Below are 142,175 nucleotides of genomic sequence, written 5' to 3'. Positions count from 1 at the left end.
CATTTTCCTGTTTTATCATGTTAGCCAATCTGATAGATGTGATGTGGTACCTCAGAGTTGTTTTGATTTGCACTTCTCTAATCAATAATGATTTAGAGCATTTTTAAATATGACTATAGATAGCTTTAATTTCTTTATCTGAAAACTGCCTGTTCATATCCCTTGACCATTTATCAATTGGGGAATGACTTGTATTCTTATAAATTTGACTCAGTTCTCTACATATTTTAGAAATGAGGCTTTTATCAGAGACACTAACTAAAAATTGTTTCCCAGCTTTCTGCTTCCCTTCCAATCTTGGTTGCATTGGTTTTGTTTGTGCAAAAACTTTTTAATTTAATGTAATCAAAATTATCCATTTTCCATTTCATAATGTTCTCTATCTCTTGTTTGGTCATAAATTCTTCCATTCTCCATGAATCTAACAGGTAAACTATTCCTTGCTCTCCTAATTTGCTTATAGTATCCCCCTTTATGTCTCAATTGTGTACTCATTTTGACCTTATCTTGGTATATGGTATAATATGTTGGTCTGTGCCTAGTTTCTGCCATACTATTTACTAGTTTTCCTAGCAGTTTTTGTCAAATAATGAGTTCTTATCACAGAAGCTAGAGTCTTTGGTTTATCAAACAGTAGATTACTGTAGTCATTGACTACTGTGTCTTGTGTACCTAACCTATTCCACTGATCTACTACTCTATTTCTTAGCCAGTACCAAGCAGTTTTGATGATTGCTGCTCTATGATACAATTTTAGATCTGGTACAGCTAGCCACCTTCCCTAGCCTTTCTTTTCATTAATTCCCCTGATAATCTGGACCTTTTGTTCTTCCAGATGAATTTTGTTATTATTTTTTCTAGCTCTATAAAATATTTTTTGGTAGTTTGATTGGTATGGTACTAAATATGCAAATTAATTTAGGTAGAAATTTCATTTTCATTATATTAGCTTAGCCTACCCACTAGTAACAGATATTTTTCCAGTTATTTAGATCTGATTCAATTTTGACTATTTTTGGTTGTTCTTTGGGTTTACATGGTTATAGTGATTGTATATGTTGTTTTCTTTGTTCTGTTCACTTCAGTCTACATCCATTCATGTAGATCTTTCCATGTTTTTCTGTATTCATCTCACACATAATTTCTTACTTATAGCACAATAGCATTCCATTACATTCATGTACCACAATTTATTTACCCATTCCCCAATTGATGGGTATCAACTTTGCTTTCATTTCTTTGTTATCACAAAAAAGTACCATTATAAATATCTTTGATGTAGATGGGGACTTTCTTCTTATCAATGGCCTCTTTAGAGTATAAGCCTACTAGAGGAAGAATTATTTTTTCTTAAGAGGTCTAGTCACATGTTGAGAATAAGGGATGACAGAGACTCCCAGAATGCTCCATTGGTATACTCAGGGATGTCAGGAGAAATCCTACAGAAAAGGAAAACATTTACTGGCTATGGATATTATATGAGAGGATGTGGACAAGAGCCTAGCAGGATGGGCAGGAATAACTGGGTTTCTTTTTTTATTATTATTTTAATTTTATTATTTTCAATTTTTTTCATAAATGGGTTTCCATTGGCATGCAAATTAATGAGATCACAGATACATTTGAGGTCTGCCATACTATCTAATGTCAGCTATTATTATTAGTCTCTAAGGTCCTTGCTAGGTCACAGGATCATAAAAATCATGATCTTTTGTGTGAGGGGATATATATATATATTACCCTCGTGAGGTAGGTATGAGTGTGAGGGAGAATGCCTATTTTTGTGGGCATTATGTATAAAATAATTCTGTTAGGTTTTATGGATGGATAGGGAGTAAATTTATATGTATGTGACTGGGGGAGGTTGCTTGTACAATATATGCCTATAAAAGCTCCTTCAACTTCAGAAATTCATTGCTTGGAAGGAGTCTAATCAAATCAACAGGAAATGTATTTGGCCAAATGCAACAGCCACAGCAGCTGTCCTAGGAGTTCCTGTCCTTAGAACATAGTCCAGAGCCAGACCTGGATAATCCCATGGGAACATGGAGATGCCATGGAAGGCTTTGTGAGTGGGCAGGGGCAGGAACAATCCCTAATGAAGCTTAGGACCAAACTCAGAGGCCATGCTGGACAGTGCTGGGCACCTCTGTGTCTCTCCTTTCTAATCAAAGAGGTCCTGACTCTGCCAGGTCTTACTGTGAAATTCTGTACCTGGGACAACCACCACAAACAGCTACTGAGTCAAGTCATATGGAACTTTAGTTGGGGGTCAGGGAGCATGCTGTCCCATATGGGAAGGGGAGAATAGAGGCCCTGGGACACTGGAGAAATCATGTAGAAGGGGACAGAGCAAGATGGGTTGCTTCATATTTTATTTCTAAAATTGTTCTTGATGTCTTTGGTTTTTACATCATCTGTATTTCCTAATATAGTTCTTTCTTCTTCCTTCCCAGAGAGCCAGCCCTCACTCTTATATCAAAGAAAAAGGAAAGAAAAATCAGTAAAAATGATGAATCTGACAGTGTACCTACTGTTCCACACCCACAGTCCCCACCTCTAGAAAGAAGGGAGGGAGTTACATTTTCCTATCTCTTCCAAGTTTGGCCATTATAATTACAGAATTGGGTTTTGATTTTTGTTGTCATTAGTGTTTCATTTATGCTGACACGGTAATTGTGTACATTATTTTTTTCTTTCTTCTTCACTTTGCATCAGTCCACATATGATCCTATGCTTATCTTAAGAAGGAGTAAGACTTTCTATTTTAGCTAATTTCACTAATTAGCCACTAAGCCCCATTGTTTCTGCATGCTGAAGGACTACAGTTGCTGCCAGTGCCCTCTAATCTTGGCTGCTTCTAAATACGGGCTCTGGGAAAAAGGACCTGGTGTCCCACCCTAGTTACTGCTCTTCTCTCCATCTACTGCTCTGTTGGGTTTTTTTTGTCCCAGGATGGAACAGTTTGTGCCTCAGTTAATATAGGGCTCTGAAAGAAACAGGGAAAGAGCCAGACACAGAAACCAACATTTAGGTTTTCTAATAGCAAGCTTTCAGCAGGTACCAGGGCATCTGTTTAATGTTCTCAGTGTTAATGTCTATCTTTCAGCTGGGGGGAACCACAGCCTATCTTGGGCTCCTGAGAGGCCAAGACAGAGTGTGTTCTTTACTAAGATTTGGATCAGCCTCAGTCCACATTTATCATGCCCTATCTACCCAGGACTAAGGGATCAGAATTAAGAACTTCCCTATTTGGGAGGACAGGACCTCATAACGCAGGGCACTTTTGCTCGTAAGGCAGCTGGTGGATCGAGTGCCAGACCTGGAGTCAGGAAGACTGATCTTCCTGAGTTCAAATCTGCCCTCAAACACCTACTAGTTGTGTGATCTTGGGCAAGTCATTTAATCCTGTTTGCCTCAGTTTCCTCATCTGTAACATGAGCTGGAGAAGGTCACGGCAAACCATTCCAGTATCTTTGCTAAGAAAGCCCCAAATGGGGTCACGAAGAATTGAACACAACTGAAACATGACCAAACAACAAAAAAACTTATGCTCACAGCAAGACTAGCCAAAGTCAGCAGCTACCCATTCTGTGATTTTACAGTCTGAATCCTTCACCTGCTCATTGATGAAACTGCAAAACAAGAGACCAAATTTTTCATTCTCTTCTCCATCTATATTATTTTGCTTGGTGAACTTCTCTGTTCCTGTTGATCCAATGATCATCTCTCTGAAAGATGATTCTCAGATCTTCCTATCCAACCCTAACCTTTCTTCTGACCTTTAGTTTCAAATCTCCAAAGTGCCTATTGGATATCTTGAACTGGATGTCTTTAACTTGTCCAAGAACTGAACCCCAAAATCTTTTCCATTTCCCTGCTTTCTTACTACTGTCAAGTCATCCTCCCATCCCTGATTCCTCATTCACTCTTATTCCACTTATCCAATCAGTTGCCAAGTCCAGCGGATTCTACCTTCACAACATCTCTCGTATACTCCCCCTCCTCTCCTCTGACACTGCCACCACTCTGGCTCAGGCCCTCATCACCTCACACCTGGACTATTGCAATAACCTGCTGGTTGTTCTCCTTACCTTGAGTCTCTCCCTACTGCAGTCCATCCTCCCCTCAGCTATCAAATTGATCTTGCTAACGCTTATATCAGAGGTGCTAGTCTTCCCTGAGCACATTTTTCAAGACTGCTCATCCAGCTTTGGTGTCTGCCTGTCACCCACCTCTCACCCGTGATGCCATGAAGCTGCAGCGAGCCACCCCATCTCAGCAGATGGGTTAAACCAGGTTGACAGTAACTGACCGACCCCAGACCCATCAGTGAGTTAGGGAGATATCTACCTCAAGCATGTGAAGACATCCCCCAGAAGAATGGGTGGTTGAGAACGATTTGTTCCACTGGTGGCCATGAAGGAGGCTGAAGTAGCTACTGTGGTGAGCTGAGAGCTTGGTTAGACACTGAAGAAGCCAAGGTCATCCACTGCTTCCTGGGCCATTACCAGTTGTCCTGACTTTTGTCTTGCCGCTGGACTTGGGTGACTCTGGAAGAGAGAGTGAGGCTGACGACTTGGTGCAACTCCGCCTCACTTAAATCCAGTTCATTCAAAAGTCAAGACATCACCCATCATCCACCATTTTCTGTACCCTGACCCCAATATCGTGATGTCATTGGTCCTTTTCAAATATGAAGATCAAACAACAACAACTAAAGCTTAAGTCTGACTCGAATTCATTGAATTCCAGTGGCTCCCTGTTACCCCCAGGATCAATTGTAAAACCTCCTTTTAGACTTTCAAAGCCATTTATAAGGTGTCTACTTTCTAACTTTCTGGTTTTCTCATACTTTATTTCCTTTAATGTATTTTATGATCCAGCAGCATTAACCTTCCTGCTCTTTTTCTCACACAACACTCCACATTCTGACTGTCCATTTTCATCCATGTTCCTCATGCCTAGAAGTCCTACCTCATCTCCACTTTCTGACTTCCCTGGCTTCTGTCAAGTCCGAGCTGAAAGTCCACCTACTACAAGAAGCTTTTTTCCAATGGACCTTAATGTTAGTGTCTTTCCTCTGTTGATTATCTCCAATTTATCCTGTATGTAGCCTGTTCATACATAGCTATGTGTATGTTGTCTCCCCTGAGCCCCTTGAGAACAAGGATTGTCTTTTGCCTTTCTCTGCATCATCAGTACTTAGTACGGTGTCCGGCACACAGCAGGCACTTAATAAACACTTTACTAGCTGTGTGACCCTAGGCAAGTCACTTAACCCTGTTTGCCTTAATTCCTCATCTGTAAAATAAACTGGAGAAGGAATGGCAAACCACCTCAGCATCTTTGCCAAGAAAACCCCAAATAGGGGCGATGTTAGTTATTAATATTTAGCCAGATCGATTGAGAAATGACTGAGATAACATCAAAAAAAATTATTGACTTGATTTGGCTTGACTTCACTGCACAATTAAGGTTAAGACTTAAAATGCAAATATTCCTAGGGACTGGTGTGACTGAGACCAGATGTGTTCCAATCAATTAATCATTTCTGAATTACTTAATATGTGCTAGGTCTCTGGGAATACAAAGACAAAAAGCTAAATAATGATAACTAACATTCATATAGTACTTTAAGCTTTCCAAAATGCTTTACTATTCTCTTATTTGATCCTCACAACAGTCCTGGGAGGCAGGTGCTTATTATCCCAATTTTACAGATAAGGAAACTGATACAGACAGAAGGAAAGTGACTTGCCCTAGCATCACACAGCTAGTTAGTGTCCGACGCTGGATTTGAACTCAGTAGTCTCAGGTCCATGGGAGCATATGACAACCTGAACATACGTAGGTATAGACAAAATGCCGTGTTCCAAAAGTCTTAATGCCGTTTCAAAGCCTAGTAAAGCCTAAAATGACTCTAAGACTTTTGGTACATCTTGTAGCTATGGGTTGATTTTTTTTCCCCCAGCATCTGGATAGATGGGACTTTACAAAGAAGAAAGAGGGTATTAGGGATGCTGAAGGATTCACCCACATCTGAAAAATGTAGCTATTTTGCATATTACATTTGTCTTGGCTCCTCATCTCTGTGGGCCTGAGGACTTGTCTTGTAGGGTTCTGAAGATCTGGTTCTGTTCATTTCTGGGAAAAAAATCGAAGGACTTGGGGTACCATTGAGGGTAGGATCAGACTATACCCAGGCCCTAAGGAAAGCCTTGAACTTACCTAAGGTGCTTCTAAAATCTTTGAATGCCCACGGTCACCTCTCCTCGGGTCCACACACCTTGACTCTAGGGAGGCAGATTGACTGATAGGGGCTGCCCCATTTCCCCATCTTCCCTCTCACCCATCCCCTTCCATACTCAATAATATAACAGAAAGCGTTATACAGATCACATTTATACAGTGCTTTTCAAGTTACAAAAAATCTTCACAAAAATTCAGGTGGGTCTATGTGAATAAGGTAGGTTGTTGATGGTCAAGGTTATTTATATTGGGGGGGGGAACGAGAGTAATGTCAATTTGGAAAAGGGGGTGGATGTCTGAATCTGTCTGAGATTCGGTATAACCGGTGGTGTTATCCATGAGAATGCATATGTACTGATGAGAATGTACACGTACCTCAAGGTGTGTTATCGGGGTCAGATGAGAGCAGGGAATGTATCATGTTGGTATTTGCATCTCCAGTGGTTGGCACATTTGGAGTAGAGGAGACTGTAGTTACATGGATATAGAGGTAGGTGTTATTATTAGCACCTGAGGAAACTGAGGCAGACAGAAGTTAAGTGACTTAACCAGGTCCGATGTTAAATTTGAACTCAGATCTTCCTGACTCCAGGCCCACTATTCTATCCACTGCATCATTTAACTAGCAGCTGGAAGGAGCAGGAAAGGCTTCAAGCAGGAGATGATGCTTTGGGACTCTGATGTGGAGGTAAGGAGAGTGCATTCCAGGCATGAGGTACGGCCAGTGCAAAAGGATGGAGAGGAGAGATGATGCTGAGCGTTAAAAACGGAGAAAAGGTCAGCTTGGCTGTGGGAGGGGGAGCCAACAAAGATGAAACCAAGATGTTTAAGGAAGAAGATGGCGTATATGGGGAGCTGAGGGCAAACTCGCGTGCGAAGGGATGCATGTATGTATATGGGCGTGCCCTGGTCCATCCAGAGTCATTCCAAGGGCACTGAAGAGCTGGAGCACGAACGCCGCCTACTCCTGCGTTGCTCAGAGAGCGGAACTCCCGACCCCGCCCATCGTGTCATTATCGCCAGCCCCGCTCCGCCCCCTGGGCGGATCCTGTTTCAGAGAGGGGAGGAGCCCGGCGCTGCGGGGCGGAAGTACTTTCTTGGCAGCGGAAGTGATTGCTACTGCGGGGCAAGATGGCGGCACCCAGCGGGGCCTAAAGCAGGTTAGGTGTGGGTCTCGAGCGGTCTGTTTCCCGGGTGGTACTTCAGCCTCGGTCCCCGGCCCAGGTGCAGAGCCGGGGGTCCACGTCCTGGCTCATTTGCCCGATTCTGGTGCCTCCTCTTTGGGAGACCCGCGGGTCCGCGTGGGAGAGTGGGGAGTGAGACCTCCTTCTCCGTCCGGGCAGGGGCGTGGGGAACCAGCAGAGACCCCCGGGGCTCTGGGTGGGTAGAAGTCCAGGCCCGGGAGTCGCCCCTACGGCTCTTGGCGTTCTGCTCTTCTTCCTCCCCCTTAGATTTGTCTTAATCCCGTTATTTCCTTTTGAGTTTGCGGTCTACACCGTCCACAGGTAATCTTGCATGGGAAAGTCCCGGTTCAATTCAGCAAGCATTTAGTGAGCGCCTACTACGTGCGTGCCCCCTGCTTTCGGACAGGGTCTCTGTTTTTGTCTTTTTTTTTTTTGCTTCCCCAGCACTTAGCGTGGTTCCTGCCACATAGGAAACGCTTCATAAATACTTCTTGAACGATCATACACATAAAAACAGAAAGAGCTTTCATTTCATTGAAAAACGACTTGAAAAAAGAAACAACGAAAAACGATTTTTAACACCCAATCGATAGATGCTGATCAAGAAGGAGGCGTTCATTAACGTCCCACTTTGTGTCGGTTACCGTGCTAAGCGCTTTACAAATGTTAGCCTAACTCGGCCTTGCGGTTATCCCGGTTTTACAGCTGAGGAGTCCGAGGCACACCAGTTAAGTGCCTTGCCCCGGATCATGTACCCCGTTCGTGTCTGAAGTCAAAGAAAGCTTTCTGACTGCAGACCTAACATTTTGCTGCTCCACCTGCCTGTCCTGAGTCCGCCGTGGGCCACTATTGGGCTAGGTGCGAAGATACGTATGAAAAAGCGAAAGTCTTCCGCCTCAAGGAGTAAGAATGTAATTAATTCTTTCCCTTCTGGAAGTCTTCTTGAGCCAAACCTTAGTGTTAGAATTTGTGGGCAGCTTGTAATTTGCAAAGTGCTGTCTGGATAGTCTCTATAAAAGCAGTTGGAACTCAATTTTGGATCGCTTAACTAACCCTTTGAAAATTAAGGAAAAGAGCTTGTTGACGCAGCGTGGTGTAAATGGGTATTGGATTGCTGGGGTGAGATTCAAGTCTTGGCTCTGGAATTTAGAAGCCCCGTGATCTTAGGCGAGTCCCTCGTCCGAGCTTCAGTTTCTCAGCAGAATGGAGTGGGAAGGTGGTCAGGGGGAGAAATGATACTTGATCTCTATGGTTCTTTCCAGATTTAACATTTCTTCTGATTCAGATTTCCCCAATTAGATCTGTATTTTTATGAGGGAGGACTTACCAGCATATGGGTTTTTTTTTTTTTGTTGTAGTATATATTTTGTATTTACATTTGTAATTTTGTCCCAATAATAAGAATTGGTTGTGTTTACTGTGTGGCAGGAAGTACTGGGTTTTGTTGTTGCTGTGTGGTTTCATTCCCGTCCGACTCTTGGTGAGTCATTTGGCATTCTCTTGGCAGAGATATTGGAGTGGATTGCCATTTCCTTCTCCAGTTTATCTTGCGGATGAAGAAACTGAGGCAAATACAGTTAAGTGACTTGCCCAGGGTCACACAGCTAGGAGGTGTCTGAGGTTGAATTTGAACTTGGGAAGAGGAGTCTTCCTGACTTCAGGCCCGTCGCTCTATCCTCTGAGCCGCCTAGCTGCCGGGGATACCAATACAAAAAGAAACCCTACCCTCAAGTTGCTTGGATTCTAATCTGGTTGTTTTAGTTAGGGAAGTCATAGGGCTGTGCAGTGGAACCTTGGAGCAATTAATTGACATGGAATGTTAATTGTAAAAAGGGGCCGTGGAGGGACAGCTAGGTGGCTCAGTGAGTAGAGCACCAGCCCTGGAGTCAGGAGTTCAAATCCTACCTCAGATATTTGACACACTTACTAGCTGTGTGACCTTGGGCAAGTCACTTAACCCCAATTGTCCTGCCTTCCCCCCCCTCAAAAAAAAGGGTGGGAGCGGTGGAAGGGGAGAAAGGGTATCCACCAAGCAGCATTCTATGAAGATTTACAGTGAGCAGCAGCATCATGGGTCTGTGTAGCTATGGAGAATATTAACCAATCAAGATGGCAGGGCCCCAGGGTGCACATTGGAGAGCCAGGTCAGAGGCAAGGAAGCATGGTATGAAGATGGCTGGAAAGTAGGTGTTCTTTTCATGGTACCATGCAGTTATATAATAGGAAACAGTGCCTTTTTTTCCACTTATGCAGGACCAGCTTGGAATGCCTGCCTTTTCTGAAGTAAGCAGCCTACCTACCTGTGGGTGTTTTGTTCAGTTAATCTATAAATATTCATTTAATGCTTACAGTGTGCAAGCTGCTTTACAAAATATAAGCCCTAAAAAGACATGGTCCCTACCAAATAAGAATTTAGAGTCCCAAACTCTCTATACTTTGGACCAAATGGATAGATTAGAGCGGTCAGATTTTTTTTCCTCTGGCATTTAAGGCCTCGTGAAATTTGTTACCAATTACCTGCCCTCCCAAACCCCTGGTTTTGAAGTCCTTTCTAGATGATCAGACCAGGCATTTTTTAGTGTCTCTTCCAGGAGGCTATGCATTGTTCTGGAGCTTGATGCAACCAGCATAAAAACAGAAACCTCTAGAATGCAGGTTTCTTAACTTTTTTTTGTTTCATGGATACCTTTGGCAATCTGGTGAAGCCTATGGACTCTTTCTCAGAAAAATGTTTTTAAGTACATAAGAAAAATCAAATACATAGGATGACAAAGGAAACAAATTATACTGAAAAACAGACTGTGTGTGTATAGATATCTATCTATAAACATACACACACATACACATGTACATATATATATATATATATGTATGTATGTATATATTTACTTGTGTGTGTGTCTCCCACAGACCCCCAAGTTAACAACCCCTGCTTGAGAAAACCTCACAGTCCTTCGCCATGGTCTCTTGCTAAACCTTCATCATACCTTTGGCTTTCATAATCTCCCTGTTATGAATATACTCATGATTAGAGAGCTTTGAACACGGTTATCTCTATCGTTCTATCTTTCAAGAAGTCTTAAATGATTTTGTTGTGTGGGTGGGAAAGAGAGCCCGTCCATTGTGAAGGCCAGGCAGAGGAGAATAGAGCTCTTTTCCAGAGTGCCTCGGCCTTATTGATTCTGTTCTCCATGAAACCAAAGCCAAAAATGGAAACAACCAAAAAGAATTTTTAAAAGGGGGTGAGAATTTCAAAACAAGTCTGGAGTATGTGAGTGAAGGGTGGCGTCTCGCTCTGCTGAATCAAGTGTTTTTAAAATAACAAGCATTCAGGGCAGTGGGATTTTGTATTCCCTAGGTCTTTTGGGCAATTGTGTAGTGGTAAAGAGGTGGTCCATCACTTGTGAAAGCCTGGCTATTCCCCAGTTAATGCCCTCATTAGACATGTCTTCAATGTGTGTGAAGATGATTCTCATAACAGTTTTACATCGAAGGGAAAATAGGACAGATAGGTGCATGACTGTCAGTGTTCTCTCTCTTAGCTTTTTTTCCATTGGTATCTTCTCCTTCAGACACCCTGTGATTCTATCGGTGCCCTCACAATGGTGTCACCTTCAGCACAGCTCTCCTTTATGAGCACTTGGTTGGATTTGACTGGTTTTCTCAGCTTTGTTCTCTTACAATGCCATTTCTACCTCCTCTCTAAACTCATCTGAGACTGTGATGTTAGGGTCTGACTATGGTAGCTGTATTGGTCCATAATGTCCTTTATAACAACAGGAAAGTTTCTTATAAAAATCTTTGCAGTTCTTTTCCATTTTTATTTTGTTGTCCTCCTTCATTTTTGTCCTTAAATTCCCCTGAATAACTGCTTAGTTTTGTCTCTTACAAAGCTTTCTTTAAAATAACTTTAATCTCCTGTTTTCTTTGCTTTATGAGGCAATACAGCCCATAATCTTCCATCATCCTTGATCGTAAAACCTTTTTTTCTCTCACCCCCTGAACTTACTTTGATATTTTTCCCCCTTTTAAAATTTGTTTAGGTTTTTTTCTGGTTCTGGCTTCGGTTTTATGGAGAACAGAATTAGTAAGGATTAGGCATTATGAAAAAGAGCTTTATTCTCCTTTGCCTGGCTTTCTAAATTTCTTATACCCTTCATCCTATTTATCCAGTGGTTTTTCCCAAATCTTTCCCAATTATACCTCTGCTCTAATAAGGCAAGTCTCCTCACTTTTGCTCATAAATTACTCATGCTCAGACCTGTCTGTATACCTTTGTTCATTCTGTATCCAGTGTAATCCAAGGTGTGTTAAGTGCCAGGTACGTGCAAAGCACTGGGTTAGTTGCTAGCGATGTAAAGTCAAGAGGAAAAACAGTCCACGGAGGAAAACAACATGTATGAATACACAGATGATAATTTGAGGGGAGGAAAGGCACTAATGACTAGGGGTAGGCAGTAGCCTGTGATGTTGTGAGGTGAGTCTTGAATGCAGTTAGAGATACTAGCTTCTAGAGAGGTAGAGATATGGAAGGCACCTTGTTTTGTGACAGTCCTCTGGCGTAAGGGAGTCCCTCCTGGGAAGATATAGGACTCCCCTGTTGACCCTTGCTTTCTATAATTGGGTTCTCAGTGCCCCTCCTCCCCCAGTATAGGTACTGCTGTCAGTAGGTCCAGTCCTTCCCTGGATACCCAGTTTATGTCTAAGGAAAGGCTCATGGGTCAGGCAGAGACATTGGGGGAAACAACCCTTGAATGAATTTGAGTGCTGAGAATAGCATGTAAAAACAGTGGGAGTCAGTCCAATGCAAAGCTTTATTGCAAGCAGTGGGGAAGAAGGGAGAGAGAGGAGAGGCAAAGGAGACCCAACACATAACACATATACACATTGACATAGAGCATAACTCATGTAAGGGCAGCTCTCCATTAGGGAGCATAGAGACACGGGTCTATTGAGCAGGAAGGGGGTGTTCCAGCAGGAAGGTGTGTTCCTGCTGGAGGGGAGGGGGTGCTCCAGCAAGAGTGAGGTTCTTATACTCCAATTTGGGTGGCCCTCCTGGGGTCAAGGCAAAATATTATTTTGGAAGGCTTGATATTAGGGAGAAAAAACAAGCTAGTAGTAGACAAAATATTATCTTGGGGGGTTAGGGAGAAAAACAAGCTGGTGGTAGGTGAAATATTTTTGAGGGATGCAGCTGTACCCACCTTCAAAAAGTGTTAGTATTTTTCCATGAGTGTGTTCTATGAGCTTGCAGCCTTCTTTAAGGGGAGACTGTCATGGTGGTTTCAAGACTATCAGACCCAGTCTTATAAACACACTGTGCAAAGGCATTGTAGTAGGAGAACCAGATACTAAGTTCAGGTACAGGTAAGTCCAGTTTGATTGAAACGTAGAGTATATAAGGTGAAGTAATATGACAAGCCTGGAAAAGCTGGTCTAAGCCTGATTGTGAAAGATTTTAAATGCCAGTCAGAGAGTTTGTATTTTATTCTAAAAATAATAGAAACCACTGAAAATATTGAGGTCACTGATGTGGTCAAACTTATGCTTTATTTAGGAAGATATTTTGACAGCTGTGTGAAGGATGTATTGGTAATGGGAAAGAGTAGAAGCTGAGAGACTTTTATAATAATCCAGGCAAGAGGTGATGAAGGCCTAAATTAGGTTAGTAGTTGTGGGAGCAGATAGAAGATAGGTGAGTGATTTTGTGTTTTATTTTGAGGTGTTTTGGAACCAAACCAGTATGCGCAAGGAACAACAAGCAGGTCCATGTACATAGATTGTAGAGTGCATGGAAGAGAGTAAAGTATAAAAAGACTGGAAAAGTAGGAAAGGAACAGTTACAAAGAACTCTGAATGCCAAACAGAAGACTTCATATATGATCTTGGAGGTGATAGGGAGCCAATGAAATTTATTGATTATGGGAGTGATGTGGTCACACCTGCATTTTAGGAAATTCACCTTGGCAGCCGAGTGGGAGATGGGCTGGAGGTTTGAGGAAAAGAGACCCAGCTTTTGCAGTAGTTCAGGTGTAAGATTATTATGGCCTGAGCTAGAGTGGTAGCTGGGTGAGTAGAGGAAATGTTATGTCTGTGTGAGATGTTGTAAAGGGGGTAATGACAAGATGAGGCAATAGATATGTGAGGTGATTGTGGAGTAAGGAGTTGAGAGTGACACCCAGTTTGAAAGCCGGAGTAACTTTTTTTTTTAGTAACAAAAAATATTTTACTAAAATAGAAGATTTACAGATGTTTCCAGGCAAGCTGTACAAAGTACTCACAAACTTTTCACGAAGGGAGGTTTCTACACTTGACAGCAGAATCAAGATGTTAGTCAGAATGGTGATGTTTAATGTTTCTATTTTTTGTTCAAACAACCAAGCTTGTCCATCTATAGCATCTAAGGAATTAGACATGGCTAGAGAGCAGATTCTGAAATACAACTGGTTAATTGCTTTAACCAGTGCAATTAGCATCACCATAAAAAGGGAAAAGGAACCCACAAAACTAGAAGAAGAAAAAAACTGACAACTCCGTTCATTCACAATGCTTATACTTAAATCATGATGGGAGAAATGAATAAAGACAGAGCTGTGTCACTGTTTTTAAGTAATTTCACAACAATCCAGATGATACTTCTAGCCTCTCCTAAGTTACAACAGTGAATCCAGACAAGACATAGATTTGCTCATGTACGTTTAATCACCAAAGGACTGAAGATGGTCTGCATTTTTGTTCTGTGAAATGTTTTCTAGGCTGTCCATTAAATGCAAACAAAAAAGGAAGCAGTCTTGATAGAACAGGAGAAGCGATGCACACTTGATGCTGAGACTGAATTTAAATATTTTTCATGGCACATGGCCTAGCGGCTGTTTCTGTGGCTTGGGTTTCTTTACTCTTGCACTGCGCTGCTGCATCATTTGCTAATGGATCTTCTGGATTAGGAACATTTAACAAAGCTTAGATTGAGAGCAACGCTGTATGGATCTGCAGCGATGGAGACCATTTATCTTTCAAAATGTCTAAACATATTCTTCCCAACTTGTTTACATTAGAGTGTTAAATTTTGGTCATGAAATGCACTTTAGGAGCTGCCACTGGGTATTCTTTTGGAAGAAGTAGTTCAAATTTAAAAGGCTCTTCCTGTGGGCCTGCAAAACCACGTAAAAATAATGTGGGTTGCTTTTATCTGGTTCTGCTTTTATCCCAGGAACTGGTTCTGCCAGCAAATGCTGGGTTTCCTTAATAATCCTTCGGGACAGTCCAGCCATCTTGTCTGATCTGGAATTCATCCTGAGGGTCTCATCTCCACCTTCGTTTGCCTCAAGAATGAGTCGGATGGTGATACTTTTCACTGTTATAAGAAAGTTCAGAAGAGGGGAGAGTTGGAAAAGATAAATTTGGTTTTGAACATGTTGAGTTTGAGATGTTTAGGGAACAGTCATGGTGGTGATATGACATTATGATTCAGGAGAAAGAGTGGGGTTGGATATATAAACCTGGGGGTCATTATCTAAAGAGTGGACCCATGGGAACCGATGAGATAAGTGAGAAAATGTAGGGCAAAAAGAGCTTTGGCAATGCTCACCAATTTTTTTAGTAAATAGTACTTTTTTCCCAATTACATGTAAAGATAGTTTTCAACATTTGTTTTTTATAAGATTTTGAATTTCAAATTTTTTCTCTCTTCCTTCCTCCCGTACTCCCTCCCCAAGATGGCAAGCAATCTGATATAGATTGTCCATGTGCAAACATGTAATATTTCCACATTAGTCATGTTATGAAAGAAGAAACAGAACAAATGGGAAAGCCACAAAAAAAAAAAAAGTAAAAATAGCATGCTTTAATCTGCATTCAGACTCCATAGTTCTTTCTCTGGACGTGGATAGCATTTTCCATCATGAGCCTTTTGGAGAGCTAATTCAGTCATAGTTTATCATCACACAATGTTACTTTTACTGTGTACAGTGTTCTCCTGGGTTCTGCTCACTTCACTCAGCATCAGGTCATGTAAGTCTTACCAGGTGTTTCTGAAATCCGCCAGTTTACCATTTCTTACAGTGCAATAGTATTCCATTACATTCATCTACCACATCTTGTTCAGTCATTCCCCAATTGATGGGCATCCCCTCAATTTCTAATTCTTTGCCATCACATGATCTCTTTAGGATGCAGACCCAGTAGTGGTACTTCTGGGTCAATGGGTATGCACAGTTTTATAGCCCTTTGGGCATAGTTTCAAATTGGGGATGCTCACTGTTAATGAGGGTGGTGTCTATGGAGAGCCAGCAAAGGAGGCTAAGAAGGCATGGTAAGGTAGGGCAGATAGGAGAGTCAAGAAACTGCAGTATCATGAAATCAGACTTAGAGAGGAGTATAGAAGAGATGGAGGTTTGCAAATCCGTGTGACTGAAAGGATGGCAGTGCCCTCAACTGAAATAACAAAATTGGAAGTTGTATTTTGAACATGTTGGTTTGAGGTGCCTATGGGACATCCAGTCAGAGGTGTCTAGCAGGCAGTAAGTGATGGGAGATTGGTGCTCAGAAGAGAGGTTACAACTGTGTTTAGATTTGAAAGTCATCTTTCAAAAAATGTTTGTGAGGATCAGAGATAATAATTGTAAAGCACAGCACAGTGCCTGGCACATAGTAAGTACTATGTAAATGTTAGCTATTATTATTATCATCTGCACGGAAATTACAAAATACTTCCTCTAGTATTTCCTTCGGTGATCCTTCATTGCCTCACTCGTCTCCTCCATCGTCCAAGAAGCACCTTCTGCTCTGAACTTGCTCTGATCTCTTCCTTCTTTGAATTTCTATCTTTAGCAGCTGCATGCCCTGGATTTTCCAGGACAGACCTAATTTTGAAAAGAAAGTGTACTTTTAGTGAGGCTTTGCAAGAGGAAGATCCTTTGTCAGGTTCCACGTCCCAATTTTTTGGTTTTGGAAAATGTGGTCATTTTACCTGTTACACTCCTATTCACCACCATGTAATTGTTCTCCAGTTATTGCCTGTATACTAGTTTTATCTCTTTGGATTTTCAATTCCTTAAGCATAGAAACTGTGGCTTTTGTTTTTCTTATAATCTTCATAGTAGTTTGCACAGTGCTGAGGATTGATGAGGGGTTCAGTAAATACTTGTTGAACAGTGATAAAGGCAAAATCACATGCCTTAAAATAACATAACAAACATAAAAGAGCGGAAGAGTCCAAGTCCCAGCTCAAGTGAGAAGCAGCCCTACAGCCATGGGCAAGACCTTGAAGCTCTGGGAAATGGGAACAAGACATCTGTTAGCTGTCTCACAGTTTTTTAGGGAGGAAACAATTTTCACACTAACAAATCATATATGAATGTGCAAGCATAGTAGGGAGGGTTGGAATAGAATGGAGTGAAAAGAAAGTGACACAGGAAGGAGTTAGTTGACACAGACCCATGTTAGGACAGTGCGCCCAAAGTAGCATGAAGAGAAGCAAGGGTCAAGTGAGGTGGACCTTGAGGAGGCTGGCTAAATTATATCCATTGTGCAGAAATCCTCATAGGGACTCTCGTGTGGCTTCTGCAGGGGAATAAGAAGAGAACCCCACAGCCTGGAACAGATCTCAGCGGGGAGGACTCTACGGTGACAAAATGCTGTCAAGACCAAAGCCAGGGGAGTCCGAGGTGGACTTGTTGCGATTCCAGAATCAGTTTCTTTCTTCAGGGACTACCCCAGCTGTGCGAATAGCAAGGAAAGTAAACAAGAAGGACAGATGTGCTGATGAGGAACTGCCCATTCTTCAGGATCAGCGGGATGTGGTGACGTTAGACAGTAAGTTGGGATAAGTAACACAAAGATGGGATGGAGGGATGGGCTTAGAGTTTATCACTTGGTACTCTATTTTCTGTTTCCTAAATACTTAGTCTTCTCTTCTCTTCTCCGCTCTTCTCCCCTGTCTCTCCCCTCTCTTTCTGCTTTCCTTTCCTCTCACCTCCTTCCATCAGACTCACCACATTCTCTGCGTTCCACAGTACTTGTAACTACTGTAGACCACTCTCCCTTTTCTTGCTCTGAGCTCTTAGTTTGTTAATTTGCATTATAGTCTCCTCTCAGCCCTGACTTCTTGGGAAGGGCTGGAGGTCCTTATGTTTGTTTTTTGTCTTGTCAGAGCTTCCAGATTTACCCCCCACTCTAGTCCCTGCTCCTCCAAAGAGGGCAAGGCCCAGTCCACGCTTCAAGCTGCCTGAGGACCAGGACCCTGAGGAGAGGCTAGATCAGCATGACCGGCACATCACAGCTGTCTTCACCAAAATTATTGTGCGTCTTGCCCCCTTACCTTGGTTGGGAAAAAAGACTGTAGAATGGGAGCAATGCTAGAAGTACTGTAGTTCTTGTTAGAGGAAGGGAGAGAGAGCCACTTTAAGAAGTATATATTATTTTCTCCTGCCAGGCAGGTTACAGGGTAGGCACCACTCTATTTGTAAGGGTGAAGGGTGAGAATTTGCTTCTCATCTATGGGCCTGCTTTTCAATGGAATCAGAGATCACCAGTGGAGACTTTACCTCTTTAGTATATTTTGTTTTGCTTCCCCAGGAACATGATACCAGTGCAATGGCTGTGACCATGCCTCTTCCCAGTGGAGTGGCTTTCCCCCGTGTTTTCCATCGATCACAGAAAGCCACCCAGGTAAACAAAGGTGGGATCCCAAGTGGATAGTGGGAATAGGTAAGTGAGATGGTTGAACCTCTGTGGGAAGCTAGGAAGACCTTTTTCAGACTGCCCTCCCTTCCCAAAGGGCTATAGTTGTGGCCCTCCAAGGCTGAGTACTTTTTCCTAGAGACCCCTTAGTGGAAGCATGATAGTCACTGTTAACCCAGCTTTTTTTCCCTGCTCCCCAGGAGAAAACACCAACATCTGGAAAGAGAAGCATTTTTGCCCAGGAGATTGCAGCGAGGAGGAAGGCTGAGGCAAACAACACACCAGTGCAGATGTCTATACCTGCCTGGGGCCAACAGGATGGTGAGTTTCCACCTATGCGGCTCTTTAGGATGAGAACTGTCAGGGATGTATTCGTGGCTATACTCTTTTCCCTTCTCATTTGGAAAGTGCTTTGAGACCAGCCATTTTGGCATATGCCTATCATCCTTACTACTGGGGTTGCTTGAGTTTGGGAGTTCTGAGCTCTAGTAGGGCTACAGCAGATCAGGTTCTGCACTAAGTTGACACAAATATGGTGTATGCTAGAAGCAGAGGGCCACCAGGCTACCTAAGGAGGGGTGACTCTGCCCAGGTCAGAAAAACAGCCCTGGGACAGGGGTTGGATCTCAGTAGGAATTGTCTCCATGTCCCTGCTTAAACTCCCATACACAAGGGAGATAATAACTCTGGGCATGGATTCAGTTTTGGGTCCTAAAGAAGAGGTAAGAAATTACATGGCTGTTGGAGAAGACTAAGGGAGTAAGTGAACTTCTTTCAAAACTTGTCATGACAGTGCTATGAAAGAAGGGTCCCTTTCTTCATCCCCCAAACTGCTGGCAGCTGTCTGGGATCAGATTGCAGCCCACAAGTTGGGGCAGAAACCTCCAGTAACAGGTTGAGCTGAAAGCTAGTCAGTGTGGCTGAGGTAAGGGGAAGCTGGACATGGAAAGACAGAATGAACTGATAGAAAGGAAGTAAGCCGATTATGCCAGTGCAAACACAATAAGATGAAACCGAGTGTTGTGGGTGATCCTGACGCAGAGTGGCTCAGAGGATGGGCACGGAACAGTGCGTTAGACCGTCAGGCACGGCTGGCATTGTTGTTGGATTTCCTGAACTGTTTTTCTTTTTAAATCTATGCCACAAGGCAAGGCTTGCTGCAGTTTGTACCCCTTGAGAGAGGGGTAAAGTCAAAAGGCATCAATTACATTTTTTTTTAAGAAAGAAAGGTGTACTGTCCTTTGAGGCGGCAGAGACCTGGGTTGATATCCTGCCTGTGGCACTGACAGCTCCATGACCCCGAGCATCACTTAAGTTCTTGGTCCCTCATTTGTGAGTTGGAACTAATGCTATCTGAAGTACTTCCCTCACTGGTTATTGTGAGGATCCATTGAGAGAGTGTCTAGGAGATGCTTTCTGAGCACCTTTTCATGCACTTTCTAAAAGGCAGCTATTAGGTGGTCTTAGCCTCTAGGAAGCCCTGTGTCTAACTAGATATATCAGGGGTGAGAGGGAGAGAAGTAGTTGCTGAGAGAGTGTGAGGACCCAGCAGTTTCACAAAAGTGGGCTCTAAGGGCAGTGTTATACTGCAAACTTTCCTCCATACCAAAATGTTCTCCCTCCTCACTGAGGCCTCTTAGAGTCCCTGATCCCCTTTTTTAGATTCAGGTCAGATGCCACCTCTTGCAGAGGACATTTTGGTTATCATTTCTTATTTGTCCCTCCACCCAGATTAATTTGTATTTATTTCATATTTATTTATTTGTTTACATGTTGTTTCCTCCTAGTAGAATGTAAGCTTTTTTGAAGGTAGGAATTGTTCTTATTTTTGTCTTTGCAGCCTCTTTGCAAAGTGTACAGTACAGTGTCTGGCACACAGTAGGTACTTAATAAATGCTTATTGAATTGAATGGAACCATCAACCTTTTTCAGGATCCCTGACAACCGAAGCACTAGGACTTAGGGAACAGGGCTCGTGTGTTCCAGAGACTGGCAAGAGTTCCCAGGGGCCCCGGCTCATCACTGGAGAGGGTCTCCAGAGTGAGGATGCCCAGCGTGAGATCCAGACCATCCATGAGGAGAACTTGGCAAAGCTGCATGCCTTGGGCCCAGAGGAGATCCTTGAAGAGCAGCAGAAGCTGCTGGCCCAGCTAGGTAGGGGGTCAGGGCCCTCTTGGCTGGAGCTTTCATAATGTTGAAAGATTGGTCACATTGCTTAATTGGGAGGAAGTGAGAGGGACATTCATCCTCCTGATGATGACTTCTTCCGTAAAGCCCTTCTCTTTGTCCCTGAAAATGAGCTGTGTAGGATTGGTGACTGAATAGGGAAAGAAGGGGGAGCACACATAATGCGAGAAAGCTAGAGCTGCTGCTGTGTGCAGAATTATTTTGTTCTCAGCACTCAAGGGTAGAAACACAAGAGACCGTGTCATCTAGGAGAAGTCAGTGTGCTCTCTTCATTCTCCCTACCTGCCCTTCCCTATGCCTCCCAGATCCGAGCTTGATCGCTTTCCTGAAGTCTCAACGTAGCACCAATGGTCAGGCGGGAGTGGAAGGTATGGAAGAACAGAAGTCGGGGACTGTTGTTCATGAGACCCCCAAAGAGGAGCCAGTGGAGCCACCACCTCCCAGTGGGTACAAGTGGAAACAACCGGAGCTGGCCACCTCAGGTTTGGAGGAGTAAGGGAAAGAGCACCCCATATCCCAAGCCTGTTAGAGGGGCAAAAATGTCCTGCCCCAGCCCACCCACAGAATGTCCTTAGTAGGGTGCATGTTCTTCTCTTCGCTTTGCCTCTTGCTTGGTCTCTCCTGCTTTAACCTCTCTAGTTTCTTGGGAAGATTCACCACAGCATAGGAGCCAAGACACTGACCAGGGATCCAGTCTTTAATCCCTGTTAGAGCTGGATGCCTGGACTGGTTCCACTCCTGGGGTCTCTTCTGCCCTTACTTTTGGTGGGGGTGGGGAAAGGATGTTGCCATTAGGAGCCTGACTTGGATCTTTGCATGTGTGCTAGACCAGAAGCAGAGGGGCCGATGGGAGCAATCATTTTTCCAGGAACAGGATGATTTCATTAGTGATTAGCAAAAGAACAAACCTAATTACTGGCGCTGGGAACCTCCTGCCCGTAGCACAGCTCAAGGGCAGCTGGGCAGGATTGGCAGGAGGTTGAGGGATGGAGAGAAGACAGAGATTATGTCTCTGTGGGTTTGGGAGTGGAGGAGGGGAGTGAGTGTCCTGCTCCTATAAGATAAAATTTCTTCCTTCCCTACCACCCCCAACCCCAATACACACATGGTGTCCATATTATTTTCTGGCTTCTGGTCAGGGACTTGGATCATTTGACACAGGGAGAATGAGACCTATGCTTCTCCAAGCACCGTTTCATTCTTCTTCTCAAGGGATTGCTAGATCTCTTTTTAGAGTGAGGTCAGCAAGAAGTGCTGGTCAATCTGGTACCTATTCCCCTATGAGCTAGTCTCAAGGGTCCCCAGCGCTCCAGACCAGTGAGACCAGTGGCCAAAACTAGCTGTCTGAATCTGAGTTGGGAGACTGGGTGTAGTACTTCCAACTTTTGATTCAATCCCCTCGAGTAAGGTAAAACCTTGGCATCTGGCCCCCAATGCCCTAAAGAGTTGATCTAACCCTGTGCTCCTCTGCAGCTCCAGAATTGCCTGTGACCCCTCAAAAGGAGTGGCTTCACATGGATTCTGTGGAATTGGAAAAGCTTCAGTGGACCCAGGATCTGCCTCCACTCCGACGGCAGAAAACCCAGGAGGTGAGGAGGGTGGGCCCTAGAGGTTTCTATCACTATAGTCACTGTAGTGACAATTTTTGCTGCTTCTTGGCCAGAGGTTAGTTTCTTGTCTCTTCTCCTTTCCCCACCCTGGCTTAGACCTCTAGCCTAGAGGAGGAGTTTGAGCCCTAATTTACTGAGAGGGTGAAGGTGGAGGATTAGAATGTATTAGGTGTGAGGAGGAGGATGAGGAGGAGAAAGAGGCAGAGGGTCCTGGTACCTAGGGCCACAACCTTTTCTTTCTTTCTTTGGATCAGGGGATGCAGCAGGCACGTTTCAGTCTCCAGGGAGAGCTGCTGGCCCCTGATGCAGACCTGCCCACTCATCTAGGCCTGCATCATCACGGCGAGGAGGCAGAGGTGAAGCCTGTGCCCAGGGATGTGGAGTCATGGGAACTATGCTGGTGGTGCGCCTGGGGGAGCCTTGCCAAGGGTTTTTAACATTGATAATGTAGGGGAAAGCACCCTCTGGTTCTTTGCCATCGTGGAGCAAAGGATGCCAGGAAGCCCCAGGCTGGGCCTGAGCATCAAGCTCATCAACTCGATTTCCTCCCAGAGAGCAGGATACTCCCTTCAAGAGATATTCCATCTGGCCCGAAGCCAGATCTCCCAGCAGAGAGCACTGGCCCTGCAGGTGTTGGCCCGAATCATCTCTAAAGTGAGTGAGCCTTCTCTCTCTCCCTCTGCTACTTCCTTTCTCTCTCAGTTCTTTTCTCTCCCTAGTATCCTGCCTCTTTTTATCCTGTCTCACTAATTCAGAAGAATTCCTTCATGTGAGTTAGCATGAGAAATGAGAAGAGCAGGGCTCAGCGTGCTGAATGGGAAGACTGAAGACCTGTTGAGGTCAGTGTCCTCTGAGAATTCTCCTCCCCTTCCCAACCCTTTCCAGGCCCAGGGAGGCGAATTTGGGAGTCAGCTGACAGACAGTGTCCTGCGCCTCCTGTTGGATGCTGGTTTCCTCTTCCTGCTGCGTTTTTCACTGGATGACAATGTGGACAGTGTTATTGCGGCTGCTGCGTGGGCACTCCGGGCCCTTTTGGTGGCTCCTGGAGACGAGGTAACCTTTGGTTATAGGAACACTTCCTCCTCACTTGATGGAGGTGCAGAGGGAAGAGTCGGATATAGGTGGCAGGGAGCGAGGAGATACACATGCTCCCTTCTCCTCCTGTGGTCCTTGGGCTGAAGAGCTGGGTCGAGCCCTTCCACCATGTCATCTTTCCATAATGGATTCGCCTTGTTCCAGGTCCCCTGCCTTGTCCTTCCCTTTCTTTGTAGGTAGTCCTGTACACATTAGTCATTGAGTGCAGATGTCCTTGGGAAGCACAGGACAGTAGCCTTGCTCTGGAGCCCAGATAGAAGGACTGCTCTCATCTCCAGACACTTCCTCTTCTGGCAGGAACTCCTGGACAACACCTTCTCCTGGTATCAGGGAGTGGCTGTATTTCCCTTGATGCCATGTCAAGAAGAAGAAGAAGAAGAGGAGGATGAAGAAACCCCAGCAGAAAAAGCAAGAAAGAAGAGCCCCCAAGAGACCCGACCCCCACCAGACCTGGCCCGACACGATGCTGTCAAGGTATGGATGACTGGCGGCCACATTGGTGTCTGTGCAAACAGTAGGCCTGAGGATCTAGAGGTACATGCATCAGTAAAGGGCTGAGGAAGAGATGGATGTCCACTGGGGTAGAAAACTTTGGTTTCTTTGAATTACTGTTTTTGTCAGTATTTCTGTCTCCTTTGACCCCACCAAGGGTCTCCTGGCTACTCAGCTGTTGCCTAGACTTCGATACCTACTTGAGGTGACCTACCCATCACCCACTGTGGTCCAGGACATTCTTGCTGTGCTGATTCGAGTGGCACGGCACTCTCTAGAGTCAGCCACAAAGGTAATGCAAAGGGTGGGGGGGGGGGGGGCAGGGTAGAAGAAGGGATGGAATCAGAATCTGTACCTTGATTCCCAGTGTCTTGGTCCTCCCTCTTCTAGGTTCTAGAGTGCCCTCGGCTGATAGACACCCTTGTTCGAGAGTTCTTGCCCTCAAGCTGGTCACCTGTAGGAGAAGGACCAATTTCCCGCCTACATGGCGTGCCCTGTGCTGCTGCCATGAAGCTGCTCCGTGTCCTGGCATCAGCTGGCAGGAATATTTCTGCGCGTCTGGTAAGCAAGGCATGAAGGCCAAAACTCGGAACAGACAGTAGGGAATGGGTCACTGAAAAAACAAGATTGAGAAAGCCAATCTGAGTGTAACAGTTAAAATGTAAGAGTCATCCCTGTCATTTAAACCAGGGCCCACATCCTTTTCTCTCTCTCTCCCATTCTCTCTCTCTCTCTCTCTCTCTCTCTCTCTCTCTCTCTCTCTCTCTCTCTCTCTCTCTCTCCCCCCCATTCTCTCTCTCTCTCTTCCTCTCTTCCTCCTTTCCTGCTCTCTTCCTATTACTTAGAAAACTTGAAAAGATCCACTTAGTAAATATTGAGTAGATTCCAAAGCTTTTCTCAGGCCCTCTCATCTTCTGATGGTCAGAATTCAAGTGCATTTCGGTCCAACTACATTAGATGTAAGAGGCTGCTCACGGGAAGGCCATTGGTGCTCTTTCTGGTGGGTACCTTGTAGGCTCATAGGGTCCTGGGCCAGAAGGGAGTAGGCACTTCTTATTTTTTTAAATAAGTTTTTATTGATGTTGGTCATCAGTTATCGCCAGTATCCTTCCTCCTCCTCCTCCCAGAGGGCCATCCCATATGACAAATTTTTTTTTAATCAGCACAATTGATCAATACATTGGAAAAGGCCCCAAACATGCCGTGTCTAACACCTGTGGACCCGTTTGGGTCTCTTCAGATCCTGCTTAATCTTTATAATTTTGTTATGCTTGCTTTTGATTTTTTGGTGTGTTCTTTCCATTTACCTTGTTGGAGTCACTGTGTGTATTGCTTTCTTGGCTCTGCTTGCTTCGCACTTCAGTAGTTTACATAGCTCTTTCCATGCATCTCTGTATTCATCACAGTCATCATTTCTTACAGCACAGTAACATTCATGTACCACAGTTTGTTTAGCCATCTACCAACCCATGGTCGTCTGTTTTGTTTCCAGTTCTTTGCTGTCGAGTCAGGCACATATAAATATATACTCATCTCTCAACCTTTGTCTTCATCAAGTCCTTCCAGTATCCTTCCCCCGGGCTCCTTTGCATAGATCTTATATTCCCCATATGTGGTGCTTTACATGTAATGGGAGCCCTAAAAATGTGAGTGAATAAATGAATGAATGAATGAATCAATCAATCAATCAATCTTTGCCCCTTACACCTGAAATGTCATACATGAGAGTGGAGACAGGAAAGGTCAAGGCTCTCCTATGGACCTGGACAGAAGATCCATGAAATTAAGCTTTTTGCCTTATTTGAGCCACAAATGTTATATTCCCCTGAGTACAAGGGGTGTGTAGGCCAGAGATATGGAGGATTTGGAGTTCTGATCTGTCTTCTGGTTTCTGGGTGCTCTTTTCTAGATGAGTGGTTTTGATCTTCGAAGTCGCCTATGTCGCTTTGTATCTGAGGCCCCCCAGGAATTGGCCATGCCCATCCAGGAGGCTGAACAACTGAACACAGAGTCCTTTAGGCTCTGGGCAGTAGCTGCTACCTATGGCCAGGGTGGAGACCTTTACAGGTGAAAAGGGGTTTGAGAATATCCTGCTTCAGGCAAGGTGCATCATCTTTGGCAACTCCCATACACATCTGGCATGAATACTGGGCACCCAAGCCAGTCTCTCAGTATCACACTCAAGTATTGTCTAGAGAGTGTAACATTTGAGGAAGCTATTTTCGTACATATGGCAGGGATCATGGAAATTAGAACTGGAAATTGGCTAGGTAGTGCAGTGTTTAGGAAGAACTGAGTTAAAATCCAACCTGAGACACCTATTAGCTGTATGACCCCAGGCTTCACTTCCTTTGGACTTAGTTTTCCCACCTGTAAAATGGGGATAATAACAGCACCTACCTTGCAGGACTATTGTGAAGATCAAGAGATAATCTTTGTAAAGTGCTTAGCACACCTTAAAGCGCTCAACAGATGTGAGTTCATCCCCCGAGAAGTAAAGTAACTTCTTCTAGGTCCCCCAGGAGAGTCAGGATTTGGACCAGGTCTCCTGACCCCAGAGCCGGTGCATTTGGCACTGTGGGGATCCTGCCCTGGGGGTACCCCTGCACAGTCTATGGGTGCACTATGAAGGCAGGATGCCTTTATTATTTACACATAGTAAGTGCTGAATACGTGTTTGTCAGGTCAAATTGAAGGGAAATATTGGGAAAGAAGTCACAGAAAAGGAGGGCTGTGTTCCCTCTGTCTGTAGTGCCCTCTCTTCTCTCCAGTTAATTCCTGCCCTTCTTCAGGGCCAGCTTAGATGCACCTCCTTCCTGAAGTCTTCCTTCATGCCCCTCCCTTGAATCCCTGCAGAGCTTACTCTGTACCACTCACTTGGTGCTTAATCTCTACTTGAGTAATTACACCGCCTATCCCTCTCCAGCTGAATAGCGAGACTTTTGAAGGCAGATGTTGGGTCTTTTGCCAGTTTGTATTTCTAGAACTAAGCGCGGGCCCTTCACACAATAGGCATTTGATAAATATTGGGTGGTGTCTTCTCCCCATCTTTCTTTAACAGAGAACTCTACCCAGTGCTGATTCGGGCCCTTCAGGCCCTGCCCCAGGAGCTGAGCATCCGGCCCCACAGCCGACTGGCCATGCTTCGAATCTCAGCCTTAATCACCTTGCTCACCCACATGACTCAGGCATCGAGCAGCAGCGGCACAGAGCTCCATGCCCTGGCCAGCAAGTAAGTCTGCTCCCGGGAGCCTGCTCGAGGGGTGGGTCCTGTGACCCTGTGCTGGCTCCAGTGCATTGCCTCAGGGAAATTATGGCTCCGCCCTGAACATGCTTCCCTCCGATGTTTCCAGATTCCTGGAGCACTTGAGTAAAGGTGAAGAGGAAGGGAACTGTAAGCCCTCACTTTCCACATATTCCTTTTGTCCCTACAGTAACCCTACCGAGTCCAACCTGTCGCCTGTCCCTCCCTCAGTCACTTGGGTGCAAGTATCTGGGCTCCGTCCTCTCGTAGAACCAATTCTTCAGCAAGTCCTGAAGGAGCTGCCCCAGCCTGACACCTGGAGGGCCTTGGCCTCACTGCCATCTGCCTGCCTGCTCTACCTAGCAGCCCACTATCAGGCCTGGAGTCAGCAGGTGAGCCCCTGCTTGTCCTGAGCTCCACATCCCACCTGTGAGTAGTTCATTGTTTTTTTTTTCTTCTTGCCTCTTTCTGTCTCCCTGTAGCAAATGAACTTCAAAGGAGCATGTTGGGTATTCATGGAAGACCAGAGTCATCTTCTCAACTTCCCAACTGTTTAGCCCTCACAGGCCCCATGAATGTTTGGGGCCTGGGGCCAAGAGAGGCCCCTGCATATTTCATTCTCAGGGTGAACTGCCTGGAATTCCTCCCTACTTGATTTTGTTCCATTGGTAGGGTGGGGTTGATTCCTATCCTCTTCAACCAACCAACCAACCAATCCAGAGAGGCTAAGGATGCAGAAGTGAGGATGAAGGAGCTTTGGACACTAACCTTTCCAGCAGAGTTGATGACTTCCTCTCTATTCAGCTAATTTTAGTATCTCTTGGTTCCTTCCAGCCAAAGCTGTGCCCTGGAGAGTGTCTTCAGGATGTGGAGCGAATCTCAAAGGAATTGGTATTGCCCCTGCTGAGTCAGCCTGCCTTTCAGGCCCTGTGGGATTCACTCAGGTATAATTGTCTGGAGCAAGGCCGCATCTCCCATGTGGTACCTCATCTGTCTCACCTGTCCTGCCTTTGAGGACAGTACAGTTCTAGAGAAGTACTGAGACCTTCTGGGAAGAAGTTTGAGCACAGGCAGACGAACATGGCTGCATATTCACTGTGCCCCAAGATATTGCCTGAAGAGCTCCTACTCTAGGGAACTGGGTGTGCTTTGCGGGGCAGGCTTAGACTTTAGGCCCTGTGTGTCTCAGCAGAGCCCACATGGCGCCCAAACAGATCTTAACCACAAGTCCAAGAAGGAATAGCTATCCTTCAGCCTTGGTCCCAGGTACATCCCTTCTCAAGGGAAAGTGCTGGGAGAAACACAACAAAACTCTTTCTTTTCTCGTCCCTGCCTTTCTTCAGTTCGTTCACACACACATTTATTAAGCACCAAGGTGCCATGACAAGTGCTGGGAATACAACCCCAAAAACATGAGTCTCTGCTCTCAGAGAGCTTACATTCTACTAGAGCAGTGGGATAGGGTACGGATAAACAGAGAAAAGGTCATTAGAAGAGGGAGAAGAGAATCCTAATGGAGGGGGCGGGGAAGGCGGGAATTGTATAAAGGTAGCATCTGAGCTGAACCTGGAAGAGAAGGATTCTGAGGGCAGAGATGGGGCAGGGGTGGGGAGGGGTGGCGAGGTAGAAAGTACTTTCCAGGAATGAGGGACACAGCCTGGACAGAAACATGGAGAGGAGAGAAAATGTCCAGTTTGGGGGATGGCCTGTAGTTCAGGTTACTTTGAATATAGGGAATATTGTGAAACAAAAATTATGTGGAATCAGTTGGTAAGGTAGGTAGGAGCTGGCCTGGGGAAGGCCTTAAAAGGCCCTTTGGGAGAAGCATTGGGAACCACTGAGGATTTCTGCATCAGGAGAGTAACATGGTCAGATCTGGGCCTGAGGAAGGCTTTTTGGATTAGAGGGGGGAGAAACTGGAATCAGGAAGAAGAATTGGGAAGCTGTTGCAATCATTGTCTGGGTGACAGGTGGTGAGGGGAAGTGTGCATGAAGAGGGGGTGAATGTAAGGGAGTCTACAAGGGTAGCATGAGCATATCTTGGTAATTGGTTCAGTGTGGGATGTGAGAGAGAGGACAATTAAGAATGAATCACACGTTGGGAAGTTACCTGAGACATTGGTGGTGCTCTCCACAGAAAAAGGGAACTCTGCAGGAGGGTGTGGTTAGGAGGAGAAAGAGAAATCAGTTTCATTTTGCACATGGAAAGTTCTGAGATGCCTGCAGCACATCTACAGGGGATGTCCAGCAGGCGTTTGGTTATACTGGGCTGGAGTTCAGGAGAGTAGTTGGGTTGAGGATGTAGAATTGAGAGTCATGTGCATATGGAAGCTGATAGGTCACCGGGGGAGATACTGGAGAGAGGAGTAAGTCCAGATAGAACTTCAGGGGTACTGTCATTTGGGGCTCTTTGATGGAGTCTCATTTTAGTCTTTGTTCTGCTCTTCTGCAGGCCCTGCTCCCCACTCTGCAATCCACTGTCCTGTGCCCCAGCTCCAGAGTCCGTCCCTAATCTTGTCTCTCTGGGTTGTGGGGGAGGCTGTCCACCCCTCAGTCTGGCTGGATCATCTTCAGCCTTCCCTTTCCTCACCTCCCTCCTCTCTCTTATCAACACCCTGGTCCGAATTCATAAGGGGCTCTGTGGCCAGGTAAGTCCTTGGACAATGATTTTCTGGGTGAGGGTTTGGATCTCAAGCTCAGTAGGTGAAAGTAAGGGGAAGAGAAGAAGGCAGATAAGACAGATTCTTCTTCTGTCTTGCCTTCCCTTGGGATTAGATAGGAAGGAGTGGTGCATACCAGGAACCCTTGGGAAGGCTTGGAAGCCGGGTCCCAGAGTCTGAGCACATTTCCTCCGCAGCTTGCTTCAGTGTTGGCTACCCCAGGGCTCCAAGATTACCTGCTTCATTGTGGAGCAGCCTCTCGTGCCCCCCGACTCACCCCATTCTTGGCTTGGGCTCTGAGACATGAATACCACCTACAATACCTAGTTCTCACCCTGGCACAGAGAACGGTAGGCTTTTCCCCCTTGTTCTTTCCCCTTTCTTACCTTCATTTCACCTATGGTTTTAACCTTCCTGCTACCTCTGCTTACTTTCCTGTTTCCATTGGTCCCTCTTGCTAGCCTTTTCCTTCCCCAGCCCTATCAGAATCCTTCTGCCTTCCCTGCACTAGTGCAGTCAAACCCTTTCCCTATCCTCCATCCAAGCTTGTATCAGCCTTGCCTCCCTCATGGTCTCCTGCCTTGGCCCTCTCTCTACTGCCATTACCTCCAGCCATCTCCTTCCTTGTGTCCTCTGCTCTGCAGGCTGGGCTCAGACCAGATCCAATGCCAGATGCCATTCTCTATCACACTGTGGCACTAACACTAGTGAGTCACCTGCTGCCAGGCAGTGAGTCCCTGGCCCATGAGCTGTTGCTGGGCCCTGTGTTCCGGCCAGAATTTCTCCCGTAAGTCTGGGGCTTGCTGGAAAGGAGCATGCCTGGGGTTGGGGGAGCCCTGAGGAAGCTGTGCCTCTTTGGGTTCTATTTGAAGGATGGTCTGCTGATAGAGAGGTGGTAGCTCCCCTGATCTTCTCTCCTTGTTTCTTTTTGCTGCAGGGAAGGAGCTTCAGGGGGGCCCGAGGCAGCTGACTTTTCCGACAAGTTAAATCTGGGCAGCAGCAGGAGGCCTGGATCAGGACGAGGGGCCCTGCTGGCAGAAGCATGTCGGGACCTCCCCAGCATTCGGGGCTGCTATCTGGCACATTGCACACTGCCCTACCCTGCCCTGCTGCATTCCCAGGCCTTGTACTGGGGACAAACCCTTCACATTCCTTCGTTGCTACTTCCCGTGCCAAAGGAGCCACTGCTGCCTGCAGACTGGCCCTTCCTCCCTCTCATTCACCTCTACCACCAGGCCTCTGGCCCTGTCTCTAAGGCTCTTCCCTCCAGCTCACTGGGCACGGCCACCCGTGCCTTGCAATGGGTGCTGGTCCTGGAGAGCTGGCGCCCTTCCAGCCTCCGGGCAGTGCCTCCTGCTGCCCGCTTGGCGAGGCTCATGTGTGTGTTCCTGATGGACAGTGACTTTTTCCGTGAGGCCCCCATCCAGCACCACATCACGGCCCTGCTTTCCTGGCTTTGCCAGCCCCAGGCACAGTCTCTCCTAAAGCTGGACTGTCCCTTGCCTGGCTTGGCCTCCTTCCCAGACCTCTACACCAGCTTCCTCGAGCATTTCGAAGCCGTCTCCTTTGGGGACTCTCTCTTTGGCATGCTGGTTCTGCTCCCCTTGCAGCGCCGATACAGTGTCACCTTACGCCTTTCCCTTTTTGGGGAACATGTGGGAGCCCTTCGAGCCCTTGGATTGCCCCTTACCCAGGTAGTCAGCCGACCAGTCACCGACAAGGGTTTGAGCTTCTCTCATGCTGCTTCTCATGCTTTTGGACACTGTAGGACATCCCAAGAAACACAAAACCCACAGTCCTGCCCACGAGGACCTTACAATCGGCCTGAACACAGTGCACAGCAAAAGGCCAATGGAATACACTATATAATCCAGTGCTCCTGAATTACATGGTTCTAACTATCAGTGCTTTAAGATTGCAGAGTAAGAGAGATGGATGGAGGCTGGAGAAGGCAAGGAAGGCTTCATACCAAGCGCCCTAAAAGTCTTGGTGCAGACTTAAGGTGCTAAAGCTTTAAAACAAACAACCAAAACTGCATCAAGACTTTTGGGACACCTCATCCGGAGGTCATGCAGCATGGGCTTGGTCTAGGCCTTGAAGGATGAGTAGGCCTGGGAAAGGTGAAAGGGAAGGATGTACAGGGGAGCACAGTGAGGAGCCTGTCCTGACCAGAACAAAGTTCGAAGGTTAGGGAGCAGTAAGGAATGAAGGGCCTTGAATTGAATTGCTCCCCACCGTAGGCAGCAAAGGAGCAATGTTCCGGAGTATGTTCCTGAGCATGGGAGTATTTCTTTTGGGAAGAGTGTTGTGCTGGTGCTGTACAGAAGGAATTTATAACTGCTTCTCTGAACCGCCTGTCTTCAGGCTCTTTGTATGGCAGCACCTATTCCAGCCACAGTCTCGATCCATCTCAGAGCCAGAGTCCCTGGGGATGGGGGTTTCTTGGGGCCATTAGCTTTCTTGTCAGAAATATACTTCCCTTTCCTGGCTTTAAGTACTTGCCCCTGGCCCTGAAGGGTTCCACTTCAGAAGGGGAGAGGGAATTGGGGTCAGCTGCATAGAGGGAACTTCCTTGCCAAGTGTCTTCTTTGTCCCTTACAGTTGCCTGTGTCCCTGGAAAACTACATAGCACCCCCTGAAGACAACCTGGAGCTCCTGAAACTCTATTTCCAAGCCCTGGTGATGGGTACTCTGTGCCCACACTGGTGTCCTGTGCTCTATGCTGTAGCTGTGGCCCACATCAATAGCTTCATCTTCTCCCAGGACCCAAAGAGTTCAGTAGGTTATGCCCTCGTTTGAGTAGGGCGGCATGATGGGGAAGGAACTGATGACTTAGTCTCCAGATACTTTGAGGAAGGCATTGGGTCCAGCTCCAGAGGGGAAGAGCAATGCTAGATGGTTAAGAAAGAGTTGGTGTTTGCTCGTGGTGGAGGAGATGTCCCTTCCTGGATCCTAATGGGGTTTTCCACAGCTCACTCTTTATGCTTCTAGGACGTGGTGGTAGCTGCCAGCAAGTGGATGCTCCAGAAGACTTGGCTGCTGGCCAATGAGGTGGGTGAGGCAGAGGTGGGGGCAGGAGAACCAGGAAGCATTGCAGAGGGAGAACAGGGTTTTAGGAGGTCCAGGGCAAGAGAGTGGTTGTTTCTTCCTGCTCATGTGGCTGCCTCTGTCATTTTCTTCAGTGTCTCAAGCAGCACCTTCTCTACTACAAGCTTCCCAATGTGGCCCTGCCTGAGGGCTTTGAGTTGTACACTCAGCTGCCTCCCTTGCGACAAAACCGTCTTCAGGATGTTACCAACGGACTAGTCAAGGATGGGGTGCCAGGGTCTTAGTGCCACTGCCAGCAAATGGACAGATGACCATATTTTCCTGGGGACCCAAAGAGGGATTCGCTCTTCTAGAGAAGATGGGATCATCTCCAAGAGTCAAACAGAAAAGCTTGTCCTGTAGAGACAAGCCGGGGGCCTCCCTTAGGCCCTAGGGGAGCCTGATGGACCGGTGCACTTAACTCCCTTCCATGGGCTTGGGTCTCAGACATCCTTTTCTCTGAAAATGACCAGTGAGGGCTAGGCCGGCCTGGCTGTACCTCCTCCTCTAAGACCAGAGTCTGATAGTTCAGTGGCTGTCTGTATGCACTGAAATAAATAGTTTCTTCCTTTATACTCTTCTGGCCACATGACTTCCTCTTCTGTTGATCATTGGTGTCCATGATATGTGGCAGCATCATTTCAGAGTTAGGGATGGCTGCAGATTGCTTGGCTCAGTCAGCCACACCCGAATGAGCCTGTGCTTGGACAGGCCCATGTCTGGCCCTGCGTACTCTGATCAGACCACTTTTTATTGATAATTAAGTGTGGTAGGGTCTGGGTGTGGGGACAGCCCTGTCTGTTCACACCCCTCTTTTAGATTTCCTGTTGCTCATCTCCACCTACTTCTTTTCCAAGTGGATATCTTATCAGGACCTGCTTCTTCTTAGGAAGATGGTCATAGGATGAGTAAAAGCAAGTGGTGGGAGGTTGTAGTGAGTAGTAAGAGAGAAGTTGCACTGAGAAGCATTTAGGCTACATCAGGAACCATATAAGTGAAGGTTACAGACTGCTCAGGAAGTGGGATATGGGGTTACTTGGGCCACATCTGGAATGAGGAGAACAAGAACATATGGCAGATTGATTTCCCCCATAAGCCCAGCCTCAGGATTGGAATCCAGTCCTGATCAGTACTGGCTGTGATGAGTCCATTATGCCTCCCACGTGTATATCACTGCTTCTGGATCTTTTTCCCAGTCCTACATGGAATTAGCCATCTCAGAAGCCTAATTTGAGACATCAGCAGTCTCCTTAGTAGCAATTGGTCAACACCTGTGTCCATCAACCTCTAATCCAGAGATTGGGAGTGGAGGGGAGGAAATTGGTTCAGAGGCAGTAATGGGAGATGTCATACTATCTGCATATACAGATAGAGGTAATCAGTGCTCTCAGGGTTTTCATATCCTTCCTTTGGTTTCCATTTTAACTTTGAACTTTCTGTCATGTAAAACCAAGGATCAAGACACCCAATGGTTTGTTAACAAAAACAATAAATACAGTGTAAAGCAAAGCCCTCTCCTTGTACAGCTGTGATAATATTAGAGCACTGAACAACACACATTCCTTTTCCTGGGCACATATACAAGAACAACACGCCTATCCCATTCCTCCTGTGCCTTTGGGAAAGGTGCCCCAAATCACCCTGTTTAAGAAATTTTTAAGTTCTTTAATTAAAGGGGGTTTTGGTGGTGGAAGGGATGTTTAATTTTATCAATGTAGGGCCAGGGGTAAAAAACCTGTGGCCTCAAGGCTACATGTGGCCTTCTGGGTTCTCAAGTGTGGCCCTTTGAATCCAAACTTCACAGAACAAATTCCCTCTTGGTCCTCAAGTGTGGCCCTTTGAATCCAAAAGTCACAGAACAAATCCCTTTAATAGAAGGATTTGTTCTGTAAAACTTGGGTTCAGTCAAAAGGATGCACCCAAGGACTTGAGAAGCCACATGTGGCCTCGAGGCCAAAGGTTCCCCACCCCTGGTAGGCAATTCCTTTCACTATAACTTCTAGCCTTAAAGAGGTACCTGAGTAACTTCCCCATGGCCACCTAGCTAGTATAGTCTGAGAGGGGGATTTAACCCTAAGTCTGGTCTCTCCAAGACCAACTCCAGCCACACCATGATGCAGTCTTCATTGAATTACCTTTCTGAGCACATAAGTAGATGGGAGTGTTGTTGAGCTTATAGTCAGGGAGACAGCAGACTTGGGTTGGGCTAATGCTAGGATATATATGCTTGCAGTGGATAGAGCATTGGGCCTGGAGCCAGGAAGACCTGAGTCAAATCTAGCCTCAGACACTTCCTAGCTGTGTGATCCTGGGCAAGTCACTTAACTTTTGTCTACCTCAGTTTCTTCACCTGTAAAATGAAGGTAGTAACGGTACCTAACCTTCCAGGGTTGCTGTGAGTATCAAATGAGATAAGATTTGTAATGTGCTTACCACAGTACCTGACACAGAACAGACAATACATGCTTGTCCCCTTCCTCCTAGAAACTGCCAGGTCTATTAATCTCTCTGAGCCTCATTTCTCTTCTATGTAAAAGACGAATAATATCTGTAGCACTAGTACTTGCTTCAAATGATTGCTTTGAGGCACAAAAAAATTTGAATGAATGAATGAATGAATAAATGAGAAAATATTAAGCTCTTACTATATATGGCAAGGTAAGTTCTGGACTTAGGAACACAAAAAGGCTTCCCTGCCCTAAAGGAGCTTCCATTCTATTTTTGGTAGGGGGACACAACATATATAAGAGGAATATTTTGGTATGAGTGCCTGGAACTGTAAGGGAATCACCACTGACACATTGTTTCAAGGGTCTCTGTGCTACCTCTCAAACTCAGCACTTGCAGACTGGGTCTCCAGCTTGTAACAACTCCTCACAGATTCTTAGGATAGTGGAAAGGTCTACTACAGTTCAAAAGACCCATTTGCTAAATTTAGTAGCCAGTAGACACAGTTCAAAGTAAAATGGTTACCATAGTAAGAACTGTAGCTACAGAATATTCCCCTTCCCTCATAAGCCTGGGGGACAATCTCCCACATATATATACACATCACCGGAAAGAGGAGGAACACATTTAGAGTATGCTAGTCCTGAGGCACCACCATCAGGACCCATGTGACCAGGGCATATTATGCCCTCTGGTACTGCAGAGCCCTGATGTCATTTCATGGAGTCCTGCTCCACCCCAGGCACAGCAACTCTTCAGTCGGGATCCCTAGGTTTGCTGCCTTCCAAAGGTCTACTCTCAACTACCAGGGATAGCTCTTGATTGAATCCAAAATCGGCTCTCTGCTCTCAGAGGTCATGCATTTTAAAGCTAATTCCTGTCATGTCTCAGTCTGTGACTCTCTGGAGTGTATGTATTTCTCTTTTCTGCCCTGAACCACAGAACTCTGAACTCCTTCCTTTAGCGGCCCCTATTGACTGAGTAGCCCCCCTGCTAGATGACATAGACAACGATGGATTTGGGGAGGAAAAAAATCCCTGACTGACCTCTGCTAGGAGCTTGCTCAGAGCCATGTTCCACAAAGCTTCTCCCTGCCTCCAAGAACTCACACTAAATCTTTAAAACTGTCTTCAAGGCTTGGTAGACTTGGTTTTTCATAAAAATGAGTTTTTTTCTATTTTTTCTATTAAGAAACATTTATTTTTCTCTTCCTCCCCCATTAAAAAAAAAAGCAAAACCCTTGTAACACACGTAGAAAAAGCAAAACTAATTCCCACTTTGGCTCTGTCCAAAAGTATGTGTCATTCTGCAATTTGAATCCATTTCCTGGAATAATGGCCAGTCATTGCATCCATCAGAGTTTTCAAGTCTTGAAAGACGTTTGTCTTTACATTTGTTGTTGTTATACAAGCTGTTTTCCTGGTTTTGTTCACTCTGCATCAGTTAATACAAATCCTCCTAGGTTTGTCCAAAACCATCCCTTTTGTCTTTTGTTATGACATAATGTTCTTCCATTATATACAAATATCATAATTTGTTCAGCCATTCCCCAAACGATGAGCACACCTTAAACTTGATTTTTTGCCACTTTAAGGAGAGGTGTTATTAATAATGGTATCACTAGGTCAAAGAGCTTAGTAACTTTCTGCACCTAGCTCCAAACTGCTTTCCAGAATGGCCTGTACTATTTTGACACCAACAGCACATTAATGTGTCTGTTTTCCCAAAGCCCATTCTAAATTTGTCATTTTTTGGTCAGTTTTACCAATGTGATGGGTATGAGGTGGAATCTCCGAGTTGCTTTAAAATGTAGATTTCTCTAACAGTGATTTGGAGCACTTTTTTATATTGTTCAGGATTAACTTTTTAAAGTCTTCCAGGGATGTGACCTATCTCTACCCAGCCAATGGCTGGCTGCCCTTCCTATTCGATCACTTTGTAAACAGTGGAGGCCTATATCTGACTTTTTTGACTTTCTAAAGTTAAGTGCACCCAACAATCCTTGCCCTGTAAGAGTTTACAATAACAATTTGGGACACAATACAAAGATAATAATTGCTAATAGCGGTTTTATAGTGCTTTAAGATTTGCAAAGCACTTTACTTATGTTATCTCCTTTGATTCTCAGTACACCTCTGTGAGAGAGGTACTATTATTATCTGTTATGCCATTACAGATAAGGAAACTGAGGCTGAGAGAGGTTATGTGACTTGCTTAGGGTCATGTAGCTAGTAAGTGTCTGAGGCAGGATTTGAACTCAGGTCTTCCTGACTCCAAATCCAGCATTCTATGCATTACCCCACTTCATGCCTTCCATTTGTGTCTTACAAAACTTTAAAACATACAAGCTTGAGAGATAAATGGCAGGCAGTATCCCCTCTTTACAGAGAGTAAGAAGTTGCCCAAGTTCACACCAGGAGAAGCTAGAACTCAGGTCATCTGACTGCCTAGTCCAGTGCCCCCACCAGGGTGCAAATCCTTGTACATGAAAGTGAGGAATGGGGTTTATGGTGTGGGTGTGTAGGGGGATGTGGGTATGTAAGAGGGTGTAGTATGCAGTGTTAGTTTCTAGGACTATTAACCACTAATCCAGAAACTGGATAGAATAGTCACAAAGTTAAAAAATTACTTCTAGGGGCCATACAAAACCCCACCACTCCATCTCTCCCAGGCAATCCCTGATAAAACTGTATCTGACATCACCCCTGACAATCCGCTATCAATGAGGCAGGAGAAGGACAGACTCCGTCGTCCGACTGCTCTGCCTCTGAATTTCCTCCCTTGGCTCCCTAGGGCACCCATGTAATTGGGGCACAAAAACCCAGGGCTTTTAAGAGCTGCTGTTCGGCCTCTCTCCATTCTTAAGCCAACAATCCAAAGATCCATCACTGGCCAGAGTCCAAGGTGATTTTTGGTCAGAAGTGGAATTGGTTCTTTCCTCTGAGGATGTGGCTAGCCCTGGTGCAGACGTAGTGTGCTCCCTCCACTTCCCTGGTTCCTGAGCTGCTCTGGCCACGGGTCTGAGACGGGTGTGGCTGGGGCGGGCTCTAGGACCCTGAGGTACCCTGGGGCGGCTGGACACTCCTATAAGCCTCAGGCTTTCTGACAGTCCAGCACATCTGCCGCGGAGTCCTTGCCCGCACCTGGCTGGCCCCGGCTGGCGGGATGATGGAAGGCCTGATCCACTTGCTGCTGTGGCTCAGCTCTGCGGGTAAGCGCCATCGCCACCGACCACTCGTATCCAGCACCTGAGGGGCCCCACCCGGCCTCGCCCAACCTTCAGGAGGTCCGGACAGGACTGAAAACAAGCTGGGACTTCTGGCCCACAAGCCCAGAAGCTTCTACTCTCCTGCAACCTGTCAGGGTGGAAGTGGGTAGGCAGCGGCACTGGGAGGGACCCGGAAACAGCCTGCACCTCCGAGGTTCTCAATAGGGCGTCTTACAGTAGCTGGGGCGGGTAGTGTGGCTCAGATGACCTCTCCACTTTTTCTATGGTGTCTCTGTTCTCCAAGGGGCCCCACCCTGAGTACTGCACCTGGATCCAAGTCCCAGGGGCACTCCTGGCTCCGGTACTTTCACTCGGATTATATTTGAGACCCTGAGGAAGCTGGGGGAGACTCAGTTTGGGGCGAGCTGGGAGAGAATGATGTGAGTGGGAGCTGAGAATTGGTAGGGAAGGGTCCCAGCCCAGTAGGTCACTGAGCTGACGGGGAGGCAGGATCAGCACGTCTTGGACCTCTGGATTCTGCCCACCAGGAACAACGGGAGGGTCAAGCTCTGGGGAAAGGAGAGGGGCAGTGTGTCCTGAGGAGGGGCCATACAGATAGGTGTCTTTTTGTGCGCTTGTGGTGAGGGTCTGCATGGTTTTGCCAAGAGGTTTCTGCGGAAGGCTTCCTAACCCCTAATTCTTATTTCCCTGCCCAGTAAAGCATCTCTGTCTCTCCCTACTCCTCACCTTGCTTGGAAGGTGGAGCTCTCTTTAACTCAAGATTAGGAAGCAAGTTTTGAGGGGTTAACCTGAAACTTTACCTGCCCACCACTAACGCCGTAGAATCACAAGGATTATAGGATTTTGGAGCTAGAAATAACCTGAGACCATCTAAACCAAGGTCTCTTAACCTGGAATCTATAAGCCTGTGGATAGCTTTCATAGGGTCCAGCTAACTTGGAAGGAGGGAAAATCACATCTTTATTTATCATTGGTTTTCTTTGTAATCCTCTGTATTTTATTTTATTCTGAGAAGGCATCCATAGGCCTCATGAAACTGCCAGAGGGTTTTTGACAAAAAGGGATAAGCATCTCTGATCTAAACCTAATTTTACAGACCAAGAAACTGAGGCCCATTTCCTTGCTCAGGGTCACACAGCCGTTAGTGGCAGGGCTGAAACTCAAGCCAAACCCATTTGCCACACCTTTCTAATCCACGCCCCACTGCCCCTCCTGTCTTGTCTGGATTTCTTCTGCAGGTGCCATTCTCTGCTCCTCGCGTTCCGAGTCTCCGGTCCCTTCCCTGCCACCTCCTCCTCTGACGCCTCCTGTTCCCAGACTCGAGAGGACTGGTGTCACCTCCCAGAGTGGCACTCTGGAGCCAGCAGCTTCCCATGGTCTTTCCGGTGAGACCTCGGGTCTCCCTAGCTGCAAGACTGCCCCTCCCTCCCAAACCACAGCTCCCCTTTTACTCCTGTTCTGCTGATTTCAAACTCCTGACCCCATGCCCAGACATTTCTAGCCCCACCACCCCACCTCCATCTCACTGCTCTAATTCCTGGGGTCCCCAAAAGGAAGTCACGTTGGCCTCGCTTTTGCAAGCCTCTCTAGACATCAGCTATGAGCAGCTGGACAGGACTTGGGTGGGGGACGCGACACCTAAAGGTCCGGACCTCAACGACCCTCCCTTTCCCTTTTCCTCTCCCTCTCCCCCTTCCTCTCCCTCTTCTCCTTCCTCCCTCTCCCTGTCTCCCGCCCCCCTCCTCCCCCCACGCCGTCCCTTGGACTAGACGGGCAGTGGCTATTCTCCACCTGCGGAGCTAGCGGGAGGCGAGGCCCCACGCAGGCGCAGTGCGACGGCGCGTACGCGGGCGGCAACGTGGCGGTGACCGTGGGAGCAGAGGGCTCCCTCCGAGGAGTGCAGCTCTGGAAGGTGCCGGCCCTCGACCGTTATCTGTAAGTGCCTGGGCTGGAGGAGCATAGGGCGGAGGCTTAGAGTGATTCACGCCAGCCCAGGCACTGTCAAGGGACTAACCCAACTGCGGTTAGGAGACCTAAGTGATGAAGAGAGAAATAAACGGAGGACGGATTCCGTCCGGTTGAGAGCTTTCAGGGGTTACAGACCCATCAAGCCTAGGATCTTTGGCTAGAAAACTCATCCCAGCAAACCCTGGCCTGACCTCGCCCCCTTCTCCTCCCTGCCTCACACACCCTGCTCCCGACTCCAAGAAAAACAAAAACAAAACACCAAAACTTTATGGAGATGGAGATACGTCTAGTGAGCAAATTCATCACCCTAAAGTCACCAGCATAGGCACTTAACCCGAACCCTAACTTTCCCGTGGGGAGGGATCTGAGCCCTGGAAAGGGATGGCTAAGCAGCCAAGGCTGGCTTCCCCCAGGATCTCCGCCTACGGGGCTGCTGGAGGCAAAGGCGCCAAGAACCACAACTCCCGCGCCCATGGGGTCTTTGTCTCGTCTATCTTCACCTTACGTCAAGGGGAGCTGCTTTACATCCTGGTGGGACAGCAGGGAGGGGATGCCTGTCCTGGAGTGAGCAATGGGGGGTATGGGAAGAGGACGGGCGGGAGAAAGGAGACCGCCTGGAGTGTTTAGGAAACGGGGAGCTGTCGGAACCCACTGTTCCCTCTTTGTCCTGTCCCACTCTGTGCTGGCAGGGGAGCCCGGAGAGCCAAGACGTTTGCCTCGGGACGTCTTCAGCAGCGGAGGAGGAAGAGAAGGCGGCTGGAGCCCCAGGGTTCCTGGGTCCCAGGCGCTGGGCTGGAGGGGGTGGGGGCGGTGGGGGCGCCTCCTACGTCTTCCGGGTAGGTCCCATCTATTCCCTCGCCGCCCCCAGGGCTACCTGGATCCTTCCTGGCTCCTGTCTCCATCCCCAGGACCCAAGGGCCCTCCATCCTCCCGGCTCCACGGGAAGGAGGGTCCTTGGGAGACCGACCCCCTGACTGCGCCCATGACCTTCTCAGCAGCTGCAGTCCGGAGAACTGGAGCCCCTGCTGGTGGCTGCGGGCGGCGGGGGCCGAGCCTACCTGCGAAGGCTACAGAGAGGCCCGCTGGGGGCAACCGAAGAGAAGCTGGAAAACCGGACCTCTGCTCCCGGGAGTGGCGGGAGGGGCGGGGCCGCAGGTGAGAGGGCGCCTGGGGCCCTAAATGACCGGCTGGAGCATGGCTTCGGTCCCCACGACTTCCTCGGGGCTGCCTGCTCCGGCTCAGGCTCTTGTTCGTTCTTCAGGTGGAGGAGGCGGATGGAAATCGGGGGCTTCCTCGGCACAGGGCGGTCGATCGCTGCTGGAAGGAGCGGAGGGCGGCCAAGGCTGTCCCGGAGCCTGGGCTGCGCTCCGCTGGGCTCCAACTGGTGGCTTTGGGGGCGGGGGCGGACCCTGCACCGCGGGAGGCGGCGGCGGAGGCTATCGGGGTAGGTGACTTCCCACCAAGGCTGACACGGAAAGAGGTCTCCCTGAGTTATGGGAGTGAGGAAAATCGGTGGCTCGCCCCATCCTTGGGCACCACAAGCTTGACCATGATTTTTGGGATCAAGGATAGAGTGCACCATTTCAGGAATCGAGAGCTACCCCAGTGATTGGGGCTGCAGGGTGAGAGGAGGAGACAACAACCAAACAATAAAATGAACAGTAAAATATTGTCTTTAGCTTGTAAACTCTTCCATTTCCCCCACTTTCGCTTTGAGGATCCTGCTCTGGGATCTACCAGGCAAATGGACATCCTCTCCAGCAGCCAAAAGAATCATGATGTACGGTCCTTCGGTTTATCTTCATCCCTACCGTCGATGTTCATTTAAATGACAGGGTTTTTCCTGGCACCCCTGAAATCACACTACATCTTATTATATTATAAACTCAGTAAGAAGGGACCCATTCTTTAGAAGTATGAGACAGGCATCCGAGGGAAAGACTTATGAACATGCATAGTGTGATTTCAGGGCTGCCAAGAAATCCTTTGTTTCATAAACAAACATCTCTGCAAATGTTGGAGTTGAGGCCAGTGTGATTTGCTTTCTCCCTTCATAGACAGACAGTGGGATTGTTAGAACACTTGCTCCATACTTTCCTCTAGAAACCACTCAGTTCTCCATTGTTCAATATCCCTGTTCTCTTTCCTCAGATTTGCAAAAAATTGTGTGCTAGATGGAAAGGGCCCTAGCCTTTGGGACCCCGGAGTTTTGAGACTGAGTCCCACTGTGTCCTTTCAATAACAGTGGATTTGCAGTTAAATGACCTGGGTTGGAATGCCAGCTGTGTGATGCTGGGAATGCCACTTAAACTCCTTGAGTCTGAGTATCCTTATGTAAAATGAAGAGGTTGGACCCTATGACATCTGAGGTCCTTGCTGGCTTAAATTCTATGTCTGTCGTATGTCATATGTCAGACATCTGTATCTCCAGCCCTTCCTCCCTCCCTCCACAGGGGGTGATACTTCAGAGACAGATGATCTCTGGACAGATGGGGAAGATGGTGTTTCCTTTGTACATCCTAGCAGTGAACTCTACCTGCACCCTTTGACAGGTAAAAGGCTCCACTCTCTCGTCATATTCCTAACTTTTACCCTTAGCCTTCTCTGAAGTCCTTTGCATGCTCAATGTGATGCCAATGGCTGCATTTATTGCTGTTCAGTCCTCTCTGACTCTTTGTGACTGCTTTTGGGGTTTTCTTGGCAAAGGTACTTGAATGGTTTGCCATTTCCTTCTCAAGCTAATTTTATAGATGAGGAAACTGAGGCAAACAGGGTTAAGTGACTTGCCCAAGGTCACACAGCTAGTAAGTGTCTGAGGCTGGATTTGAGTCAGATCTTCCTGACTCCAGGCCTACTGACCTATCCACTGCATCACCTATATGTCCTTAGCTGTATTTATACTGCATTTAAAAAGCTTTGCATAGATTGTCTCATTTGATCATCATGATAACCCTATCTTTGAGATAGGTCCTATTATTATCCCCATTTTACAGAGAAAAGTTAAGTGACTTATCTTGGATCATTCATTGGATATGCACCTAAGACAGGTTTGACTGACTTCAGGTTCTGTGCTCTATCCCTTATGCCACACTGTACTCCCATCAGCTATATTGGGTCTGAGGTCCAAAGGGAACATATGTCTATTTTGATCACTGATAAGTGTGTAGGCTGTTTGTTAACTGAGACTGGGGCCTTCAAGGCTATGAGTTCTCAGGGCTGTTCTGATAAGCCCTTATTCTGTCTGCGACTTTGACAGAAACCTGATTCACATCTAGGCTCATGAGTATCCCTAATGGAATGGCAAGAAGGGCTCTCTCTCTGCTTTCTCCCTCCTTTGTGATGAAGTTTCCTCAGATTCTTCCCCTTGACTCCATATTACCTTGACATTTCTTGTTCTGGTGCTTAACAGTCACGGAGAACCATGGTGAGGTCCATATCAAGCTGCACCCTAACTGCAGCCACTGTCCTTTGAAAGAATGTCATTGGAAAGCTGAGCTCAGAGAAGCTGTTTGCATGTGCCCAGAAGGCACCATGTTGGTTGGAGATAACTTTACCTGCACAGGTACCACCCTCCCCCTCCCTACCTCTCCTCAAGGTATATCACCTCCCCCCAATCCCTCTGCCAGCACTTTCAGACAAGATCACACAAAGTCTAAGGTAGGGTAGGGCTAAGAGTCAGGAAAGACAGACAAAGAAGCTTCATGTCCTCACCTTCTCCTTCCAGTTGGGGTGAGGCACAATCCATTAATGATTAGACAGTCTAGAACCTATGGAAGGGGAACTTTGCCCCAAGCTACCAAAAATTTTGAAGAAAGGTGCTGATAACATTTTTCGTTCTTCAGCAACATAGAAACAAGCATGCTTAGAACCTAGCTGCCAAGAATAATTAGTTAAAATAGGAGGCTACCAGATGGCAGCCTTGCCCCACCCCTCAGACACACCAGGTAAACTCTTCTCCAATCTGGCCCTGCCTTGATTTGAAGTAGCCTTACAGCGTCCAAGGATCTCTCCCATGTTCTCCACCCTCCCCACCCACAATCCTAGGGAACACTTTGTGCCAATTGCCCCCCCAGTGCTAGAAATCACTGGTTATGGATGTAAGGTACCTTACCTTGAATAACCTTCCAGGTTGGAAGGATTTAAGTTCAGTTTCCTGTGAGGGAAACTCTTTTCTTTTCTGGGGTGTTTCTCAAAGACAAAATTAGAGGTCTAGCCATAATTGGGCTTCTCTTCACAGAACTGCCCACTCCTCTGAGTCCTATTATTCTGACCATGGTGGTGGTGGTGGTGACTTCAACCCTGAGCCTTCTCTTGATCTGTGGAGGTCTGATAGTAGGTAAGGAGCATCTACTGGACAGGCCACATAAGATTCCGTCAGAGACTGAGCCATGAGAAGGCAAAAGAGCCTAGGGAAACCAAGCTCGGGTGGGCAGGGCCTCCAGTAGGAGGCAGCTCTTGGTGGAGGAGGGAAGAGCCTTGGCGATGGGTTTGGTAGTATATGTGTCATGTACAGTCCCATGCTTGCCATCTACAGCACACCAGCAGAAGTGGTGGGGCTTGTGGGGGACAAGGCTGCCAGGGACCGAGTTCTCTCTCAGCAAACTTCGAACCTCAGCCATCAGAACTGCCCCCAACCCCAACTACTGCCAGGTTGGGCTTTGTCCACCCCTGCCCTTGCCCCTCCCACCGGGACTTCTTGAGGTTCCCAGAGTCAATATCACTCTGCTCAGGTGAGACTCTTCAAAGCTCTTCCCCTAAGGTCCCCTCACCCCACACCACCCTCCTTCCCATCCCCTTTTCCTTCCTGCAAACCCTCCACTGCTCTTGTTCCTTTCCAGACAGAATTATTTTCCAGGACTTGGGTTTTAAAGAGTGGGAAGGTTTCAGGGGGCCACTAAGAGCTCAGCTACTCTAGGTCCACCTAGCTCGGTATGCAGTAGGTGCTCAATAAATGTCTGCATGAATAAGTGAAATACAGGTTCTTGTTCACTCTATGCAATCGCCAGTCTTTTGAGATTCTTCCCAGATCCCTGGCCTTTCCCCTGATTTTGACTTGTCTTCCTACAGAGCACTGGGACATGGTGCCTTTGGTGAGGTGTATGAGGGGTTGGTGGTAGGCATTGCTGGTGGCCCCACTTCACTTCAGGTGGCTATCAAGGTGAGAAGAAGTCTAACCTAGACTCAGGATTCTCAAGATGATCATAAGATCGTAGACTTAGAGTTGAAAGGAAGGTTAGAAGCCTTAGAAGCCAACCTCATCATTTTATGCTTTAGGGAAATGAAGCCCAAGCTGACCCAGGGCCACACAGCTAGTGTTTGCCTAGTACTCTATCTTCTACACACTTCATTATATAAGGGAGGACTGGAACAAGCATTTATTAAGTGCCTACTATGTGTCAGGCACTGTGCTAAGTGCTTTACAAATATGATAGCATTTTATGATAACAACAATGCTGGAGGGAGGTGGTGCCATACGTGGGTACTAGGGTCTAGAAAAGGGGGTGAGGGGGACCAGCTTCTCCCAGTTGATATTGATCCTTATTTTCCCCAGGAAGATCATGGAGTGATGGTGTCTCTCCCTCATCCAATCTCTTTCCTCTTTCACCTTTTCCTTAGACCCTCCCTGAACTCTGCTCCCAACAAGATGAAATGGATTTCCTGATGGAAGCTCTCATCATCAGGTATCCTTTAGGGCTTGGGGGCTTGGATGCCTAATTGAGAGAGGAAGACCTAAGGGGAGGCAGTGGTACCTCCAGACTCAATTGGTTTGATGGGCTGATTCCCATTATCTGGGGTGGGAGGAATGAACAGAGGAGGTATCTCTCACTCCATCTTCTCTAGCACCTAGAAAGTTGTATAGTGGCACCTATGGGTATGTGTGTGTGCTAGCATGCACATCTCTTTCTCTGTGACTGTATTTTTGCATCTGGTTATGTGGTGTTGGTTTGGTTTGCGCACTTGTGTGTGGGTTTGTGTGTACCCTCAGTAAGTTCAGCCACCAGAACATTGTGCGGTGTGTCGGGCTTAGCCTCCGGGCTACACCTCGACTCATCTTGCTGGAGCTGATGGCCGGTGGGGACATGAAGAGCTTCCTGAGGCACAGCCGGCCTCACCTGGTGAGTATCCCTCCCCAAAATACCTGTATCCATGAAAGTCTGAGTCACTTCCTTAATACTCCCTGAATACTCCCTGAAGATGCCAAATTCCCCATCCAGACGAAATGATCTCTGACTCATCTTTGACTCCATCCCAAGTCCCCATCTCTCTGGCCTTTGGGTCCTTAGATGGAGTGGCCCTTCCATTCTCCCTTGGTTCCCAGGGCCAGCCTTCCCCTCTGACCATGCAAGATCTACTTCACCTTGCCTGTGATGTGGCCCAGGGCTGCCACTACCTGGAAGAAAATCACTTCATCCACAGGTTGGGGAGACTAGGGGGAGAGAATATTGGCTCAGGGGGACACAGCACCTTAACCCCAGGCCCCATGGAACCTTCAAGTCTGACTGTATACATTACACATTGGGGAAGACAGATAAAGAGGAAAGAAATATCTCAGGAAGAAGGGACAAGAAGTCCTTGTGTCCAGGGGCGCATAATGGGCAGGGAGGGTGGGGATATCTCTCAGGTACCTCTTTTCCTGGGAATTGAGGCAATGGTTCTACAGGGATATTGCAGCCCGGAACTGCCTCCTGACCTGCAGTGGGCCTGGCCGAGTAGCTAAGATTGGTGACTTCGGGATGGCTCGGGACATCTACCGGTGAGGGGAGCTGGCTGATACCTAAAGGAGGGAAGGAGAATGTACCAAAAATGGTTGGAATAGCAAGAACAGAGGGGATCACATGTCCTGCGGAGGATGTGTTGGCACTAATTTCGTGCTTCCTTTTTATAGAGCAAGTTATTATCGAAAGGGAGGCCGTGCTATGCTACCTGTCAAGTGGATGCCCCCTGAGGCTTTCCTGGAGGGCATATTCACCTCTAAGACTGACTCCTGGTAACAGTATCTTATCAGCCCAACACTGGGAAGAGGCATTCTGGGCTGGGCTTTTCCTTTGCTTCACAGGTGGGCTCATTGCAATGCAGCCCTAGCTGGTGTCCATCTAGGGCCTGAACATGCCCTAGAGTGAGGGGTCTGGGGGAGGCAAGGTGATCCAATAGCTTGAGGAGGAAAGTCTGAAGGTGTAGCTATTGTGCCCAGGTGATATCAGACTGATTCCTGGCTGTGGCACAGGTCTTTTGGGGTCCTGTTATGGGAGATCTTTTCACTGGGCTACATGCCTTACCCTGGTCGCACCAACCAGGAGGTACTGGACTTTGTCATTGGAGGAGGCCGGATGGACTCACCTCGGAGCTGCCCTGGTCCTGTGTGAGTAATGGGTGTTAGCATCTGGTGGATGATGCCCAGAGAGGTGGGGGTTGGGGGACTGGGAGCACTTAGTCAGCCACTGCCTCAAGGCAGTAATACCCAGATTCACTCCAGGTACCGGATCATGACCCAATGCTGGCAACATCAGCCTGACCACCGGCCCAACTTTGCTAGTATCCTGGAATGGCTCCAGTATTGTACCCAGGTGGGCTGGCACAGGGAAGCTTCATAATGTTTATTCTCTGGGGTCCTAGGATCATAGACCTAGAGCTTAAAGAGACCTCAGAAACCATGCAGTCCAACCCCTCTTATTATATATAGATAAGGAAACCAAGACTCAGGAAGGTCATAGGACTTGCTCATCACCCAGGTGGGATTTACACCCAGGTTCCCTGATTCCAGAGCTAATGAATACTCTTTTGACTACACTGTGATGCTTCTCCTGAGGAGGTCTTAGGTCACACATGATGGAAACTATGGAAAAAGAGAGGTCTAAGAGACCTCCTGAGGAACACTTATCCCTTTTCTCAGAACCAAATTTCTCCATAACAATGAAGTTAGGCACAACCATCTTCTCCTGTTCCAGGACCCGGATGTGCTGACCACACCTCTGCCAGCGGACCTAGGGCCAGCCCTGGAGGAAGAGGGGGTCTCTGTGCTGGGAAATGGTCTCTCACACCCCCTGATAGCCACTGGTGGCATGAACACTTCCCAGCCTCAGGAGCTACGGGCTGACAATCTTGAGACTTGGGGAGTGAGTTCCCCAGGCTCCAAGCCCCCTAAGCCTAGGGGGCTCCAGTTGCTGGACAAGAGGCACAGTCTATGGAATCCCACATATGGGTCCTGGGCCTCCCCAGGTGCTGAGGGTGAAGACTCAGGCATTGAAGAGAGCAGCACTTCCTCCCCCAGCCCCTCCCCTACCTTTCCTAGCTACCCTGGTCTCCAAATCCCACTTCCTCCCTGCCCCTGACTCACCCTCCCTACCCCACCCCCCACACTCACCCCTCCCCATGTGTGATGATGGGTTATGCTGTTTGTCAGGGTGGGAGCTGGGAGACAGAAGGGGAGTCTCTCAGGCTGACATGGAGGCACCTAGCCCAGCATAAGCCAGCACAGTCATCTCAGCTTGACCCCCTGCAACTCTCTGAAGTTGTGTCAGGCCTGGGACTCCAAAATGGGGGTTCCTTTACCTTTGCTGATTCTGCCCTCTGAATTTGTATCTATAGTGCACCGGAATAAAAAGCTAGGTCATTGTGTTGGAAGCGTAGAGCCAACTTATCAGCTAGGTTCCACTGCCCAGGCTGCTGCTCAAGTGAATGGCTACAAATTAGACCAGGAAAGACAAGTCTGGGCACACAGCTGGCTCTACAGTTTCTGTCCCCATGTGGCTGCTTCGGGCTGACTTTAGACCTCACCATCCTTTTCCTCCTTCCAAGGCTTCACCCTTGTTTCTGGACTTGGACAGACAGTACTGCTGGCTGGGAGAGAAAGGGGCGATAGGATTACAGATTATGTTAGATGGACCCTCAGAGGTCACAGAGCTCCCTCCCTCAGTTTACAGACGAGCTAACTGAGGCCCAGAGACGTTGAGCAACTTGCTCAGGGTCACACAGCTAGTAAGTGTCTGAGACAGGACTGGACTCATGTCTCCAGAGCTATGCCTTTGTAGCACACCACGCTCCTTGATAACAGCCAGGGTTCCTTTCAAATCCCAAATCGTTGGATTCTACGGGAGGGGGGTGGGGCAAGGAGACACAGGACCCTGCATCAGTGAGTTTTATTGGAGAGGGAAGGGAGGGAGAGAGGCACCCCGCCCCTCCCCCCTAGTGTTGAAAGGCCGAACCATACAGGTCTGTTAGGAAACAAAACTCCCTAATCAGCTCCCTTCCTCCCCCCTCCCCATGTTCAAAGGGCTCGGAAGCAGTCCCTCTCTCCCGGGGCTGGGCAAGGGGAAGGAGGAAGAAAGAAATGTTGCTCCTTCCTCTCGATTAGTGTCGTTCCTCTTTAGGAGGGTTGGAGCTGTGGCATATGTACACTCCTAGCCGGTCAGTCAATCTGCAGGCCCCCCCTCCCAGTGGAGGCCGGGACTGCGGCAGGCTCTGTCTAGGAATCCTCGGGATCGCAAGCCTGGATTCCTTAAGTCCTGTGCATGCAAGACCAGCGGGCAGCAGCAGCCCGAGGAACTCTGGGGGTGGGGACGGGATCAGCCTCATCTCTCAGCCAGGCTCGCCAGGATGCTGATGAGATTGTCCAGCCCCAGTAGGTATCCGTCCTCTCGGTTGCCTTCTTCCCAGGGCCGCCTGTGGTCCAGGGTCTGCCCGTCAGGCAGCTGAGTGGTCTTGCCGAAGTCAATGAGCCACACGCCTGTGCGACGGCTGTGGTCGTGCACGAAGAGAAGGGAGCTGCCGATTACCTGAAATGGAGCACGCTCAGCGGCCGCTAGAGTACCAGACCGTGCTCCACGAAGTCTATGCGCCCAACCCCGCCCCAGCCCTCTCTACCCGGGGTGCTTCTCACCTCGTGTCTCCGGAAGAACTCTGACACGCTTAGGGTGTCTCTGATCTGTTGCAGTCGGTTCAGATATTTCCTCTGGACAGGAGAAAGGAAGGGACAGGGTCAAAAAGAGGGAAAAAAGGGGAGAGCAGAGGGTCAACTCCAGGTTATGACTTGGGATTCCAGATTCTAAACATCCCCATTCCCACCGCCACCCCCATCCCCGGCTCTCACCAACACTTCGGCATCCTCTTCTACAAACTCAGCGAACACCCGAACCACCTGCTCCCGGCTTCTGGTCGTCTTGAAGTCGGTGCTGCAGGACCCATCGGCTTTCTAATGGAAGTGGAAGGGAATAGGTAGAGGAGTGGCTCAGCACTGACAGAAGGGAAAGAGGAGAATGGCCTCAGGCTAGGGAGAGTCTGGGGGCCGAGAGGTCAGAAGATGCCTCCGATAGCGACGCGGGCACAAGGCGCTCACCTTGATGCCCTCGATGCGGAAGCCCAGCGTGGTGCTGGAGCTGATCCCCTCCCGCCACTGCATGTAGCGTGGCTTGGTAACAGCGCGCTGCGCGTGTTCTTCATCTGTCGGGGCCGAGGGGTCCACAGCCACCATCTTCTTGTACATATCCTTGCGAAGCTTGGGCCGCTCTCGTGCCTTGGTCAGCTCTTCTTCCAGGTAAGTCCTGCCATGAAGGTGCCATGAAACGAAGGGCGGAGATGGTGGGGTGAGGGAAGATGGGCAGGTCTAGGTCTGAGACTAAGCCCAGACGCCAGACCTGGCCTTCCTCCCTCAGCCCCTCCCCCTCCCTACCGGGCACCCAGCCACCGCGCAGGGCGCTCACCTGACACCCATCTTGCAGTCAAGCACGCATGGCCCGTCGAAGCCCGCCAGTAGGTCCTGAAGCTGCAGGTAGCTTTCGCCGTCGCGCTCCACCACGCCGTGGAACATGGGCACGCAGCCTCGAAGCGCGTCGCCCATCAGACGCGTTAAGCAGCTGCGCTCGGGCTCTGAACAGCGCTTCAGGATCATCCCATTTGTTCCTGCAGCCTTGAAACTTCCTGAGGAGTGAGAGGGGCATCGATCAGTCCCCTGCCCCAGCCAGGAGGAGCCCCTGAGGACCGTTATTTTCCCCATTCCCTCCTCCAGAGCCCAGTTCGATGGCAGTTCTCCTTTCCCTGACCCACAGGCCTTCCCAGGTGGAGGCCAGTGCCCTTCTATTATACTCAGCTCCCACATCTGGCCCATTTCGGCTCCTCACCCGTGTGACCCGCCAGCTGCACCCAGGCGTAGCGCTTTTTGAAAGGGCTGATAACCGGCAGGTTCACCATGGTTCGGATCTTCTGCCAGGGGTTTTTCTGAGGAAGAAAGACGTGGGGTCTGTGAGCTCTACTGTCCTGGGTGGGGCTCTCAGCCTCACAAACTTAAATGCAATGTCCCACGGCCCCTCTCCTTGGGGTCGACTTCCCGCGGCCTTCAGCCCACAAGTCAGAGAGCTCTCAAACTAGGGGCGAGACACAGGGACAGGTCTTACCCTACCCGCCCTACACGCTTTAGCGTAGGGGTGGGCGATTAGGGGGGAGGCAGTACCCCGGCACAACTACACCATGGGCACTGGGTCCTACTCTCATGGTGTCTTCTCTTCCACTTTAGCATCCGGCTGAAGGCCTTGCCTCTTTCTTATCTGACAGCAGTCGTGGGCACTGGAGCTCTGCCACCTGGCTAGGGACCGTAGGGCAGTAACAGATTCCAAACTACCCAGCCTTCCATACTCAACCTGGATGGGATTACGATCAGAGCGAGAGCAGCCCCAGAGGTTGAGTAAAATTAAGGAGAGGGGACGTTTTGTGGACAAACACTTCCCGGTGCCAGTAGTCTGACCAGTTTCACTTGTCCTTCCCCCCACCCCTGCCCCCTCTATTCATCCCGCCCCAGATTCTTACCTCCCTAGTTATCAGTCTCCTTCTCCACCCCCACCCAACCACCACACCTCTGCATCTTCTCTCTACATAAAAACCTTGTGTCCTGGTTCGCTAAGGACATTTATAAAGTAACCAGCTTGCTAACTTAAAAACATCCCTGGCACTGTGTTAACCATTTAATTCAATCAACTAATTAATCAATCAACAAACATTTTTGAAGCTCCCATAATGTCAAGCATAAGGCTAAACACTAAGGACAGAAAGACAGGAGCTTATATAGGGAGAGAGAGGAGTGGGGAGGGGTACAAGTAAACACAGACAAGTAAATACATATTTAGAAAGATATGCAAATACATACATATAGGACAGACCTGTGATTTCATCTGTGTAGGAAGAATTTCCTACATGGATACAGACTGGCCTCATCTCTCAATTTTACTCCTAGAGAGCTGCCTGGGCATTCATAATGCATTGATAATAGCATTATATAGAGCATAAGATTTGCAAAGATATATATATAGTATATCTTTAGCACTTGAGCTAACCTTTGAAGGAAGCTGAGATTCTGAGGATCGGAGGGGAGGAAGGAGTGCATTCCTCGCCTGGGGTACAGACAGTAGAAAAACAGGGAAAGGGGAGATGGCATGTCATTTACAAGCAATAGTAAGTAGGCCAGTCTAACTTGAAAAGTAGAGGCGTGAAGGTGAATGGTGTGTTCCCATGTTCTCTTCCACTGACATATTCCTTTTAAAAGATTTCTGAGGATGGGCCTGTTCCTTAACCCAGGGATCTTTGGGCTTTTTGAGAGGGAGATCTCCCTTTCATTTCCTCAGAGCAGTGAGCCTAGGGCAAAATAATGAGATGTGAGGGCTATGCTTTATCAGCAGCCTTCAGGTATGGAAAGGAGTGCTGGGTCAGCAGCCCAGAGAGACCAGAATTCAAACTGGACTCCGGGCATTAGCTATGTGAACTTGGTCTCCTCTTCTGTGAAATGAGGATAATACCAATGTCTTACACGACTATCTTAGAGGTCAGATTCCCCCCCCCCAATTACCCAGGCTTGACATGATTGTGTCAAGTGCTTTATAAACCTTAAAGCATGCATCTAGGGGACTCAGTGGACAGAGCTCTGGGCCTGGAATCAGAAGACCTGAGTTCAAATTCAGCCTCACTTGCTACCTATGTGACCCTGGGCAAGTCACTTAATCTTTGACCTAGTCAACAGAAGAAAGAAATGGCAAACCACTCCAGTATCATTGACAAGACAACCGCAAAGGAGGTCAACAAGAGTTGGACACCACTGAACAAGAAACTATCTTACATGACTGTGGAAAAGATCAAATGAGATTATTATGTCAAGTGTTTTATAAACCTTAAAATGTTATTATCTGGAGTCAGAAGACTTAGGTTCTTATGCCCATTCTGCCATTTGCTACCTGTGTGACTGTGGGTAAGTCACTTAAAAGCTTCTGAGCTTCTGTTTCCTTATCTGTAAAACAAGGGAGTTGGACTAGAGATGGGAGTAAGGTCACATACAGCTCTAAATCCTATGATTATATGTCAGTTTGGGGAGGTGGGAAGTAGAATCTGGGATGGGGTGTTTAGGGGAGAATGTTCCATCACCTCCCTGTAGGAATCTTGGCAAATAATCCGATGGCATCATCAATCAGGCAGGACAGAGATGTAGCAAATAATGCTCTGAGATCAAAGGAAGATGGACTATCACTCTACTAGCTAGGGATCACTGCCTTATCTAAAGAAATATATTTCCCTTTAAAAAAGTAAATGTATTTTTTAAACATTCATTTAAACAAAAATTTGCATTTAAATTCTCTCCCTCCAGTCCTTCCCCACCCACTGCACATTCAGAAGCAACATGATAGCAATTATACATATGAAATCATGCAAAACATATAGGAATGTGTTTCTAATGAAGAGAGCATTGAATGGCCACTCCAGGAGCTGGTGTGGAGTAGAAGGAGCAGTTTTAATAGGCTTTTCAGCAGTGAGGTCTCTATCACCCAGTCCCTGGAGGCTAGCCCAGGGAGATAGCAACCTAGCCACTCCTCACAGTCTATAAACTAAATAAGACAAGGATGATTTCAATCCCTTTCCAGCACAGCCCCTTCTCTCCTCTTATACTGCCACCCCCCCCACCCCCACCCCCACGCCCCGGCTCAGGCCCTCATTTTCTCAAGCCTGGGCTACTGAAATAGCCTGCTGGTTGGTCTGTTTGTTATAAAGCTCTCCCCATTCCAATCTATCCATCCTCTCTCCACCAGAGATTTTCCTACCCCACCCTCAGCCCCTGATCAATAAATTCCAATGGCTTCCTATCATCCCCAGGATCAAATATTTTAAAAAATCCTTGGGCATTTAAAGCTCTTCATAACCTAGCCCACTCCCTTACCTTCCCAGTCTTCTTACATCTTATACAAATCTCTACCACCTCACCCGATGTACTTTTTTATCCAGTGACACTACCTCCTTACACAAGACTCTGGGCAATTTCACTGGCAGAGCCCCACACTTGGATAGTTGCCTCCCTCTCAATTCTCTGCCTTCAGGATTTCCTGGCTTCCTTCAAGTCTCGGCTAAAATCCCAGCTTCTACAGGAAGCTTTTCTCAGTCACTCAGTCCTAATGCTTAATTCTCGGTTGATTATTTCCTATTTGTTTTGTATATGGCGTGTTTGTACATAGTTGTTTGTATGTTGTCCCCCCCCACACATTAGATTGTGGCCTCCTCAAAGTCAGGGGCTGTCTTTTGTCATTCTCTGTATCTTCAGTGCTTAGTACTGTGCCTGGCACATGGAAGGCACTTAATAAATGTTTTTTACTGACTGGGTAACTCTTGTGGGGAGGGATCTGACTGCTAAAGTCCAGTGAAAATAGAAGCCCTTGTCCTTTTTAGGGGCTCTACTCAACCTACCTGTGATAATCAGTGATGCCTACCAGGGCTGGGAAATACAGAGATTGCACTTCAATTTGCAGTATTACATAGCATGGCATAACATTAAAAACATATAGAAATCAGTGGGAATCATGGTGAGTAGCTTTAAGTTCAGAGGAGCTGAGTTCCAATCCTTACTCAGCTCACTTGCTCTCTGTGTGACCCTGGGCAAGTCTCTTATCTTCTCTGGGCCTCAGAGGTTTCTCATCTGTAAAATGAGGGGGCTGGGCCCCCTCTTTCTTCTGTCGACTAAGTCAAACATTAAGTGACTTGCTCAGGGTCACATAGGTAGCAAGTGAGGCTGAATTTGAACTCAGGTCTTCCTGATTCCAGGCCCAGAGCTCTATCTACTGAGCCACCTAGATGCTTGCTTTAAGGTTTATAAAGCACTTGACACAAAGTCTTTCTTATCTCTAAATTTATGATCCTAAGAATTAGCTTCTACTCCTTAATTTACTAGTCTGTGACCTTGGACACAAGTGACTTAATCTCTCAGAGATTTCCTCACCGCAAAATGGGGTTAACAACACACCTGCCTTACCTATCTTACATGCTTAGGGTGGGGATCAAAAGAAATACCGCAAGAAAAAGCCCAGTTAGGTTAACTCCATTGCCATCAGATAAAAAACGAACCCCTTCTAAGTGTTCCCTCAGTTATGTGGGTCAGGTATTGCACTTTTGCCTGGAGAGAATTTTCAGACACAGAAGGAGGTGCCTGCAAGTCCTGATTTCCACCCCAACCCTAGGCAAGATGGATGAAGTTTGTCTCAGGGTCCTGTCCCACCTCTCTGGACATCTTCCCCTTTGCAGCTCAGGTCCTTCTCCAATGACTTTATTGGCCAGCCCTTCCCCCTCTCCTCCCCACCCCACCCCGACTCTAAAATTACCTGCACTTCCTCGGCACCATCAAATCAAAATCTCCATTCCCACAGGTAAGGAGAAAGCAATTTGCCTAATCAGATCAAGTAATTCACATCTCACAGACCTAACCCTCCCTTGAGGGTATTTGCATTTGAAAAAAGGAGCTGCTGGACTATCCAGATGAATCTCTAATTGTTGGGAAGGTGGACGAGAAAGTGTGGAGACCAAGGGTGGCCTACAGGCTAAGAAAGTCAGTAGTGGAGTCAGGAAGACTTGATTTTATGGTCCTGCCTTGACACAAAAAGGTGATGTGACCTTGGGCAAGCCACATAACATTTAATGCCCCAGGCAACTTTCTGCATTTATTGGAGGGAGTTTTCTTCCTTAAAAAAAAAAAAAAGGAGGGAGGCAGCTAAGTGGTGCAGTGGATTGAGAGCACCAGCCTTGAAGTCACGAGGACCTGATTTCAAATCCAGCCTCAGACACTTACTAGCTATGTGACCCTGGGCAAGTCACTTAACCCCAATTGCCTCCCCCCCAAAAGCTGGGAGGGAATATGGGAGATATTTTTGAGCCTGGAAAGCCCCCTGCCTCTTCACAAGGTCTGTGCTCCCCCAACCCAGGACAAAACAAAAGCATACAGGCACTTCTAAGAGTTTGAAGTATCCTCATGAAGCTGATTGCTATCCCATAAGCAAGTAGGGGCAGAAAGAGAGGTTCAAGCAGGAGACTGAATGTTGAGATGGAATGTTCATAAGATTAGGAGTAAAGGACCTGGTTTTAAGTCGTTGCTCTGCCACTTATGGATGATGTGACCTATAAAAGGAGGGGATTAGAGGAGGTGATCTTCAATCTTCCTTCCAGCTCTTGATCCTTGATCTATTATTCTGGCTCCATACAAGTCCCAGCTCTTAGTTCCTCACCACAGCCTCCAGACAGTTACAAAGTTTGGGAAAAGACCTCAAAGTGGTCAAGCCTCAACTCCCCTCTCGGAAAGACCCTCCCCTCTTCTAAACTGGAAGCTGGCTTTGCACCCATGGTCCTAGATTTTACACTCAGATCATATTGAAAGGTCAGAGATGCCCAGGTTCCAGACTGCTTGGCTTCCAGGATCAGGTGCCTTGGGTACAGGTAGGAGTATTTTCCTTGGCTGGCACAGATACGCAAAGAAGCAAACCTACACCCCTGTTTCTGTTCAAGCTTTCGCCTTTGCCCGTCTGCTCCCCGCCCTCCTGAAAGTAGTTTCCTGGCACAACCCAAATTGGGACAAGGAAGGGGCGGGGGACCCGAGATGACTGTCGTTGGTAACCCCTGCCTGAATCACAGCCTAGTGGACTGGCTGGAAGCCAGCTCCAGTCTGGACCAGGCTGAGTAGGTACAGCTGTGCTGGGAGCCTGACCAAGACTGGACTAGAGTCAACAGGGGAGCCCGTGCCCTTCTGGTGTTGGGGAAGCCGGGCCGAACCTGGGGGCCCCGCCTCCAAGCGCATCCGGCCCCTTCCCCCTGGCAGGTGCATCCTCCCCGGGCGCCGCTTCCTGCCTGTGGCCTGGGTGATGTTCAGCCGAACTCAGTGTCGTCGGGTTCCAGGGTAAAGCGTGGTGTAAGAAAAGACAGAAGGGATCCCCACAGTCTCGAGTCAGGCCAGGGGCTGGAGCAGGGCCTCGAAACTCCTGGGCGGGGGAGGCAAAGTCCGCTTGTGTCCCTCCCCCGTCCCCCAGGCAGCTTTGGTCAACAGTGCCCAGCTCGCTTATCTCCCGCCGCCGCTGTTTGCCTTCGGGGAGGCCCACTGCAAGGCTGGGGGATGGTAAGAGATTGGGGAGAGCAGCCCAGGGTTCCCAAGGCCCGAGACCATAACAGGCCTTTCTGTGCCTCACCCAGTCCATACTTAATCCCGGACTGAGAGCCCCCAGCAAAAGGCAACCCCCTCACCACCACGAGTCCAGATCTCTTGCACCCTCATGATCCACGCCTCCCCAGTATCGTATCGAGTCCAGGTAGGAAGGGAGGCAGGAGAGAAGGGAGGGAGAACAGCGAGTAGCTGCCCCCGCGAGACCCTCCTCACACCTCGAGCACTCACCGGCTGCGCCCCCGCCTGCCTCTCAGCTGTCGGGTTTGAGTGGCACAACGGCCGCCCCCGAACTGCTGCTACTGCTTTTCGAGTAGGGGGGGATGGGAATAGAAAGGGGGGATGAGTCGAGGCTAAGGCCCAAGAGGGAAGGAGACCTAAGGAGTCCCATCGCCCCAATTCCGGGGTCGTCCACCCACACACACATTCCTGCTGCGGTCTCCTAGTTTCCTATTCGGTCTCCTAGTTTCCTATTTGGACTAGGCGGCATGAGGCCTTCCCAGGCTTTTGGCCCTATCTCAGTTCCTAGAGCAACCTGTTTTGTGCTCAGGCACACCTTGGGAAAGGGAACGTGTGTGTGTTCACGCGCGCAGGCACGCGCGAGCGTTCCTCTAAGAAGACTTTTATTCCTTCTTTTGTCATTAACCCCCTCAAAATTCCCAGGAGACAGGTATTTTTAGCTCTAGATGGTAGGGAATTGAGTCACGGAGCCATTACGTGACTTGCCCAACAACGTACACCAAGTTTGCTGCAAAGTCAGGAACCAACACTTGGAGTGTCTTAAGCATAGGTCTCCCCATGGAGAGGTCTGGCAGTTCCTCTGCCTCTACACCCCACTATTCCTACCCCTGTCCTATCCCTCGGCCCTGCTCATGTACTCCTGCTTCCAAGTGGCCAGGGAAGGTGGCTCTACATTCCCCGGGTAGGCCAGGAGCCACCTGAGCCAGAAAAGCCAGAAAGACCAGGTCCTGAGAAAGAACGCTACTTTCAACTGAAGGATCCTAACTTCTCCCTCCTCCCTAGTTAAAGTGAGTGCCCCTGGCTTCCCTCCTCTTCTTCTCCCCCGACCCCAAACCCCCACTCCACTCCCCGGGGCTCTTATGTAAGCTGGAGGATGGAACAGCTCTCATTCTGGCCTCAGTCGAGAAACGTGGGCACCTATTTTAAGTATTTTATGGTGCTTTGGTCGGAAAGAGAAAGGGATAAAAGAGATTGATCCCCAGTTGGAGTCCACGCGCGTGTGTGCAGCGTCGGGCACGCACACACGAGCGCACAGAAACAAGGAGGAGGCGGCTCCGCCCAACCAGTCCCTGAGAGCAGAGTAGGACTGAACAAATCCCTAGGCCTGAAGACCCAAAGGAAAGAGGACCTGGGTGCGGGGAAGGGTCGAATGTGTCTAAAGCAGTTGTCAGGAAAAGGGAGCTCGTTGATTCCTGAGTTTTCCCATATCCCGTAGATTCCAGCCAAAGCAGAAGCAAGGGAGACATCCTCCGCCTCAATTTACCTCCTTACAAAATGACCACCCCGCTTCCCTTCCAGCCGCACAGGGTTTTGAACCACAGGTGAAGAGCCCCAAGGCCAGGACTGAGGGGAAAGGGGGGGGTTCACCTTCCCTCTAGGTAGATTCTAAGCTCTCCCCCAACCCAAATGGTCCCATTCCCACGTCAGAGAATAAGCTGCCTGCTGGGGAGCCCAGAGCAGACGGCGGCAGCTCTGAGAGCAGGAGCCAGGAGAACCACTCCACACCCACTCGGGAGAAAGAAACCGTAGCAACTGCGGAGGATGGGAAATACGACGTCCTGGGGTGGGGGAGGTAGCACCCTCCATTCCAAGAGCTACTGAACCCTTCGCCAGGACAAGTGATCCTCTCCAGTACCTGGGACCCCTCCCTCTGAGAGCCAGAACTGGTGGAGTGTTATGTCACGCTTCTCCACCATTCAACTCAATGCAATAAACATTTATTAAACGCCTGCTGTGTGCAAGGCCCTGGGCCAGGCTCTGGGGATGTAGCTCCAAATTTAAGCTCTTCTTTCCTGGAGCTTATAGCCACATTAGGGGAACTCAGGCTTGGGGCAAGGGCTGCCGACCACCTACTCATTCTCCAGATACACAGTCCCGGAGTTGAGGCGCTTTCAGGGTGGCCCATCCCTTGAAGAAGTTTCTGAGACATAATGTCACTTTACCCATTTCCAGGGGCTCTGGGGTCTTCCCTCAAAACCTAGAGGGACCAGCTCGCTCAGGCTGGCCCGCCCACTCCCGGGTGTGGGAGCTCATCTCTAGTTTTCTCCTGGTTCTACCAACAGGCGTTCTAGGGCTTGTGGGCAGCAGATTGAGCCGGGAGGGGACATAGGGACCAAGGGGTAGGGGAGCTGCAGACACCTTCTAATACAGCCCAGACCCCAGGTTTAGAGTCCCCCTGGCTTCCTTGTCTCCCCTCCCAGGGCCTCCCAAGGGGTTCCCCTGCCAGTCACCTACCAAGGAGGTGATGAGTCCCGAGGGAACAACCCCCAGCGCTGGAGCCTCTTCTTGCCCTACCCCGCCCCCAAGGTCGACCCTGCCCCGCCCCGGTTCCTGTCGCCGCTTCACACCCCCACTCCTTCCCGTACCTGGACCACTTCTTCGGTCTGCTCCAGCTGCACGTTGCCGCGGCTCCGGCTCTCGCTGTCGCTCAGCAGATCGTCCTCGGAGTCCTCGGGCAGCGATGAGGAGCCCGTGGAGGACACCGACGAGGTGGAGAGGCGGCGGGGCTGCTGCAGGTGCGTGGAGCCGGCGGTCTTCAGCCAGTCTCCGTCTGACTCCGGTGGCCCGGGGCTCGACGGAGCCGCGTCCGGCTCCTCAGCGGTCACAGTCAGCTGGGGGATCATCACTGGGGCCGGGGCCGGGGCCGCGGACGGGGTTGGGGTTGGGGTCGGAGCCGGGGCCGGGGCCGGGTGCGACAACCCGTTAGGGACCCGTCCCCCGCGCCGCTTACCCCGGGGAGCCCGAGGGCCCCCGGCAGCCGCTGCCGCCGCCGCCGCGGCACACCGAGCCTCGAAGAGCAGGCGCAGCTCCCCGACGCTCCGCCGCGGGGCCCGAGCCAGCGCTGGGCTGCCATGCCCGGGGTCCCCCGGCTGCGCCATGCCCGTCGGGCCACCGGGGAGTGTCATGTCCCGGGCGGAGCAGCAGATGCCGAGCCCACCAGCCCGCGGCGCCGCCGCGACTGGGGACTCTCTGCGCCCACAGCTCCGGTCGCCCCGGGGGGCGGGGCTGCGTGGGGGCGGAGCTACCCCGCACGATCCCCACCCTCTGTCTGCTCCTTTCATTTTCAGAGAAACCCTCGGGTTGGGCGGGGCGGGGCCTCTTCGCGGGAGGGGCAGGGGGGAGGGCGGGCAGAAATTAGGGTCCCAGCTCCGCCCCGCGCTCTGGGAAACCCCGCGGGGGACTGCGGGGGAGGGGCCCAGGAGGAGACCCGAAACCTGGGGCCCAGCCCCCAGTGGCGTCCGTGGGGAGGAGGCCCACTTCCCGGCGACTCAGTCTCCGCCTCCGGGTGTTTGGCTGAGGATACCTGGAGGCCTGCCCAGTCCCTAGCACGGCGTTCCAAGGCTTCAGGGCTGGAAGCGATTGGGGAGGGCGGGGCGCGGGGGGAGGGCGTATCTGGGGTCTTATCCCCGCACAGACCCTCGGATCCAGGCCATGTGCCTTTACCTCTGTATCGGAGGAGAGGCGGGGCGGAGGAGGAGGAGGAGCCTAGACCTTCCTCAGGCCACCTATTCCTTCATCCACCTTCGCTCTTGCATTCCTTGGCTGTTCCTCGCTCAGATTGTTTCCCACTCCTCGCGGTCTCCGGTGCTTTTCCAGGCTCTGAGGCAGCCTCGCCGCCCTCTCTTTTCTACCCAAGGTTCTCTGCCACCCGACTGCCTTAAGGCGCTCCCACCCTGTGGGTGTGGGCAGAAAAACAAGGGACTCTGCCCCGAAGAAGGAGCTGAGTTACCTAAGCCATGGTCTTTTTTCCAGCTAGGTTTCTCCTCCGTTTGGCGTGGAGCAAGGTCAGGGGGCGGAAACCTTACCTCCCCAGGTACCAAGAGCGTCACGGTGGCCTGGGAGCACAAGCCCATGCTTGTGGAGACCCTGGCAGGCTTGTTGTAGAGAGAGAGATAAGCAGTCCCCACTGATTGCGCGTGAAATCCAAAGCCCTTCAGTATAGGTACAGTACTTGTCCCAGGAATCCAGGGCTGGGAGTTAAAAGATCAGATTCTTGTCCCAGATCTCCCATTAACTAATTGTGTCACCCGAGGGAAGTCACTTAACAGAGTTTCCTTGCCTATCAAATAAATTGTAATAAAGATATACAGCCTCTACTTCACAGAGCTGTTGTGAGATAAAATAAGATAACACATGACAGCTCTTTTAAAAGAGCCTTGCAAATGTTAAGGGATGCTTGGCGTAGTAGATAGAGGGAGCTACACCAGGCCTCAAAAAGACCAGGGTTCACACAGCATGCCGCTGATACTTCGTGAGTGACACTGGGCAAGGCTCTGGAGCCTCCTTTTCCTAATCTATACAATGAGGATCATTCACCTCTGTCACAGAATTGTTGTGAGGATCAATTGAGATAATAAATGTAAACCAATTTGCAAACTGGAAGATTATAGACGTGAGCTGTTATTATTATATGGAATATGATAAGCCATGGAATATGAGTGCTGGAAGAGCCCTTAGATAATCTAATCTTACAGATGAAGAAACTGAGGTTGTGACCTCTTTAGGTCTCAGCATCCTCATCTCTAATATAATGACAACAACAACTTATTTATAGAGAGCTCTACTACTGTCAAATCACTTTCTGTGTGAGCTAGGTACAAGTATCATCCATTTTATAGTTGAAGAATCTGAGGCAAGTTAACTTGCCCAGGGCCACACAGCTGGAGCAAAAGGGTTTGTGACTTTGGAAGTGTTCTGTGTCTTTTCTTGTGTATACTACAACCTAACTGGATTGATTCTAGTAAGATGAAATTTAATAGGGATCTATATAAAGACTGTGGTCCATATATGTGTGTGTGTGTGTGCGTGTGTGTGTGTGTGTGTGTATGTGCAGATATATATATGTATATATATGTATGTATGTATGTATGTATGTATTTGAACACTGTGATCCTTAACCTCTCAGAGTTCTAGGAAACTCCCCAAGACTGGAAGTTGCAGAGAAGGTACCAATCTTCATTGGTATAGAGGGACTTTCCTCACAGGGCAGTCCCCAATACCAATGAAATCACAGATCCAGTAACTAACCAGTGCCCACAATACAACTAAATTGTAGGTTTCCTAAGGGCAAAGGCCACATCCTTTACCTTATTCCCCCCCCACACACACACACACTCATAACCCTTCCCCAATAGTCAACATATAAAGATTAACTGGCTGTGTAAATGGACAGAACTAAAGGAAATAAAAGGGACACAGCCTCTGTATTAGGGAAGGAGTCCTGATAGGCACTGATAAAGTTAAAAAGAGGAAAGTTCTCTCATTTTATCAGCTTTATAGGGAGAGCATAAAACCATAGTGAACAATGAAGAGGGTAAGAGGAAGGAAAAGGAAGAAAAGAAAGGAAAGGAAATTGATAGGAAGGGAAAGCAAAGGAAATATTGAGGGAGAAGGATGAAAGAGAGGAAATGAAGAGAAAGAAAGCTAGCGCATTGGAGAAGAAGCCAAGAACAGGATACAATAGATGGCAAGACAAAAGAAATAGAAATTTTGACTCTTGACTCCATCTTTGAAAAACAGGGTAATTACGGGCAACAACAGTTGAATTTTAAACAAGGAATTACATATTATAAAAGCATTGTAATGATATCTTGAAAAGATGGGAATCTCATTGTCTCTATGGGGAATTACCCACTAGGTTTGACCATCAAAACCACAAATCCGATCATCGAAGGACCAAGGAAAAGCTTTTCACCCTGTTTAGGCATAGCATGCTGGAAGTGGAAAGGACCTTAGAGATCATCAACCCAATTTTCCCATTTTACAGATAAATAAACTGAGGTTCAGAAAGATTAAATGTCTTGCTTAAAGCCATTTAAGCAATGTCTCTTTTTTGGGTGGGGGAGGCTGAGAGAGATTAAGTGACTTGTCTAGGGTTACATAACTAGTAAGACTCAGAGACAATATTTAAATTTGGGAGCATCTTGACTCCAGGTCAACCATTCCATCCACTATGCCCCCTACCTTCTTCCTGAGGCGAACTAATGGCAGGGAAATTGAACTAGATGACCCAGTCCTCCTGATTCCTAGTCTAACATTTCTGACACTAATTTGTAGCAGTTCAGCTCCTGATTAAAGGAACTGACATGAATTAGCAATGCCCTTCTGAGTTTGGGTTCTCAGGTTCTGCCTCAGTTCTGCTGCTAAATGACCAATCTTTGAATACTTTCGCAAACTTTGGGGACTGGGAATAGAAGATACACTGAAAAAAGAGAGTTGAGAACTAAGCAAACCATTCTTCTAGCCAGCAGCTACAGCTAAGTAATAGGTCCCCAGTCCTATTCCCTGAGAAGACAAGATAGAAGAAGTAGGTCTCTTGAGAGTTCTCTTTCTTTATGTCCTAAACAGATGGCTTAGGAAGAGGGAGGAAAGCAGGAGGGTAGAATACAGAACATAACATGGATGGTATCTGATAGCCCAAAATGTTTGGCAAAGACTTCCTACTACCCCTAGAGAACTAATGGGTTCATTGATCTTTCCAGCCAAAGGAAGGGATTGCTAGTTCAGTCCCTGGATTGTGATCTCTGACAAGCAAATACTTCTGGGAGGGTAAATACTAGGAAGGAGTTGTTTTTTTCCCTCATGGTGGGTTGGCACAGTGGGGTCACTCCATCTTTCAAGGACATGGATATTTTTTCCTTGGAAGACCTCAGACCTGAATTCTCTAATAATTATTAAGGTGTTAATAAGTGTTAGCTTGGACTAAGCACTCCAACACCTCCCACCCCTGCCTCCATCCGGGGTAGCAGCCCATGTCAGGAGAGGTTTGGCAAACTACACGTAAAGAAGGAAGAGGTTTCTGGAAAAGTATGGGAATGAGAAGATCCAGCATGCCTGATGGAAGTGTCCCCAATTCCTCTCCTCACCTCAAAGCTCACTTTTCATCTGTCCTTTCCTCCTTGTCTATATCTAAGGAAGACATGGGGTTCCTTCTGGCTAAGGCTAACTAGTCTACCTGTGCCTTTGGTCCATCCCATTTTCTCCAGGACCTCACTCCATCAATCATCCCTTCTCTCTCTCTCCCTTCTTCAATCTTTACTTCTATCCTGGCTCTACATATGCATATATTTAGATTCCCCCCTTCTAAGAAATCATTCCCTTGGTCCTGTTATTTCATTGAGATGCCATTGTATATTGCTCTCCAAGTTCTTTCACAACCAAACTCCACAGAGAAGTTTGGCATTTGTTGCTTCCACTTGCTATTTAACCCTATGCAATTTGGTTTCCATCCACATAAATCTATTGAGATTCCTCTCTCCAAGGTCACACGTGACTTCCCAATGGCCAACTCTAATGTTACTGTTCTTGTGTTCAGTCCCCAGCCTCCTCGGTATTCCTGCAGTACCATTTGTCACTTTATCCTTCCTTGGCTTTCAGGACATGATGCCTCTGGCTCTTCTCCTGCCTCTCTAACTAATCCTTCTTGGCACTTCTTTCTCTGGCTAATCTTGTAGGCTTTCTATAAGACTTTAACATTGGATTTCTTCTCCCCTTCCTTCACATTCTCTTCTTCGACTTCATCTACACACTCTCATGACTTCAGCTATTCCCTCTACATAAATGATCACATCTATGTCTTCATCTGAGACTTCTCTTCCAAGCTTTGTACCTGGTGTTCTGCTCTTTTTCCACATGTGATGGACCCCCTTGGCAGTCTAGTGAAGTCATAAGTGCTGAAGGAAATGCTAAATTTCAGTTAGAGGTTAGTGAAGATAAAGATGTAAGTTTTATCCCATCCAAGTTCATGGAGCCCTTGAAATCTAACCATAGACCACCTGGGGGCTAAGAACTCCAGCTCGAGATTCGCATCTCCAACTTCCTATACAAATATCCACCTGTATGTTTGTTGTTGTCAAGTCATTTTTTGGTCGTGTCTGACTCTCCATGACCCCATTTGGGTTTTTTTTTTAGCAGAGTTACTGGAGTGGTTTGCTATTTCTTTCTCCAGTTCATTTTACAGACAAGGAAACTAAGGCAAACAGGGTTAAGTGTATGTTTAGCTCAAGCTAAAAAAAATCTGAAACTGAATTAACATTTCCATCTGGAACCTGACTGCTCTATCTCTACCTTTGCTTGCAGCCTTTGTGTTCTCATTTTCACTCATCCCACAATATCTCTCATACTTCAAGACCTTAACACTTACCACATCCAACTATTGCAGGAGCCTCCTAACTGACGTCCCCATCTTCAGTCTTTCCCCTCCATTGCATGTTATCATCCATTACTAGGTTAAAATGTCTTTAATACTCTAGTATGAATGCATTTCACCCACTGCTCAGAAACTTTTGGTTACTCCTCAGTTGACTATAGAATAAGGTCCAAACTCCTTAATTTGCCATTCAAGGTCCTTATAAATGTTTGTTGAATGATCGAATTCTATGATTCTAAGGGAAGGGGATGAAAGGCTGCAAGTGGGAATGGGGTATCAGTCTCTAAGCCCTTATTTTATTTCTCTTATAGATGGGGGGGTTTAGGGAAGATGTCTGGAGGAAGGGAGGAAGGAAGGAAACAAACATTTATTAAGTGCCTACTATGTGCCAGGCACTATGCTAAGCACATTACAAGCATTATCTCATTCGATCTTCACAAAAGCCCCATTATCCCCATTTTACAGATGAGGAAACTGAGGCAGACAGGGTTAAATGACTTGCCCAGGATCACAGAGTTAGTGTCTGGGACAGGTCTTGAATTCAGGTCCTTCTGACTCTAGGCCCAATGCTCTATTGATTTTGGCACCTAGCCTCCCTAGGTTGTGTGGGTGAGAGAGAGGGGGCAAAGCATACAGTTTTGTGGGAAACTGAAGATCTGAACATCTTCTCAACAGCCACTAGAGGGCCATCCGGTGCCCAGATATGCCTGGACCCCAGGCCCCTGCCAGGACTCATAGTTACTTTCAGCTATTCCCCAGTCTTTGATCATCTCTGTCCTTTACAAGCCCAGTTAGGAGTGTGATTCTAGTTGGGGGTTGGAAAGGGGCATAACTGATTACCCTGAAGCAAGGCTTTGTGAGGGAGAGAAGGAAGGATGCAAACTAGCCCAGGAGAAGGCTGGAGAAAACCTTCTGCTCCCTCCTGTAAAAGGAGGGCTTTTAAAACAGAAGTAAACTTTCCTTGCTTGTGTGGTACCAGACACTGACCTATTTCCATCACTGATGCAGGACGTCCCCTGTGATAGGGATCTGTGATAATCTATTTATCCAAGGCAGCTGTGTTTTCTGGAAAAAATTCTGGGAGTTGCCTGGATCAGACCACTCAAGACCCTTCTAAACGGCAAAAGCAGTAGGATCAGCCAATGTGCCTGTTATGGTGCATTAACTTTGTAGGCCCTCTGTGATATTTCTATAACCTAGCTGGTAGTCCCCTCCCCTTCCTCCACTCTTTAGTCCAAGTTCAAGGCCTAAACATGTGCATGTACATAATCAAGCCAGCCCTCCTCTTCGCTCAGGTCATCTAGTACATCTCTACAAAGAGACATGAGTCTTGGAAAGGGGTGTGAGGAAAGTGAGGAGAGAAGCTGACTCAGAGGCAAAGAGCTTGGGTGAGCTGATGGACACAGGGACAAGGAGTCTGGCATCTTGCCCGATGTTCTTGACCTGGGATCTCTGAATTATATGTGTGTGTGTGTGTGCATGTATATACACACATATATGCAAACATACATATATATTTATACACATGCACACACATATATACATATACACACATACATATATATATATATATACACACACACATATATTTGTGTGTGTAACTGTATTTCTATATCATTGGTTTCCCTTGTAATTCTCCATATTTCATTTTATACCTTTAAAAACCTTTCTGAAGAGGAGGTCCATAGGCTTTGACTGACTTCCCAAAGGGTCCATAACACACACAAAAGATGAAGTACTTCTGCTTTAGCCCTAGAGTGTGTCCTTTCCCTGGCTTCAGAGGTAAGGATGTCTCTCAGGCTCTGACACTGAAACCCATTTTTCTCTTCTCTAGAATACTTTAACCTTTCCAATCCCAAACAGAATCATGGGTTTTCCAGGGACCTCCTTCATATAGAATGGAGGAGGGCATAGAGCGAGGACAAGATAGCAGGATGCCTTGATCCAGGTAAAGTAATGTTCCAGAGGGCCCTAAGTCACTCTCACCTATGATGAACAAAATGTGTCACCACTTCCGTGGATGCAGAACAAGCACATTTATTCTTATGACACGGTTAAAAAAAAGATTTCCTAACTCTCTCAGGTGCAAGTTTCCCAGAAGCCAAAAGGAGTTGGGAGCTGGAAAGAACCTTTGACAAAGTCAGCTGTCCTAGTACAAGTTCGGGTGAGAAGTTACCAAAGGAACAGGACGCTAAGACATAATTGGTAACCCAAAAGCAAGGGTTTGGGAAGGATGGGAGGAAGGAAGGACAGAATGAAGGAAAGAAGAAAGGAGGGAGCGAGGAAGGGAAGGGAAGGGAAGGGAAGGGAAGGGAAGGAAGGAAGGAAGGAAGGAAGGAAGGAAGGAAGGAAGGAAGGAAGGAAGGAGCTAACCCAGGAAGACAGCTGACAGAAACCCTCTGCTCCTCCCAGAGGGCATTCCTGTAATGGGAGGTAAATAAACTTTCTCTTTCGTATGTATAACAGAGTGTAACTAGGACGTAGGAAAGGTGTGTGTAGTTTGACATCCAGTGCCTGGGTGTTGTGGCTATAAAACTCCTCCCCGCCATCCCCACCCGTAGCATATTTATAAGACACTGTAATGTGGCGGAGTTACTCACTGACTGAGTCACAGAGAAGCAATTTCCCTATGTGAGGGGCAAGGTGCCGAAGCCCAGTCGGGATCTCACTTCTTCCGCCTCAGATGGGCTTTATGTTCCAGCCACACTGGCCTCCTCGAGGTGCCCTCATTCACCACATTCCATTTCCCAACATCTTGCCTTTCCACAAGAGGAATGGTCTTTCCCGCGCCCCACCTTCCTGCTTTTTATTTCTTTGAATCTCCCTAACTTCTTTCAAGGATTGTTAAGGATCGAATTCTGCTTCTACAAAGGTCTCTCCAGATCACACCCCCCTCCCCTCCCCCTCCCGAGTTTTTAGCGTTTTGGCCCAAGGAAATTTGCTTTTTCTTTATTTCGTATTTATTTTGGATTCACATCTCTGTGTCTATTGCTTTACACGCAGGTGCAGGTAAGTTTCCTGAGGGCAGGGACTGTTTGGTTTTATTTTATCTCTGTACTTCCCGCCCCGCCCCCGCCCCCAACCTCTAGGAACAAAGACTTGTGGAGTAGAAATAAACTGACTTGCTGTCGGTCAGCCTCCAGGTCCCATCCAGGAGACGGTAGTCAGAGGTTCAGTGGATGGTACCCAAAGAGCGTAAAGTCGAGGAAGTAGAGTCTGTAGAGGCCACTCAGCTGTTCGGGGCTGAGCTGACCAAGGTAGTGACGAGTGAGCTGGTCGTCTGTGCGCTTCTCGCCGGAGTGCGCCTTCATGGAGGGAAAGAGCCCCTGGAGGGGGATTCCCAGGAAGCTCAGAGCGTGCCCCGCCTCCGAGCTCATGCGCTCGTGCCGGATCAGCACTTCGTAGCGCACGCTGCAAGGCGAGCAGAGCAGCGACATGGGCTTCCAGTGCACGTCCAGCTTGGCGGGCGGCTGCCGCAGCACGAAAGTCACGAACTCGGGGAAGGTGAGGTTGCGCTGGCTCTTCGGATCGCGGGACCCGCGGACGCGGGTGCGCACTCTAGCTGCCACTTGCTTGTAGTAGGGCTCCGAGTGCAGGAGCTTGTCTCGGTAGGCGGAGACGAGGCGCTCCAGCGGGTGGCGGGTGACCAGCATCGAGGTGTAGTTCCTCAACACGACGTCGCACTCGGGGGCCTGGAAGGAGCTGAGCCGCTGCAGGAGGTTCGTGTGGTGCAGGGCGCCGGCCTCCACCTCGGCCGGGTCCCAGTCGCTCAGGTCGAGGGCGAGCAGCAGCAGCACGCGCCTCCAGTTGGAGCAGCCCGCCTTGGGCACCTCGCAGAACAGCAGGCGGTTGTTGGGCTCCACCAGCAGCTGCCGGGCTACCTCCTTGGGCAAGGGAAGGATGCTGGACTTCCAGAGTCCGTGCCTCTTGCAGGCGGCCCTCAGCTGCGCCTGGCGGAGCTGCTGCATGCGCTGCCAGGAGCCGTAGGTGTCTGTGCGGATAGAGAAGCATGGAGTGGTGTCAGGGGGCGCCGTGGAGTGAGCCCAGGACCTGGAGCCCGGAAGTCCTGAGTTCGAATGCTGTCCCAGTCACTTAGCTGGGTGACCCCAGGCAAGGAATTTAAACCTCTGCGTGCCTTCGTTTCCTCGTCTGTAAAATGAGGGAAATGGTAGCACCTATTTTTCAGGGCTGTTGTGACTATCAGACGAGTTAACCACATATAAAGCGCTTTGCAAACCTTAAAGGGCTATATAAACACCAGCTATTACTATAGCTATTAGGTTACTCCACAACCTTCTCCTTTTACAGGAATCAGATAGGGCTCCTGCTTTTTAAGGAGTTTACAACTGAGCAATCTTGCTGGAGAAGCATCGGTAGAGCCAGCTGTAAAGTCAGGAAGGCGTGTGTTCAGATTCCTTTTTTGACCCGTATCTATCGTCTGGGTGACGATGGACAAGTCACTTAACTAACTTCTCGGTGACCTCAAGCAATTATAATTTAGTCTTAGAAAATAAGTCTATTAGTAGAAGGGGTTTCCTTACAAGGAGTTCTATTACCGAGCATTTCCACCACCACCACCACCACCACCTCCCATCAAAAAAATAAAAGGAAAAGAAAGAAATGTAGCTATACACCTGATTAGGCCCTTGATTCCCTCCACCGCACCTTTGCCTGAGTTGCTTCCAGTTTGGGAGGTCTCCAGCTGGTAGTAATAGATCCAGAGCAACAGGAGACACAGGCCCAAAAGACAGCGCAGTTTGTAGGACTCTTGGCCCATCCTGGCTTTCGGGAACTCTGGGGAGCCTACAGGATGGAATCAGGAGGACTAGAGAAGGGGAGTCAGCTCCAGGAATTCTCCTTCCCTCCCTCCCCCCACAGGGCTGCAGGGATTCCAGGGCCTCCCTCCTGGCCCTTTTCTTCCCTCTTTAGTCTCCCCAGAGTTTCTGCCAACCAACTTAGGCTGATATCTAGGGGCTTGTTTCTCTTGGTGGTGGTGGTAGTGGTAGCAGTTCATAAGATTTGAAACTGGAATGAGCCTTATCTAGTCCAATTTCCCTCATTTTAGAGATAAGGAAATTGAGACTCAGAGAGGTTGTAGACTTACCTGAGGTCTCAGAGGGACTAAATGGTGGATCTGGCATTTTGACCCAAGCCTTTGCGATTCCAAATCCGCCTTGGCACAGCAGGCGCTGCTCTACTGGTGCAGACCCCAAACGCTTCACTCCTTTGCCCTTTTTTTCTGAGGGCTGGAGCTGTCCGCTGGCTCAGAATAGATGTAGTTCATCACTTTCCTTTCTCCCTCCTTTTACCCCTCCTTCCCACACCTCCCACCACCAACTACAGCTAAATTAAGCACTTCCATTTAAAGGCTTGTCTATAGAAACAGAGAGGACTTTCAATCTAATCTACCGTTTTTCCATGACGGAGGCAAGAAATCGGTTCAGTATTTGCTGTATATGTGACATGACCTGGGGAAGGATAGATTAATTATAGCTAAAAGCTAGTATTTATATAGCTCTTTAAGGTTTGTAAAATGCTTCCCCACCATTTCATTTTATCCTCACAACAGCTCTGGGAGGTGAGAGGTTAAGTGCTCCTGTTACCTCCACTTTACAGATGAGGAATCCGAGAGACTTGACCAGGGTCACACAGCTACCCAGAATCACTTATTAACAAGTTTATTATCCTGAGGGCTCACTTCTTTTTTGGGGGGTGGGGAGGGAATTGAGGGTAGGGTCCTTGGTCAGTAGGTTTTATTGTTTGGGGGGATGAATTAAAAAAGGGACAACCTCCTCAACCTGTGAATAGAAGACTCTGGTGCTCTGGAAAATTATATTGTTCATTCATTCTCTCTCTCTCTCTCTCTCTCTCTCTCTCTCTCTCTCTCTCTCTCTCTCTCCCCCTCTCTCCCCCCTCCCCCTCCCTCCCTCTCTCCTTCCTTCCCTCTCTCTTCCTCCTCTTCTTCTCCTCTCCCTTTTCTATCTCTCCTCTCCCTTTTCTCCCTCTTCTCTCTCCTTTCCCTTTTCTCTCCTCTCCCTATTCTTTCTTCATCTTCTCCACCTCATCTCCCCTCTGCTCTTTCCACCTCCTCTCCTCTCCCCTCCCTCTTCTCTCCTTTTTTCCTCTTTTATCTCTCCTCTCCCCCTTCTCTTCTCCCTTCCCCCCAACCCTCCTCCCCTCCTCTTCTCTCTCTGTCTCTTTGTCTTTGCCTCTATCAGTCTCTTTCTCGCAAAACTTTTTGAAAAAGATCAATCTTGTCCCCATTGATTTGAAAATAGAAGGACCTTTTAGACCACACTCAGTCCTGGAGGAGTAGAAAGAACAGAGCCCCCTAGAGGCTAAGTGTGGTGGCAGCAGCTGGAGATGCACCATCCAAGCCAAGCTAACCAGCCTTGATTAATGGATAACAAACATTTATGAATGCAGCCAGGCCCTGCACTATTTCCTGGGAATACAAATAAAAAGCAAAAAGCAAACCACTTTCTACATGCTAAATGCTGGAGGTAGAAGGACCAAAGGAAAAAGAGTCTTTGTCCTCAGAGCTGATATTTTTCTGGGAAGCTCTGACACACGCACACTTTGCTCCCTGGCACCTGCACACAGACTTCTCTGAAGAGAGAAGTAAACCCTGAGCCACAGGGGACAAAAAGTGTGGCTGTTGCTCAGCTTCTTCTGTTAGAATTAGGTTCAACTCTGCTTCTGGCTTAGGACCTCACCTTACTCTTGGGCAACTTCACAGCCAGATCCTCTAGGCTGCTGGGGGTGTCTTCAGGACTGACTTATTGGTCTAGGGACAGAGAGAGCACTGCAGTTGTGGCTAGGTTAAATCCAATCCCTGCACTCCTCCTGCCTTCTGGGTTTCAGCCTAAGGGCTTAATTAACTTCCCTTCCCATAAGTGCCCTCCTTACTGTGCTCCCCAGTGGTGGCAGTCTAGGCAGTGTAAGAAGGAGGTCAAAATAGCCTTGGGCCCAGGCAGATCATAACTGGGGAGGGGGTGAGGGGTGAGGGCTGTGACCCAGGGCTTCTACATGGAGGTGGTAAGGGGGGGCATTTTGTGAGGCATCCAGAGGTTTTGGCTTCTGCCGTCAAGGTCTTCAGCCCCCAAGGTGAATGAGCAAGGAGAGGATGGGGAGTTTGAGGGTGAAGGTGACTCAGGAGAGGGCAAAGGAGGTTTCAGACCAGAGGAAGATGAAGGTTGTGGAACAGGATGCCCCCTCTCCCAGCTCAGCTGCATGGACAGTTTAAGACTTTGTACTCTGACTCCTCTCCCATCCCTCTCCTTCAAAATGTTTTTGCCCCAGATGGGGGAAAAAAAGGCAAGTCATAGCTCTAGGTTCAGGTATCCCCAGGAAAGAGTTTCTGGAGCATTCCCGAGTCTCACCTGGAAAGATGTCAAAGTAGCCGCAGAAAGCTCTCAAGGGAGAAGCCGAGGTAGCTCTTGGATCGGGCTAAGTGAGTGGAAGGAACCGGGAATCAAAAAATGAAGCCTGCCCTGGGAGTGTGTAAAAAAGTCTGGGAGGGGTCCTGAGATCATCCTCACTGGACAGACACACCCTCGCCATCCAGTCCTGCCTTAGCAGCTGGCTGAGCACTGCCTTGCCCAGCCAGAGGTTCAGCTCCTCTCCTTCCCCTCACCACCAAGCTTGCCCAGTCGGTCTCTGCCCTCTCAGATACGGGGGAAGGGAGTGTGTGCAAATCCTCAGCTGTACCAGTCCAAGTTATCTGGGTATGAAGGGAAACTGATTTGTTTCTTGTCTCCCAGAGCTCCCCCCCCCACCCCTCCCAGATATAACTGCTCCAGATGCTCCTTAGAGATCATCTAGCCTATTTCTTTTATAGAAGTGGTGAAAAGGGGTAGCCTGAGGTAGTGGATTAGGAAGACCTGCTTTCAGCTCTCTCCTCTGTGACCTTTGACAAGTCGCTTAATTCCTCTAGGCCTTCATTTCCCTCTCTGTAAAAATGATCTAGTAGCCTAACACTTTTCTTTTATAGATGAGGAAACGGAAGCCCAGAGAGGTTGTGACTCTTTTCAAGTCACACAATGAGTGGGAGAAATGGAATACAACCCAGATGGGTCATTGGAATCTAACTCCAGCGATTTCCACTACACTACACTTCCCTTTTCAGCCCAGATCCCACTCAATTCCAAGCCCCAACTGCCTGTGGCCTTTTCCAGGCCAATGGGATGGGGTGGGATGTGAGAGTAAACAAAATGAAAGTCCACACTTGTGTTCTAGGCATAGTTGTGACTGTGCTCTGTGACTTTGAGCAAACCGCTTCCTTCTCTGGAACTCAGTGTATTTATCTGAGGGGAAAAAAACACAAAACAACAGACAAGACAACCTCCAAGGTCCCTTCCATCTGTTAGCCTATTCGGAGATGTTCAGCCCAACATTTCTTCTGGCTTCCTTCAGGTCCTCAATCTCTGTTAGGCTGTTCATCTACAGGACTTTCCTTATCTCTTGCCACCTTTTATCTTAGATTTTAATCTTCATGGTAGAAACAGGAATTCTTGCCAGGGATTTTTAATTTTCAGCTTTGATTTTGCTACTTCTCCTTTCTTCCTTTGCCACTTACATATTCCCTGGGACTTTAAAACTTTGGTCCCTTGGATTTGACTGCTGGGTTGCCTTCCCAGGTGAGGGCTGGCAACCTAGGCTGTCTTTTGGCTATCCAGAGGGTCTGGTCCAGAACCAAAGTCTCTCCTTCCTGTCTAGGCTGCAGGGATGCATATTGTTTATACCCAACCTCCTAACCTTGGGGTCCTGCCTGATTCCTTTATGGCCCTAAGGAGCTTCCTCCCTTCCCATCTTCATCCTCCCCCCCACCTCACATTAGTCAGATCTGGTTCAACCTGACCTTGGGAATTTCCGGATCCCCTGCTACAAACAATGCTTGGGAAAATCGCCCTGCAGCTCCCAGCTCTGCCAGCTTCCTCCCCCACCAATAGGGACAGTGCCCATTTCTGAGTCAAGCCCTTCCAGGAGAGGGAGGGGAAGAAGGACCTCCTTATCCCATTTGGGCTGAGGGATAAAAACCAATTGGGAAGAGGGTAAGAATGAACTAGTGCAAGGCTCAGTTTATTCTTAAGCCTATTTGGGCTGTCGTAGGTGTGAGGGAGGGAGGGAGAGTCCTCCAAAGATGAAGTTTCAGGAACTTAGGAGACTTTTGGAGCTACGTGGCAAAGAACAAGACAGGCCTCATAGCTTCCCAACTAATGTGTCAGGCTGGATTACGGATGCCCTCCCCCAGGGCAGGATGTTCTCTGGGAACTTTTTCTCACTAAACCTAACACCAAGAAGTGCAATCAATTCAACCCAAGCATAGCCACAGAAACAATACTAGGCAGGGTCCCACCTGCTACTCACTGACTGTGACCTTAATGGAGGCCTCTCACTAGGGCTGATGTCCAAATTCCCCGCCCTGGACAAATTCAGACTAAGGGGATTCTGCAAAACTGTGTCTGGACTATCACTTTAAAATACGGCCCTGGAGTCAGGAGTACCTGAGTTCAAATCCAGCCTCAGACACTTGACACACTTTCTAGCTGTGTGACCTTGGGCAAGTCACTTAACCCCAATTGCCCTGCCTTCCCCTGCAAAAAAAAAAAAATTATATAGTCCTTCCCTCCAAGGACTTTGGAACAAATTAATACTCTTTGAATCTACACATATCACTTATAATCCTATAGCCTGTAGGTGATGACTCTGGTACCCAAATGGGCTTTCTAGCTGAAGGCTAGAAGAACTGTCCTCTTTCAAATGCAGGCTCTGCAATCCAGTGTGCTGGTAAGATTGGAGTCATCTTATAGCACAGGTGGAAGGCAGCAAATTTTAGTTTAATAGAGAGCCATCTCCCACAAGGCTTAGACTTTCTGCAGTGTGCGAGGGAGCCAGGGGGCATCACTTCCATCAGATATGAAATGAATGATGGAGAAATGAGCAATATTGTTCTTTCCCATTATACTGAGAAGAGCCTTTGCAGAGTATCTAAGATAGGATATTATTTTTTCCAAGTCAACTAGCTGCCTTACTGTTTTGAGGGCAGTAGATCTTAGGAAGCCAGGGTGCTTAAAGTTTGAAAAACGGGAAAGCTTCTAGGTCCCTCATCTTTGGCCCAAGAGCAAAAGGAAGTGAAGCAATAGGAGAAAAAGGAGATGGATGTTAGGCTTTTAGGACACAGCTCCATGACAGACTTCGCCACTTGGGATGTAATCATTGGATTAAATCTGATCCCCTTGTTAAAACAGGGCATAAAGTTTATTTACAGATATCTGTACAGTTTGAGTGACAAGTCAGGACTCCACACAAACAAAAGCAAATAAAATCATCCCTTCTGAAGGGAAACGAGGCATCACCCCACACCTGTCAGAAGAGGAAAAGCAAGACCGACAGACATTCAGATCTGTACATCATGAGCTCAGCAAATGGACAGAAGGGAAGGTGTTACCTTTCCTGGAAGAAACAGAAAATTTGTGTAAACCAGCCCCTCAACCAATGTTCCCGCCATCACGGAAGCACCACAGTGCAAGCTGGGCCAGACTCTGTTGCTTCTCACTCTGGGCATGCAATAACTCTGCATAGCCCCAGAGACCACAGCTTTGTGACAATGCCAGTTTTTTGGAACCAAATGATACACCTGCTTCGCATGAGCCTGGAGAAAAGTTAGCAGTCTTGGGGAGGGAGGCCAAACCACAGGTGGGCTATTCAGGTGATGAGTGAAGTTCACCGTTCAAGTCTTCTTTGGTTGATTTTTTTTTTCTAACTATATTGCAGTCAGTCCAAATGGGAGCCCCTCTGTGCTTCAGTGCCTCAGGCTGAAGGTTTCATTTGTAGTATGTGGGAAGGTGGTGGCAAACCAGCTACACTGTGATGCAAATAGCAATTATTTTTTAATACAAATTTTATTACACAGCTGTAACATCATCGGCGCGCTTCTCCAAATCCAAATGTTGCTAAATACAGATCTACATGGTGGATCAAAATGACTCCAGCAATTCTGGTTGATTCTGTAAATTCGCTTCTTTTAAAAACAAAAACAAAAAAGTCCAAGTACATAGTTAGGTGAGAGGCCCCAATGGCCTCAGTGACTCAGGCACAGAGTCCAGAAAATGTTTAACAGTCTGTGATTCCATATTTACACAATAGTCCACAAAGGGTGGGTTTTCAGTCAATGGACTATTCAAGTAAATAAGTTTTTTAAAAAAATTTTTTTTAATAAGCCCATCAATTTTCCTTCACACAACAGAGCAGAGCTGCGGCTGCAGCAGCCCTGTTTTAAAGTCCATTTGCTGATTTTACACAATCACAACGGACTCTTTAAAATATTCTCTGCTTTTTTTTTAAAGGAAAAATGTAAACTAAGTTAAAACAACACTGAGGATCTGATAAGCTCAGGAAAGCTATCCATTTCATTTCTAAGATTAAATACAACTTAATCCTGATCTTTTCTTCATCTCTCCCCTCCCCCAACTCCCTGTTGTCAATCAGGGACTAGAGAGGTGCAAAACAGAACACTCAGTTCCCCTTTCCTCCAAAGAAATCATCAAGCCCTCAGCTGTTCTTTTAGCTTAGCTCTTGGTTTAGTATATTTAGCTGTACTTTGTTCTGAAAAGAATTGTTAAATGTCACTTTTATTTACATTTGGAGCTTTACACCTGAGAATGATTATCAAGCAGTCAGCTCATCTCCTTTCAAACATTCCATAAAGACACACACACACCTTTGTGCTGGCATTACATTAGCTGCACCAACTATATATATAAAGATACACACACACACACATACACACACGTATGTGATATATATCATATACACATATACGTGCATATATATGCATGTATACACACATAGAGATGTGTACGTCTGATATATATCATTTATGTATATATATGCACACACACAACTGCACATGCTTGTAACATTTTCAATTTGCCTTTTTATGTCCGTTCCACTCACGTTAAACAATTTCTCCTTTTTTTCTTTTTAAAAAAAAAAGCTAACTTTAGAATTGCTTAAAAAGCAAAACAATTTCTTGGAGCCTAAGGTTATGGGGCATAGAAAGAGCAGACGTACATGAGGCTGAGAGCAGAGACTCCACGCTGTAGCAGAGAAGCCACTTTTTGCATTCCATGGATCAGTGAGGAGTTAAGTCTCACTGTCCTCCCTTGAACCGTGGCTCTGGACTGTTGCCCCACCTTCAACCCCTCCCCATCCGCTGGGCAAGGACTTTACTAGGGAGTTTTTCTGAGTTCATAGAGGTGACAGGGAATCAGGGAGGGAGTCACACAGCTATAGTAGCCAGGTCTGTTTAATAAGAAGAATCACATTTAATAGGTTTCTTTCTTGTAGTTTCAGATGCTCAAATACAGCTGATAGAAATTTGAAACAGCCGTAGAGAACCATAACAGACTGATACAAAGAGTACTGCGTCTTAAAAATGATAAAAAAACACCTGGAAAAAATCCACACACACGTGTGTATACACACACACACACACACACACACACACACACACACACACACACACCCCTCCCTCTTAAAATGTACACTTTTTGGAAACTAAACCAGTTTTCAAAAACTCCCTTCTGCAGAGATGGAGAAAGAGGAGAAAGATGTAGAGAAGGAAGACTGTAGGTGACCAGTCCCCATCCCTGCCAACATGGGCCAGGTGCCAAAGCATGATGGCCATGCCCAAGGTGGTACAGGGAGAAGCTTGCCGAGGGTAGCTGCTGCCACCCACAGGCTCTGGCAGGAATCCTGACTCTGCTATAATACTGAACATAGGCAGAGTGGCCCAATGAACTGTGGTGATGACAAAATAAAAAGAAAAATGCAAACTGAAAGAGACAGATAAAACCCAAGAGAGCTCGAATCCACACAGGTGTGGGGCAGCAGGAGGGGAGGGAGGGTGGGCAGATGAGGGAGATCTATACAGTAAATGGTTTTATGTTACAGATGACTGGCAGTTTAAAAAGTCTCTTCCCAGCACCCCTGCTGCTCCAGCCCAAAGAGGGCAAACCAAGGGAGAAGAGGAGAAGAGGAACATCATGCAGGGTCAGAAGCAGCAGGCTGGGCTGGTTCAAATAAGTCCTCGTCGTTTCTTATAATCTTCTAAGTTCAGAGACCTTCTTGGAGCACCATCCTTGGCTGGGGGAGCCTTTGAGGTGATAGCCAGTGTCTTTGATTCTGTGTGGAGGGAACATCATGGGAATTTTCAGTGACTGGGAAGTTTTTCCTTTTTCTTTAATTTTTACTAAATATTTCCCAACTACATGGTGAAAAATGTTTCTCAAACATTTTCTAAGCTTTTGAGTTCCAAATTCTCCCCCTTCCACCCCTCCCCTTCTTATGAGAAGTCATGCACTTTGATTTTGATTATACATGTGAGGTCATATAGAACATATATGCAGGTTGCAAAAGAAAACACAGACAAAATAAAATAACAAAAACAAAAGTAGAAAAAAGTATGCTTCAACCTGCATTCAGAGTTTGTCAGTTCCCTCTCTGGGGGAGATGACATTTTGGAATTGTCTTGATTAGAATAGCTAAGTTTTTCACAGTCAATCATCTTTACGTTAGTATGTGCAATGTTCTCCTGGTTCTGCTCACTTCATTTTGCATGAGATCATATAAGTCTTCCCAGGTTTGGAAACAGTTTTAAGATGCCTTCTGAATGCCATCTGCACCCATTCAAAACATCCTATCCATTTGGGTCTTGGGATCAGTGGGCCACCAGGAGCCCCCTAAAAACAGCAGTCCTGCTCAGATTTCTAGACCCCATCTCTAGGCCCATTACTCTGGCCTACCTGAACTGGGAACTTGCAAGTCAATCTTCACATCAAAGTCATGCACTTTGAACAGATCCTCCGAGAGGTCACTGGCTGACTTAGAGTTGATGTCTTTGTCCTTTCCTTGACCCTGTAATGTAGACAAATATCTGAAGACTGAACAGGGCTAAGGAAAAGTTGAGAAACCCTGCCAAGACATACAGTAAAGAAGAAAAGCAGTAGTTTCTGGTAATGACTCTTCCCTCTAACTCAAGTACTAAAGAAAACCTGCTTAATCATACTTTCCCAGATAGTTACCCATTCTCAAGGAGAGCATATAGAGTCAGGGATAGGAAAATCACTCCTCCAAAGTCTAAAAGGAGAGGGATATAAGTGAACTCCAGACATGAGTACTATAAGTATCTTCCTCTCAATATTAGGGATTTCAGTTGCTCCATGAGAGAAAGGAAAGGCAAGAAAGTTTAAGCATGTAGGAAAGAGAGGAGCATGTGTAGAAAGTTTCAGGAAGGTATAACCTATTTTCACAAACAGTGTGAATAGAGGTTTTGAGAGTAAAAGGTTTTGAGACTTTTGGGAAGTTGTGGGGGAAAAAAAAAATTCTCTTTCTTTCTCCCTCCATTCCAATTCTGGCCAAATTTGGAATGTGAAGAGAGATAAGAAAGAAAGCGGGAATCTTTTTCCCTTAGATTTAAGTGAAATGTGTTACTCCTAATTTGATGTTTAAGATAAGTCAGAATTTATTATATTATTTGGCACTAAGGCAAATTGGGAAAATGCATAGATTCAAAAAAGAGACACTCTGAGCTCCCCAGTAAGAAGAGAAGGGACAAGGTGCCACTGGATCTTTTCCAGGGTCCCACTAACCTTGACTGGCAGGTTCAAAGTTCTCATGTTCAAAAAAGTTTTTAAGGAGTGAACACAGAAGTGAAGTTTACTTGAGTAAAAGTTAGAACCATTAAGATCTTTCACCCTGTTGTCTTGTCTCTGACCCAGCCAGGGCTGCAATAAAAGTTAGAGCAGCTAAAAATCTTTTGGCAGATTCTGTTAACTCCTCTCATCCCAGATTGCTAAAGAATGGTAAAGAATGAGTTATCCTCCCCCACCTGGGAAAAGAAAAAGGGGGAGGCACAGCAGCTATATCGGGGACCCCACTGGCAACAGCTCTGGACCCCTGGGCATCCTGAAGCTTACACCTCTAGGCAAGCAGAGGAACCTCTCCTCTCAAGCCCCCAACTCCTTGCTCCCACACCACCGGAACCTGGAGCTTTTGCTCCAAGTTTCCCAAAGCTGAGCAACCCTTTTTAGGAAGCAGAGGTTCCTCAGGGACCCTCCTCAGTGACTCTTAGGATCCTTTAATTCAGGTGCTGGACTCTACAGCCTCCCAACACTCCCCAGTCTTTAGTCCCTCTCTCTCCCCTTTCCCAAATCCCTGACTCAACTACCTCCTGAGTCCACGAACAGGCTCTGCAACTGTGGGGAGAGAAGAAAAGCCTCTATGCTTGGTAAGCCCAATATATGTAATGATTTGGGAATGCAATTAATGTCATCTGAAAGTTTCTGCTTGTGTCATTATTGTATTTTGAAATTGTAGTAAAATTCTCCTATATTGTAAAACTTGAGTGACCATTGTGAGCCAGAAATGGTGTTAGACAAAGCAATTTTTAATCTGAATTTTGTTGAAACTAAAAGATGGAAACAATTGTGTAAAACCAGTTATGTTACTTTATCAGCCTTGTTTAACCCTGTCTTATAATGTTTTATAACTGCCATTTAGAAAACCAGTTATTTTTACTTTTGCCTGTAGTTAAAGAGGAAGTTACAGCTAAAAACAGTTTGGCTAGCACTTATGCAACTTGTAAGATTGTTAACTTATTTGGGGTTAATGTTTTAATGCTAAAACCTAAAACTGTTAACTGATTACTGTATGTAGAAAGAAGGAATTATGTAAAGCCTTATTGGGTTGGTTCTGCCCATTCAGAACAGTCCTCCTGTATGCATGGAAGTCAGCAGGCAAGGGCACCAGTATCAACCCCTTCCTGGGGTCAATGTTAATTCTCCTTATTTTGCAAATTGCCAAGGCCCCTGGAAACCATCTGTATGGGCTAGTTCATCAGCCCTGGGAAAAAAACTTGTCTGAGTTACATAGGTCCTAAACAATGAACTTAGCTTGCTGAGAAGTCGCAAGTTTATGTATAACAGATAGAAAAGATTCTAATGATTGGTTTTTACACCAGAACAAGTTTAAATTTGAGAAGGAAAGTTATTTAATGAAATCCCTTATGTATGTGAGTCCTGGTAAATCTTTATTGCTTATTCAAGCTCCAAGGAAGTAAAAGCAACTGTATCTGGCTCTAAGCTGTGATTGGTGAAACTTGCTGTTTAAGGCAAAAGGCACTGGCTCCATAACTAATTTTGTTTTGAGTTTGAATTTGGGTATAGTTGTCTGTATTAAATCAGTATCTGAGAGAAATGCCACAAGCTACTCAGAGGGCATGTAATCCTGTACTGTTAACAGGTGGAGGTCAGCATTTGGGAAAAAGCTGGGGGGACAATCTTAGCCTCAATCTAGGATGGGATCCTCCTGGCTCAGTTTCCCCATTGTGCTCCTTTGGAAAGGAATGTTTCCCACCTGACTATTCCTGAGTTTAGCCATGGAACAGATACTGCATGACTGAAGAACTGTAACTATATCTGAGTTTAAACAAAGCCAAGGATGTTTTACCCTGTCATGTTTGGTATGCTGCTTTTTTCCTTCCATGGTAAGTTTCTGTGATCAGAGCAAGTAGTCAGTAAAAGATATGAGCTCTTTTGTGTTATCTTACTGGGCAATCTAATATTATTTTTATCTAGGACTAGAACATGTGTAGAAATTTATGCAAACTGCTTAAGACTCACCTTAAGATGTCCTCTTGGTTTAAAAGGATTCTAAAAGCAGTAGTATTTTTCCTGTGATCTGTCTTTTATTGATACCAATGTGAGATTCCATTACAACACCTTTTTGACTAAGAAACTTTGTGATATCTAGGAATTCTGCAATAACTAGAAATTTTGTTATAATACTTTGGGAATCTGTGTTACTTAAGGACATTTTACACCAACTTAGTTATAATGAATCTCAATTTTAAAGGTTTATTTTTTGCTTTAAGGTGAAAAAGAAAGTTATCATTTTAAAAGTTTTCAACTAATTTTCTTCAGAAAAGATTAGTGATTATTTCTTAACATCAGGATAAATCTTAAAACTGTCTTAAAAGGGCAAAAACTTTTAGGAGATATGTTAAAAAATCTTTTTTGTGATTTCAGAGGGCCTACTAAACCTTCATATGCAAGATAATTAATTGCTAAATTAATGCAATGAATTGTAAAGCAAGATAGATCTTGCTGTTTTGATCTGGTAGTCATTCCATGGCCTAAGCAACAGTTAAATTAATGTTAGAAATTATTATATGTAAAAGATTCAATTTCTGAAATATCTCTTTTCAGAAAGGATAAACAAGCTTGTGAAACCTATTCAGTTGTAAGGTTCAAGTCAGGAACCTCTTTTGTTTAAGGCAGTACAGTCATGTTACTGAAGAGTAATAACTTACAAGCTATCTTGTCTATGGTAAAAATATAAAGGAAAGTGAAATGGTCTGAGTAAAGGATTAAAAAGGAAAATTATGTAGGCTGATTCGAAAGTTGATAATTCAATCAAATTTCTACTAGCCTATACTCACCCTGCTTCTTGTCATTTTCCTCCTACTTTTTTTTTGGTCCTTGTTTGTTAACTCTCCTTGTCAGATTTCTCTCTTCTAGGCTCAGTGCACTCCACTTGCAGATGACGGCTCAAGCTGGATACCAACCTCTGTCCAAAGTCCCCTGTGTCTCATCACCCCCTGGACCTGGCGTCAACCAAGTTCCAGACACTGGCTATAGACCCAACTCCTTGAACGAGGGACCCTGTGAGGCAGGGACAGTTCTATGTCCGCTCTCAGCATGAAGCACTTCCAGAAGCTGAGATCTTCATCCCTTACCCCAAATGATTTTGGGTCCCATCTATTTAAGGGGGGAATGATAGGGTGCTTGTGCTTGGACCCTAATTCTAACAGCCTCTGCTTGGGTACCTGTGCCTGAACTCCAGTTCTAAAACACATTCTGGACCTAGCAGTTTCTCTCTAGATAAAGGGCAAGCATGCCTCAGCAATACACTTATCTCTGCTCCTTCTTCAGTAGGCAGCTGTGCCTATCCCAGATGCTGATAACTGACTGTACACTGAGCCATAACCATATGTGCTACTTACTGACCTTTCTAATATGTAACCTAGACACAGTATTTTGTCTAACAAGACATTAAATGAGAAGCTACATAGAGATTGCTTGTTAGCCCTGACCAATAATTAACTTAATGATGTTTCACAGTAAAAACCACACCCCCTAGTAGCCCCACCTTGGGCTATTTCCCAGTGAACTCTGGGTAATAAACCTGCACAGTAGATACTAAAAGTGCATGTTCCTTTAAGAACTGACCACCCCATAACCACTCCCTAATCCCACCCCAAAACACCTAATTGTCATGTTTCACCCCCAAATCTCTTATTTAAGCGCCCCCTGCACCCCTGAAAGGTTGCAGGTTCCCTAAGAACTCTTGCCCACCGTAAAGCGTAATAAATCTTTGCCAACTTGACTTAAAGAATGCTTGAGATCATGAATTCATTCCAGGCAACCTTGCCCTGGGAGCTTTGGTTTGGGATTCCTACATTCCTGGGTTTCTTTTCTCCCTCAACACCTTCAATCTGGATGACCACACTGAAAATGGGAGTGAAAAACATACTTTACAAGACTTAATTCTTACTGTTGCTCAAGCAGAAAAGCTGCTTTTAATTAGACAGTTTCTTTCTAATGAGGAAATACAGAAGTTATCTATTAACTTCATAAACAATGGGTTGTAGGGCAAGTTTGGAGCTTCAACAAGAGGGACTTTTCATTATGCAGTGACTGAAATGGTGAAAATGTATTCTTACAAGCTAGCTGCTTGGCCCAGAAGGCTACTTGGGTAGTACTTACCTTGCTCATCTCCTTTGGAGCATCTGGTAACGCACCAGAGCCATACTTTGCATTCAGCTGAGCCAGGATGGCAGCTTGAACAGCAGGGTCTCTGGACTAAGAACAAAAATAAACTACATTTAAGGCTCTTCAGCATTCACTCTGACTGCCAGAAAGATTGCCCTTTCCAACCCCCTTCCCCTAAACCACCCACCACCAACACCCTGGTGTGTTCCTCAATGGAAGAAGACAGCAGGAATCACGGTTTTGTGAAAGTCCCATTCTGTCAGGTTCTAAGTAACTGAATCTACAGGATTTTCAGAACTTATGCTGTCATTCTAGTTCTGTAATGGGGAGAAATCCAAATTAATTCCCAGCAAAGCTATCCCCTTTTGCTTCTAGGACAGACTTTCAGAAGCTTTGGCTTAAGAGACAATAGAGGGGCAGCTAGGTGATGCAGTGAGTAGAGCACTGGCCCTGGGGTCAGGAGGACCTGGGTTCAAATCCAGCCTCAGACACTTGATATACACCTAACTGTGTGACCTTGGGCAAGTCACTTAACCCCAATTGTCCTGCCTTCGCCCCTCCAAAACAAAAAACAAAACAAAACAAAACAAAAAAGAGATGTCAGAAAGTGTTTGGATCCTGAGCCCAAGGAAAGCCAAATGCTAGACATCTCTCCCTTAATCTCCAAGGTGTACTCAGGCCCTAAGAAAAGCTTTCTCTGGCTCTGACTCCTACACTTACATTGGAGACAATAGTTGGTTTGCACTGCCGCCTCGTGAAGGGGTCCATCTGCTGATTTTTCATGTTATGACTTTCAGCCTGAAACAGAGAACAAGAGAAACAGAGAAGCTGAATCACTTGGTACCTTTCCTTGTTACCCACAGTAAGTTTGTCTTGGTTTGAGATGAGTCAGAAATATCAGTTATGTTCCCTAATGACCAAGGTTCCCATTTTCCCGAACTTCACAACTAAACGTATTTATTGACAGAGAGGTGACAAAAAGAACCTGCATCAAAAAAATGAAATTCATCATCTTGGCTGCACTCACCACAAGGGCTTTCTCAGACTCAACAATGTTCCATTCCCGATTTCGCTGGTTGATGTAACTGTGGAGAAAGCAGAATATAATAAGCAAGAGGAAAGTGTGGGATTTAAAAAAGGAACCAGAAAGCAGTAGCCCAGGGCATGTGCAGAAGAAGGAGGACATTCTTATCTCAATGATTCTGTTCTGGGCTCAAAGGACCAGGGAACCACAGGAAGGTAGTAACTAATTCATGAACTCACCTGATGGCAGAAATATTCTTTGTTCGTTGCCGATCTAGGGCTTCTGCCCTTTCCTCCAGCTCATTCAGTTGGTCTTGGATTTGTTTTGCCTTGTCTTGGTCTCCCAAATCTTCTGCCATGGCCTGCAAACACAAAGTCATCTGTCTGACAGTCCTCATTTATGGTAGGTTACAAATTATATTCTCTCACTCTAGGCACAGTAAAGATAACGATCCCTATTGGAGGACAGGTGTTCTCAAGATAAAAATCAGAAGTGCAAGTACTCTGAAAAAGTTTGTTAAAAATGCAAAGTATTATTCTTATTATAATATGATGAAACTCCCTACCTACTTGTTTGGCTCCTCGGGGCCACCTAGTGATCAAGATGGCTAACAACATCCCTATAGCTAATTCTTAAGGATGAAATGTCAGCAAGAGATACGTAGGATTTTAATGTTACCACTGGGAAATATAAAGAAAATCCAATCTGTCCCTGCTTGCCAATACCACTTATGTTGCCAGGTCTAATGATCAGCATTACCTCCTGCTGGTTCAGGGGTTGGTTTTATAGGCATGAAACTTGAGAGTACAGAATTTCAAAGGAGAGCAAAACAGAAGAAACACATGCATTTTGTTTAAAAAAAAAAACCCTGATTAATTTGTGGCAGTGCAAAGGGCCAAGTCGAACCTACATTTGCAATCAGGGTATGCTAAATGCTTAGCAAAAGAGTTCAGAGCCTTTCCCAAGTCCCTCACTCCACAAAACACCAGTAGTTTCTGTCTTCATATCACTTTAACACAGCATCACTGAGGAGTCTGAGGCCCAGCCCAAGAACTCTCTCTTACCTTTTCCTTCAGAAGCTGCGTTTTTTTCATGGCATAGTTGGGTGGAGCTTTTCTGAATCTCTCTTTCTCTTTTACAATCTGTACCGGAGAGGAGGAGACATCAGGAATGAGGTAAGAGTCTTGTTATTTTAAAAATATCTTTGCAGATGAGATAAACAAAGTCCTTCCTGGAAGCAGCTTCTCTTCCTAGGGCTGAGCCAGGCCCCACAGAAAGAGTTCGTTCCAAGGGATAGGCTGGTGCTGACTGAGCTATGGAGAAGTTTCAGGGACAGTCTGAAAAAGGAGTATATACCAATAAGCTCTGCAGCAGCCTGTGGGTCTAGGATTGTAATGCTAGCTGCTGCCTAGGAGAAAACTACAGAAACTGAAGAACACAAAGAGAAGATCTGCAGAACTATAGGAAGCAGAAGATGGAGGATGAACTTCAGCAAAATGCTTTGCAGAAGGAAAGTCGTTGAAGCACCAAGTCATGGCAGAATAGTCAGGCACTCAAACCCCCGAACCCTGGGTTTATTTCCTTCGTCTATGACTTTCTTCTTGGAATCTTCTTCCCCACTCATTAAGAAAACAGAATAGCTAAAAAAGTGTCAGACCTCAAAATCTAGCAGAGCCTAGAATCTTGACCCTCACTCATCGGTCCCTGATGAACTGCCAGTCCCTGGGTTATCAGCTTCTCACCTCTTCAATATCCTGATCATTGAATTTATAATTCAAAGCTTCTTTAATGGATAATTCCTTCTTGTTGATTTCATCCAAGGTAGGCAGCTGCATGCCAGCAGAAAACATCTGAATATCCAACCCGGAAAAAAAAAAAGACAAAATGTCAAGAAGGAATCTAAAGGTGACTGTGTTACATCTTTAGTTACCGAAAGTCAATAAACTTACCGCTTCTTTCCATTTCATGAATTCACTTTCTGTGAATTCTTGATTTGAGACAAACTCCAGGCGGAATACTCGCTGGTCACTGCCATGCCTAAGACAAAAAAATTGAGCACTATTCAAACTACGAATGGTTACTGTGGAAGACATCATACAGTTATATCAGAGTTATGTACTATTCTCATCAGTGCTGCCCTAATACAAATTTCAATAAATTCCGCCAGTCAATCCAGAACAAGCATTCCTAGTACCTTCCTGCCTCCTAAATGGCATGAACGATGGAGAGGACAGAGGTTCTATCTCTTGAGGACTCCCAGGAAACCATATAGGAAATGACCCATAGTTGAGGGTAGGGCCTAAAAAAGAGTTTTTTTTTTAAATGTTTATCTTTTTTTTTTTGTTTGTTTTTTTATTTTTTTGGAGGTGGGGAGAGATGGCAATTGGGGTTAAGTGACTTGCCCAAGGTCACACAGCTAGTAAGTGTGTCGAGTGTCTGAGGCCAGATTTGAACTCGGGTCCTCCTGATTCCAGAGGCAGTGCTCTACTCACTGCACCACCTAGCTGCCCCTTAAATGTTTATCATAAATGATCATCTCAGCAAATAAAACAATCAAGCTCAAAGAACTACTTACATTAAAGAAATATCTTGAACAAGAACTTAATTGCTTTGTATTTCCTCCTAATTTCTTATCTTTACACAAAGTTTTGTTGTAGTTTAGCCAATGTAATTACTCTAATTCTGTTTTCTTTGGTTTGTGTTATTTCAACATTTTATATAGTTTTTATATTTGTAAGTTTGAGAGAGGAAGGGCCAAAAAAAGAGAAGGCAGGCTGGTTATGTAGCTATAATGAAGGATAACTCATGGACAGTCTCTACGCTCCAATGACATTCATGCAAAGTCAAGATATATAGAGGAAGTACCTCAGCATGTTGGTGGATCCCTCCATTGGAAGATTTATAAAAGGACATGGATAGAGTTGCATAGGATAAAAATAATATGGAGGGATTGTGATTTGCATTACTGAAGGGAGTACCTATTTTGATGAAATCACAGATCCATCAAAGTATTCTTGTATTTTTAATAGTGTAGTAATACCCCACTACATTAACAAACTACAATTTATTCACTCATTCGACAACCAGTATGGAATGGTTATATGTGTATATATATATACATATGTCTGAGTACAGAGATAGACAGAAAACCAGAGACAGAGGATAGAGAGATAAGCTGTTATTGACAGTTTTGATTTATCTTCACTAAACTCCTAACACAATGCCTTATGCTAAGGAGGTGAGCCTGGTTTCCTGAAGGCTACAGACTTTGCCATAGGGAAAGTTCTAGGAATCTGAAAAAGAAAGCATAAGATAAGTGAAGAAATATATGTTTTGTGTCTGAAGGCCAAGCTGGTTAAGTGCGAGGGGGTTTATCATTAGACTGATGGCAAGATATACTTTATACTTAACACAAAAATCCACCTTTTTAACATCTATTATTTTTCTGGTGATGCTATGGAACACCACATCATTTAGGAATCAGAATTATGGGTGACTCAAAAGAAAATGCAGACATATGGTGGATATAGGTAGGCTTAGGCATGTTACCAATGATAACTTTTGTATTTGATGTATAGCAAGATAATTCATAGAAGGAAGGTTACTAGCATTCAATTCCAACCCCTCCTTTTATGAATAAAGAGGCCGAGGTCCAAAGACTATGACTTGCCAATGTGTGACAAGTGTCAATTCTGGGATGGGAAGTCAGGTTCTATGACTCCAATTCCAGTCCTCTTTCCACTATACCAAACCAGAGGCAGCAAGCAATGTTGGTGTGACATAGAAGCAAGGAGAAGCAGGGTATCACTTCCACCAACTGGCCCTGTCTGCAGAAGAATAACCAGGGCAGAAATCCCAGGCCAAAGAGAAGCCTACACTTCTGCCATTGTGAACCAACACAAATTTCCAGTTGGCTGATAAGGTCTGAATCCAGCAGCAGGCTACTCTTGCTCAGACCCAAACACAAGTCAGGAACTTGCAGAGCTCAGATCAGGGGAGCAGCGATCAGACTTTGCCATAGATAGGATCACTCTGGGAGCATTGAAAGCTTTCAGTTCTCCAGCCTGTCCCTGAGATTCTGGAATAACACAACTCTTAATAACCCAAGAAAGCAGCAAGAGAACCAACTGAGACCTTCCCTCCAGAAGTTCCACAGAGTCTAGCCCTAATATCAAATCCAAAGTCAGAAAGTAGGATGGAAACATGAACAAACAAAAAAAGAACCACATCACAATGAGCTATTATGATGGCATGGAAGCTAAAACAAGTCATATCACATTAAGAGCTCAGGAAAATATGACCTTAAGTATGTTGTAAATGGATTTGAAAAGGCTCCTTTGAGTTTGAAAGACTTCTGTTAAAAGCCGTCACATTCATTACATAGTTGAAGAGATTTAGCTGTCTACAAAATATGAAGAGAATGACTCCAAAGCATCTACATGCAAAGTGTGAGAGAAAAAACCAGAATGAGCACATATTCAACCGGGATTCCTGGGAGAAATAGTTTTTTTTTTTAAAAAAGAGAATTAGAAAATGTTTTATAAATGAAATGAGAATGCTTGAGGAAAAAAAACTGGAAAAGAAATGAGAGCTACGGAAGAAACAATGGGAAATAGGAATTAGTAGCTTGGCACAAAAACCTTGCCCAAGCAACAAAATCTGTGAAAATTAGAATGGATCAAATAGAAGCCAATGAGTCCAGGAGGCAACAAGAAATATTAAAACAAAGTCAAAAAGGCAAAAAAAAAAACCCAGAAGAAAATGTAATATCTCTCATAGCAAAAACAACTGACCTATAAAACAGATCCAGGAAGAAAAAAATTAAGAATCGTTGAACTAATGGAACACCATGACCAAAAAAAGTTTGGACATCCTATTTCAAGAATCTTGAAATAAAATTGCATAGATCTCTTACAACCAAAAGACAAAGGAGAAATAGAAAGAATGTACTGGTTGCCTTCTGAAACCTTCAAATGAAAACATCATAGCCAAAATCCAGAGCTTCCAGGTCAAAGGAAAATTACTGCAAATAGGTAGAAGGAATTCAAGTACCATGGAGCTATAGTTAAGATCACACATGATTTAGCAGTCACCACCATAAAGGAACAGAGAACTTGACTGTGACATTCCGGAAGGCAAAGGATATGGGCTTACAGCCAAAACTAACTTACACATCAAAATTGAGCTTAATAATATGGGGGTAAAAATGGATCTTTAATGAAATAGACTTCTAACATTCCTGATGAAAAGATCAGAGCTGCAGAGAAAATCTAAACTTCAAACACAAGAGCAAGAGAAAACAAAAAACGGTAAACATGAATGAACAGTAACAGAGTGAAGAAGTATAAACTACTTATATTCAAATGTGTGGAGATGATCATATGTCCCCTCTGAACCATATCTTTAGTAGGGTTTAGAGAGGGTAGAAGGTCTAGTAGTGGCTGTGTTACGTTCTGATGATCTTAAAAATGGAAAGAGAGGGGAACGGGAATATGCTGAAGGAGAAGGGAAAGGAAGGAAGGTTAGAGAAAATCATCTCACATAATCAGAATATACAAATAGCCATCCATACAAATGAAAAGGGGGTAGCAGCTGATGACATGTGAACTTTATTTTCATCTTAACTGGTCAAAAGAAAGCAAGGAGAGAGGGAAAGAAGGGGAGGGGGGAGAGAGGGAGAAAGGAGAGGGAGGGAGAAAGGAAAGGGAGAGAGAGGGAGGGAGGGGGAGAGATTTTACACAACACGGAAATAAGAGAAGGGAGGGTGGGGGGTGTTGAAGGCAGGATATGTGAAGGGTAGATGAAGGGAGGGATTAGATCTAAGCAAAACAAGTTCTAAGGATGTACAGAAATATTTCATAACTTTTTTTTGAGGTAGCAAAGCATGGGAATCTGAGGGGGTACCCATAAACTGAGGAATGGATAAACAAGTTATTATAGATAAATGTGATGGAATACTATTATGCTGAACTCTTAGCAACATAATGAGAGAACTAATGTGAAATACATCCTACCCACTTCCCTTAGAAAAGTGAAGGACTCAAGAGTGGAGAATGATACAAATTTTTTTTAGGAAATGGCCAATGTGGAAATCTGTTTTGATTGGCTATACATGTTTGCAATGTGTTTTTGTTTTTCTTGTGTTTTCAATGGGGACTGAGGGGGAGGGAACTGGGAAGGAGAGAAGGCTGATCTTTGTAAAGGTCTCTAGGCAACTGTGTAGATCCTCTATTGGAGAATTATGGAAACACATGGATAAGAGCTATACAAAACAAAAAATTAAGTATTTAATGTACACTGATAGATATTTAGTCAATATTCTAAATCACTAATAATTAAGATTTGTCTTGAGGAAATAGGTAACATCTATCTCTGTTACAAAAGTCTATGTAATAAAGGACTTATTCTTTGAAGGTACAGAAAAATGTATGAATCTGTGTAATATTGGTGGCTTGTTACATGGTAGTTTGCTGATGGCATTCCTAATCTCTGCTGTTCAGTTTGGTCTATGTAGGTTATCTATATCTTAGTTTCTACCTTCAAAGAGGATGTTTATTAAGTTTTCTGGGAAGGTGATCTCAGGATCAAATCCTACATTTTCTGCTTTTTGAAGAAAACTTTGGTGAGATCTTGATGGATCCTTTCTGATATGTAGTATTTTTTTTTATTCCTGGAAGTTTAAAGAGTTTTTTGCCTTGTCCCTATGTTTAAGTTTCAGGATAATGTGCTTTGGACAAGTTCACTTTTAATTTCTCCTTACAAGTTTTGGAAAGCATACATTTATGCAGTATACTTTGTTTTTAATAATTCTGGGAAAAATTTTCCTAATAACAATATAAAAGTAACAATATTTTCTTTAAAAAAAAGTATTCTGGAACACCAAGAATTCTGAGGTTCCCCTTCGTGGATCGGTCTCTTAAATATTTAACTTGCTTCTGCACTGCTTCTAAATATTTTGCTAGATGAGTTATTTTCTGAGCTTTTTTTCCTCTTCTCCTTCTTAATTTCCTATGCTTTTTGGTTATAGCCAATGAAAATGCCAAATTCTCTCTTCCCAAGATTCTTAACTGGATCCACTTCTTTCAATTCCTTTTACCATTTACTTTGGAAAAGTTGGATTCTTATCTTAATCCTTTCATTGCATTATCCATTTGAGAACCTCTCTCAGGATTTCCTTTCCGCTGAAGCCATTCTAATACTAATACTCAGTGTTACTTCTGACATCTTTTCTACTCTCTTAAACAATAATTTAAAAAATATTAACGCTTTCTTTTGATTAGCTAGATATATTTTTGGTGAGCTTTAATTTTCTTATTAAAATTTCTAGCAATCTTTTCTTTTCAGCACTTCCATTGCTATTTCAATAGGGGGGCTGTGCATGAAGAGCTTGACTCTCTTAGCCAGGATTAGTCCACCATTTTCCTCTCCTATATTTCCTTTACCCTACTCTACATTATTTCTTTTTAGGCAGATGGGGAAATAAGACAAGGATACATTGACACTTTGAGCTAAGCAATGGAAGGGTTACTTCTAATCTTAACTAATGACTTGCTGTGCCATCATGGGTCAAATTTTTCTTTATGTCTCAGTTTCCCTAGCTGTGAATAAGCAATTTCTCATGTACCTCTATAGAAAGGTAGAAAAGGAAAAGCAAAGGTTATCTACCACACCCATATGAGTGTGTGCCTGTATGAATACTATCCATTTTTCTATCTTGAATACTAACCCCCAACATTAAACAGGAAGAATGTAACAAATGACAAAAGGCACTTACTACATGACAAAGGAAAGGAAATCTTTAAGAATCCTATTTCTCTTACCTCAACTGTAATCCTTTGTTTGTCCTGGTGCCACCCAGCTGGTAAACCTTGGCTGTCTCCACAACACCAGTGATTTCAGCAACCTAAAGGAAGGATATACCAGTCAAAAACATATACATAAAAGCCTAGATATCCAATCTTCCTAGAGTATATCTAAGAAAAGTAGCTACTTGACTCCATTCTGACAGGAACATAATGGAGTTGCATCCCTCAATTATTATGAATAGAAAACAAACTTAATGGAAATGTATCTAATTATGCCATGTATCAAATTCCAGGGACTTGAGTATTTCAGATCTAATGTGATTTTTATTTTACTGATGGGATTCATTTAGGGCTTCAGATACCTGATTATATCATATGGAAATTTTTCACTATTTTATTTTTTTAAGGAGTCTAGACCTATGATTTCATTTTTAGAGGAAGCTCTCTGTATAGAAACTCCCTCCACTAATGCAGATTGGCAATTCTTCTGAGATGTAGTCTTAAGAGAGATGTCTCGGGTAGTGATAAGTTAGTACATGTTAAAGGGCACACTTGAACCCAGGTCTTCTTGACTCCAAAGTCAGATCTCTAGACATTAAGGCACACTGCTCCTCCAAGTGGTTTTGTGTAAGAAAAAAAAAATCTTTTATTTCCTTCCAGATGGACAAAGTCCTCATTGCTTATTTCTGACATACCTCCTCCTTGCCCTGAAGACAAAAAAGCTGAAGACATTATCCCTGGGTTCTCAGAGTCCTATGTGGCACCTAAGCTAGCAGAAAGGAATTTCCTCAAGAATTTCATGGATTAAACAAGAGAGAAAGAGGTCTCTAGGCAGCTCTCTACTCAATAATTTTTTTTTATTATTGTAGTTTATGGACAAATCTAACGCCAATTTCTTCTACTGTGCTCACATGTAAGGGCAAGAAGTAGAAAGGAACATAAGGCATTGCAGCCTAGAACAACTCTGAAATCTAGTTTATGATTACAACGAAGGGATGAAATGACCCATCCCAACTAAGGCACAAATGTAGTAACAGCTTCTGATCCAATAGCTTTTGAGTACTGAACAAAAACAGCAGTCTCTGGGATAATGCTGTACAGTTCTTTATTCAAATATCAACAACTCATTTCCTATATTTGGTCTAGAAGAAAATAAAAGCCTTTGTGTGATGTGGATACCACTTGTCACCAACCAACTCAAATCAGCCTAGTAATCCACTGCACATGTCCCAACTTTCTTCAGGCAAAAAAACCCAACCATTTCCAATGTTGTGGTATTGTTTCTTAACCCCATGAAGCCAAGAAAACAAATACTCACCCTATAGACAGGTTTACTGTTATGGTTCCCAATGCCAATTCGTACAAAGCATCCTGTAACTGTCTTAGCGAAGAAAGGCATGTGACACCACCGTTCTAGCTTGTGTCGTGATAGCCGCACCCGGTTCAACTCTTCAGGCAGAGAAACTGGCTGTGACTTTGGAGGGACCTCTTCCTTTCTGGGATGGATAAAGGAGTATTGGATAAAAGCATTCATTATGATCATGCATTACACAAACTCCCTACATTTAATTAAACAAAAAAATTCCTATTATGTACAGAACACTGCATTAATAATAGCTAACTAGCATGGACATAATGCTTTTAAGTTTTGCAAAGTGCTTTACAAATATTATTTTATTTGATCCTCGCAACACCACGATGAGGTAAATTTTATTATTATTCCCACTTTACAGATGAGGAAAATGAGGCAGGCAGAGGTTAAGTGACTTGCCCAGGGTCATACAACTAGTGAGTGTCTGAGACTGGATCTGAATTCTAGTCTTCCTGTCTCCAAGTCCAGTGCTCTATCCACTGAGTCATCTTGCTAGATACTGGTAGACCAAGACTGAAAACAGGCCAAGTTCTTGCCCTCAAGGAATTTATCACTGAATAAGGGAGATAAGATAGTACATAAATATTGTAATGCAAACTATGATATATTAAGTGCATAGAAGGGGTTAAAAAAGGTGCTAGCAGATAAAATTCAATTTAATAAAATGTACACTCAGGATTAACCTCATCAAAAAAACTGGCAATTCTTTGCAAAAATGCAAGCTTTAGAAAATGATCACTGATTAGGAGCTGTAAAGAAAGGACAAGTTGTCACATATTGCACCAGTGGGGGCTCCCCAGTAAAACAAGAGAAAAAGCAGGTTGTTCTAAAACAGGTGATGATCTGATAGAGTCAGGAAAAGTACAGAAACTTGTCGAAATGATTTAGAATCTGTTATTTTATCTACTAGTAGCCAGACGGCAAAACGGCTTGGTGTGTTAGCCAGGACCAGAGGCAGACCTCAGCTCAGGTATAATAACATAAGTAAGCTCAGACAGGAAGTTCACAGGCTAAAAAGGGGTTTTTCACAATACTGGGAAGCTCCTGGGCCTTCCTCATGATCAGACACACTTGACTAGAGCCCATCAACCTAAGATACTGCCCACTCACTCCTCTTCTTCATCAGATGATGATGTCCTAGATGAGCGATCAGTCTTCTCACTGGATTTATCATCTTCTTCTTCCTCTTCGTCATCAGAGTACACTTCACTTGTTTTTAATGGCTGTTTTTTGGCAAGCAGCTCAGCTGAAAAGAAAAGGAGAATCTTTGGCTTGGTTCTCAGTGACACTGGAGGCTGAAATAGCATTCATTCTTACAAGAAGATCATAGTGGGCAAGGGAGTAGAGATGTCTGTTTTGGTCAGCATGTCACAATTAAAGTAAGAGGCAGATTCTCTAAACGGCCCAGATTCTGTGATCTCAGGCTATGATGCAAGGATCCCACGGCATTGTGCGAGCTGGCACTGAAGACTATCTACGTTAATGAATGTCTAGAAAATAAGTCTCCATGTGCCACAGTACAAGTTGGTCATCACATACTGGTGATGTTCTCCCTTTGGTTTTGATGGACTCAAGACGCTTGAAATTGACCAAAAGATCAGGCAAGGTAAAAAATTTCAAGAGTCGCAAGACCATAATCTCATCTGGGGAACGGGAGAACTGAAGTAGGGAAATTAACTAGATTTGGAAGTGAAGCCCTGATGGAATAGTCATAAGGATGCCAGACCTACACAAAGTCAAACCAGGCTCAAAGTCATCACTGACTCTGTCTTACCTGTTCGATTCTTCCGTTTTTCTCTCTCTGCTTTCAGTTCTTCCATGGCCTGAGACTTTTTGTCTAGTTTTTCATCCCGCTTGGAACGTCGCTCCTTGTTATGGGACATGACCTAGGAGATTGGTGGGATGAATATGCATCATGTCTTTTGCTTTCAAATTAGCAGCTCACCAGATAATTTCCACATGTTTAGCATCAATCACATTTCTTTACTTTAAATCATATTAAATTTATTATTTTTAGATTTAAGATTTATCTGAATAGAAAGTACATCTCCAAACAGACAAGCAAGGTAGAGTAATAGAGATTTCTGTTGTGTTTCACAAGCCATTTTTGTGTTCCTGATTTCTAAACAGCTTCTAGGATGAAACAGAAACTTGAATCAGAAAATTAGCTTAGGCTGTGACTTGCTGAGTGCTGATAATGCTAAATATAAACTTTTGTAGTGAATAGAAAAATGGATCTATGTCAGGGGCCACTGTGTAAAAGGCTAGATAGCAAATATTTTAGGCTTTGCAGGCCAAGAGGCAAAACTGAAGATATTACACAGGTACTTAAATAATGAGATAAAACAAATTTCTAGAATTTTATTAACAAAATTAAAATATAATAATTACTATAATGTGCAATTTTTGGTAATACTGGTGTACTAATGAGGAGGTCAGAATTCTTTATTTGGGGATAACTTTTCACTTGTGTTTCAAAGTTAGCACTCCTTATCATCAAAATTGAACGCAAAAGTTCATCTGCCAATGCTGATCTGTAATGAAATTTTACATACTTCAACTTTGAAAATATCTCTCCCACAGAGACAGGTACTACCTAATACTGATATCAACCCATAAGCATATGATTTTTACTGAGCATATTCACTGTGTGAAAGGCATTTATAGAATGCTATTAGATTCTTTTCCTGATATTTGCTTTTTATCAAGTCACTACATTTCAGATCCTCAGTTACACAGTTAAAAGGATTTTGAAATGTGGAAATTTCTTTTGCATTTGCATTTAGGTACAAAAATTGCTGCTAGAACTGCAGTTTGAGCTCAGAAAATATATTCATTGGTAATCTGTGTGGGAATGGAGAGCTTGTTCTTGTTTTAACTTTTGACAGCAGGGGAAATGTATAAAGCAGTTCAGCATTGCTTTTGATTCAAACATTAGCTCTCATAAAATTGACTTTACCTCAATAAAAATTTTGTATGTGTTACAGTTATCCCTTCCATATCGTGGAAATTAGGGGTATAGTGCCCCCACAATCTGGAAAATCCATGTAAAAATTTTTGGCCCTCCCTTTATACCAGAGAAGAAGTCTGAATTATTATGGTATTTAAAGATTACATATGTTCATATTGTACAATACCACACATACATTTTATGCACTTCTGAGTTTCTAAACTTTTTCTGTGTCACCTGCTGGCCTTCGTGTGTCATCTGCAGCTTCCGCAAAACTGTCCACAATTCCCATTTAATTTCTTATGTCGATCCACACAATATATTGAAACCACGATGGAGAAAGTCCCAATGTAGTAGGGGTAACTATTGTTTTCCATTAAATTTTAGATTAAATTCATTAAGAGACATCATTAAGTCTGAAGCAAAAGCTAAAGTTCTTATTCATATAAATGTCAATCTTGGCCCTATGGTTAAAAAAAACTAATAAAACTTTTTTCTTTCTCTTCTTGTTTTGACACTATGATAAAATGTTATGGAATGACAAACCTCATGGCACTGAAACACAGTTGAGTTGTAACTGTTTCACTTGGATTTGTAGTGCACTGAGCAGTAGTGTGATACAAAGAAAGACTGACTTACAATCTGTCACAACTACTCAACTCTGCCATTGTTCTGCAATGGCAGCCACAGACAATAAACCAATAAGTGAGTGTGGCTGTGTTCCAATAAAACTTTACTTAAAAATGTAAAAACTATTCTTAGTTCTCAGGCCATATAAAAACAGGCAGTAGGCTGGATTTGTCTCACCTATTGTAGTTTGCTGACTCCTGATTTTTTGTCATTAAGCCAGGATGACAAATATCTTTCATGTTAAGTGGGGAAAAATTTATGCCATTTTACTCTGAGGAAAAGCCAAAATGAAAAGATGATACCTTCCCAAGCCCCAGATTTATCCTAGGAAATCCTAAAGGACAGTCCCAAAGCCAGAACTACCAGAATGAGAAAAAACCCAAACGTTCCCAGACCTGAATGAAACTCAAGATAGAATTGGTGTAAAATACTTTTAACGTATGCAAATTGAACGTTATCACAAACACAACATTAATCTTGCTTAATAGAAGTTTCTCAGCAACTGTCTTTACATGACAATATAGACACTCTTTTGGAGGACACAGAGCAGGCATGAACTTCCTACCTGGGACTCTTGAATCTGTGTGAGTTTTTTCTTCTCTTGTTCTTCTTCTTGTTTTTTCTTTTTTTCTTTCTTTTCTTTTTTCTTGGCTGTTTTTAATTTCTTCTTAATTTCAAACCTGGTAAAAAGGCATTCAAGAATTCTTAACAATCTATGAAATATAAAGGCTTATAAAACATATTCATAAACTGAAATGCAAATTTTGATATGGGAGGGAGATACTAAGAAGAGGTTTGGCCTTTTGAAGAAGGACTTCAAATACCTGTACTTTACCCAAATTAGTAAATAAGGGAGCTGTACTACAAAAAGTTACTTAAAGAATAAAGAGAGAAATCCCAGTTAAAATAATCTGAAACTGGGAGTGCTTGTCTTTAGATTTTCATAATACCCAGTTCTTTCCAGTTTCAACTCCATGTCACAGAGGAGGATATTACTAGATAAGAAACAATACTGAAAATCCTGGGCAAGTCCCTTACCTCCTCTGGTCTTTAGTTTCCTCATCTGTAAAATGAACTAAATGATCTCTAAAGTCCCTTGTATTTATTCTAAACCTATGATCCCATTATTACTGAGACCAGACCTAAATCTAGTCTTCACTTAAAATCCTGCTAGGAGATAATACTTTCAAATTTTAAAATGGGGACATGGAATCAGCTAAGCATTTGCTGCTAATCAATTTTCAATTAACATGAAAACCATTTCATCCTGGCTCTTAAATACACTGAAAAATGGGCCAGGGAAATGCTGGAGAGGATATGGGAAAGCTGGAACACTTACACTGTTGGTGGAGTTGTGAATGGATCCAGCCATTCTGGAGAGCAATTTGGAACTTACACTCAAAGGGCTATAAAAATGTGCATACCAGGGGCAGGTAGGTGGTGCAGTGAGTAGAGCACCAGCCCTGAAGTCAGAAGGACCTGAGTTCACATCCAGTCTCAAGACACTTGACACACTGTGTGACCTTGGGCAAGTCACTTAACCCCAATTGCCCTGCCTCCCACCCCTCCCCCCCCAAAAAAACACAAAATAAAGTAAAAATGTGCATACCCTTTGACACAGCATTACCATTTCTAGGGCTATATCCCAAAGAGATCACACAAGTGGGAAAGGGACCCATACGCACAAAAATATTTATAGCAGCTCTTTTTGTGGTAGCAAAGAATTGGAAATCAAGGGGATGCCTATCAATTGGTGAATGGCTAAATAAGTTATGGTATATGAATGTAATGGAATACTATTGTGCTATAAGAAATGAGGAGCAGATGGACTTCATAATAACCTGGAAAGACCTATATGATGTGATGCTGAGTGAGGGGAGCAGAACCAGGAGAACATTGTATACAACCGCAGAAATATTGCTTCTGTGATGACTAATTTTGATAGACTTGCTCTTCTCAGCAACACAAGGTTCAAAGACAGCTCCAAAGGAGTCATGATAGAAAACATCCAGAGAAAGAATTACGGAGTCTGAATGCAGATTGAGGCAAACTACTTGCTCTCTTTTTTTTCTCTTCTTTTTTGGTTTTGTTTCTTCTTTCTCATGATTCATTCCACTGGTCGTAATTCGTCTTTACAACTCAACTACTGTGTAAATAAGTTTAATGCAAAGGTATATGTAGAACATATATCAGATTCCATGTCGTCTTGGGGGGAAGGGGAAGAAAACTGGGAACTCAAAAACTTGTAGAACTGAGTGTTGCAAATTAAAAATAAAAAAATCTAAAAAAATTTAAAAAAAAAAAATGGGCCAGGAGGGCAGTCCAGAGATAAGCAACAGAACTACCAAATCTCAAATGCAAGCATCAGGGCTAAACCCCTAAATTCTGGGAAAGAATACACTTATAACTTAGAATGCAAGCACTTCAAAAGCTAATCTGTAAAACCAAACAGCTGTGAAAAAAGTTTTGCTTATTTTAAAATAATTTCACAAAATCTCTAAGGTGGAAAAGATCTCACCAGCCCATAAAGTTCCTGAACACAAATCCCTTCCACAACAAACCTGACATCTTCATCTAACCTTTGCTTGGAAACTACTATCATTTTCTGAGAGCCATTCCAATTTTTTTGACAGCCCTGATAGGATGTTTTTCCTCACAAGCTTAAATCTGCATTTTTCTAATTTTTGCCGATTACTCCCAGACAGCTATAACAGTCCTCTCTTCTCTTTTGTGGTTTAAACACCCCTAATCATGTCAACAGATTCTCATATGCCATGGTCTTAAGGCCCTTCATCATCCTTGGTACTCTTCTCTGGATATTTTCCAGCTTGTCAATATCCTTCCTAAAAATGTAGTGCCCATAACTGAACATAACACAGTAGATGGGATCTAACCTGTAGAGAGGGATCATTTCATTAGTCTTGGACACTATACCTCTCAATGTAGCTTATGAACTTATTAGCTTTTTTTGGCTGCCATACTGCACTTGCTCACTAAAGGCCTGCCCCAGTTCATTCTTGACTGAACTGTTACTTTCTAGGCAAGTCTCCCTTAGTTTGCACCTGAACTTGATTTTTTGAACCCAAGTGAACAATTCTGCATCTACTCCTTTTAAACTTCATCATGATTGATTCAGTCTAATGCTCTACTTTGTCAAGATCTTTTCAGACACTGTCATCTATCACATTAGGTATCCCTCTGAAGTAAGAGTTCTTCACCTTTTTTGTGTCATAGATCCCTTTTAGCAGTCTAGTGAAACCTATGGGCCCCTTCTCAGAATACTTGCTGCATACATTCACAATGGAAGGAAATGCTAAATTCCAGTTAGAGATCATTGAAAATTGAAGATGTATTTTTTTTTCCCATATAAACTGACAAACCTCTTGAAATCTATCCATGGATCATTCGTTTGTGTTGGTAGACCAACTCCTGTTTGGTTATTTGTGTTATCTGTAAATCTGATAAAGCATGCCCTCTATATCTTCACTCAAAGCCATTGATAAAATTGTTAAATATTGCAAAGGCAAGCAGATTCCCAGAATATACTGATGTGCTTGCCTGCATATTCACCTCTTAAGTTCTGGGTTTTAAAGTTTTTTTGATAGCTGAAAATTAAGATATGTTTTATCATTTTCTCATGATTTTCTTTAGCAAATCAAATATATCCACCAATTTCTCTTCTCAGAAGGCTGGTTTTTTGTATAACAATCTTTATGAACATTATGTCTAATAGAGGAAACACAGAAGGGAAGATAAGGAACAAAGCAAAAATGCTGTAAAACACTCCCTGACATGAAGGAAGGATGTAATTTTGCCTTTCCTCCTAGTGACATAGTTAGGAAAATATCTAACCTATGAGATATAGCTAACATTCAAAGTATAGCTAGTACAGTCTAAATGCTTTTTTAGCCACAGTCACATTTCCCAAGAGTAGTTTCTATTTGGAGGTAGGGTTTAATGGGAGGGAGAAGAGAAGGAGGGAAAATAAAGAAAAGAAAGGACATATAACCATAGCTTTTACCTTCTCTTGAGAACCTCTCTCTTTTCTATCCTGTTAAACAGTTCCTGTTCCCTCTCCTTCTCTGTCATTTGTTCTAAACGTGCTCTATCTTCTTCATCTCCCATGAGATCTTCTCCATATCCATCATGGAATTCCTCATCCTCAGAGGAAGAATCCGAATCTGAGCTGGAGGAGGAACTGTTACTGTCCGAGTCAGACACTTCCCCTGAAATGAAATCCTAGTTGTTAAGAATATAATATACTTGAATGAAGTTGATGAATAGAATAGAAACTGTATAGAATGTCCATTTGCTGTCCTTTAGTCCATTACTATCCAAAATAAAAATGGTTTACAGCTCTAACACTAGCTCTGGCTCATCGAAAAGACAGGAAAGAAAATTTAAACACAGGAGAACAAGCCTGAGTTCTCAGTGAGTCATACTTAAAAGACACTAAAACAGAATAGGATGAGAAGAGTGGCATGGAAAAGGAAGAGAGAATCTAACCAATGTGTAGATATTAAAAAGGGCACAAATTAAATTAGCAATTTATCAAGATGAAGTCTGTATCCAGGTCAGTAATAAGGTGCAAAGTTATTTCAAAGGAAATTTTGTTTATTATACTAGCTTAGCAATTTCATATTAATATCTAGTTATGGCAACTGATTCCTAGAATTGGTTTTGCGAGAATTTCTAAAAGTTACTGTGTGCATGTTTGTGTGTCACTTTAGGACTTTTCCTCTCTGTCATGTCTTCAGTAATCAAGAAAAGGAGCTCAGCTTTCTTAGCATCTGCAGATGACAAGATACGGCAATCCCAACAAACTACAGATAAAGGCTTACTCTATATATGGACTGTCCAACGCCATCCTTTAACAACTGTAGCACTTTCATGTGTAGAAGTGAATTTACCAGCTAGGTCTGGAGACTCCTGTCTTACCTTCTTCTGGGGCTGAACTCTCAGCTGAGCTGTCTTTGTCAGAGCTACCCGAGGAAGCAGCTTTGTTTGTCTGTTTTTTCATGGTTCCCTTCTTCTCTATCTTCCCAGTTTTTCCTTTTTTCTTATTTTTTGAGCCTCCAACTGTCCACTGCAAAGAGAAGGGGAAAAAAAGGATTCAAATTTCCGAAGGAGAAAGAAAAATGTGTAGTTTATACCAAGAGAATGAAACATGAATTAAGTACGTGCTATGTGCCAAACATTTTGCTAGACTCTGGGGATGCAAGAAAAACAAATGAAACAATCCCTTCCCTCAAGAAGCTGACATTTGGGGGGAGACATGATGTACATAAATTTGTATGACATGTTTTAAATAAATACAAGGTAATTTTGAGAGGGAAGCTGGGGAAAGGAGAGGAGAGAGGAAAAGAGTGGGGAGAGGAAGAGGCAAACATCAGGAAAGGCCTTGTATGGAAGATGGTATCTAAACTGAGCTTTGAAGGAAACCAAGGATTCTAAAAGAGAAGGCTGAGAAGCAAGTGCATTCTAGGCATGGGAGACAGCATATGCAAAGGCAAATGGTGTGTCATGTGTGAGGAGTAACAAAGCTAGATTGGCTGTACCACAGAGTGCTCAAACTGAAGTAATTTGATAAAGATTTGCTAACTTGAAGTGAAACAAAATTTAACAGCAGCCAAAGTAGGTAATTTGGAGAATCTAGGACAAGGCTGAAAGGAAGCTCTTCTCCTCTCATTGTGGAGGGGATATTAGAAGTCACAGCAATCTTGAAATAAACCACCTAGGCGGTTTGTGCCTTTAACACATTTTCTTATATTGTTAATCTGAGAACACATAACCCAAGTGGACGCTTGAAAGACATCAAACACGAGTAAAGTCAGAGTGAAATTTTTTTTAAAAATCAGAATGTGTGGGGCAGCTAGGTGGTGCAGTGAGTAGAGCACCGGCCCTGGAGTCAGGAGGACCTGAGTTCAAATCCGGCCTCAGACACTTGACACATATACTAGCTGTGTGACCTTGGGCAAGTCACTTAACCCCAATTGCCCTGCCAAAAAAGCAAAAATAAATAAATATTTAAAAATCAGAATGTGTGCAGGTTGTACCTGAATCCTAAATAAAGGGGAGGGGATAAAAGAGAAGAGTATTATTGAACAGAGATTGCTCAAGATTAGCCTGGGAAAATGAGAGGGAACAAATTTCACGAAGCATTCCTATAAGCAGCCCTACTGTGTATATCTATTTGCCAGTACCAAATACATCCAGATAAGACATATTTTACAAATGTATACCGAGAACAATCATGAAACCTGCAACTCAAGTAGCAGACTGGCTGCAAAGTTCTTAACTGGTAAACCAAAAGAAGTTTCCCATATTACTATTCTGGGTATCCACTGGTGAAGAAGGCCCCAAGGACAGCATTACCACTACTACAACTTTACATGTGCATAGTACTCTCATATCCTTTAATTCTCACAAGAACCCTAAAAGGAAAAGGTAGGGATAACCTCCATTCAGCAGATGAAAAAACTGAGAGTCAGAGAGGTTTACTGATGAAGTTCAGTAATTGACAAAGCTATAATTAAAACCTGATTCTGGGTCCTAGTCCAGTGCTTATTCTGCCACTTCGAAGTTGATTCAGAATTTAATTGTACAAAATTTATTAAGTGCTTAAGATGAGCCAAGCACCAGGAACACAAAAACTAAAACCAAACAGTCCCTGAACTCAAGGTATTTCGGTTCACTATCTACTATATCATGATACCTCTTAAAGATAAATATAGTATATCTGAAAAAGCTTAGGATTTCAAGTGAGAAAAACTGGGTTCATATCTGGGCTCTGCTAGTTATTAGCTGTGGGACCTTGGGCAAATGACCTTAACTCTCTGGGTCTCAGTTTCACCATCTGCAAAACGAGGGTGGAGTTTGGACTAATAACAAAAAAAAGCATTGAAAATCCCCAGGACAATTTGATGTATTATTATTCATAATATTCTTTCATATTTATTCATTAAATACTTATATTAACTACAATGATAAATTAAAATTTATATTATATAATTTATAAAATTGCATACTCTGGTGCAGTTTATAGAACGCGAATGAGAGTATGTGAATGCATCTTACAATCTGTTGGAAATCAGTTTGCGCTTGACCATCAAACCCTTGTAACAGTTTGGAAACAATTTGATAATAGATGATGAGAAACTGCAAGAATGCACTGAACTTGGTCAGAAGTGATCAGAGTTTGATGTAATAATTGAATAAATACCAAAATCATTGTGCATATGATCATGACAGTTCTGAATTTTGGCTGAAGCAAACTTATAATGCTTCAAACATGCACATGCTTGTTGTCACAGAGGAAAATAGATATATTTATAACATAACTGGGCTATTTATTGCTTAAGGTACTACTAAAAAAATTTTTTTTTTTTGCATTAAACTCCTTTTGCCCATTGTCTCGAACTTGTCTGAGAACCAAGGACCCATCCTAAGAGCTACCTACCTCTAGGTGGTAAAGAGGATAAAAGTACTGGACCTGAAGTCAGGAAGATCTGAATTCAAATCTGGCCTCAAACACTTACTAGCTGTGTGACCCTGGGCAAGTCACTGAACTTCTGTTTGCCTTAATCCACTGGAGAAGGAAATGACAGACTGCTCTGGTAGCTTTGTCAAGAAAACCCCTTGGACAGTATTGGTGTGCTATGGTCCACAGGGTCATGAAGAGTCAGATCCAGCTCTAAATCCTATGATTCTCCATGGGAGGATCATGAAGGATTTAATTAAAGAACTTGGCACTTGAGCTAATCCTGGAAGAAGGATAAACATTCTGAGAAAGAGATGTGGACCAGAGCATGAGGGATATTATTCAAGAATACAGACTAAAGGTAATGAAATGTAGAGACCAGGTAACAACTAGTACTCCAGTTCAGCTAGAACACAGTTTGTGCTGTGAAACAAGGCTGAAATAGAAGAATTAGAGATAAGCCTGTGGAGGACCTCGAATGCAAAGTGAAAGGAACTGTATGTTATCCTAGAGGAAACGGAGCCACTGGAGGTTTCTGAGCAGTGATATTACCCAGTCATTTCTGTGCTTAAGATTATTTTGGCAACTCTGTGCAAGGGTTAAGGAGAGATTAGAGGCCAATTAGGAAATCATTTTAATAGTCCAGGGAACAGGTGATGAAAGCTGAACTAAGGCTGTGACCATGTGAGTTAAAAGAAGACAATAGGAGTGAAAAATCTGGAGCTATTACTGAAAGACTTGGCAACGACTGGCTGACTAAATGTGGGGTGGAGAAGATAAAGTACACAGATGACTGAATTATTTAAACGGGAGGATGGTTGTACCACCAAGAGAAATATGGAAGTTTGGGAAAAGGGTGGATTTAGGGGGAAAAGATGACTCTGTTTTGGACATGTTGTGTGGTCCAAATGCTAATGGGACATCTGGCTAGAAATGAGTAGCATTAAAGATTAAATTCAAGAGATTAGAACTGGATATACAGATATGGGAGTCATTTCCCTAGCAAAGATGTATGGGGGGTAGTAACTGAGCGAGTAAAAGGAAAGAAGAAAAGGGGCCTCGGAACAAAGCCTTGAGAAACACCTACATTTAGCGTGCAAGAGATGGATGCTGATCTGGGTGGCAGCTAGCTGGCACAGTGGATAAAGTGCTGGGCCTAAAGTAAGAAGACCTGAGTTCAAATCTTACCTCAGAGAAATACTGTGTGACCTTGTACAAGTCACTGAACTTGTCAGCCTCAGTTTCCTCATCTGTAAAATGGGAATCATAGTAGCACCTAGATTCCAGGGCTGTGGTGAGGACCAAATAAAATAAAAATCGTAAAGTGCTTAGCACAGTGCCTGGTGCATGATAAATACTATATAAATGCTAGCTGTTATTGTTATCATTATCAGCATAATTATTATTTAGCAAAGTTGGTTGAGGAGGAATAGTCATACAAGCAGATTTTGAACCAGCAGAAAATAGTGTCCTAGAAACCAAGGGAGGAGGATGGAGCAGTCCACAGTATACAAACAGAAAGAGGAAGGTGAAGAGAAGATCACCTGGTTTGGCACTTAAGAGATCACTAGAAGACAGTTTTAGAGCAGTGGTTTTGGAATGCAAATTGGGAGGGGTTTAAAAGTAGTAGAAATGGAGAATTAGAGGAAGCTACCGTATACTATTTTTTTCAAAGACTCTACCTATGATTTAAAAAAGCAGTAAAGATAGAAGCTATGACGGCTCAAGCATACTGCAGGATCGAGTGAGAGAACAGCAAAAATACAGCAGTTTGGGGTGACTGGTGCACATACTATCAAGGCCAATGTCCCCCTCCCTGTCCTTTCTTCTCCCCACGCCCTCCCATCTGTGTTTGGTATAATCCAAAAGCATAATCGGGATTGGGAGTGGAACATTAAAACAGGTCCCTGAACTCACCATGAGACTGTCCTAAACAGCGGTCTATTCATTACTGTTACTACCCTTTCTACTCCTGATGGAAAAGGCAAGCCACACGGCATAACACTGCTTTGAAGGTTTTGGTTGCCTAAGATAGTCCTAGGTTAAAGGATAGGAAATCTCTCCAGAAAGGAAGTGGCCTACCTACTCAATAGTGCATTATTAGCAAGTGAAAAGAAGAGCCCAAATAAAACTGGAGGAAGAGGGACATGCCAATCATAAGAGATAAAATGTATATTGAAACAAACCAATATTACAAATACTCTGCATAAAGTCTATTATATCACTGATAGTGACCACCTTCTCCTTCTGAGTACTCCTCTTCTCAGGGTTTTTGGGCCATGGCTCTTTTTTGGCTCAACTGCTCCTTTCGAATATGCTTTGTTGAGTCACTTGTCCATGCCTACTAACTGTAGGGCCCTCTTCTCTTTTCTCTCTACACTCTCTAGCTGCCAGTGTACTCTCTCTCAGAACTACCCTGAATTCATTTTGCATGTTTGGTATGCACTCATCAGTACCTACTGTCTCTGCATTCCCAGTGCTTAGCATAATACTGGAAACACAGTAAGGACTTAATAAATGTTAACTGACTGACTGAAAAGTCTATATGAGGTCATGGGTGCCTTCTACTACAACATAACCAAAAAGGACATTCCTCAAACATCCCCTAAAATCCCTTAATAAGATGTTATGGATTTATTTCATGAATGTATCTACCTGTCTCAACCCTATACCTGTATTTTCAAACTGTCTACCTCAGGATAAAAACCTAAGTTTATCAACTTCAGTGGATAATGGCAGTTCGTTTTGAATTAAAACTCCATTTTAAAGGCATGTATCCTAGTACTGCAGAATTTTTTCCCCCTCCTTCCCCAAGATGGTAAGCAATTTGATACAGGTTATATATGTGCAAACATATTTCCATATTAGTCATGTTATGAATACTGCAGAATTTCTTAAACAAAACTATATTTATCTCATTCATATCTTTTAACAACTTCTATTTATGTAATGCTTTAAGCTTTGGCAAAGTACCTTCCTCATCTTATAGATGAAGCCACTTCAATCATTGTGATTCTCTGTTTTATGAGATGGAAAAGTCCTTTAAAAAATTCTCTCCATAAGCATCCCTTAGGGTTTACTCTTTCAAGTTCTGGGTTTGTATGTTCATTATTAGTGCTTTAAAATGTTTTCTTTCTCTGAAATGGGTGGTCAATTAGAGAAGAGTCTAAGGAGCTAACAGATAAATGTTACTCAGTGCCTATAAAGGTATTAAGTAAGGAAAGCAGTATTGCTGATTATTCTACTTATAGGAATTTAATAATTATTTTAATGGCTGGGAGGAATAGCTCAGAGCTCAGAAAGGGCAGAGGTAGCAAAAAGTGTAAGTAATGATATTTACCCTTAAAAGACACCTATAACCCAGCTGGAGAAAAAAAAAGGCTAATATAAATGAAACCCAAGTAATAAAGGATAGTATATCATTAAATGCTAAACTGGTCGGTATAGAGTCTAGACTATAAATAAGCTATAGTAGTTTAGAATTTGTTGTAACAAGAGTAAGGTCTATGAAGTAGTCTTAATACGCAAAACACTTGTAATAGGATTTTGCCAATGTATAGATACAGTAGCACCACCTTTATCTTGCAACCTTGACTATCCAAGACTAACCAACAAGTAAAAGTTCTATGAGGAGCCAAATTAGATTATCACTACTAGAAGCCAATATATTTTACTCAAGGGAGACCCTCTCAGATTCCACTCAGAGGTTATTCACCTTTAAACAATTTTTAACAAGCTTCATTATCTGTTCCAAGCAGATGAGAAACAACAGATTTGAGGGGAGGCAAGCACACGAATAATAAACAGCAAACTATACCAGTAGAGAAGAGTCAGAGGACATAGTTAAAAACATAAAAGTTAGGTGTAAGAACTCAAAAAGTACAACAATTCAGAACTATTTCAGGGTTGGGGCAAAAAGCTTTATAGTCTCAATATTTACTCCTGAAACAATGGAAACAAAAAAGTTCAGGTACTTAAAACAGTATCAGCTAGTGAAAAAAACATTTGGCTTAGCTTATTCATGGGAACTAGATAAATAAGGTATTACCTTATAGTAAATACTTCTTTCAAAAAAAAAAGCTGAGTAAACAAAACAATGGAAAATATTAAGAGTTAAGTCTTTAGAAGGAGCATTTGCTTTCAATGTGTTAATATAAATGTGTATAAAGATGTTAAACGTACTTAGAAGATTCTTTTACTACATATAGCCCTATTCCCTGTATCAACATTATCGTTACTGTTATTAATTAAGTAACAAAGCTAAAATAACATTCTATTACTCATAATTGACACTAATTTAAATGGACCCTCCTACACCCCCCCCCACCCCCTCCCATGCCCTATTAGGTCAAATCACTGAGGCTCTACCGAATCTAAAAATGTTGAGGCCAATCATAGAGAACAAAGACAACTACTAGCAGACACCTAGAACAGATATAGATGATAGTAAAGTAACCGTAGAGCAATCAGGAGGGAAAGGCAGATTCTGAAAGATGTAAAATTGAGAGGGAAATAGAAAGAAATTACCAAAGGAGTAAGAGAAGAGAAAAGAAAGGGCCTGCAGGACACAAGGAAGCAAAGACATAAAAGAGGAATTAGAAAGAACTGACCATCTTCTTCCATTATAGGATTCTGTTATCAAAGTTTCTCCTTACATTAATTTTACCTTAAAATAAGATACTGGGAGCCTAGGGAATCAACACACACAGACGATACGGTTAACCATTGTGCCTAGAGTCCAACCTGCTTGTATTTTCAATTTTAAACATTATTTAGTTAAAATTGTTGCAGCTAATAGAAAGTCTTAGGGGTAGGAAGGGGGCTTGGCTCTTTATCCACTTACTTAGCTTATAAGGTAAATAAGCACAGCTTAAGAAAGGCTGGGATATCTTTAATCCTGCTGTCATAAGAGTTTGGCATTTTAATGCCAAGTAAATTTGGTTTCAACACACAGCATGGACTGGAGTCTACCAATCAGCAGGCTGCTCCTTGTGGCAGTCACCCCACTGCTGGCCTCTATAAAAGCAGGGGTCTGGACCAGAAGATTTCAGGTTTCCTTCCAGGTATAATAGTGCATATCCTCCTGTACTTGTTCTTTTTCTCCTTGTCATTTATGCTATTTCTTTTTTATTGATACATTTTGTTGTGGCACAGTCACTTCCCAAGCACTACCCCACTGAACCTTCCCATAAAAAAGTTAAATGGCTTAATAGAGTGAGTGTGACCACCAGGACCTCATCTTATTAGTTATACAACATTTCTATCAAATATACAAAACAAAGTGCTATAACATTTCAATCATTTATGTATGTTAGGAGGTTCAGGGCTTTCTTAGAAGTCCTATTTTGTATTTTCAGGTATGTTTAAAAAAAACCAACAAAATAACCCAATGAGCAAGACAAAAATTTATCATTCTCTAACTACAATAGTCATAATTACCCTCAAACTTTCCTTCTTGAAAATATCTATCTACACATATTGACAGTATATCTATCTATCTATCTATCTATCCACATACACACATATTTACATATATATATGTGCTAAAACCTTAATGCTTTTGAAATATATCCTTACTTGTTTCCTAGACAAACCTGGTATGTGATACCCTCTGCATCTACTCATTCTCAAAGAAAAGAATTTTATACAATTTTTGCTCTTCCCCCTACTTTGCCCTTTCCAACCATTAGCTAATGACTCCTTGCTCGAGCATACGATAAAATATCCATTAACCCTTTAACACCTAACTGCTTTAGTAAGTTGGCTTGAAGATGGGTTAAAACATACAAATGAGAGGTATAAAGGAGAACAGTATGCAACTGTCTACTTTCACTTTTGGAAACCAAGCTTCTGCTGGGCACAGACTGTTACCCCACCAAGGGACCTTAGTGACTACTCATCTAATCCAAACTCTTCATTTTACAGATAAGGAGACCGAAGCCCAGAGAGTTTAAGTGACTCAGCCATGGCTACATGGAAAGGCATGGCTCCTGACAGATGAAAAAGGAGAAAGGAACAAACAAGATCATGATTCAGATAACTTTAAATCTTCTGAGGCTCTTTCAGAAAAAGCAACTTCCCCTCCCAGAAAGTCTCCAAGGATGTGGAGAATTTGTGTTAACAAAATCATTTAGCACCTCACTTGTTATAAAGGGCTTTAAAAATAGTAATTCTTGAGCTATCTTTCTCACTTTATAGATTAAGAGACTGGGATACATCCTCAATTTTTGAAGTATGCTTTGCTAAATCAGCAGCTACTGGATCAGAGGTAAATGGCATAGACCAAGGGTAAGCACTTTCAAAAAGTGGCACGACGTGATAGGGATTTGGTACAGGATGCAGGTCTGAGTCACACACACACACACACACACACACACACACACACACACACACACACACACACACACACACACAAAACTCCAGTGGCTTCCTATTGCCTCTACTATTAAATATAAAACCATCTTTTTGGCTTTTAAAGCCCTTGATAACCTGCCAGCCCCCCAAGTCTTACATCTTCCCTTCTTATGTTCTATGATCTAGTGACATGGGTCTCCTTGTGGTTCCTCCAACCAACAAGTTACTCCATTTCCCAACTATGCATTTTCATTAGATGTCCCCCAAGGCCTGGAACGCTCTGCCTCCTCACCTCTGTCTCCTGGCTTCCTTCAAGTCTCAGCTAAAATTCCACCTTCTGCGAGAAACCTTTCTCCATCTCCCTTAATTCTAGCACTTTTACTGAGATTTCCTTCCATTTATACTCTATAGCTCTTGTTTGTGGTCTCTCCTATTAGAAAGTTTCCTGGAGTGGAGCTGTTTTTGCCTTTCTTTGTATCCTCAGCACAGAGTTTGGCACAAAGTGTGTTTGTCCTTCGTTTTTGAAGAGGGTCATGACATTAGGGAAATGATGACATGACTGGCAGTTGACTTTGATTTGAGTGAGGGAGGCCTGCGCAAGGTCAGCAGCCTCACTTTCTCCTCCAGAGCCATCTGGGTCCAGTGACCAGATATTCACCAGGATGACTGGAGATGACCCAAGATGCAATGGGAGACCTTTTTTAGGCTAAGGCCTAATCATGTATTCACTTAAGGGTGAGGTAAAGGCAATTCAGTGAATAGGCCTCTTTAAGAAGTGAGTCAAGGGATGGCCCCTTTAATTAGAAAAAAAAGATTTAAAAAAATCAAGCTGGGAGGAGAAGACCCTCAGGGTTGCTGTTCCAAAGAGAAACTGTTACCATTGACATTCACTTTAAAGCAGAAGGGCCCAAAATACAGCCATTAAGTGGAGCTTGGGCATGGACCTATTGTGGTCCAATCTATATGAGTTTCAGAGGGAGGGAGGGAGGGGAGTTTCAGAGTGAAGTGGGAGGGAGGGAGGGAGGGAGGAAGGAAAGAAGGAAGGAAGGAAGGAGGTCCTTAATAAATGGTTAATAATTTGACTTTGCAAAAAGTTAAGCCAGATGAGATCTTGAAGCCTCAACTCAGGTGGGGGAGAAGAGAATGGAGAGATGAGAAGACAAGGAGGGTGTCTAGAAGTCAACAGAGCTAGAATTGGTAATGGTGGTAAGAGATCAGGGCTTATTCAACAAAGGGCAGGGTATGGTTTGTCTGTTAGGTCAGGCAACACCTTTACTAGAAAAAATAACTAGGCAAAGTCAGGGGCCTAAAATGGCTAAAAGGCTATCTCAGTAAGTAAGGCAAGTTTCATTCCCCAGGAGTTCTGCTTTTGTGGAGGTCAAAGCAGGTTGCTTATCCTGTCTGGTTCACCTATAGCTTATAGGAATAACAAAACTCCACACCCTACTGAAGAGCAATAGGACCATAAAGAAACTTAATGCAGAAATAGAACACATTGGCATTTTTTGTGTGGCAGCTATAAGACTATAAGGGTAATACCTTTGGTAGGAGTTAGGAATCCCTGCTGGGTCCTCCACTTTGGCCCCCTCACAGTTCCCATAGAGACCCTGCCCTGGGATTTACACTTCCCCTTTGGTAGTACAGCTTGCTAAGCTGTATTTTTTAAAATAACTTTTAAAAAAAGACTTCAAACATGTCTCACAAAAGTATAAATAAAAAACACCACCGGAGGATTAAAATGTAATGGCATCTGATTTCTCAAACCTTATTATCTTCCTAACAGATGGGATTATTTTGCTAATTTAAGGGCTATAATTATTTCTTATTTAAGTTTAGGAAACATCCATCACTATGAAAAGCAATTTTGTTTGTTAAATGATTCAAAATTACTAGAACACTACACCTAATCAGAATATTGTCTTTATTTGCATATGCACAGGACTGATTGTAAAATCCCATTATAGCAAACGCTAAATACTTCTAAATACCTTGTTTTAATGGAATTTTTTTGAAATAAAAAAGAATACTGTCCCAATCTATGAGGTCTAGAGATAAAACAGAGCTTCCAGTGGATGAATTAATAAAAAAGAACTGCTTTAGGTTTTATAGAGGTAAACAGGGAGGAACATTTAAGCAACTCTATCCCCTCATTCCTCCAAAGTGATTTGGCAGGTGCGGTAAAAAGATGATTTTTAAAAAAATGTTATCATTTATTTCTTAGTGATATAATGGATGCCTGGATAATCCTGAACAGGCTTATCAGGATCTTGGGCCCATTCTTCTATAGAAAATTTCCAGTATTGTCTTAAGTACTAGATGCCACCAATAAACTGGTGAGTCCAGAGGAAGAATTCAAAGAAGGTCACTGACCTTGACATAATCCCACATGAGGATGAGCTGAAGGAGTAAGTGACATTTAACTTGGAGAAAAGACATGATAGTTATCTGCATTGGAAAGATTGGTGGATTTGGAGCCAGAGGACTTACGATGAAATCTCTTCTTGATTGTTTAACAGCTTAATAAGCAAGTCATTTAACTTTTCTGCCAACATACTCTCTTACTTCTAAGGCTATGTTTCCCATTTTAGGGGTATACTACATGACCACCAAAAAAAAAAAAAAAAAAAAGGGAACCTGAGACAGTAATTCATTGGCATCATAACCATTGTAACCTACCTCATCATCACTGTCCGATGTTTCAGAGTCTGAAGAAGCTGCAGGCTGACTAACAGGTTGCTCCTTCTCTTCAGAGTCACTACGTTTCCGTTTGGCTAGGGACAAGAGCTCCTAGACAGAATAGAAAGAATAATGAGCTTTGTTCAACAGAGAAAAATACCTTTGAATGGCAAAATATATGCATGACCTGAACTACTCCTATTTAAATACTTTTAATCCAAGAATACCACCTGGAAGTTGCTACCTAACTATGCCGCCAGAACTCGTGGGTTTTCAATTATTGGACAGAAATGCTCTAAATCAAGTTTCTCTTAAATTATCTGTATATGTCTTATATGTCTATATTTATATATAGCTTATACGTCTAAAAAAGAAAAAGCAGTTGGGAAACCAAGCTGGAAGTTATTCCAAATACGTCACTATCTCTTCTGAGAACCACACAGTTAATGGCGTTAATCAACATCTTACTGGACCAAGCTTTACAATAAAACTGCTCTCACTGTTCTAAGTGGTAGTATGGTTACCATGACCTCCATGACTGTTAATTTTATTACAGCCTGGAACTTTGGCAAACCACAACAACAAAGATGAGCTCTGATGATGAATTCTTGTCTTCTTGTGCCGGAAAAGTCCCATGGCATATAGTAATCATAAGCTTGGGGTTCATAACTTGTTGGTTCTATTCCAGATGGGCTATCTTTACTGACAAATCTAATAAAGTCTGAGGCTACCAGAGGATTCCAGGATTCTCTTCTTTCCAGTGTTACACACACTAGGAGTTTAGTAAACTGATAAATTGACTAATTTACTAGTGTTCATGATCTGTTCACTTCTGAAGATAAAAGGGCAGGTAACATAAAGCATGGCACTATCCTGTAAGAAAACAATCAGAATAATCAAACTCCATATTCTTACTTAGCTTCTGCTTTCTCTGCCAAGGAGAATAACTCTTGACCGTAAAGGACAGAACAAAATGGCCAAAAGGCAGCTGATACCCAAGATAAGGAGGCAGCAAAAGAGAACTTAGCTGCTCTTGATGAATTTGCACAACAGAGAAGAGAATGAAAACTGCAAACAATAAGCTTAACTTTAATTCCTGGAAAAAGTCTAGTACGTAAAAGGGACAGAGAATATCTAGAAAAGGCTTTATCAAGAACAGATTAACCCCATTTCCTTTTTTTTTTCCTGGCAAGCTTACTAAAGTGTCAGACCAAAGAAAAGCTATATAGTTTACCCAGATTTTAGCAAAGTGCTTGATAAAATATCTCATACTATTATCGTGTAGAAGAGAGACATAGGCTAGATTTTTATACAATTAAAATTTAGAAATGGTTGAATGGTGAAACTTAAATATTATTCATAAATGATTCAAATGTCAACTTGCTTGGGGTTCAAGGAGAAATATCATAATGAGTAATAGAGTTAGGCTCCAAAAAGGCACAGACAGCCTAGAAACCTAGGCTAATTCTAGTAAGATTAAATTTAAAAGGAATATACGTAAAGAGTCTGGGAAAGTCACTTAACCTCTCACTGTTCTCAAAGTTGTGAGAATTTGCCAACCTGCACTGGTAGAGGCAATTTCCTCATCTGGGAGTTCCTTATACTATTGAAATCACTGGTCTAATTCCCATCCCCATATGTAAATCTTACATTTGGGCTCCAGAAATTGAATTCAAAAGTAAAAGATGAAAGAAAATTAAACAGTAGTTTATCTAAGAAATACCTGGTTGTTTAATGGACTGTAAGGTCAATATGTGTCAAGAACAGCAGCCAAAAAAAGCTAAACCCATCTTAAGTGACTTTAGGAGGTGTATATCTTCTAGGAATAAGGAGGTGATAGTGCCATTGCACTCTGCCCTAGTCAGACCACATAAGTAATCTTGTATTCAGTTCTGGCTACCACATAGTCAAAGACATTGGGCCTTAAGTTCATGCCACTTGAGTATCAACTGAAAGTTTAACCTAGAGAAGAGAAGAGGAGGGGGATGGGGTGGATTGGTGGAATGGAGGTGATACTTGATATCTGTCTTAGAATACTTACAAGCCTGTCTGTTGGAAGAGGAATTATACTGGTTCTGTTTGGCCACAGGGAGAAGAAGAGCAATCCATAGAAGATATAAAGAGGCAAATTTAGGTGTAGTATAAGGAAAAAGTTCAAAACAATTAAGAAATATCCCAAAATGGACTGCCTTCAAAGGTTGTGGATTTCTTCTCACTTGAGCTCTCTGAGCAAAGGCTAGATAGACATTTATCAAATATGTTGTAATGGGAATTCTTTTCAAGTATGAGTTGGATCCTGGAAGTAATTTGCAGAGAGAGAGAGAGAGAGAGAGAGAGAGAGAGAGAGAGAGAGAGAGAGAGAGAGAGAGAAAGAGAGAGCAGACCCAGGGATGCCAGACAGAAGGGTGCCATATATATCAAAATATCCATAATATCCCTTTTTGTGCAAAGAACTAGGAACAAAGCAGGTGCCTGTTAACTGGATAATGGTAAAACAGAATGTGGGACATGAATTTAATAGAATATTACTGAATTGTAAAAAAACAACTATGAAGACCTGGAAGAGGCATCAGAAAATACGTGATTTGATGTAAAGGGAGCTAAGGACAACCAAGAAGAGAACACATACAAAGGTCACAACAATGAAAATTATAAGCACAAATACTTGAAGGCTGTGTAATTATGAACAAACCTGGCCCCAAAGAAGAAAATGCACTTCTCTCTCTGCAGAGGTGGGGCACAATGGGTATGAAACATTACTTATAATGGGCTCAGTCAATGCGGTTTTGCTGAATGGCTTTATTTTTTCTCTTTTTTATTTTTTGTTAAAATAGAGATGGCTCACCCTATGGGCAAGAGAAGAGGAAGAGATATATTAAAATGAAGGTGATGTTAAAAACTTGAGTTATCAGTGATTCTACCACTATTTCACAGACCCAAATTGGTAATCTCAACATTCTCACTATATACCTCTGATATAATTCATTCAGACGACAGAAATATAGTTTAGTGGGAGAATGGCACTTTCAGTAATGATACCACCACCTACATATTCTCTACTCTTTCTTCCATAAGCACCAAAAAAAAGAGGCTACTGAAGCATGTTTAAATATAGTTCTGTTATACTCATGGTTGGAGAAAGATGATTGACTATTTTTTGCCTCAATTTATCCATTTGTAAAAGAGGGAAAAATACAACTCAGATGTGCCAAGAGTATTACAATTCATTCATCACAACTATCATGTCCTTCTGGTGCCATCCATACAGGTTGCTTATCAAATCCTGTGACACAAAATAAAAGATAATAAATTGTGTCAATGTATTTTTTCCCTCTTCCATAGCTTCCTAACTATGAGGTCATTTTCCTCTTGGACAGGAAGGTAATTAAAATGACCTTCTCAGGTCAATACCACCTGCTTTCTTTCTTTTTCCAGGAGCCTTGAAATATTACCCTTTACAATATCATGGAGAGTTGGCGTACCAATCCCATGGAAAGAAACAGAACCAAAGAACATTCCACCCTCTCATACCACAAAATCATCCCTATATACCTAAACCAAATCAAAACAGTGTCTGGGGATGTTTATGGCTTTTGCTATACCTGAAAGCTTTGGAATGTTCTATGTAAGGATGTAGTTTCTTCAAGAAGGCTGCAAATGAGAACTGCTAGTTAGCATCTATATAGTACTTTAAATCTAGTCTGCAAAGGGCTTTACAAAGATCATCTCATTTGCTAATCACAACAACCCTCTGAGGTAGGTGCTATTATTATCTTCATTTTACAGATGAGGAAACTGAGGCAGACCATGGTTAAATAACTTGCCAAGAATCACAAAGTATCTGAGACTGAATTTGAACTCAGGCCTTTCTGATTCCAGGCCCAGGCATGAGGGATTAGATTTGTTCTGCTTGGCCCTTGATACCTCACCCACCAACAGCACCTTCTGTATTACTGTAGGGGGCAACATCATCTTTCCAGACCCTCTGTCTCACACTTTAAGTCTCACCCTTAATTCTCACCCCTACTCCTCCCCTCCATCCAATCTGTTTCCAAAGTCTGACAATTTCACCTTTGTAACATCTCTAAAATATGCCCCCTTCTCTCTTTTGACACTGCTGTCACTCTAGTGCAGGCCCTTATCACCTCATGCCACAATTATTGAAATAGCCTGCTAGCAGGTCTGCCTACCTCAAATCTTTCACCATTCCAATCCATCCTCCATTTACCCACTAATGTGATTTTCTGAAAGTACAGGTTCAACCATGTCACACACATCCCCATATCCACCCCTCCCCGCCCCCACTCCATAAACTCCAGTGGCTTCTTATTGCTTCTAGAATCAAATGCAAAATGCTCTGTTGGGCATTCAGAATCCTTTGTAACCTAGCCCCCACCTGTCTTCCTACACCTGGCCTCCTGGCTGTTCCCATTAAAAAACACATTTCTTTTTTTTTGTTGTTGTTGGAGGTGGGGAAGGCAGGGCAATTGGGGTTAAGTGACTTGCCCAAGGTCACACAGCTGTGTCAAGTGTCTGAGGCCGGATTTGAACTCAGGTCCTCCTGACTTCAGGGCCGGTGCTCTACTCACTGTGCCACCTAGCTGCCCCCATTAAAAAACACATTTCTACCCTACTCGCCCAATGCCTATAACTCTCCCTCTTATGCACTGATTTATTTCACTGGCTTCCTTTAAGCCCCAACTAAAATCCCATCTTTTGTTGGAAGCCTTCACACCAACTCCTTGTAATTCTGGTGCCTTTCCGCTTTTCATCCTGTATATAGCTTGTTTTGTACATATTTTCTGCTTGTCTCTCATTAAATTATCAGTTCCCTGAAGGCAGGGACTATCTTTGGCCTCTGTTTAGCACTGTTCCCCCAGTGTTTAGCATAGTACCTGGCATATTTCCGAGACGCTGGTGGTGGGAGAGGTATCAAGGGCCAAGCAGAACAAATCTAATTCTTCTTCCATGAGATAACCATTCAAATACTTGAAGACACCTACTATGCTCCCATTAAGTCTTCTGTTCTCCAGAATAAACACTGCCAATTCCTTTAACTAAATTTCTTTCAGCTCCCTTACCACGCTGGTTGTTGTCTTGTGAAAGCCTTCTAGCTTATCAATGTCTTTCCTAAAATATGCTTCTCAGATTCGAAAATAATACTTACAGATGTGCTCTGACCACGGCAAACACAGAAAGACTATTACTTCCTTTACCGGGGACAGCAGAAACTGTCCTGATTTGAAAGTTTGATGGACAGTGGAGATAGCATCAGATTAAGAAGGACTTTTAGCAAACTGCTGTTGGAATTTATAAACTATACACAGTACATTTAAGTTTGGAAGTTAATCCTCCTCCTACAGTACAACCTCCTATAAGAAATCTACCTAGAACTGCTAACTTTGTGCTACCTTGCTTTTTCTCATACTGCCCAGTAAGTCGTTAGTGTTTTCTCTTTCTTGAAATTAATTTGTATTTGTTTATCTGGGTATATGTTGCACCCTAACAGGAGAAGGGCAGGGGACTTTTTCACTTTCTCTCTTTCTATCCCTAGGATCTAGTTCAGCATATTCAACATAATAGCTGCTTAATACATGTATGCTAAATTGAACTTACATAGAAACATTCTTCAGCAAAGCTACAAGTTGAAAGTAGAGCTCCAAGAGAAATATGCAAAAATAAGTGACTCAACTACCATTGCTTATTTTCTGGTTACCCTTCTTTCTCTAATATATAGCCTAATTAGCAAATCATTTGTTTAGGACTCATTTACGAAAAGAGGGTCTACAAATGAATTAAAAACAAAACTGTATTCAGCTATGGTATCATCCAAATACCTATATGTCAAAATCCAAGCAGCCTTCTCCTCCCTTTGCACTGCTTGAGAGAGAGAGAGAGAAAAAAAATCAAACGAAATTAGCAAATAGGCTCCACCAATGCAACATTAAGACTAAAATGTAAAACTCTTAACATGCCACTTCTCACACACTGCACGTTCAGACTGCACTTCAAAATGTGTTCCCCCAAAATGTGAATGACATTTAATAAGAAATATTAATTTTAAATTAATGATTTTTTCTCAGCCAGTTTACAAACAATAACAATTTTAACATATAATTCCAAAAGACAGTTTCTTAAAAATACTTATGGGCTTAGTCTCTTCTAGGAAATGTAATTAATGCTATTAGAAGTTATAAGCTCCTCGTGGGCAGGAAGACTCCTGTATTTGTATCCAAGAAAACTTCTTAAAAATACTTATGGGCCCATTCAATGGTAAATGTAACTGAAGCTACAGCAAGTTATAAATTCCTTGAGAGAAGGGCCCTATCTCTCTCTACTTTGTATCTGTAGCCCCATAATAGTGCCTAGCACATAGCAAAAGGGGGCAGTACAGAAAAACAGGCTAACAGCAATAAAACCATAAAGAAAACAAGAAATTTATAAACAAAAGTACAGGATGGGTTCCCACCCTGTGGGCTTCAGACTCTTGGAATGGGGGGAGAAGGGGAGAGAGATGTCATGGAATTATTGCGAAGAGTATAAAAATGTGTATATTTAGAACTGTGAAATTTTAGGTCTCATACTTAAAAAATATTGGGAAAGATTTTAGCATATGTATAAAAACACCACCAGAAACTGCACTGATATCTAAAATAAATAACTTAGGCTTCTTTTTTCTAGCCCCTCTGATGCTATTTATTTCATAATGACATGGAGCCAAAATGCCAAGCCAGAAAGGGAGGCACACCATTTTGGTATAGCTAGAAGCCAGAAGGCCAAGAGTTTTTATTCAAAGTGCGAAGGTTCTTCGAAAGAATCCAACTAAAGAATTTACAGATTTGTCTAATTTTAAATGTGGCTACACAAGCAGTCTATTTGATTACTGCTTACTAGGCAGATTCTAAGGTTCCTATGCTTACAGTTTTTTCAAGCTATACAGCAGGGATTTCTGAAAAACATATCCCCCCCCATTTTAAAATTTTCAGGCTATCCTGGGCTTAATCCTACACTTAAACTTCACCCTGCCCCCCATCTTTCTGAAATAGAAGAGATAGATAGAAGAGAAAGATGAACTTGAAGTAAAAAACAGTTCCTACAATTATGATTTGATTCTACCCAAACAAGAACCTCCTTTAACTTCAGCAGGCCTTAGAGATGTCACAGAAGGACCAACAATCACAGAAGCTCAAACATCATTTGCCAGGTTACTTTTGTGTTTACACTGCAACCTTAGAGCATAAAATCAGAGAAAGAAAGTTGAAAAAAAAAAAAAGAAAGTTGAAAGGGTTTCCTTCAAATCCAATTTGCTTACAAAAACCTTCTAAAACTATTCAACTACTGGTTAGACAGCCAGACAAAAAGACACTAAAATCAAGGAATTTAGGAAGCACTGGACTCACAGTCCTTTGGCAAAAGTCAAGTCAACAAGCATTTATTAAGCACCTACTATGTTACAGGCACCATGCTGGGCACCAAGGGATACAAAGAAAGCAAAAAAATAGTCCCTGCCTTCAAGAAGTCCACAGTCTAATGGGGAAAACAATGTGCAAACAACTATATACAAACAAGATAGCAACAAGAAAAACTGGAGATAATCTTAGAGGGAGGACCCTAATATTAAGCAGGATAAGGAAAGTGGAAGTAGTATGACTGGAGAAATATTCACCAAAAAGAGCCATTCTTCACCCAGAAAACCAGCCTTATCTCATGAAGCAGATTTCTGATCTTGACACTAAATACTTGGTAATACTTCATGGCTCAAATGTTTTTTCCACAGGGACCAGGACACAAGACAACTGCCACTCAAACTGTGCAGTTCTTCAGGACAGAAATTTAAACTATTACACTAACAAATGAAATGCCCAGAATGCCTAAGATACAAAAATAAGGTAAAGTACCAAACTGTTGAAAGTACTAAAAGTACAGCTCTAAATTGCACTCTATATTCCCCCAAGCAGATTAATTCACTCTTTCCTTCCTGAAGGCCTTTTTGATGAATGCTTTTTGCTGGGCACCCAGTAAAGAACTCAATAAATGCTTATTGACATACTACTCATTAGCACCTCTATTAGTGTATAGATGTACTGGGGAAATGAATTTTGAGTTTCTTCTGATCACTGATTTTTAAGGTTAATAGTAGTGGAAGCAGAGAAGATTGAATTAAATGGACAAATCACTTTACTTCTTTGGGTCTCAGTTTCCTCATCTGTAAAATGAGGGGTTAGGGTTAAATTCCTAAGGTCCCTACGAGTTTAAGTGTCAATGCCCACCCAGAGGGTGTGGCTGAGGCCCATCTTCTGGACGTCCTGGACAATTCTTACCTCTGCTAGTACCATCACATTCTTGAATCTTTCATATGACTTTTCAAAACTTTGCAAAAAACAATAAAACAAAGTGTGTGTGTGTGTGTGTGTGTGTGTGAGAGAGAGAGAGAGAGAGAGAGAGAGATCCCTCCTTACCTCCCAAGGCAAAAAGGACAGGTATCTAGCAAGTGTTTATAAGGGGCTTGGGTGTCTTAGAACTGTCTTTTTCATTTTTATGCTAGCTTCCTCTAAAGGGTTCAAATATTTTATGGACACTACACCAATTAGTCCTATTTTACAAATTGAGACTTTAATCCTCCTGGTTCCCAGTTAAGGTTTTATCTACCAACATTTTCCAAACTTCTGCTGACAACCCTAAAATTTACAACAAAATAGGACTTCTTTTCTATTTGGATATGAGATTCCCCTCCATTTTTGTCACCAAATAGAATTTTGTTTCTTTTTCTCATTCCTTCACCTTCAATTCCAAAACAGCCCTTGATTCCCTCTCTTCAATAGCCCCTGTAATCCCTGAGCTTCCTCTCCTAATGTCTCTTAGTCCTGAGAGTTTGGGCCTCAACAAAACAGACTGTCCACCCCTACTTTAAGACCAAGCTTCTACAGAATCCTTTGTAGGAATATACTAGGGAATAAACTAGGCAAGCCCACTTTTCAACTTTCCTTTCTTTCTAGCATTTGTTAATAAAACACAGAAAATGCTCTTCCCACTAGAGCTTAGCTTCTGGCATCACTGCTAGGAATGGAAGTGCCTAAGTGACTGCTTTCTCCGTACAGCACTTTCAAGAGGAAGGAACCAGCCCAGGTAACTCCAAGGCCATTAGGCTAAAAGTTGTTTTTTAATGTCTCTTGCATAAACCCCAAGTAGGAAAGGATTCTGGGATGCCTGAGTAAAAAGGTCCTCCCATAAGGCCTCTGCCACAGGCCCTCCATGCCACCTTACAAAACTGTCCAGGGCTATACACAGCATCTGACCTGCTTCCTTCTCTCGTTACTGTTAACTTTGTTTTGACATCCCATTCGGGGGCCTTCCCAACCACAAATGGCCCTGGTCTACAAAACTCTCCGGAACCATGACCAAGCCCATCTCCTCTCTCTGCCTGGCACATGCAGAGGGACCCCCTCCCCATCTCCTGCCCAGAAACAGTCCTGAGTGTGTCCTCAGCGCCCCAAGTCCCCGACCTGCCAAACTCGATCCTCTCCACGCACACGCACTCACACTCACTCATAGAAACCTCCCAGCCTCGGGGAGGAAGAGGCAGCGCTACTTCCTAACTCTCTCCTCGGGGCTGGAAGGAGAGAGCCCCCCGGGGAGGGATCCGCGGGCCGGCCTTCCCTCCCGCCCGCTCGCCGCCCACAGCCCTCCGGTACCCTGGGCACAGACCCCTCCCCCAGCTCCCCCGGCCCCTGGTGCCCCGGGGCGCTTCGCTCCCGTCCCCGCCCCACCACCCAGTTCACGGCGCCAAGTACTCGGGGACTCCGGCTTCAGGCCCGGGCTGTGCTCCTTCGGGCCCGGGAGCCCCGGGGAAGGGCTGGGGCGAGTGGGAGGAAGGGAAGCCGGCAGAGGGGAGGGAGGGCCGGGCGCTCGGAGGTGGAGGCCCCGCGGCCCGGCCCTGGCCCCGGCCCGGCCGCCCCCCGCTCAGCCCTTTCCTTCCCGCCCCCGCCGCGGCCTGCCCCTTTACCTGATCCAGGTTCTCGTCACTGCCGCTGTCCTCCGTGTCCGAGTCGATCACAACGCGGCCTTTCCGCTTCTTGACCATGGTGGCACCCCGGCTCCCGCGCCGGACGCCGCCGCCCGGACTCCCCTCTTGCCCGCCAGCCAGTGCGACCGCCACAGCCGCCGCCGCCGCTCGACCCACACAAAGGCGACCGCGCATGCGCGCTCCTCTCGCCGCTAGGCCCCGCCCCCTCCCCTCCGAGGCACGCCGTTCGCCCCGCCCCGCTGTCGCCGAGAGATCCACCCCCTTTACCGGACCGAACGGGGCTGAGGTGGGTGGGGTGTCGGGAGAGAGAGGAGGTGCGGAGAGCTAGGGGCGGGACTGGCGGCGTGGGGAGCCTTCTCCGCCGGCGCTCCCGCGTGCTGCTTCATTCAGGGGATTTTCCTAAGGAGAATAGCAAGCTAGACGCGCTGCGGCCGCCTTTTATACATGGGAGACCCCTTTGAGTTCACACGTCGGAAAAAAAACACTAGGAAGACCTGTGAACACGAGTCGTGGGTGGAAAGCTGACTCTGAATGCACGTGTTAGCACGGGGGGGGGGGGGAGGGGTGAGGCGCGATCTAGGTGGGCAATAGGAATATGCCTCCTATCTCCCGGCCTTCCTCCCCCCGACTTTTGCGTGTCTTCTCTCCAAGATTACATTGCATTTACACTGTATATATTTTGTATGTACATAGTTATTTGCAGGTCGCCTCTCCCATTAGAATGTGTGCTCTTGGAAAGTAAGTTTTTCTTCTCTTTGTATCCCACCCCGTCCTTACCACAAGGCCTGGCCCACTGGAAGTGCTTAAAAAATGCTGGTCGACCTTACTTAATAATTGCATATATAGATAATAGATATCTGCATACTTAAATATATTAAAGTTGTGTTGTCTGTATTTACTTCATCATCATCAACATTACCACATTCTTCAGAATAGGGGTTACTCAACAACTTCATTGATCTGATGTTCTCACAGATCATCAATTTATTCCAAATTTAATAATGATGAAGAAATTAACACACACAAACAAGAAATACAGTGGTTCTACATGAAATTAAGAATTACATGATTTACCTGCTGCTGAAAATTGTGTAAAATCTAACAGAAGAATAATAAAGAGTTCCCTCACTATTCTTTGTATTTTTTCAGGGTTTTTTTTTTTTTTTTGCTGCAACTGCTATTTTTATAAAGTGTGTGTTTTGATTCTGCTTTCTTCATTCTTATCACTTCCTATGCCTTTCCCAACGTCATTTTCCTCTAGTTATTTCTTTTGGCATAATAACATCCCATTGTATGCATATATAACAATTTGTTTTGCCATCCCCCAATAGTCAGTTGGTTGTTTCCAGTTTTCTTCCTATTAAATATAATGCTACAATTAATATTTTGAAATAAGACAATCTTCCTGAGCACTTTCTAGTATTTCAGTTCTGAAAAAGAAAAGATAGAGGAAGCAGGATTAGAGTCCTTTCCATGTTGATCCATTCATTCCCCTCTACTCCAAATTGGTAATAATGATAGCTCATGTTTCTATAGCCCTTTAAGATTTGCAAAGTGCTTTTCTAATGAGATAATGTATGTAAAGAGCTTTGTAAACCTTGAAGCACCATATCAATTCCAGCTATTATAACATAACTTGTTTCATTTTATCCAATAACCAACCCTGTAAAGTGGTATTTTGCAGAAGGGGAAACTAAGGTTGAAAAAGTTAGTCAAATTTCCTAAAGCACATAAGCACCTGAGGTAGGATTCCAACTCATGCCTTTTGCTTAAAAGTTCAATATGCTATATACTGTCTCATCCTAAATATCCTCCCCTCCAGATGCCCTTGATGGGGAATGGCTAAACAAGTTGTGGTATATGATTGTGATGGAATACTATTGTGCTATAAGAAATGATGAGTAGGATGCTCTCAGAAAAACCTGGGAAGACTTACATGAACTGATGCAAAGTGAAGTGAGCAGAACCAGAAGAACATTGTACACTGTAATGGCAATATTTTATGATGATCAACTGTGAATGACTTAGCTCTTCTCAGCAATATGATGATCCAAGACACAACTCTGAAGGACTTATGATGAAAAATGCTATCTGTCCCCAGAGAAAGAACTGATGGAGTCTGAATACATATCAAAGCATACTTTTTAAACTTTATTTTTCTTGGGGTTTTTTGGTCTATTTACTTTTACAACATGACTAATATGGAAATATACTTTGCATGACTACATATGTATAACCTAAATAAATAAATATCCTCCCTCCATCCCTTACAATTCTGTTACCATCTGCTTCCTAACTAAAATTTCTCACATGTATTTTGCATATACACTAGAAAAATGGCAGTACACCACAATATTTATACTCTTTTATTTAGTTCTAAGAAAATCTAAAAAAGAAAGCAGAATTGTTTTATCAAGAAGAGGTCATTCCATCTTATTTCCTTTTGTTTTGTTTTGTTTTTTGTTTGTTTTTTGCCAGTTACCAGATACATAGATAAGGAAAATAACCTAAATATAGGCAAGTAGTTGACATAGAGGCAATTAGGTGACTCAGTGTTGGGCCTGGAGTCAGGAAGACCTGAGTTCAAATGTGGCCTCTGTAACAATAATGTTGCTTGCAGCTGTTGTGGGGGCATAAGACCAATAACGCCAGCACAGAACAGGGTTGCAAGCACAGGTTCTTTGATCTGCTTTTCTAAAGGAAAGCAACTTTAAAGGGGTCAACAATCTTACTTTGATCAAACATATATATACCATTCCCTCGGTTCAGGGGAAAAGTCAACACCCTGAACTTCAGAGCAAATACAAACAGAAATTACAAGCAGAAATTATATAAACAGAGCAAATAGCACAACTCAGCAAACAGAGTTTCTAACTGTCTGTCCATAGCAATACATGCATAGTTACCAGAGAGAGAAGCACCAACATCTGGGTTTTCAAAGCCAGGGGAGCTCCTTAATGGCTACCCAGAGTCTCATTTGGCTCCATCACACTAACACTCTTCCCATGAGTGAGCCCCAAAGCAAAATGCCAACCTCCAAGTATATATACACTTCTTAAGGGTCAGAGTGCATCACAACCCTCCTGACGCAGGCTCATGTGACTTAGGCTTCCATGTGACTTAAGCAGGTTATATGGGCCTATTAATGGATGGGAAAGATCTCCCCATCAAGCAAAAAATACATTAACAACACAGCCTCGGATACTCAGCTGTGTGATCCTGGGCAAGTCACTTAACAACTCTGCCTTAGTCCACCAGAGAAGGAAATGGCAAACCACTCCAGTATCTTTGCCAACAAAACCCAGCTCTGGGGTCATGAAGAATTAGACATGCCTGAAGGGCTGAACAACAACAAACATTGGCATAATAGAACGCTGACCTTCAGTTCAGAAAGACTTGATACAAATCCTTCCTCAAGCATTTACTGGCTTGGTGGTCCTACACAAACCATTTAATTTCTCATTTGTGAAATGGGGTTAATAGTAGCCTTCACCTTACAGAGTTAAAAATCAAATGAGATGATATTTGTAAAACACTTACAAGTGCTCCAAGAATGCTAGCCGTTATTATTTTCATATATTTACAAAAGCAAAGCTTTTTAATGATATTGGCAAAATGGACAAATTTGAGTTAGACCAAGTACAATGAAATGGATTTGGAAATGGATCTAAAAGAATATTAGCTACTAATGGTTGCATATCAACTACTATGTTCTAGGGCTAGGGAGGGGATAGCTTTGCTGTATTCCGTGCTGGTCAGATCATATCTAGAGTATTGTATTTAGTTGTGAGTTGGTCATTTGGGGAAGGATGGTAGGATCACAGATTTAGAGTTGAAATGGTCCTAAGAGATCATCACAGCACAGTGAGTGGAAGAAAATCCTAAGTTGGGCAATCAGAAGGGCCTCAAGATCATGCCATGTAAGGAGAAGCTGAAGGCTTATCTGGGAGAAGAGAAAAGGTATATGGGGCCTGCCTGCTGTTTTCTAGGGATCAGACTCGTTCTTCTTGGCCTCAGATACAATTCTTGGAGCAATGAGTAGAAACTACAAAGAGGCAAGATTGAGGCTTGATGGGTAAGGGCAAACTTCCTAACAATTCAGAGTCCTCTAAAGGTAGAACAGGTAGCTTCAGGAGGTGGTGGATTCCCTCTCACTAGAGATCTTCAAAGACTGACTGACCACTTGTCCCATAGATTGTAGAAGGGCCTCCCGTTCAGGTATGAATTTACTCTATTTGTTTTTGTGCTGTAATAGTTTGTCATGCTATTGTATAACAAATACACTTATGGAACGTTCTGTTCCAAAACCAGGTTGAGCCGTGTTGTGCAAGGCACTGTTTTTATACAATAAATGTATTTGGTTGACTAGACAACAGTGTGGCTACTTAAGGGAAGGGACATTGCTTTTCATCCATCCAGACATCTCTGCCAATAATAGTTATTGTATTCTAAGGGAGGGGTATGTTCTTGCCCCACTATTCTCCCAGGGACAAACCCTAGACTCAGGGTTTATGGAAAAGTCTGTTCTACAGAAAGGTGTTGAACCCAATTTGCAGAATAAGACCTATATTTTTGGACATGACCAACTTGGGACTCTGTTTTGCTTGACTACACATATTAGTTACAAGGATTTTTGTATTTCTTCTTTTTCCTCAGTGAAGAAGGAAGGGAGAAAAGAGAAAATATAAAATTTTGTTAATTAAAAAATTATAATTAAAAAAGTCATGTATAGTGGTGCATTCCTATAATCCTAGCCACCTGGTCCTCATCTCAAGTGGGGCACTGAGGTAGACATAGACAACCCATCTAGCCTGGCCTACCTGCTCAGGTGCACCAGTCAGATCCAGCAGCCATGGATAGAAATCAGGTACATAGTGTCCCATGGCAGCCAAGACATCCCGAATGGGGTTCACAATAACAAAGAGGCTGTATAGCAGGACAGTCCCACTTGGCTCACAGCTGCCTTGCCACTCTAGCCAGCTTCTCAAATTCCCCAGGGCAGATGTCTAGACAGCATGTGAAGCCAAAGTAGAGAAGTGCCCATTGACCAGGAAGTCTTCTTTCTATTAGGGTCAGCCTGGGTGTGGTCCACCAGGAAAAAGTCACCCTAGCCCATAGATGACTGTTTCAAGGCTTCTGTCTGCTACTGCTGCTACCAGCCAGGCTCTGCCCAATCCAACCCCAAACAGACTTGTCACTTGCAGGCATCCAGTCCAACTTCCTCATTTTACAGATGAGACTCAGAGGTCTTATTCCAGGTCATATAATGAATAGAGCTAGGGTTTGAATTCAGGTCTTTTGACTGAAGATCCACTTCTCTTTCCACTGCCTCTCATACATATGTGTGTATATTAAATTCATGTTGTATTTTTAGGCTCAAAGATCACTGCAGTTGGCAACTGAAGTCACAAAATTAAAAGATGCTTGCTCCTTAGAAGGAAAGCTATGGCAAATCTCAGCTTACTAAAAAGCAGAGACGTCACCTTACTGACAAAGGTGAATCAACACTTTCTGAGTTGTAATGGAAAAGACTTTCGAGAGTCCTTTGGACAGCGAAAAGATCAAATCAATCCATGCTTAAAGAAATTAAGTCAAACTATTCTTTGGAAAGACAAATACTGAAGTTGAAGCTTTAGTACTTTGGACACATAATGAGAAGACAAGATTCATTGGAAAAGCCTCCGATGTTGGGAAAGATGGAAGGCAAAAAGAGAAGGAATGGCAGAGGGTGAGATGGATAGATGGTGCATTGGAAACAACGAACGTGAGCTTGGACAGACTTCAGGAGATAGAAGAAACCTGTGTGCTACAGTTCATGAGGTCGTGAAGAGTCAGACACCTCTAAATGGCAACAAAATATTTCCTCTGTAGTCATTGTCATAGTCTTCTAAGAAAGTAATTGACTCTACAGGTAGGTCTCAAGGGTCTGGGAACATATTGGAAAACCTGTCGTGAGTTACAAAGTTAACGCTCAATTATAATATAATGGTAAGGCACAATAAATTTATTGGATACTGGCAACTGACTAACTTAGATGACAAGCCAAGAGACCTTTGTCTCATAACATCTGTACTGAACGCAAAGGAAGAATCCATATGTGGGGGGAGCATACATACAGAGAAAAATCTGGCAGGGTTTTGGCTCAGATGTTATCTTCTCCACAAAGCCTTCCATGATTTCCCCTGCTGAAGGTAAACCCTTCTTTTTCTGAACTGTCATGTAACTTACCTTGTACCTCTCAAATATACATATGAAAACCATTGTAACATTGTAATTATTCACATACATAGTTTGCCCTAGATAAGGTTAGTGGCTAGGAGGGGTTGGATCCTGGGCAGAGAGCGAAATAGTACCTAGGATAGGGAAGGTAGTACACGGTTTAAGAGCATAACAATGGGAGTAGGTCTTCCTGAGGGTTAGGGAAAGGTAGTCTCCCCCTCCCTCTCCCCCTCCCCCTCCCCCTGCCACTTCCCCTCCTCCTCCTCCTCCTCCTCCTCCTCCTCCTCCTCCTCCTCCTCCTCCTCCTCCTCCTCCTCCTCCTCCTCCTCCTCCTCCTCCTCCTCCTCCTCCTCCTCCTCCTCCTCCTTCTTCTTCTTCTTCTTCTTCTTCTTCTTCTTCTTCTTCTTCTTCTTCTTCTTCTTCTTCGTCTTCTTCTTCCTTTGTCTTCTTCTTGTGTTTTATTTTTTTCCAGTTACATGTAAAGATAGTTTTCAACATTCATTTTTTTGGTAAAATTTTGAGTTCCAAATTTTTCTCCCTCCCTCCTTCCTCTCCCCCCCTCCCCAATACAGCAAGCAATTTGCTATAGGCTATACATGTACAATTATTAAACATATTTCCACATTAGTCATGTTGTGAAAGAAGAATCAGAACAAAAGGGAAAAATCACAAGAAAGACAAAACAAAACAAAAAGTGAAAATAGTATGCTTCAATCTTCATTCAGACTCCACAGTTCTTTCTCTGGATTTGGTTAGCATCTTCCATCATGAGACTTTTGGAATTGTCTTGGATCATTGCATTGCTAAGAAGAGCTAAGTCAATCATAGTTGGTCATCACACAATGTTGCTCTTACTGTGTACTATGTTCACCTGATTCTATTCATTTCACTCAGCATCAGTTCCTGTAAGTCTTTCCAGGTTTTTCTGATACCTGCCTGCTCATAATTTCTTATAGCACAATAGTATTCCATTACTGTTTTAACAATCTGGCTAGCAGCTTCTGTGGGGGCATACGATCCACCCATAGCCAGCACCCAGGAGGGTGCTGGCACGCTGGGAAAGCACAGGTTCTTCTTATCTGCTTAGACAAGGAAAGCACGGTGAAAGGGTTGACAAGCTTACTTTAATCCAGCATTCAGTTAGTTCAGGAGAGCACACAGACAACATTCATTTAGTTCAGGCAAAAAAAGCCAGCACCCTGAACTTCAGAACAAATACAAACAAATTACAAGCATCAACAGACAGACCAAATACAGATTCATTCACTTACTTCAGGGGAAAAAGCCAGCACCCTGAAGTTCAGAACATTCATTTAGTTCAGGGGGAAAAGCCAGCACCCTGAACTTCAGAACAAATACAAACAAATTACAAATATCAACAGACAGACCCGATATAATTCATAGTTACCAACATCTAGGTTCAGCCCGAGAGCTCGGGCTGGCCCAGAGTCAGGCTCGCCACCCCTGCTGTTCCAACCGAAAAAGGGATCTTTAAGCTGTCTTCTCCCCTCTTATAGAATTTTTGACATAATCAAGCACCACCTGAATGACCAAGGCCAATTGGTTCTTGAGTTGGCCCCTCCCCCTAGGACCCTAGGAGGTTCACATCCACTAGACTAGGTTAACACCCAATAGGGCATGGCTCTGGAGTTAACACCTCCCCTCAGCCAGCCCCATGAATCATCACACAGGAAGTTCTCTGCTCCCAGGCATGGGTCTCTGGGCTTCCTGCCCCAGAAGAGAAGCAGCAGACCCAGCACCCAGCAAGGCTCAATGAGATAAACTGAGTCACTCAAAGAAAACAATAGCCACTCTGGCCACAATTACATTCATATACCACAACTTGTTTAGTCATTCCCCAGTTGATGGGCATCCCCTCAATTTTTAATTCCTTGCCACCACAAAAAGAGCTGCTATAAATATTTTTGTACATGTAGATCCTTTCCCCCTTTTATGATCTCTTTGGAATACAGACCTAGTAGCGGTATTGCTGGATCAAAGGGTATGCACAGTTTGGTTGCCCAGGTGGTAGTCTTCCAATACTTTTCGATCATCTTCTCTCTTCTCTCCCTTTTCTTTCTAAGTCTTTTCCCTCTTATACCTCTTATACAAAAATGGATAAGTAGGAAGTCCTAATTGTTGTGTTTTGAGGTCCTTCTACCTTCAGTTATCCCTGCCTTGAAACCTAAAATTCTAACTGTAAGAATTAATCCTACTTGCTAGCTATTAAGCTATAGGGTCAATAAATTGATGATATAAATGTAAATAATCCTGTAAAAGAGAAGATATCAAGGTGTAGGAGTCACACATTTTACATAATACTGTGAAATAAATTAATCAAATAGAAATCTTTTAATGTTAGAGCCAGAAGAGATCCTAGGTCTAATCTTCTAGTTTTACAGAGGAAGAAAACTGAGGCCCAACGAGTTAAAGTGACTCTTTCTCAAAGGTCAAACAATTAGCTAGCAGCCAAGCCAAGACTGGAACTGGGTCCACCAGTCCATTTTAGTCCGGTGGTCTTTCCACTATACAGCTAGTCTTTCTTTGCCTTTGTAGGATGGAAGTTTGACAGGTAGAGGGAAGGAACATTTTAGGGTTTAGGGTGTAGCCAAGGGAATGTAGATGTGAATGGGGTGTCACAGTAGGTAGTGAGAGAGTGCTTTTAGCCTTCTAGCTTCGGAGCAGAGAGGTTGAAGAAAAGCCTTCCTTTTCTATTCCTCCCACTTCCCTCTTTTTATCACATTACTTTTCTACTTTCTCACGCCTTCCTTTTTTCTTTTTTTCATCCATAGCATCATAGATTTAGAACTAGAAGAGACTTTGGAGGCCATCTAATCCAACTCCCTCAACCTTGAGGCTGAGATAAGTGACTTGCTCAGGGCCACGTATCTAATAAGTATCTAGGGTTACAAGCAGGATTTGAATTTAGGATTTCTGACTCCATGTGCAGTGCTTTATCCACTGGATCACCAGCTGCCCTGAGCATCTCTACAAGTCTGTTTCTCTCCCTCTTCTCTAATATGTTCTGTCATTTCTTATCTCTCTTTTCTCACCTCCTCCTTTCTTTCCCCACTATCACCTCTTCAGGAAATAGACAGTTACAACCACCAGCCCCAAATTAAAAGAGAGCAAAATATGGACATTAAAAAATATGACATAGACCAGGTCAGAAATGTGATAGCCTATGTGAAAGCAAATGTATCTGAAGCCTCCTGCGATTCAGTGGAAGAATTCTCAGCCACTCAAATTCATCCAACATTTATTTCCTCAGAGGTTTGTAGAATTATTAAGCCCTTACTTTGTCCAAGGTAAGATTCAGTCCCCAAGGATCTTATCCTTCAGCTGTTTGGGGGCATGTGAATGAGAGAAGTACATAAATAATCATAATACAAGGCAGAAAAATCATTAACTCCTATGGGAAGCCACCCGAATAAGAAAGCAGGCTGTTTGAAAGATGAAGGACTTAGCACAATACTAACACTTGCCACTGTTGTTCAGTCCTTTTCAAATCTTTGTGATTCCATTTGGGGTTTTCTTGGCAAAGACTGCTCAGTCATTTTAGTCATGTCTGACTCTTTGTGACTCCACTTGGGGTTTTCTTGGCAAAGATCCTGGAGAGGTTTCCTTCTCCATGTCATTTTGCAGATGAGGAAACTGAGGCAAACAGGGTTAAGTGAATTACCCAGGGTCACACAACTAGTAAGTGACTGAGGCTGGATTTGAATTCAGATCTTCCTGACTCTAGGCCCAATGCTCTATCCATTATGCCACCCTGCTACCCTTGGTAAAGGTATTTGTATTGGTAAGCAAAATGGTCTTTGTTTTCTTTGAGTAATCCTTACTAGCTGCTAAGCCACAGGCCTAAGCCCCCATTAGGTGTGGAACCTATGTGGGTGTGGATTGGTGACTGGGGTGGGGCCCAAGGTGGGGCTGGCTAAGGGGAGTTGCTAACTCCAGAGCCATGCCTTACTATTAAGTGTTAACCTAATCTATGTGGATGTGAACCTCTCAGGGTCATAAGGAGAGGGGCCAACTCAAGAACCAATCACCAGAGCTGGTCATGCAGAGGACGCTTGATGACTCCAAAACTCCATAAGAGGAGAGAAGACAGCTTGAAGATTGATTTTTTGGTTGGAGCCAGAGACAGCTACAGCCAACCCGCGTGTGGACTTGAGGAGTGCTGAGCAAGGACTTGAGGCCAGTGGGTAATCTTCTTACCAGAGAGGGGAAACATGAATATGATTTGGTTTAATGCCATCATGTTTTTCTGTGGCCTCCTGGCTACTCTTGTGAGGCAGACTTATTGGGCCTGGAAGCTCTTGACTAAGATATCAAAATGGGGACGCTGGTTCGTGAGTCTGCTACTTTGAAGCTTGAATAAATGCTTTAATTCTTCTGACTTCTACTTAAGGAATTCCTTATATCCTGTGGTTCTAAACCATTCAGACATGTATGTGATTCTCTTTGAAATCATAAATTCTGCCTTCTTAATACATCATTGGAGTGGGTTACATTTCCTTCTCTAGTTCATTTTATACATGAGGAAACTGAGGCAAACAGAGTTAAGTGACTTGCCAGGAAATGTCTGAGGCCTGAACTCATGAAGATGAGTCTTTTTGACTCCGGGCCTGGCAGCTTAGCAGGTGGCTAGAAAATTTCCAGGGGATGAAGTTCAAGGCCCATCTCAAACTCATACTTGCTGTGCAAACCAGAGAAATTACTCAGTCTTAGCATTTCTATAAGTGCCTTAAGGTTTGAAAAGAACTTTACATGTCTTATCTCATTTGATCCTCAGAGCCACTAAAGGAGATAGGGGCTGCTATTTATCTCTATTTTATAGATGAGACAATTGAGGCAGGCAGAAATTAAATGATTTGCCTAGGGTCACACAGCTAATAAAAGGTGAGGACTAAATTAAACACCTGTCTTCTGAACTCCAGACTCAACACTCTATTCATAGTTAGCTAGCAGCCATCAGGTGTGGACGGACATTGGTAGAGAGAACTGGGCTTGGGAAGGTAGGGAGTGGAAGAAGGGGTTCTCCTCTAACAATGAAATCACAAGTTCAGCCCCTGTCCCCATCATCAAGTACTTAGGAGGAGGCCAACAGAATAATGAGATTCTAAGAGAGAAGAATCACTTTCAGCTAGTGGAAATAGGTATGATTAATTGAGAGGTAGCATCTAAACCAGGAGTTGAAAGAGAAAAAATTCAATAGCTGGCCATGGGAACAGCTAGGTGGCCCAGTGGATAGATAAATCCAGCCTTAGGCATTTATTAACTGTGTGACCCTGGGCAAGTCACTTAATACTGATTGCCTCCAAAAAAAAAAATAGCTGGCCACAGGAGCATGGTCTAATAGACTGAGTGCTAACTTTAAGTCAGGAAGATTTACAGCTAAGATCTGCTTTAGTTAAGGTCTGTGACCCTGAGCAAATCTTTGAACATTCCTGTGCCTCATTTTCTTCATCTGTGAAATGGGGCTAACAGCACCTACTTCACAGGGTTGTTATGAAGATTATAGGCCCATCTATTTAGAACAGAATGGACCTACCCCATCTAGCCCAACTCCCTCATATTACAGATAAGGAAATTGAGGTCCCAAGGTATCAAGTCACTTGACCAATGTCTACTACAGTAAAAGTCAGAAGCAGAATTTGGACCAAGGTCCTTGGCCCCCAGTGTCAAGACTCTTTCCACTTTGAAAACCTTAAAACACTATAAAACACTATTATTATTATATTATTTTTCAAATGAAGTGGGATGGGAGAAGTACCTCCCATGCATGGGGGGAAAGTCTGGGCAAATGCAGAGAGTCTAGAAGGCTGAAGTCAGTGAATAGCTAAGGGAAGAACTGTGAAATGAGATTGGAAAAAGTAAGTTTAGAGTCAAATTATGCATAGTCTTAAATTCTAGGGTAAATGTATTGGGTGAATAAACTCGTTTGAGGCACTCAACACTTGTTGCTCACTTTCTGCTGTGTCTATGCCTTCAAATATTCAAATTATCCAGTGGACATATATGAGTGTATGATGGAATAAATGAATGGAAAAGTGTTTATTAAGCACCCACTATGTGACAAGTACTGCATTAAACTGAGAGTACAAATTCAAAAGCTAAAACAGCTCCTACCCTTCAGAAGCTTACCTTTTAATGGGGGGGGGAACATAAATAAGGGAGTAGAGGCTGGGAAGGGTACTTTGGTCCTTGAAGTTAATAGGGAGGTGAATGGGGGCCTTAAGTGCCATAGGGCTGATATATCCCTTACAGGAACAATGACAGAGCAGCCCTGACCTGAGTGGGTGTTTGTCCAGGAGGCTACAGAGGAAGTGAGGGCCATGTCCAGTCATTCTGATCTATATCTTGCCACTGGATTCAGATGGCTCTGGAGGAGAAAGTGAGGCTGGTGACTTTGTAAGCCCCTCCCCCACTTAAATCTAAATCACACCGCAAGTCATAGCATCACCTTCCTGCTGTCACTGTCCTCTTTGAGAAGAAAGACAAACAACAACAACAAAGGAGGTGTTAGGAGGCCCAAGGGAATGAAGTGAAGTATGCCTGGGAGGGACAGTCATCAATCAGGAGAGGGGAGCACCTAAGTAAAAGTTCTTTCCAAGGTATTTTTACCCTTCCTTGGCCTGGGGCCCCAAATCAGTGGTTGAGCTCACCTGATTGGCTATGGCTGCTGAAGTAAGAATCTTCCACAAGCATGGCACAGATTATCCTAACTATTAGTCCAGCCCATCATTTGAAAGGGCCAATTTGATGTTGCCATGGCCTCCAGGAAGATCAAAAGAAGTTATCTCTGTAGTAAGTTATGGTAGTCCAAAGAAGCAACACCTGGCCCTGAGAGTCACTAGTCTGAACCTGAATGTGCCTCCAGAAATGGGCTGACTGAATTTATGGGACAATATGCAGGGATCTCAGCTGAGGATCCTTTCAGAAACCATTAGTCTGTCTACAGGAGAATCTATATTATAATACCATAGCCTTGTTATATTGCTGTAGCTTTTGAGCCCCTAATAGTTGCTTTTCATATTCAAAGGTTAATCTACTATTACTTTCCATATCAAAAAACAAGATAAAAGTTAACAAAGACTCTCATGCCTGGAATTCTCTCTCTCCTTGAATCTCTGCCTTCTGGTTTCCTAGGTTTCCTTCAAGTGTCAGCTAAGGCATCTTCTGCAAGAAGACTTTTCTTTCCAGTTCCCCTTAAATGTCATTGCTTTCCCTCTGAGATTTTTCAAAGGATGAACAATAAGTTCATCCATAACTTATCCTGTATCTATCTTGTTTGTACATATTTGTTTACATGTTGTGTGCTGCAATGGCAGGGGAAGTGGGCCTTTTTGTTGTCTTTTGTTTTGATTTTGATTTTGCCTTTGATTGAGTCTTGCCTTTGTTTGTAGGAAGGCCCACACCCTTTTGCTAATCAGGTCACCAGAGGTGTGAAGCTCTGGAGAGATGTGAAGCCCTTGGGCCCTGAAAAAGGGGATATATATATATACTCGGAGGGTAGCCATTAAGCGAGAACTCTCAGAACTATGGGAGGAGAGGTTTTGGGGGCACACTCATTGGAAGAGTGTTGGTGCTTTGGCCAGATGATACTCTGGGTAGCTGTCAAGGAGCCCCGCCCCCCCAGCCCCCTCCTTTGAAAACCCAAATGTTGGTGCTTCTCTCCCTGGTAACTGTGTATGTATTGCTTTGCTCAGACAGAAGCCTGTCTCTTGATTTGTGTTATTTTCTCTGTTTGTAATTTCTGTTTGTGTTTTCTCTGAAGTTCAGGGTGTTGACTTTTCCCCCTGAACTAAGTAAATAATATATGTATGTTTAATTAAAGTGAGATTGTAGACCCCTTAAAGTTGCTTTCCTTAGACAAGCAGATCAAAGAATCTGTGCTAGCAGCCCTCCTGTGTGCTGGTGTTATTGGTCTTACATAGCCACAGTAGCAGCAAGTAGCATTGTTGTTACATCTGTCCATAATAACCCCCTCCCCCCAATAGATTGTGAGCTCCTTGAGAACAAGGGCAGTTTTTGCCTTTCTTTTGTATCCCTAGTACTCAGCATAGTGCCTAGCACACAGTAAACTCTTAATAAATGTTTGTTGACTTAATTTGACTTGAGGACTTAAAGGAGTTTGTATTTTATTCAGTAAGAAATTATTAGCCACTGAAAATTTTTGAGAAAGAGAGTGAGGGACATAAGCAGACCTATGCAAAAGGAAGGTTATTTTGGTAGTTGTGTGAAGGGTGAATTGGAAAGGGTTAGAGACTAAAGGCAGGGCAAACAGGTAAATAGTCCATGCCAGGTCCACATCAAAGGTGAGGTGTTAGACCAAAAGGGGCACAGATAAAAGGTATTTCAGAGGGAGATGTTTGCCAACTTGCTGTGGGGGTAGAGAGTCAGACATTGCTCAAGTTTTTAACATCAGTGACTGGGAGAACAATGAATGATTATAAAATAGGCAATTAGGTAGAAGAACAGGTTTGGGATAAAGATGATGAGTTCTGTTTGTGACATGTTGAATGTCCAGGTGGAAATGGCCAGCAGGCAGTTGAAATGTATTGGAGTTCAGATAATCAGCATTATCAAATGCTACAGACAGGTCAAAGTAGATGGGGTCATTGAATTGGGTAAATTCACTGTTGACACAGTGAAAAGAATACTGGTGGGGAGTTTGGGAGATCTGGCTTTGAGTCAAGATTTGCTACAGACTAGTCATTCAATGTCACTTCTCTGAACTTCAGTTTCTTCATCTATAAAATGAAGGAATTGTACCAAATATGTAAGTTGCTTTCCACCTCTTCAGGGTCAGAGGGCCATGTGACTCAAACCCCTGTGACCTAGGCCTTCCCGTTATTGAAGCAGGTCATCAAAGACTCTTGATTCAATCAAAGATTCTTGATTGAAACAAAGGCAAGACTCAAAGGGACTTGATTGCCTTAGTGCTGACAAGCACTCCAAAACAAAAAAACAGCAAAAATTCCCATCCTGTTTGCCATTACAGTATGTAAGCATGTATGTATAAAAACTGAGAGGAGTAATAGGGTCAAGAGAAGGTTTTTCTTCAAATAGAGGAGACCTGAGCATGTTTATAGGCAGAAAGGAAGTAGCCAGTAGAGGGTCAGATTAAAGGTGAGGAAAGTAGATTAATGAAGCACTGAAGTACTGAAGGAGATAGGACAGGAAGGTACCACCAGCAGAAAAAAAAGGTATTACTTGGGTAAGTGGGAGAGCCATCTTATTCTCTAAGATTGGGAAGTAAGGAGAACTTGGGAGAAGATACAGAAAGGTTTTGAGAAACAGAGGAAGGCCTCAATCTCTTCAAAACATCAATCAATCAAATATTTAAGTTCCCTACTAGGTTCCAGGAACTGTCTTGGGTATTGGAGATGCAAAGACAAAAATGAAACAGTCCCTGGAAGAACTTTACATTCCAAAGAGGGAGACAAAGTGTACATATAAGTGGATACAAAGTAGATACAAAATGACTTTGGAGGAGGAGGAAGCCATTAGTAACAAGGGGATCATAAAAGGCCTCCTGCCGAAGGACGCCATTGAGCTAAATGTTGAGGAAAGCCAGGAATTTGAAGAATCGAGAGGCAAAGAAAAAAAAATTCCAGATACGGGAAATGGAGAGCTGCAGATGAGAAACAGAAAAGAGGCCAGTAGCCTGAACCATAGAGTGTGTGGAGAGGAGTAAAAGTAAGAGATGAAGTCATCTGTTGAGGAAAAGTCAATGGTAGAGTAAGAAATCAAAGAGATAAGAAGGTCTAGAGCAACCACAGTATGGAACATGATAAGGAGTCTGTAAGAGATGAATGAAAAGGTTGCTAGGCAACAGTGAAGGCTTAGTTGAAGTTATGACAGAATGAAAAATCAAGGGAGTGAGTGGCTCAGTGGTGAGGGAGAACATCAGTCCTATGCAGGGAGTGAAGCTGATTTCCATGGGGTTTTAGCAAGTTTCCCCTTAATGTAAATAATCTTGAAAGAGCATATAAGATGTAGAAGTTGATTTGACTTCTAATTTCATATTAATATGAAATTCTTAAATTGAAATCCTTGACTTTTGGAGATAGAAGAGACTTTTAGAATTCATCTAGTCCCCTAATTTTTACAGATGAAGCAATGCCCTCAGGGGAATAGTCAAGAAGGATTAGGAAAACAAAGAGGAATCGATTGAGGGACCTAAGGTAAAGGCAAAAGGCCAGTTTGTGAGGAATGCAGATATAAGAGAGTTGCAAAGACAGAAGATTATGTTCAGGAAACAGAATTTTGTCTTAACAGAACCAAGAAATGATTATGGAGTATATAAGCATGTCAATAAAAAGGGGACTTCCATTTTGAGTCCTGTGCCTCCAAAAGAGAAAACCCAAATATGCCACCTAAAAAATACAAGCTTTTTTCCCTTCCACTCTAGCTTTTTATTTCCAGTGTTCAAGGAAGCCTAGCACCACTGGTGTGAAGGCTTGCCCAGCCCTTTTTGGAGCTGCTTATTTGTCTTTGGTGTCTACCTGCCACCCAACTCTCACCTGTGGCTCCAAGAAGCTACAGAACGCTAAGTGGACATACTCCAGTAAACCATCTTGGCAGACGGGCTAAACTAGGTTGGGTAACCAACAGACCTTAAACCTGTTGGTGAGTGTATCAACAATATTATTTGCAGCTGCTTTGGAGTTATAAAGTCAATAAGACCAGCACACAGGAGGGCTGCTAGCACAGGTTCTTTGATCCGCTTTTCTAAGGAAAGCAACTTTAACGGGTTTACAATCTCACTTTAATTAAACATACATATATCATTCACTTAGTTCAGGGAAAAAGTCAGCACCCTGAACTTCAGAGAAAA

General features: G+C 44.3%; 5 protein-coding genes and 1 pseudogene across 7 annotated transcripts; 2 read left to right on the top strand and 4 right to left on the bottom strand.

Annotated features, from left to right (window-relative positions):
* Window positions 1–7,310: 7,310 nt before the first annotated feature.
* Window positions 7,311–34,003, top strand: RPAP1 (RNA polymerase II associated protein 1). Of its 3 annotated transcripts, none has more exons than XM_036735314.1 (25): window positions 7,311–7,412; window positions 17,004–17,249; window positions 17,587–17,735; window positions 18,012–18,104; window positions 18,317–18,437; window positions 20,049–20,270; window positions 20,609–20,785; window positions 21,777–21,892; window positions 22,168–22,269; window positions 22,466–22,567; window positions 22,799–22,966; window positions 23,306–23,482; window positions 23,658–23,792; window positions 23,891–24,061; window positions 25,410–25,567; window positions 26,562–26,732; window positions 26,935–27,136; window positions 27,579–27,688; window positions 29,197–29,392; window positions 29,602–29,754; window positions 30,049–30,191; window positions 30,342–31,098; window positions 32,006–32,182; window positions 32,396–32,455; window positions 32,587–33,997. In XM_036735314.1, exons 2-25 carry the CDS (start codon window positions 17,069–17,071, stop codon window positions 32,734–32,736), a joined length of 4,191 nt encoding a protein of 1,396 aa, XP_036591209.1. In that variant the 5' UTR covers window positions 7,311–7,412; window positions 17,004–17,068; the 3' UTR covers window positions 32,737–33,997. The 3 variants fall into 3 exon arrangements, with proteins under 3 accessions (XP_036591209.1, XP_036591211.1, XP_036591210.1); XM_036735316.1 differs by having other exon boundaries at window positions 7,378–7,412; window positions 32,006–32,177; window positions 32,587–34,003; XM_036735315.1 differs by having other exon boundaries at window positions 7,378–7,412; window positions 20,103–20,270; window positions 32,587–33,975.
* LOC118828597 lies at window positions 14,274–14,707 on the bottom strand (annotated as a pseudogene).
* Window positions 34,004–38,107: 4,104 nt separating the features above from the next.
* LTK (leukocyte receptor tyrosine kinase) lies at window positions 38,108–48,602 on the top strand. Its single transcript, XM_036736439.1, is given in 22 exon segments — window positions 38,108–38,150; window positions 39,407–39,565; window positions 39,938–40,103; window positions 40,550–40,700; window positions 40,826–40,972; window positions 41,135–41,291; window positions 41,398–41,580; window positions 42,590–42,688; window positions 43,546–43,698; window positions 44,374–44,472; window positions 44,671–44,866; window positions 45,204–45,294; window positions 45,753–45,817; window positions 46,123–46,252; window positions 46,456–46,553; window positions 46,798–46,890; window positions 47,023–47,124; window positions 47,362–47,496; window positions 47,611–47,701; window positions 48,083–48,434; window positions 48,437–48,510; window positions 48,513–48,602. Coding segments are annotated over 22 exon segments (2,874 nt in total).
* Window positions 48,603–49,263: 661 nt separating this feature from the next.
* On the bottom strand, window positions 49,264–60,784 carry ITPKA (inositol-trisphosphate 3-kinase A). The gene is made up of 7 exons (XM_036734295.1): window positions 60,177–60,784; window positions 51,251–51,347; window positions 50,834–51,050; window positions 50,470–50,674; window positions 50,224–50,325; window positions 50,014–50,085; window positions 49,264–49,909 (listed from the first exon to the last, which is right to left on the bottom strand). The coding sequence occupies exons 1-7, from the start codon at window positions 60,714–60,716 to the stop codon at window positions 49,706–49,708; spliced, it is 1,437 nt and encodes a 478-aa protein (XP_036590190.1). The 5' UTR covers window positions 60,717–60,784; the 3' UTR covers window positions 49,264–49,705.
* Window positions 60,785–69,123: 8,339 nt separating this feature from the next.
* Window positions 69,124–71,100, bottom strand: LOC118829821 (carbohydrate sulfotransferase 8-like). The gene is made up of 3 exons (XM_036736686.1): window positions 71,064–71,100; window positions 70,655–70,762; window positions 69,124–69,983 (listed from the first exon to the last, which is right to left on the bottom strand). Exons 1-3 carry the CDS (start codon window positions 71,098–71,100, stop codon window positions 69,124–69,126), a joined length of 1,005 nt encoding a protein of 334 aa, XP_036592581.1.
* Window positions 71,101–76,195: 5,095 nt separating this feature from the next.
* Window positions 76,196–125,294, bottom strand: RTF1 (RTF1 homolog, Paf1/RNA polymerase II complex component). The gene is made up of 18 exons (XM_036735445.1): window positions 125,090–125,294; window positions 115,087–115,197; window positions 103,515–103,662; window positions 102,598–102,802; window positions 99,142–99,256; window positions 96,771–96,882; window positions 96,107–96,242; window positions 94,943–95,120; window positions 93,640–93,722; window positions 87,769–87,856; window positions 87,562–87,669; window positions 86,884–86,961; window positions 86,059–86,180; window positions 85,823–85,880; window positions 85,516–85,593; window positions 84,790–84,885; window positions 79,768–79,879; window positions 76,196–79,147 (listed from the first exon to the last, which is right to left on the bottom strand). Exons 1-18 carry the CDS (start codon window positions 125,282–125,284, stop codon window positions 79,041–79,043), a joined length of 2,130 nt encoding a protein of 709 aa, XP_036591340.1. The 5' UTR covers window positions 125,285–125,294; the 3' UTR covers window positions 76,196–79,040.
* Between the last annotated feature and the right edge of the window lie 16,881 nt (window positions 125,295–142,175).

This window comes from Trichosurus vulpecula, chromosome 8 (assembly GCF_011100635.1).
Source record: "Trichosurus vulpecula isolate mTriVul1 chromosome 8, mTriVul1.pri, whole genome shotgun sequence".
Taxonomy (NCBI): Eukaryota; Metazoa; Chordata; class Mammalia; order Diprotodontia; family Phalangeridae; genus Trichosurus; species Trichosurus vulpecula.
Note: the sequence above shows the minus strand (reverse complement) of the source record. Positions and strands in the feature narration are given on the sequence as shown.

Excerpts from the sequence above, each read along its gene's own strand:
- RPAP1 (XM_036735314.1), top strand. The coding sequence starts at position 17,069 with ATGCTGTCAAGACCAAAGCCAGGGGAGTCCGAGGTGGACTTGTTGCGA. Across the intron at positions 20,786-21,776 it reads ACCGGAGCTGGCCACCTCAG|CTCCAGAATTGCCTGTGACC; the intron begins GTTTGGAGGAGT and ends GCTCCTCTGCAG. Across the intron at positions 26,733-26,934 it reads CTCCATGCCCTGGCCAGCAA|TAACCCTACCGAGTCCAACC; the intron begins GTAAGTCTGCTC and ends TTGTCCCTACAG.
- ITPKA (XM_036734295.1), bottom strand. The coding sequence starts at position 60,716 with ATGACACTCCCCGGTGGCCCGACGGGCATGGCGCAGCCGGGGGACCCC. Across the intron at positions 51,051-51,250 it reads GCAGCTGGCGGGTCACACGG|GAAGTTTCAAGGCTGCAGGA; the intron begins GTGAGGAGCCGA and ends CTCACTCCTCAG. Across the intron at positions 50,326-50,469 it reads TCCGCATCGAGGGCATCAAG|AAAGCCGATGGGTCCTGCAG; the intron begins GTGAGCGCCTTG and ends CACTTCCATTAG.
- LOC118829821 (XM_036736686.1), bottom strand. The coding sequence starts at position 71,100 with ATGCCAGATCCACCATTTAGTCCCTCTGAGACCTCAG. Across the intron at positions 70,763-71,063 it reads TAGTCCCTCTGAGACCTCAG|GCTCCCCAGAGTTCCCGAAA; the intron begins GTAAGTCTACAA and ends TCCATCCTGTAG. Across the intron at positions 69,984-70,654 it reads CTATTACTACCAGCTGGAGA|CTGACACCACTCCATGCTTC; the intron begins CCTCCCAAACTG and ends CCACGGCGCCCC.
- RTF1 (XM_036735445.1), bottom strand. The coding sequence starts at position 125,284 with ATGCGCGGTCGCCTTTGTGTGGGTCGAGCGGCGGCGGCGGCTGTGGCG. Across the intron at positions 103,663-115,086 it reads CATCGGACAGTGATGATGAG|TGGACAGTTGGAGGCTCAAA; the intron begins GTAGGTTACAAT and ends TTCTCTTTGCAG. Across the intron at positions 86,962-87,561 it reads ATGATCAGGATATTGAAGAG|ATTGTAAAAGAGAAAGAGAG; the intron begins GTGAGAAGCTGA and ends TCTCCGGTACAG.